General features: G+C 46.5%; 4 protein-coding genes and 36 non-coding genes across 41 annotated transcripts; 5 read left to right on the top strand and 35 right to left on the bottom strand.

Moving 5' to 3' along the window:
- Positions 1-999: 999 nt before the first annotated feature.
- On the bottom strand, positions 1,000-9,192 carry TSSK6 (testis specific serine kinase 6). The gene is made up of 6 exons (XM_078607005.1): positions 8,613-9,192; positions 7,575-7,693; positions 6,610-6,769; positions 5,127-5,380; positions 3,656-4,067; positions 1,000-1,622 (listed from the first exon to the last, which is right to left on the bottom strand). The coding sequence occupies exons 1-6, from the start codon at positions 8,685-8,687 to the stop codon at positions 1,488-1,490; spliced, it is 1,155 nt and encodes a 384-aa protein (XP_078463131.1). The 5' UTR covers positions 8,688-9,192; the 3' UTR covers positions 1,000-1,487.
- Positions 9,193-10,625: 1,433 nt separating this feature from the next.
- LOC144728000 (presenilin-associated rhomboid-like protein, mitochondrial) lies at positions 10,626-22,560 on the bottom strand. The gene is made up of 10 exons (XM_078607185.1): positions 22,462-22,560; positions 19,344-19,515; positions 18,589-18,729; positions 17,700-17,748; positions 16,707-16,802; positions 14,768-14,917; positions 13,621-13,691; positions 13,168-13,269; positions 12,122-12,219; positions 10,626-11,041 (listed from the first exon to the last, which is right to left on the bottom strand). The coding sequence occupies exons 1-10, from the start codon at positions 22,509-22,511 to the stop codon at positions 10,945-10,947; spliced, it is 1,026 nt and encodes a 341-aa protein (XP_078463311.1). The 5' UTR covers positions 22,512-22,560; the 3' UTR covers positions 10,626-10,944.
- A 3,502-nt stretch (positions 22,561-26,062) lies between these two features.
- Positions 26,063-66,486, bottom strand: LOC144728001 (claudin-10-like). Of its 2 annotated transcripts, none has more exons than XM_078607188.1 (6): positions 66,405-66,486; positions 59,486-59,710; positions 30,662-30,826; positions 29,937-30,018; positions 28,692-28,802; positions 26,063-27,700 (listed from the first exon to the last, which is right to left on the bottom strand). In XM_078607188.1, exons 2-6 carry the CDS (start codon positions 59,688-59,690, stop codon positions 27,541-27,543), a joined length of 723 nt encoding a protein of 240 aa, XP_078463314.1. In that variant the 5' UTR covers positions 59,691-59,710; positions 66,405-66,486; the 3' UTR covers positions 26,063-27,540. The 2 variants fall into 2 exon arrangements, with proteins under 2 accessions (XP_078463314.1, XP_078463312.1); XM_078607186.1 differs by having other exon boundaries at positions 59,486-59,717; positions 66,405-66,485.
- On the bottom strand, positions 32,691-32,763 carry TRNAR-UCG (transfer RNA arginine (anticodon UCG)). The gene has a single exon. It is a non-coding gene; the product is annotated as a tRNA-Arg (tRNA).
- Positions 33,779-33,851, bottom strand: TRNAR-UCG (transfer RNA arginine (anticodon UCG)). The gene has a single exon. It is a non-coding gene; the product is annotated as a tRNA-Arg (tRNA).
- Positions 34,810-34,882, bottom strand: TRNAR-ACG (transfer RNA arginine (anticodon ACG)). Its single transcript has one exon. It is a non-coding gene; the product is annotated as a tRNA-Arg (tRNA).
- TRNAR-UCG (transfer RNA arginine (anticodon UCG)) lies at positions 35,875-35,947 on the bottom strand. The gene has a single exon. It is a non-coding gene; the product is annotated as a tRNA-Arg (tRNA).
- Positions 36,966-37,038, bottom strand: TRNAR-UCG (transfer RNA arginine (anticodon UCG)). The gene has a single exon. It is a non-coding gene; the product is annotated as a tRNA-Arg (tRNA).
- Positions 37,880-37,952, bottom strand: TRNAR-UCG (transfer RNA arginine (anticodon UCG)). Its single transcript has one exon. It is a non-coding gene; the product is annotated as a tRNA-Arg (tRNA).
- TRNAR-UCG (transfer RNA arginine (anticodon UCG)) lies at positions 38,973-39,045 on the bottom strand. Its single transcript has one exon. It is a non-coding gene; the product is annotated as a tRNA-Arg (tRNA).
- Positions 40,038-40,110, bottom strand: TRNAR-UCG (transfer RNA arginine (anticodon UCG)). The gene has a single exon. It is a non-coding gene; the product is annotated as a tRNA-Arg (tRNA).
- TRNAR-UCG (transfer RNA arginine (anticodon UCG)) lies at positions 41,129-41,201 on the bottom strand. The gene has a single exon. It is a non-coding gene; the product is annotated as a tRNA-Arg (tRNA).
- On the bottom strand, positions 42,044-42,116 carry TRNAR-UCG (transfer RNA arginine (anticodon UCG)). The gene has a single exon. It is a non-coding gene; the product is annotated as a tRNA-Arg (tRNA).
- On the bottom strand, positions 43,119-43,191 carry TRNAR-UCG (transfer RNA arginine (anticodon UCG)). The gene has a single exon. It is a non-coding gene; the product is annotated as a tRNA-Arg (tRNA).
- TRNAR-UCG (transfer RNA arginine (anticodon UCG)) lies at positions 44,155-44,227 on the bottom strand. The gene has a single exon. It is a non-coding gene; the product is annotated as a tRNA-Arg (tRNA).
- On the bottom strand, positions 45,175-45,247 carry TRNAR-UCG (transfer RNA arginine (anticodon UCG)). Its single transcript has one exon. It is a non-coding gene; the product is annotated as a tRNA-Arg (tRNA).
- Positions 46,237-46,309, bottom strand: TRNAR-UCG (transfer RNA arginine (anticodon UCG)). Its single transcript has one exon. It is a non-coding gene; the product is annotated as a tRNA-Arg (tRNA).
- Positions 47,299-47,371, bottom strand: TRNAR-UCG (transfer RNA arginine (anticodon UCG)). The gene has a single exon. It is a non-coding gene; the product is annotated as a tRNA-Arg (tRNA).
- Positions 47,794-47,866, bottom strand: TRNAR-UCG (transfer RNA arginine (anticodon UCG)). The gene has a single exon. It is a non-coding gene; the product is annotated as a tRNA-Arg (tRNA).
- Positions 48,823-48,895, bottom strand: TRNAR-UCG (transfer RNA arginine (anticodon UCG)). The gene has a single exon. It is a non-coding gene; the product is annotated as a tRNA-Arg (tRNA).
- On the bottom strand, positions 49,318-49,390 carry TRNAR-UCG (transfer RNA arginine (anticodon UCG)). Its single transcript has one exon. It is a non-coding gene; the product is annotated as a tRNA-Arg (tRNA).
- Positions 50,347-50,419, bottom strand: TRNAR-UCG (transfer RNA arginine (anticodon UCG)). The gene has a single exon. It is a non-coding gene; the product is annotated as a tRNA-Arg (tRNA).
- TRNAR-UCG (transfer RNA arginine (anticodon UCG)) lies at positions 51,367-51,439 on the bottom strand. Its single transcript has one exon. It is a non-coding gene; the product is annotated as a tRNA-Arg (tRNA).
- On the bottom strand, positions 52,429-52,501 carry TRNAR-UCG (transfer RNA arginine (anticodon UCG)). The gene has a single exon. It is a non-coding gene; the product is annotated as a tRNA-Arg (tRNA).
- On the bottom strand, positions 52,925-52,997 carry TRNAR-UCG (transfer RNA arginine (anticodon UCG)). The gene has a single exon. It is a non-coding gene; the product is annotated as a tRNA-Arg (tRNA).
- On the bottom strand, positions 53,955-54,027 carry TRNAR-UCG (transfer RNA arginine (anticodon UCG)). Its single transcript has one exon. It is a non-coding gene; the product is annotated as a tRNA-Arg (tRNA).
- Positions 54,450-54,522, bottom strand: TRNAR-UCG (transfer RNA arginine (anticodon UCG)). Its single transcript has one exon. It is a non-coding gene; the product is annotated as a tRNA-Arg (tRNA).
- Positions 55,480-55,552, bottom strand: TRNAR-UCG (transfer RNA arginine (anticodon UCG)). The gene has a single exon. It is a non-coding gene; the product is annotated as a tRNA-Arg (tRNA).
- Positions 56,502-56,574, bottom strand: TRNAR-UCG (transfer RNA arginine (anticodon UCG)). The gene has a single exon. It is a non-coding gene; the product is annotated as a tRNA-Arg (tRNA).
- Positions 62,282-62,354, top strand: TRNAR-UCG (transfer RNA arginine (anticodon UCG)). The gene has a single exon. It is a non-coding gene; the product is annotated as a tRNA-Arg (tRNA).
- Positions 66,487-72,684: 6,198 nt separating the features above from the next.
- Positions 72,685-72,757, bottom strand: TRNAR-UCG (transfer RNA arginine (anticodon UCG)). Its single transcript has one exon. It is a non-coding gene; the product is annotated as a tRNA-Arg (tRNA).
- Positions 72,758-78,812: 6,055 nt separating this feature from the next.
- TRNAR-UCG (transfer RNA arginine (anticodon UCG)) lies at positions 78,813-78,885 on the top strand. Its single transcript has one exon. It is a non-coding gene; the product is annotated as a tRNA-Arg (tRNA).
- A 791-nt stretch (positions 78,886-79,676) lies between these two features.
- On the top strand, positions 79,677-79,749 carry TRNAR-UCG (transfer RNA arginine (anticodon UCG)). The gene has a single exon. It is a non-coding gene; the product is annotated as a tRNA-Arg (tRNA).
- Positions 79,750-80,878: 1,129 nt separating this feature from the next.
- TRNAR-UCG (transfer RNA arginine (anticodon UCG)) lies at positions 80,879-80,951 on the top strand. Its single transcript has one exon. It is a non-coding gene; the product is annotated as a tRNA-Arg (tRNA).
- A 180-nt stretch (positions 80,952-81,131) lies between these two features.
- CHRND (cholinergic receptor nicotinic delta subunit) lies at positions 81,132-104,738 on the bottom strand. Its single transcript, XM_078607189.1, has 12 exons — positions 103,801-104,738; positions 98,691-98,839; positions 98,154-98,198; positions 96,008-96,117; positions 94,939-95,094; positions 93,583-93,701; positions 90,824-91,024; positions 89,895-90,006; positions 89,020-89,134; positions 87,636-87,846; positions 85,901-86,025; positions 81,132-85,167 (listed from the first exon to the last, which is right to left on the bottom strand). Exons 1-12 carry the CDS (start codon positions 103,838-103,840, stop codon positions 84,985-84,987), a joined length of 1,566 nt encoding a protein of 521 aa, XP_078463315.1. The 5' UTR covers positions 103,841-104,738; the 3' UTR covers positions 81,132-84,984.
- TRNAR-UCG (transfer RNA arginine (anticodon UCG)) lies at positions 96,771-96,843 on the bottom strand. The gene has a single exon. It is a non-coding gene; the product is annotated as a tRNA-Arg (tRNA).
- Positions 104,739-108,189: 3,451 nt separating the features above from the next.
- Positions 108,190-108,262, bottom strand: TRNAR-UCG (transfer RNA arginine (anticodon UCG)). Its single transcript has one exon. It is a non-coding gene; the product is annotated as a tRNA-Arg (tRNA).
- Positions 108,263-109,243: 981 nt separating this feature from the next.
- Positions 109,244-109,316, bottom strand: TRNAR-UCG (transfer RNA arginine (anticodon UCG)). The gene has a single exon. It is a non-coding gene; the product is annotated as a tRNA-Arg (tRNA).
- A 2,198-nt stretch (positions 109,317-111,514) lies between these two features.
- On the bottom strand, positions 111,515-111,587 carry TRNAR-UCG (transfer RNA arginine (anticodon UCG)). The gene has a single exon. It is a non-coding gene; the product is annotated as a tRNA-Arg (tRNA).
- A 991-nt stretch (positions 111,588-112,578) lies between these two features.
- On the top strand, positions 112,579-112,651 carry TRNAR-UCG (transfer RNA arginine (anticodon UCG)). The gene has a single exon. It is a non-coding gene; the product is annotated as a tRNA-Arg (tRNA).
- The last annotated feature ends 29,591 nt before the right edge of the window (positions 112,652-142,242 follow it).

Here is a 142,242-nt window from a genome sequence, read left to right on the forward strand (position 1 = left end):
GCCTTCCCCTATCGGGAAGGTGAATGAGCATGAATTCTTGAGACGACACTGAGCTGAAGGGTGTCATGCACATTTGTGGGGTTCCTAAAGAGTATTTTTGCATGTGCCCAGAATAAACCAAATGAATATTCCAGCAAGAGCTGTGATTGCCCGTCACCCATCGCCGAGTATAAACCATCACGCATCGCCTGGTGTGTCTGCATGCTCATGTCACACAGCTCAGATACATCTCACCTCTCTGAGCTTAATCACGCGGCTCTTTGTAGCAGCTCTGCCTACATTTGTGAGACACCCAATCAGCCGTTTCAAGATGAGCACATTTAAAGTTGACAACAGACTAATGCATCACCGTGGACATGAAATCAGTGTACACGGCGTTCTTACAAAACGATGGTCTGCAATCTGCATGTCCTGGAAGACTTTCTCAATCGAGGGGGGGGGGGCTGAGCAAACTTCCTCAACGCACGTGACGCTCAGTGGCGTAGTGACATTATCAGCTCAGGGCTGGTGCGGGAATCGGTTCGGTGGGTCCCCAATATTTGATTTGTCTCGCACGGTCGCACCTAGGCGATATATCGCGGCTCCTCCTGCCAAATCTACTGGACGTCTGTGAAAACTACCGGACAACTGTGAAAAAGATCTCCATAGCTCATTGGATTCCTCCAGTATAAATACTCAGATTCTGATAATCGCATCATTACGCTCACGGTCTCGAACATTTAACGCTGCAGGGGCGACCCGTCTTCGCAAAATGCAGCTACTACAGCTCCGTAGTTACCGCACTGCAATATAATTTACACGTATCTAATTAATTACATATAACAGAAACGGAGTTCTATTTCAAATGTTATTTTACTCCAAACGTTACTGCTCTAATTAAATAAAAAATAAAACGTGGATCGTAACTGAAAAGCTTTGCATAAACAAATTTCAACCGCGATTTAAATACGTTTGTTATTTTACAATCTTTGTTGATAACGTATCATGGTGGTTGTCAAGGGGGGCCCCAAACTCGAAGCTTTGGCCACCAGGGAGGCCAAGGCACCGCCTGCCTCCACGCTAGTTACGCGACTGGACACGCTCATTCTCTTGGCTGGTCCTGTTCTAAAGCTGAATGCTCTTGATTTGAAACGGACAGTCTTATCAACAGGTCCACGGAATCATGGGAACAAAAATGGATCCGACTGGGACACAACTAATCTACACACAGTGTACGTACATCTGAATCGGCTGTAGCCTCTCATAAACCGTGTCAGGTGAGTGGTGAGTTTAAATATTTGGCGAACGATGTCTGGTGCGTGTCTTGAGTGGTGAGCATAAATACCGAGGCGCATAACAACGCGAGCAAAGCTTATGTTTTAATTATTACAAAGCAGTGTTGCGTCACTCAAGGCACCTTTGCTCAACCACTACGTCGTAGAACCAAACAGAGGAACCACGTGGGGATTGTGCCAGCCTTAGGTCAGCTCAGCCAGAAGTGGTCACAGTCAGCGGATGAGCATTAGGTCTTGATCCGGAGCCTCCATCATCCATGGGTGCAAGAAGACCTGAGCGAGCTGAGGTCGAGCCAAAGGCTTGAATGACAGCAGCTTCAAAATGAGGTCCTCGCACCGGGTGTCTACCTGTGGACACATGGGGCAATGACGCAGAGATTTTCTGTTGTCTTCTCAGTGACTTTTCTAAAATTCTCGCTTGCATCTTTCAACTGCAGTCTGTTCTACCACAAGGAGGTAGTTGCGTTTTTGAAGAAACTGTTACGGGAAAATCACATTATGATAAATAGTATAGGGTGAAGCACAGTCTGTGATAACATGTAAGATACTCAAGCGGTCGAAACGTCGTGATTTGTTTTATTTTATTTCTACCTGCGTGACTTTACCGAAAGAACCAAAAAGTATGGATTCCTGCAGTCACGAAAGCTTCAAATCAACATGCAAGATGCGTATATGCAGGCTGAACAAAGACTGAGGCGCGTGGGTAGGATCTAGAGGCATCCAGCCGAAGCAGCCGTACAACTGCGTATTCCTCTAGTATATAATTACAATAACCCCCCCCTCCGCCTTAAATCGTTGCACCTGATGAGTTAAATGATGACGTCACCCTGCTGCTGCTCTATTTAAGACCGGGAGCAAGAGCAGAGCCTCACCATTCTGGCGAATTGCCCAATGATGCTGGATGCAATTACCAGCGAAACGTCGTACTCAAAAATTGTAAATGTTGTGGTTTCACGCTTCAACACACCGGTGGGCTAAAGTAGTGAAATATTTGTCTTTTGTCAACGTGACACTTTTTTGCTGATTGGCCGTGTCGGGTGATGGAGGGTTACGACACATTTATAAATAACGCGATCTAACCCAAAAACGTTGATTATGGACTGCGTATTCCTACTCACGTGACATAGTTCTGTTCACTAAATCGCTTTATATCCATTCGCATCTACATTATAAAACGTGTTCCCTCATGCATTCATCGAGTTATATCCAATTCGCGTTATGAAAACACGTGCTATAGTAGAACAGACTGTACTCACCAAGTCCCAGCTATTCCTGTATTGGATGGAGTAATGATGACGATGACTTTGCTTTATTTACAACTCGCACTCTTAATGTCAGGGAGCCTCATAAACGCTTTACATCAAATCTAATCTAAAACATTTGATAGAGCACCCCCAGTGGCAGCTGTCTCTATGGGCACAAGTGGGACTTCTGCAGCGAGCAACTGGGACAGGAGGTCATAGAAGGAATCAGAATCATCAGCCCTTTTTTGATCCGTTTAGTGATGTTCAACCCATTTTGGGTTTAGGCCACCACAACCATTCCTATGTTGATGGGGGCGAGTTCACAATAACCTGGGACCCATTGCTTCTCATACCTCACCGCCATACTCATCACGTTCCCTTCATATTTTTATTCATGAGAAAAGCCACTCCCTGTCTCTTTAGTTTCCTGTCTCGAGTGGAGGATGGTCCATCCCCCATGGTGACGGAGCCAGAACCAGCCTACCAGACCTCCTGCATTCCACGGGGGTCCGGACGGTACCCGCCCAGATTCTGACAGAGGAATGGTAGCCTCTTCTCCCCAGTGAAAGTTTGGACATTTCACGTGGGTAGCCGCAGTGATTGGCTGTTGTTTATAGAGGATCCCTGAGGGGGGATTTCAGTCCCTGGCTCTGCGATATGGGGTTCCACCAGGGGATATCATAGACGTACGTGCCCTCAGAGGCCTCGTACACACTCTTACTTTGATGTTGTTTTTTCCTGTGGTTATTTCGAAATAAATTTAATGTGGACGGATTATCAGCTCTTTGTATTCATGCAATGGCTCCATTTGCAACTGTGGTGGATGCGAGCATGTTATGAAGGTAATGGCCTGACTAATGTCAGCCTTTCCCCCAATGGCATTACCCACAACGCTCCAGTGCTACTGTCTGACACCACAAGTGGGGGTCGATTTTCCCAAACACAAGGGTGAATACTCACACACGAACACTCGCCTGTACACAAACGCACACCTTTACTTACAATCACACCTGTCCAGCATAGTGAAGTGTGGTCAAACAATGACCATGACCAGCACAGCATGGTGAATCCCTCATCCTGCAGTGAACTGACCAAGGCTGTAAATTCACAGACGCATTAGCCATGCATTCTCATTACCGTGGCATTCGAAGAGCCCGCACCGTCTCTCCGTGGCGAGGACGAGGATCCCGATCCCGATCCCGACGGCACGTTGCCAGCCATGAAGTCATCGTGGCCACTGTCATCGGCAGTGCCACCGCCACCGCCGTCGTCCGTGCCGGAGGGACCAGGCAGTGGCTGCGCGTGAGACGATGGGCCCGGAGAGGCTACTCCAGAGAACGTCACGCCCTTCTTCTGCTGGCGCACCAGCTGCATCAGGTTAGAATCATCGAAGGGCATGTAGCCCGTGACCATGATGAAGAGCACCACGCCCAGGCTCCAGAGGTCGAGCAGGCGCGGGTCGTACGGCGTTCCCAGCAGCACCTCGGGCGACGTGTACGCCGCAGAGCCGCAGTAAGTTTTGCTCAGCTCCTCCAGACAGCCCGGGTGCCTGCGGAAGGTTGGGTGGGCGGTGTTCGTGGGGTTTGGAATAAAGCTACCAAATGCGTTTGTTTGGTCAGCACAGTTCTGGTTGCATAACATGCTGCCCCCCGATGTTCCAAAGCCTTTGTGAAAATTGGGATTTTGACGTCCTAATTTCAAGTTTTTTGACCATTGTTGGACACGTAATATTGTACGTAATAAATTAGGATTTGTAAAAAAATGAATGTCAGGTTTATTAAAAATCTCATTATTTATTTATTTTTTAATATTTTCCTGTCACGGTCCATTCTACCAGTGTTATACCTATTTAGTTCAGTTCAATCTCTCTCTTTGCTATAACTTCCACATATGCAATTCAGTCTGGCTTTCTTGTCGCCCTCGGACAATTCTTGCGACAAATACAAATTTCGACATCACAGTGACAATAGTTTTTTCGTGAGAATTCTCATTGACATATCTTGCTGCTAATTGCTAAACTTGATCCATTTCCATTTAAAGAGATCGCCTTTGCTTAAACTGGGTTCTCCATTGCCGTGAGTTTATGGTCTCGGCAAAGAAGTATACATCACGTTACATTTGGCTCCGCGCTTAAATGAGTGATGTTCCACCTGTGAGAATTAAAAGTATCGTGACTGTCAAGCGTTGAACCACCCCTCCTTGTAGCAGGACAGATGGGAAAGTGCTGCCCCCTACTGTGTAAGCTCGAGGTCACTTGACGGCATCTGAGAAGTTCTGTGGCATCTCCTGTCGTGCGCTTGTTCTCAAGTGTGGACAGTTGCACTACTCTGTGAGAGATCCAAAACAAGCCTTCATCTCATGGGTGTTTGTGGTGGTAGGTGACATCACTTGAACTACACTGACACGTGCGACTACGGTGAAACACAGACCATGGTGCATCTACTGAAAATTAAAACAAATGTTTTACGCAACTATAAGGTTTTTTTAGGGGGTGCATTTACGGTAAGTATAATCAGGGTATTTTACGTAACTTCATTTCTAAATGAAATATCATAAGTAAAATATGAATTTACGTCCAAAACAAAAGGTTTTTTCCGGATCAACCTACATTTGCATCACAGCCCCACGGACCACCTGGAGGACCGTCACGGACCCAGTAACCTGGGACCGCACTGTTGAGAACCACTGCGCACTAGAGAATCGGTGGTGCGTTGGGACTGACGCTAGGTCCATCTGGAACTGCCGGGCAAAGCCGAAGTCGGTGAGACGCACGTGCAGCCCGTCGACGAGGAGCACGTTCTCGCACTTGACGTCGCGGTGAGCCACGTGCATCTGGTGCAGGTAGTGCACGGCACTGCAGAGCTGCACGCACACAAAGACAAAGGTGCCCGCGGATAGCGCGTGTACAGATTTGTGGGGAGAGTGCAAGGACTGTATGCACAACAACAACGACAAAACATAAAACAATAGCTGCCGTTTGGCCACGAAGTTACACTTGTGACCACAGTGCTTGTGCTAGGCCCGATGCACTTTGAACAATGTTGAACAGTGTAGGGGACAGAGAACATCCCGGTTGTTCCCCACGGTTAACAAGAAATGTGACTCTAGATTTGAAGCTTTCGTGACTGCAAGGATTCATACTCTGAGTTTTTTCGGTAAAGTCACGTAGGTAACAAAATGAAATTAAAATTAATAAAAATAAAATAATACAAATCATTTCATCAGATGACGGAGACTTGTGTTGCCTCCGAAACGTCGTGATTTTTATTATTTTATTTTTATTAATTTTAAATTCAATTTTTACCTACGAAAAAAACCAAGAATAAGAAATGTGACCTTTAACGATTGCGCACAATCATTAATGATCTTAATGATAGTCAAAAGGCAAGGACTCTGGGTTATCATTCGTGATTTTGGGGTTCCTGTGGTATTTTATGAATTGACCAAGAATGGTCTGTCCACCTCTCCTGGTGACTGAAGCGAGAACCAGTCCACCGGACCTCATGTATTCCATAAAAGTCCAGGTGGTATCGGTGTAGCTCCCAAAAGAGGAAATTGCAGCCTCTCCTCCCCAACGAGCATTGGGACGTTCCATGTGGTTAGACAGAGTCATATCCTGCTGTGACTGGCTGCCTTTGTCTCCCCAGTGCAAGTGATAATGGCAAAGACGTGATGGCGATGACGTTGCTGGTGATGGATATGATAGTAATTATGACTAGACCACATTACCACCACCACAACAACAACCACAACCACCACAACGAAGCACCGCCAAAGAAAAAGATCCCCTGTATAGCCTTAACAGACTGTTGGGGCAAGTGCCCTTAGCGACCACCTATGAGTGCCGGCATGGCACACGATAAGGCAGATTGGCCAGCACCACGCCCGGCCACCTTTGTCTCCCTAGTGGCAATGTATACACACTGCACCAGGCACTCATTTGAGGCTGAGTCAACCTTGGGAAGGTCTACGACCGGTTTAGATAATCGTCACCGGTGTTGGCCGTGGAGTGAGAATTGAACTCGGGTCGCCGGGTTTGTAGTGCAGCACACTAACCATCACCACGAACACCATCACCACCGCTAGCGTACCTCTGTGAAGATCCCGCGAGCCGTGCTCTGGTCCAGGCTGCCCCGTTCCTGCATGAGCCGGAGGAGGTCGGACTGCGCGAGCTCCATGACAAAGAAGATGTATCCGCGGCAGCCTTCGATGAGCTGCAGGACCTCCACAATGTTCTGGTGGTGCAGGGATCTGTGGCCCGAACAGGCAGAACACGTGGTCATAATGGCCAGGTTCGAAGACTCTCTGAGCTGGCAAGCATTGATCATAGGGCTGCATGGGTGAGATACATTGGGCTTGGTGCATGTCTTTCTATCATCATCATCATTCGAGGCTCATAATGGTCAGCTCTGCAATACTAAACTCGGCAGCGTTGATAAGATCATAAAGTGTATTAATCTCAAAGAGGTTCATAATGGCTGTGTCGACACCTTTGGTATGGTGTACTTCGGTTAAAACCCACGAGGTTGGGTGCCTCTCGTTTTTACATGGCAATTGGTTCATAATGGCCGGGTCTGAGAATCTGAGTGAGCAATCAGGCTGAGTTACTCTGGTGGTTCACAATGGCTATGTTAGAAACACTGAATCAGCATCGCTAAATTCCAAATGGTGGTATTTGATGACATCTCCAAACAATACACGTAACAGACTGGTCTCAAGAGACTTGACAGATTGGTCTTTGACAGGGTGTCCTGACATTACAACTGATGCAGCCAGTCTCTGCATGGGGTCTTTAGATAATAGATCGTTCTCTGATGGGGTGTCTAGGCAATACACAAGCTGGTCCCTAATGGGGTCTCTAGACAATGGACTTACAGAGCCAACTGATGGAATCTCTACAGTAGAATGACAGGTCAACCTGCGATGGGGCCTCAAGACAATGCAGATTTACGTGGTGGGAGTGTTAAGACGATGGGTCAGAGATCTGTCTCTTTATGGGTCTTCAAGCAACAACAACAACAGACTAGGCCTAAGGCCCTCGCCTGATCGAGCCTACCTGAGCAGGTCCACCTCTCTGGGCAAGAACTTCTCCTCGAAGTCGGGAGGCAACTTCCTGCGGTCGATGACCTTGATGGCCACGTCTCGTTGATGCTGCTCGGACGTTGCAAACTTCACCTGAGGTGATGGCGAGGGTGTCAGTTGTGTAACTCAATCCCTAAACAAGGTCTCAAGATTCTAGATTTGAAGCTTTCGTGACTGCAAAGATTCACATACTCTTAGGTTATTTCGGTAAAGTCACGTAGGTAAAAAAATTATAATAAAATAAAAACAAATGAAAATAACTAAATTAAATCACGTTTCGGAAGCAACACAAGCCTCCGTCATCAGGTGTAACTGCTCCAGTAATTTAATTTATATAAAAAAACACGTGTCTTGAATCGCTCTCTTCACACGCTACAGTAATTTTACTGGAGCACCTGATGACGGAGGCTTGTGTTGCTTCCTAAACGTCGTGATTTAATTTAGTTATTTTCAATTAGTATTATTTTATTATTATTATTTTACCTACGTGACTTTACCGAAAGAACCTAAGAGCAAGGCCTCAAGATAAATAACGTCGCTTGTACGATGCTAACGCCGAATGTTTTCGACAGAGGGCCTTTGCTAACTTCCTCGGGGTTATCGTCTCGTGATTTAACGCATTATGGGCACCCCTCAGCAAAGTTGACACGGGTTTGTGGGCCTTACCTAGTTAGCTATAAAAGATAAGTTTATTTTTAATATAAAGTTATTTGTTTACCTTTCCCACACTTTGCACGCATAGCGTGTTTTTTTGTTGTAACGTTTTGATATGACCCTACTGGACATGTAAAAAAATATATTTAAAGCTCATCGGATTCCTCCAGTATAACTATTCAGATAGTTTCATCAATGGGCCATGCCCAACTAAAGAATGCTGTACCAAGGTTGAGTCGTATTTTACGAATTGTCAAACCACTTGGTGCTTTTTAAGCCATGCAAAGCACGGCCTCGCGTTTTCGACGTGATCACAACCCAGCCAATCGTGTGAAAACGTTAATGTGACGATGATTACCTTTGAGTACGTCCCTTCGCCAAGAGTGCAGCCGAGTCTGTATCCATATCGACTTAAAATGTGCTTAGCATCCATTCGTAAACTTTAACACTTCACCATCTAACGATATATTTATCATTAGATATTTTAAAACGATCCTGATTACATCGCCCGTAATAGTAGTCTCACAGCGCTGCAGAATTAATAAAAACTCAAAGGTAATGTTGTTATATTAACGAATGCGCATTATTCAAACCGACTTGATGGGCACGCGCATATCTCAACGTGCGTCGTACGGGCCACGTGCGGACCACGTGGTCATTTTGATGTCCGGCGTCACGTGCCACTAAGCCGAAGGGAGGTCAAGGGGGGGCCACGTTAAAACTTCGTTTGCAACATCACGAAGGTTTAACATTTTATGGTTAACTTTTAGTTTATTTAAATATGCACTTGTTTAAATATCCAAATGCTCACAAATGTAAAACTATTGCAGATGCTTGCAAGTCTTGTGCAACGACAATACATTCTGCCAATAATACTGGTAGGAATCGCCAGGTTACACCAGCCCACAGGGGATTATTGTGTCCGTTGTGCAGGGAGGGGCTGGGTGGGGAGGGAGGGGCTGGGTGGGTGGGGAGGGTGGGGCTGGGTGGGGGGTGGGAGGGGTGGGGCTGGGTGGGGAGGGGCTGGTCACCCCGTGGTGCCCTTATAAAATGACCATTAAACATACACATTTGTTCGTACAATTACATTCACTTCGGCAACTTAACATTTACATCATGCAATAAATAAAAATAGCATAAGACTGCGCATAAACCATTTCTTTCAAACTATAACACGTCAGTGTATGTAGCCTTTAATACATGTTTTTCATTGTCAGGTCAGAGACATTACATTTGGGCAATAGTTTGACCGAGTCTGTTCTGGGCTGAAATGATCTGTTCAGAACCAGATCAGGCTACAATTGTGGTACAGGAAGTGGCTAATCCATTATGCCATCACACACACACACTTAAATCGTCCTTAGGTTCCCAACAGATTGTGTTGAGAGCCAAACCAATATATCCACGACTGCTCTTGCGCGTGTTCATGAGCCACGATGTGTTTTTGTCTACTTTCTAACAATATCTCTATTATGCTATCAGTCTAGCAATGGGACGAGGGATCTATCTGGATCTTGCAAACAGCAGTGCACAACCATCTGGTCTGAGAAAAGCCCACGGAGTGAATAAACCACGGAGCTACCTCTGATATCTCTTCCAAGTACACACAGTAGCAAGCAGGGCAGCACTGTCCCATCTGTCCTGCTGCAGCGAGTAATATTCATCATATGACAGTCAAACTAATACTTTTTTATCATAAGAGCTAAAAATACCAATATTAAGTGCAGAACCAAATTTTACGTGAGTGTTCTAGATTTGAAGCTTTCGTGACTGCAAGGATTCATACTCTTAGTTTTTTCGGTAAAGTCACGTAGGTAAAACATGAAATTAAAATTAATAAAAATAAAATAATACAATTTTTAATTTCATTTTTTACCTACGTGACTTTACCGAAAAAACTAAGAGTATTTACGTGTTTTTTTCGTGCAGTCTTCGGTGACATCGCGAGCGGGGACCATCGGCAAAACAGATGACTGAAACCCGGATTTGTATTGAGGATCTCAGCTGTGCCAGTCAGGCACTGGCATCCAAGCCATCCGGCCTCCTCCAAATAACGTGTTTTTGATTATTCAGAATAACTGTATTGGTGTGACGTCATCAAAGCAAAGTATCAAAGGCTTCTCTGAAGCCACATCTGATGACACGATGATGTCAGTTGACTGGGCCCAGCCTCTTCAGGCCAGGCCCTGCCCACGTTTGATTTAACCCCACCCCCTTCCCATTACACCCTGTCCCTCCACTTAAATAATAAACCATGCCCACTTCAAATAGCATCGTGCACTTTCAATCAAACTTGTCCCTTTTAAATTAAGCCCAGCCCCGTTTGTAAAAGCCATTACTTAAAGTTAACTACCTCCTTTTTTTAAATACATCTTAGCCCTGACTGCCCTTTAAAAAAAGATGCCTTCCCCTTTTAGAGCAAGCGCCATCATCGTTTATTTAGACCCCTCGCATCTCTTCTTTTTTAAGCCCCGCCCAGACTTTGTGACATGGTCCACCTCACCACTCTTGCAATGCCCCACCAAACTTTCCCACGCAAAGCCTTTCCCCTAAATTGTGTGGCAAGTCCCACCCCATGTTTTCACAAAGTTCCAGGGCCCCCTCCAACAAAACTCCACCCCCCCCCCTTTATGAGCCCCACCCCCTTTGTAATAAGCCCCACCCCTCATGGCTAGGCCACGCCCCCAGGGCTAGGAGCCACCCCCGCGGGAGCGGATGTTGTGCCAGATTCTGAGCAGCGGTTCCCGGTTCAGCCAGATGACTTCGTTTCCCCGCCACGCGTACAGACTGCACACGCACACACATGTAAATGCACGCACGTGTGTGGAGACAGGTTACGCACACACGCGTACATACATACACACGTGTGCAATCACATCAGATGGAAACGTGTATATATTAAAGATGCAACGAGAGAGAGTATTGAAATAACCATTGAATCAATTGAATATCGGTTTCATTAATGAAATATAAAAACTCGCATACCATTTGCATATCACTGACATCTGAGCACACGAGGCTCAAAAGGCATGCTTTAAGCACAGTAATTAATTAAATTGATGCCTAATGATGCCAGTGTTGTAATGCCCACTGACAATGACGTCATCTTTCTTGGTTCTTTCAATAAAGTCACGTAGAAGGGAAATAATAAAATAACAAAGATAAAACATAATAAAATTCTCACGACGTTTCGGCCACAACGCAAGCAGCCGTCCTCAGGTGAAGAACAGAGCTGTCGGAAAGACAGCATCCTAATGAACACTTTATTATGTTTAATTTTTATTATTTTCCTTCTACGTGACTTTACCGAAAGAACCAAGAATATGAATCCCTGCCGTCACGAATTTTATTATGTTTTATTTTTATTATTTCCCTTCTACGTGACACAGCGCCGTTTCCATGTTCGGTCGCGAGCAGTTTCTCGCATTCTACACATCCGCAGGTGCGTTCGCCCGCATGCACGCCCACTGACTCGATCACACACCCACTCATCTTCTTGGTTCTTTCGGTAAAGTCACGTAGAATGGAAATAATAAAGTTATAAAAATAAAACGTAATAAAATAATTATTTTATTATGTAATAATATTATTTCCATTCTACGTGACTTTACCGAAAGAACCAAGAAGATGAAACATGATAAAATAATTATTTTATTAAGATTTATTTTTATTATTTCCATTTTACGTGACTTTACCGAAAGAACCAAGAATATGAATCCCTGCAGTCACGAAAGCTTTAAATCGAAGTTTAATGACGTCAGCGTCGTGAGATGAGAGCGATGGAGGCAAACTATCTTCACGGTCGAATCGCCACGCGGTCAACGACGTTGAACGACTGGGCGAGGGGTTTTGTCTGCGGGATCTCACATGCCGAACAGGGCTCCACCCAGATGCGCCGCGTGGTCAAACAACTTCCAGCCCAGGATGAGTCCGGTCGTGTCGAGAGCCATGATCCCCATGAGAGCCTGAAGAGAAGACCAGGGGGCAGATATGGGATCCGTTACAAATTGCAATGGCTTTGTTTACCGTAATGACCTGCGATTGCTATGTAATTATAACTTGTAACGTAAGCCAAGAATGCTACATGCTGTTGCTATTGTAATTATAATTAAAGCTGAGTCTACAAGCAGACTCCGGTCATCCTCGCAGCGGCTTTTGGCAAACTGTCGAACAAAGACGGTCACTGCATAGCGCGCTTTCAGATGTGCTTCTGCGGCCATCTTGAATGCTCTTCCGATATTAGGAAGCCACTGAAGCTATGCGCTTTTAAATCGAGATTGAAAATGCATTTCTTTAAAACTGATTTTTGTGTTTAGTTTAGTTTGTTGTCCCCCCGCACCTCCGATTACCACGGTTGCCTAGGCATGGTGCATAAGAAGTTCAACATACATACACGTTAGGAACACAGATTTAGCAGGCAAAGACTAGGACATGGGGAAACTGGTATGTGAGGACCCATTGGCATGGGGACGTGTAGACAAAGGCACAAGGAGACAGTGCTACATGGGCACATAGGGACATAAGGACATGGAAATATGAGGGCAAAGAGACCCGAGTACAAGGGGACACTGGGGAGATTTGAGACATGAGAACATGGGTACATGGCAACATAGGACACGGGACATTGGTAAGATCAGGGACAGGGACACGTGGACAGAAGAGGTGGCGTGCAGATGTAAACAACATGGGGACATACGGATGTGAAGGGAGGGAGGGAGGGAGGGGAGGAGCTACAGTAAAATGGGGGTGTGGGCCCAGGTAGATGGAGAACAGGACTTGGTGGCATTGGGAAGGGCCGTGGTGGTAGGTGTGGAGACACGGATGAAGGGTGCTGGACCTTGTAGAAGGGGCAGGGCCTTGGTTTAGGGAGATGGGGCCTTGGCAGAGGCAGGGAGGGTGACAGAGCTACTCACGCTGCTGGCAGTGAAAGGGATCATGGGCAGGAAGATGATCGCGAGTTTGCTGTCGGGGAACTGGGTGCAGACGGCAGCGAGCACGGCCATGATGGCACCAGACTGCACGGCAACGACATTGACATCAGCGACGATATCAACATAATCATCATCATCATCAACGTAACATCATTATACTCATCATGACAACTATAAACATCACTGTCGTCACCATCATCACGATCACCATTGCTCTGCACCTCCGGTTAGCGCATTTGGCTATGTACGGTGCTAATGAAGTTCAACATACATACCTACTCTGATTGATACCATCATCACAATCATCAATCATTAGCACTGTAAAATCGTTACCATAACCATAATTGCAACTTCACCGTTTCTTCATTACCATCGTCATAACACAGCTCTCATCACGTATATCATCATCGTCATAGTCAAGGTGGATGAACTTACCGCGCCGAGGGAGGGGGTGAATTTTCCCGTCACCGTCTTAAAGACGTAGCTCGCAAACGACGAGGTAACACCTAACACGCAGCACAGAGCACAGGCGTGTAAGCACACGTGTAAGCACACGTGTAAGCACACGTGTAAGCACACGTGTAAGCACACGTGTATTCAACGTGGGTCGCACATGCAAATGAGTGTTATATGCTCGTGCGTACATGAATGAATAATACAGCTTGTTAGTGAGGGAGCCAGTGAGCGAGTTAGCCAGTAGACTAATAACCAAGCGGGTGAGTGGGTGGATGAGAGAGAGGGTACTCAAGTGAGTAATCCAGTGAATAAGGGAGTGAGTGAATGAGGGGGTGGGTGTTAGCAAATAAATAAGCGAATGGGCGAGAGAGGGAGCAAGCAAGCAAGTGGGTGTGTGATGATTTAAACTAACCTGAATTATTTTTATTTTACCAGGTAAGGCCCACTAAGCAATACAGCTCTTTTTCAGAAGCGACCTGGCCACAAATTATAGCTCAACGAAGCAGCTTATGTGGAAATGTATAACAACCAAATACTCTGAAACGTATCTGGATTCTAAATGTGCAAGGCAAAACCGGAGGACCCGGACAAAAATCCATGCGAACACGGGGAGAGAGAAACCGCAAACTCCAAATATACAGGCGTCAGGGTCGGGATGGAACCCACAACCTCCTGCATACCAGGCGAGGGAGTTAACATCTCGCCACCGTGGCGTAAGCATGTGAGTGAACGCGCAAGCAGGCAGGTGAGCAAGTGGGTGGATGAGTGACTGAGCAAGTGCGTGTGTGTGGGCGAACGAGTGGGTGTGTTTCGATTTAAAGCTTTCGTGACTGCAGGGATTCATCTTCTTGGTTCTTTCGGTAAAGTCACGTAGAATGGAAATAATAAAATAATAAAAATAAATCTTAATAAAATAATTATTTTATCATGTTTCATCTTCTTGGTTCTTTCGGTAAAAGTCACGTAGAATGGAAATAATATTATTACATAATAAAATAATAAATTTATCATGTTTTATTTGTATTATTTTATTATTTCCATTCTACGTGACTTTACCGAAAGAACCAAGAAGATGAGTGGGTGTGTGATCGAGTAAGTGGGCGTGCATGCGGGCGAACGAACGCACCTGCGGATGTGTAGAATGCGAGAAACTGCTCGCGACCGAACATGGAAACGGCGCTGTGGGAGAAGCTCCACAGCACGTACATGTTGGCCGCCAGGTGCATGGGTGAGTAGTGGCTGAAACACGACAGGATCATGGGCAGGCACGGGGCCTCTGCATACACAGACAACCGATACGGATACACAGTGCGACACACAAACACACCTAAATTTCGATTTAAAACTTTCGTGGCTGCAGGGATTCATCTTCTTGGTTCTTTCGGTAAAGTCACGTAGAAGGGAAATAATAAAATAATAAAAATAAAACATAATAAAATAATTCTCACGACGTTTCGGCCACAACGCAAGCAGCCGTCCTCAGGTGAAGAGGACGGCTGCTTGCGTTGTGGCCGAAACGTCGTGAGAATTATTTTATTATGTTTTGTTTTTATTATTTTATTACTTCCCTTCTACGTGACTTTACCGAAAGAACCAAGAAGACAAACACACCTGTTAACACATGCATGTGATTAATATCACGTATGTATACACAACCCTGAAACAGGCGTTTAGAGTATTTGGATGCTATAAATTTCCACGTGATAAGCCGGTTCGTTGAGCTACCATTTGTGGCCAGGGCACTTTTAAAAAAGATGCAAATAAGCTCAGTGGGCTTTACCTGGTCAAATAAAACTAATTGTGATTTACTTACCTTGTCTATACTTTGCAATCCTTTCGTGTTTTTGTATTGTTTGTTGTTGTAACTGTCTGACCCACCCCCTACTGGACATCGGTGAAAAAGAGCGTTATGGCTCATTGGATTCCTCCTGCAGTATAAAGGTTCTGAATATGTTAGAGAAGAATGCACTCGTAAATGAAAATGTATCCAATGCACAAATAAAGATCTCCCCCCGTAATAGCTTTGCACAGACTATTGAGGCAAACGCTGTTTGCGAGCAGCTGTGATCTCGAACCTATAATCACCTATGTGTGTATATATATACACACCTATTAGGGATGTGTTCCCAATTTTTTGATTAATCATGAAAATCCAAACATCGGGCCTGGATATGATATATCAGAAAATCAGAAAATAAAAGTTTAATTGTATTGATCTCAAAACATTACCTAAACGGAAGTGATGTCATTTTTAATGACACGAAATCAGTACCTTTGCATCCAAAAGCGCCATCAGATAAATAATATTTCCTGATGACGACCACTTGTGTTGCGATCGAAACATCGTGGTTTTTTTTTATTTTCATTTTATTTCTATTACCGAAAGAACCAAAAATAAGTCTACATTATAGAATGCCAATACGCTCACCAGCTTAATAACCAGGCTACAGTCTACATTATAGACTGCCAATACGATCACTCAGTTTAATAACCATTGCTACAGTCTACATTATAGAGTGCCAATACGCTCACCAGCTTAAAACCAGGCTACAGTCTACATTAGTGTTCATTTATTTAGATTTTGAATCACTTTATTTTTTTACTATTATTTTCTATCTACATGGCTTTACTAAAACAACCAAATAATAAAATATTTGCTTCATTATATAGTAAAAAAATGTTTCACATTAATATTTTTGTATTACTGTTGGACCTTAATATAAAAATTAAAAGATTAGTTGAACAAAACATTTAAAATGATCAAATAGTGTGCATAAACAATTAATGTTATTTATTAATGTATATTCAATTAAAATCTGAAAACATGACAAAAACGTCAATTGACCTGAAACATCCGAATATCCAACATTCAAAAAATATTAATCCGAAACTCATCCCCAACACCCATATCCACACATTTTACACACGTAATAAACACACGACCTTCGCTTACACATGCCAGCCAGCACGTGAAACACACGTACGCGACCGACACATATGCACGTAAACACGCACACGCGCACACGTGGTGGCACGTACGCACACACGCGCGTGCACACACCTACTTGCGGCAGGGTTGGCCATGAAGAGACGCATCATACTCGACTGCAGTGCCGGTACCCGCCACATCCCAAACACCAGCACGTTGATCGCGATGATGCCTGCGTGCATGCACACGCAAATTGGCCAATGGTTGTATGTACACATTCCACAGGACAAGCACACGTGCACAAACCTGCCGAGGGGTTTGTACAAGCTGCAATCGGCGGTCATGGCGTAAGATTACAAAGATTTTTTTTTAGAATGCTTGCAGTGCAGTGCAACGTTTAGTGTTATCAGAGCTACTTCTAAGAGCCCTCCCAAGAGACATAGAAACATGCGTTGAAAGTATTTGGCTGCTATAAATTTCAAAAATATCCACATCTGTGCTTTTGCGAACATCTACGTATGCATGTTCAAGTGTGTCTCTGCCTCTATGCATGGGTGCCGCGTTGGCGAGATGTTAACCTCCTAGTCTGGTATACAGGAGGGCGTGGGTTCGATCCCGATCCTGACGCCTGTATTTTTGGAGTTTGCATGTTCTCTCTCGACGTGGTCGCGTGGATTTTTCTCCGGATCCTCCGGCTTTTCCCTCCACGTTTTTAGTGTATAATCGGCTGCTATAAATTTCCACGTGATAAGCCACTAAGTTGAGTTACCATTTGTGGCCAAGTCGTTTCTGAAAAAGAGCTGTACAGCTCAGTGAGTCTTACCTGGTAAAAAAAAAATAAGTTTAGTTAAAGTCTAGTTTAGACCTCTGGCCTACACAGTAGGGAGCACTTTTTATTGCCAGCAAAGCACATGACGGATATGGATGTTTCCAGCACCGCCACACACACTCACACACCATTGCACCAACATCTCTTTTTAGGCTGAGTCAACCTGGGTGTGGCCCACAGCACGGTTTGGAAAGTGAACCACTGCCTCTGCTACCGCACGTGGCCAGGAATTGAGCCCGGGTGACGGGCACCGTGGTGCAGTGCGGTGCAGTGCGGTGAGCGGAGCAGAAAAGGACGCACCAGCGACAGTCCTGCCGCCCTCAGACAGCGAGTTCCACCACAGGTTGATCTGAGGGTGCAGAGGAGATGACAAAACATGGGACGTAATGAGACCTCGCCAAGCCTCTCTCTCCCTCTTCATATTTTGTGTTTTTTGTTCTCCTTTTGCTCATCTCTCTCGCCTGTTTAACGCTTTTCAACAAAGTTGAACGCATGAACAGATTCTCTCTCTTAATCTGCCAATTATAACTCATAAAGATGATCTAAATGAATTAAAGTATAAAAGTTATTTAACTGTTTGTAAAACTGGCCAAATTGTAAACAAAATCCAGCGCTAAAAACAATTGCCTTGCCGGCCAATGCGATGACATCACACGTGATGCGCTCGCCCTGCCCTAATGATGTCACCGCGTGTGCCATCTCACGATGGTGTCTCCCTGTGTCTCTTACTGCCTCTGTCTTCCCATCTCTCTTCACCCTGTGCATATATTTCTGTCCTTTCCCCCCTGTATCGCTCTCTGCATATATCTCCCTCCCCGTGTAATTATCTCCCCGTGCATCTTTCCTGCTAATTCTAGATTTGAAGCTTTCGTGACTGCAAGGATTCATATTCTTAGGTGTTTTCGGTAAATTCACGTAGGTAAAACATTAAAATTAATAAAAGTAAAATAAAATAAAAATCACGACGTTTCGGAGGCAACACAAGCCTCCGTCTTCATTTACTTGATACAGCTGTCGTGGCTGTGACGGTTCCACCTGAAGACGGAGGCTTGTGTTGCCTCCGAAACGTCGTGATTTTTATTTTATTTTTATTAATTTTAATGTTTTACCTACGTGACTTTACCGAAAAAACCTAAGAATATCTTTCCTGCTAGTTTATCTCCCTCCCCACGTACGTATCTGTCCCCACCTGTTTGCGGAAGTCCCCACTCTTTGCGGGCCGTGTTCGTTCCATCCAGGCATTGCGCGCGTCACTCAGGTAGTTGTTCACGCGGTGTTTTACCACCTCGTATTGCACGATAGAGGCAGTCGCAAATGCACAGCCCGAGAACTGCACACAGGAACGGATACATGGGGATGCGTGACACACACACACACACGAACATATACGCATGGAATGCAGGGGTTGACGCAGGGATGCGTGACACACACACACATGAACAAATACTCATAGAATGCAGGGGTTGACGCAGGGATGTGTGCATTCATGTGCAGACAAAAAGACAAAGATCCCGCGTAAAACCTGTAACAGACTGTTGGGGCAAGTGCTGTTAGCGGGCATCTATGAAGGGCGGCACAGCACATGAGGGGATGGGTAGCCAGCACCACGCCCGGCCGCCTTTGTCTCCCTAGTTGCAATGTTGACACATCGCACCAGGTACTCATTTTAGGCTGAGTCGACCTAGAGGAGGCCCAGGACCGGTTCAGATAATCGTCACTGGTGTTGGCCTTGAGTGAGAATCGAACCCGGGTCGCCAGGTTCGTAGCACAATGCAACACTACCGCTCCCCACACACGCACATACGTGCACAGCAGACAGAAAATATTACATCCATCCGAGACCACCACCGGCCTAAAACCACATTACAGAGCCGCAAAGCTTCTCCCCAGCGTGCCTAGTGAGGCTCTGTTGACATGTGCGTGCCATGGGGATGAATGCATTACCCCAATGGTGAAGAACAGGGGACGCACGAGGGAAACGGCAGAACCTCGCCCTCCGCCCGGGATTGACTCGGCTGGACGGAGCAAACCATTGCGCGCAGGAGGGGGCACAAGACTTCCTTCCTTGGACACGCGGCGGAAGCCACGGCACGTCGTCTGCCATGGCACCAGGCACCTGGGGAGAAAAGGGACAACGTGAAGAGGTGTGTGGTTGTGTGTGCCAACTTTTCCAGTGAGGTGCATTGGTGGTGCATTTCAGTCGGGTGAACCCATAAAACCTGCATCCGTCCTGTGACCTGCCAGCGAGCCTTCGACATTTTACATGGCCTCAATGGACACCTAGCTAGGAACGAACGCGATGTTGATGTTACTGTCACTGGGAAATGACGGCTGTTTTAATGTGTGCAGTATATGCATGTGAGTATATATGTGTGGGTGTTTGGGGACCGGTGGCGTAGTGGTTAGCGGGTTTCGCTATGGACTCGGCGACCTGAGTTCGATTCCCGCTCGCGGCCAACACCAGTGAGAATTATTTGAACCGATCCTGGGCCTCCCCTAGGTCGACTCAGCCTCAAATAAGTACCCGGTTCGGTGTGTAAACGTCGCCATTCGCTGGCCCCCCCACCCCCTCATGTACCGTGCTGGTCTTCATAGATGCTCGCTAACAGCACTTTCCCCAAAAGTCTGTTAAGGCTATACGGGGATCTTTGTATTTTGGATGTTTGTGTGTGTTTGCATGTGTATAGTCGGACCATTGTGTAGGTGTTTGTGTGTGTACACACGTACGTAGTTGTTTCAGAGTTGTATATATGTGGAAGTTTTGTGTGTAAATTAACATTACATTGGGAGCTTATATTTACAATATAGTTTAGGTTGGTGTTACATGTTTGTGAAGGTGTGCACACAAATGGATATACAAAATAAAACGGTACATATCAGGAATATTAAAAGTGGTCAATGACCAGTGTTAGTAAATAATATTGGCGAGGGTTGGTGAGTGATAAATAACTTTGGTGAGTGATGAGTCTTTGAGCGTTGGTGAGCAGATAACGAAAGGTATTTTTTTTTACTTCAGGATAGCCAAGCACCGGAGTGCAGTGCATCTTGTATGAAGTGTCACAACCGGCCACCGATTACATAATTATTCAACACAAAACATTTATATCTGACCAAAACATTACATTTACAAAACCAGCCCACTTCAATACAATCCATCCATCACTCTTGCCCAATTTGAAGAGGAAATCACTGAGCCACCGTTTTGGCAATGATCGTGATTTCAATGCACCCTGACTGGTGGTTGTGGTTTAAATCCGACCAGTCTGCAATGTTCTGAATCCAAATCTTCCTTGGATGCCCCCCTTTCTTTAGTCCTTCCTGTGCGGTCTTGTAGATTTTGTTTTGATATTTTTCCCGGAAAACGGCAGTTTTCTTTAATGGCAGCAAAGAGTTATGTTTTCTGTATTGATTGAGTGACCACGATGCTCCCTCTAAATTGTTGTGTGCGTTGTCCATTCAAAGTAACTTTCGAAAACCATTACATTTCAAACGCTTGCACTGTATTCATTTTAAAGTATTGTCCAAACAGGCGATGCCAGACCTTGAGTTTAAACGGTGAGATTATTGGGATTAACTTGGCACAATCGTGACAAAATACGCTATCAGAATGTTTCGTATCATTGCAACATAATGTTAGCACGTGCATCTGCAAACGATTCGGTGAACGACTTGGATAGCGAATACGGGAGTCGCAGGAGAATGACGGGGTTGGATAGGGTCGGTGCTATGCACGCTCGGGGTTACCGATTGGTTGTAGGACGATTATATTCTTAGGTTTTTTCGGTAAAGTCACGTAGGTAAAAATTTTAAATTAATAAAAGTAAAATAAAACAAGAAAAATTTAAATTAATAAAAGTAAAATAAAACACCCCGTATATATATTATATATACGGGGTGGTATTTCTTGTGATCTCTCATTTACTTGATACAGCTGTCGTGGCTGTGACGGTTCCACCTGAAGACGGAGGCTTGTGTTGCTTCCGAAACGTCGTGATTTTTTAATTTGTTTTATTTTACTTTTATTAATTTAAATTTTTTACCTACGTGACTTTACCGAAAAAACCTAAGAATATGAATCCTTGCAGTCACGAAAGCTTCAAATCTAGAATTAATGTAGGACGATTCACAGCATTACTTTATTTTTACGAAACTCCCCATGTTTATGAAGCTCGTGAAGCACGCGGACACTATTATTATGTTAGTTTTAGCGTTTCGTTGAATGTCAGCGACTGACATCGGTAGTATGTATTTAGAATGTATGTAGCGATGTCTGCGTTTGGCGTGGACGGCATTGCTCAGAAAGTGAAACGCCTCGATCTTCCGTCGAGGCGAATGACATTACAGAGTGGCAGAGCGAATCACTGAGCGAGCGAGCGACCGACGGATTCAAGAATTGAGCGACGATATAAACGACCGAGAGATTGAATCAGCGAATGCGCAATTGCGTGAATGAATTACTGAGCGAATATGTGACCGAGGAAGTGAATTTAAGTGAGGTAGTGAATTGAACTGAGGCGTTGAATTGAACTGAGGTAGTGAATTGAACTGAGGTAGTGAATTGAATTGATGTGGTGAATTGAATTGAGGTAGTGAATTTAACTGAGGTAGTGAATTGAATTGGGGTAGTGAATTGGCAGCAGCGAGTGCCGACAGCCGTGAGCGAAACACTGGGCGAGTGACGAAAGCAATTGACTCGGCGATTTGGCGAGCGACTCAGTGAATCGGTGGACGAGTAGCCGGGTGTACGAGTGAGTGAATGAGTGACTGAGTAACTGAGTGAATAAGTGACTAAATGAGTGGCTACTGAATGACTGAATGAGTGGCTGAGTGAGTGACTGAATGAGTGAAGGAGTGAGTGAATGAGCGAGTGACTACTGAATGACTGAGTGACTGAGCGAGTGACTACTGAATGACTGAGTGACTGAGTGAGTGACTGAGTGACTGAATGAGTGACTGACTGAGTGACTGACTGAGTGACTGACTGAGTGACTGACTGAGTGACTGACTGAGTGACTGAGTGAATGAGTGACTGAATGAGTGACTGAGTGAGTGAAGGAGTCACCATGAGAGTGAAGGACGCGCCACACACGCGCCCCTCCACACGGCTGCCATGTTGACCCGGTGAACTTCCGGCTCCTGCACCGACGTCACGTCCGGCTCCGCTCACGCAACAACAAAAGAAGAAATAAATGTCCCGACGGAAAAACGCAACTCCGGAACTTTATTATTGTACCGACTTATTATCGTACCGACCATTCATGTTTTCTCTGTTGTCTATTTCTCAAAAAAATATATTTGCAAGTATATTTATGGTTATACTCTTCGGTTTTTTCGGTAAAGTCACGTACGTTTTTTTTTAATAAATAAAATAAAATAGAATGAAAACAACTAAAATAAAATAAATAAAATCACTGATTTAATTACATTTTAGTTTTCATTCTATTTTCTTTTATTTATAAAAAAAATACCTACGTGACTTTACCGAAAAAACCAAAGAGTATGAATCCTTGCAGTCACGAAAACTTCAAATCTAGAATATATTTAATAACATATCTAAGGTTGTTTGTGAGTGTAGTTTTCACTCTACATATGAATTTAAACCTTTCGTTGAAATGTGGGATTTTTGGTCTCAACGTCACCGTAATAGGAACTGCCGATGGTTGTATAGCGAGTGGGTTTACTCTCCAAACACACAACCAGTTAAAATGTTAAAAGCTTAACTCGTGTAACGAATTGGCCACGTTTAGTTTCCGTGTTGTTGGTTGTTTGACTTGCATCCTACTGGGATTTTTGCACACAGCGTTGGTGTACGGGGTTCTTTTCCTGCAATATTTTGCTGTCTTTTCTTGGATTTTCTGTTTGCACTCAGTCACATATTCACTTTAAGATGTTTTTGTTTGTTGCGGTTGCACCCGATTCAAGAGCCGAATGGCTCACAGGGTTATACCTAATACATGAATAAATTAACTTGAACTTGGCAAACCCCTTCTCTCAGTTATGGATGGTATTGGTCGCGAAAGCCTTCCGATGACATGTTTAAATGTTGTTGTGATTGTTTTGTTATTGTAACGTGCTGATCCGCCCCTGCAAGCCATCCAGCAGTAAAAATACAGATACCATAGGGGCCGTCCATATATGACGTCACGCGATTTGGGACGATTTTTGACCTCCCCCCCCCATCGTCACACGGCGTCACAAAAAGTCAGACCCCTCCCCCCTCAAATATGACGTCACAAAGCTTTGCCCCCCCCCCCCCCCAAATAAAACATGCTTCAAATCGCTTTAAACTATTGTCATTGTAGTGCGTATTTAATGTGGCGCTGCACTCTGATGTTGTAGGAGAAAACATTTATTAAAAAGTCTATTTAATTAAGTAGAACGTGTTGTCTATATTTATTTAAAGTTGCGCATTTTGATGTGACGTCACATTTCTCAACCCCCCCCCCCCCAAGTGCGTGACGTCATTTATGGACGGCCCCATACCGTGTCAACCCATACGGTTTACCCCGTATTCTTGTGCAGGGAAATTAAGTTTTCATGTCCATACGGCGTACATCCGTTTCATCACGGGCACAAAAATTATGTATCTAGGGTTTTTTCTCCCTTCTGATGGGACTTTCTAGGATGAACGTTGAGATTTATAAGGAGCACGAGGTGACCAGTCAGGTCTGAATTGGTCTGTAATAAGGTAGGGCGCTGATAAGGGATTGACGGGTTTGGTAGATTATGATTTTGACTGTTACACAATGCAAGAAAACGAACACGTGGATCTTAGAAGAAGCCCAAGAGACATCGAGTTTGTGGCAGAGGTCGCAAACGGGTTTTGATTTCTTACCCGTACCCGGCCGCACCAGGGTCGCAAACGGGTACCCTACCCGTACCCGGCTGGGTACCCGGCTGGGTACGGGTAGGTTACGGGTATCGGGTACCTGATTGCAACCTCTGGGATGAAGCCATGTTGCAGGCGCGGGTGGGTTGATTCTAGGAACTTGAATTGTGAGAAGAGACAAGACGCTGGGAAATTAGTGACAAACGGTGAATCACCAGTGACTCACGGCCTACCCGTACCCGTACCCGGCCGCACCAGGGTCGCAAACGGCTACCCGTACCCGGCCGGGTACGGGTAGCCGGGTATCGGGTAGTGTATGGGTATCGGGTACCCGGTTGCGACCTCTGGTTTGTGGGCTCAGGCGAGAGGCGTCGCGGCGAGAAGATGCTCATGGCCCCGGTGTTCGTGACCCCTAATTGGGTGGCGGTCAAGAGGAGGATGGAACGTTTCAGTTTAATTTATTTGGTGTAGCCCTGTGAGCCATTCGGCTCTTGATTCCGGTGCAACCGCAACAAACAAAAAACAAAAACATGAAACACATCCTGCGGAGGGAGCTGGTAGGAACGTCGGGTTGCTCGGTCAATGGCCAGGGTCAACGGCGGCGTGGTGTATTCCGCATATTTGCGGAATACACCACGTGAGGGCGGGCACAAGCCGGCGTGAGTAGGTTAAACGTTGAGTTTTATAAGGGCACCACGGGGTGACCAGCCCCTCCCCACCCAGTCCCACCCCTCCCACCCAGCCCCACCCTCCCCACCCAGCCCCTCCCCACTCTCCCCACCCAGCCCCTCCCCACCCACCCTCCCCACCCAGCCCCACCCCTCCCATTTTTGGATGCACGACGGACGGACACAATAATCCCGTGGGCTGGTGTAACCAGGAGGTTCCTACCAGTACAAGAAAACATCTTAAATTGACTACGCGCAAACAGAAAAATCCAGCGAAAATAGCAAAAACTTCCAGGAAAAGCACCGTACACCAAGGCTGTGTGCAAAACGTGGCCGAGATGACATTCAACCCGGCAGATGTCAGCCCGTGCGACCCGAGCCCGATGGGATGGCGATGTCTCTTGGGAGGCCTTCCATCTACCATTGGATAGATATCGGTCAGCGGCGTGTGCAATTGAGTTCAGTTGGGAAAGATGAGACAATTTTCAGTTTGAAAAGCTAATGCGGTTTCCCACATTTGTGACTATTTTAACACTTTTTTTTTTATTACACGCTTTTATTTAACTCGCTCTGTCTGTTGTTCTCGTTGTTGTATCCTCAAATCTTGTAACTAAATTTTAACCCACTTCCCAATGTGGTATCGACTGCAAACTTGGTATACTTATGTCATACTGATGACAATACCATATTCTATCATTAAAATAAAATATATATATATTTTTTACATTATTATTACACGCTTTCGATTAACTCTGTTGTTGTCGTATCCTCAAATCTTGTAACTCAATTTTAACCCACTTCCCAATGTGGTATCGACTGCAAACTTGGTATACTTATGTCATACTGATGACAAAACTATATTCTATCATAAAAATATTTTTAAACATTCTTTTTGATATGTTATGCTTCGGCTTGGGTCTAATTGTCCACGCTCAACTCACGTTGGCTGTAAATCACCACGGTCTCTTACGTTATGGCAAGCTTCGGGGCCACTTCCTGGAGTCGTTGAGTTCTTCCATTACTAGTAGGGTACATTTCATTAAAGCGTGTTTAAAAAAAAGTATTTTTTAATATTTCTTATTTTTATACAGGGTCAATCATTGTGATGGCAGACTGAGTCGAAGTCTCGCGCATAACCCGCAGAATAACACATACAACAGCGGAAGTGACTTCACTTTGATTTATTCTTATTAAATTTAATGTACAAATTAACAAACAAATATGTAACACAAAAGGCTTTAATGATGAAGCTACCAATAATTGTGCATTCATAAATCACCTTAATTACATGAGAATTCCCTGCACGTTTAAAAGTTGTATAAAGCAAAGGGGTGGCAACCTATTGCCATGGATTTTAACTGCACCTTGGAATTCAAACCTGTGGGTTGTTACCAGCTCAGACCTATATAATCTCTCGTCACGGCAGCTCTCTCGCCTGCTTCAGCAGTTTTCCTGCTGTAATTGTTTCACCTGATGACGATCGCTTGGGTTGCGATCGAAACATCGTGATCCATTATTTTCTACCTCCGTGACTTTACCGAAAGAACCAAAGAGTATGGATTCCTGCACTCACGAAAGCTTCAAATCAACATTGGGTCACGTCAACTGTTCTTTAATGCCAGGATTTTAACTCCAACTTGGAATCCAAATCTTTCCCATCCTTTAAAGGATGACCGAAACGAAAAGTAAAGTGTATGTTTGTGGGCGACCCGTTCTGGGCTGTCCGATATAAGTTAAAAACCTCACAATTTGGAGCACACGTTTATACCGTAGAAGCACATTTCTTGGGAGTAAGGCCAGGGTGTCCCTATACCCGAAGTGCGGTGGTGTGCTTATATCAGCAGTTGCCCTTTGACCCCTCCCCCCCCTTGCAGTTTAATTTAAGCATGTGTTTTGCTGATATAAAAACTCTGCCTATAAATGTGATTATATCCACCTTCTACGGAATTTATTTCAAGTGCACCGCCAAAGCAGTGGTAATATCTGAGCCATTTCTGGGTCTCCAATTTCACCCACAATGACCCACACAGTGAAGGGTGGTTAAACAACTCTCATGACCAACACGGCATGGAGGTTCTTATCCAGCAGTGCATTGACAAAGCGCTCTCAATTGTGATTTGATTATCAGAAGCTGTGGTAGAATTAGTAGTCGTGTAGTATTGTAACGGAAATGGTAGTAATGCCGGGAGCAACAGTATTGATAGAGACTGAGGTCACACACACACGTGAGTTGTTGTCATGATTAGTAGCCGTAGTCACAGCAGCATTAGCCATGGTAGTAGTGGTGGTAGCAATTGCCAAGGAATTGGTGGTACAGGAATCCCACGCTTCATGCGGTAGATGCATTCCGAAAAAAGGGCACGCACAGCGAAATCGCGCAGCACAAACCACCACACGACGAGACAGCTCTCTGCCGAGCAGCACGCTCAGTAATAATACACACAATGTTGTCCCACGTCAGACCGCATAGCCGCGTGTGGGTGAATTCAAACCGCATATCGCGAATTTTTGGGTACAAATAGGTTCGCCGTATGTGCAGCGCGAAATCGCACAAACCGAAACCCGCGTAGAGCGAGGGGAACCTGTAGTTTGTAGCACTTGCTCGTGGTAGTTTTGCTATTGGTAGAGTCACCGAGGGGGGGGGTCACACATATGAGTTCTTGTCGTAGCTGGGGTCGAGATCGGCGGGGGGGCTGGGACGGGGGCTGCCCCCGTTGGGGGTGATCAGGGGCTTCTGGACCCCGCTCGCCGAGACCGGGGCCATGGAGGGCGGCAGGAACACGGGGTGGAGGTTCTTGTTGTTCCTGCACACAACAACGACGACGACGACAACGATCCCCGTGTAGCCTTAACAGACTGTTGGGGCGAATGCTCTTAGCGAGTAGCACCCTATGAAGGCCGGCACGGCACACGAAGGGGGTGGGTGGCCAGCACCACGCTCCGGCCGCCTTTGACTCCACATTGGCGATGTTTACGCACCGCGCCAGGTACTAATTTGAGGCTGAGTCGACCTAAGGGAGGCCCAGGACCGGTTCAAATAATCGTCACTTGTGCTGGTCGTGAGTGGGAATTGAGCTCGGGTCGCCGGGTTCGTAGCGCAGCGCGCTAACCATTGCGCTACTGCTCCCCCTACACACACTGGGGGGGCACACATATGCACGCCACACTCTCACGTTTACACAAACTCACTCCCAGCGGGATGCTGGGACTCATTACATCTCGCGGAGGATCGCTCCGCTGAGTTAAAACAGTTCCACGGTTCGGTTCGCAAGTGCGAGTTCGCGTCCGCACATCGAATGTTATTTAAAACATGAATGTCTTATGGGAGCTCGTTGGTAAGTGCAGGTGTTCGTAAATCGAACGTTCGTAAGTCGAGGCCTGTCTTACAGTAATCACATTTTGACTGAAAACCCAGTAAATACCCCTGTATTTACCAGTAAATACCCTTGTATTTACTGGGTTTTTTTTACTCCTGTGGTTATCGATGGTTGTCCTCAAGGATAGTACTGTGATTGCTGGATGCTGGCGTGGTAGATGCGCTTGCGATTGTTGTTTCTGTCATTTTTGCGATGAAATGTTTGCGTTTGCTGAGGCTCGTCGTGAAGTTTGTTCTGGTTGTCGTTGGAGTTGTTGCGCTTTGTGGGTTTTGTGATGTGGTCCGTTCATGTTGCTGCTGTTGTTGTTGTTATGACTATGGTTATTAATGATCAGTCTTTTTGTGCTTGTTGTGGTGGATGTGATTGTTGGTCGCAATTGCGAATGCCGCTGTGGATGTCGCCCTTGTGGTTGTGGTACCCGCGTGGGTATTGGCTTTTCTTGACGTTGGTGCAGCAGAGAATTCCTCCTCCGACCACGCACAGGGCTGAGCCGGCCCAGCCGATGTAGAGTGCAGGGCCCAGCTCATACCTACACACAGGTGTTTGTTTACACGCACAACATAAGTTTCAGTTTTTTTCAGTTTCATTTATTAGATACTAGCTTTACTTCGTAGGCTTTCGCGACCAATATTATTCATAATCAATGTTTTTGGGTTTAGATGGCGTTATTTATAAATGTGTCGTAACCCTCCACCACCTGACACGGCCAATCAGTAAAAAAGTGTCACGTTGACAAAAGACAAATAGTTAACCGCTTTAGCCCACCGGTGTGTTGAAGCGTGAAACCACAACATTTACAATTTGAGTACGACTTTTCGCTGGTAATTGCATCCACATGGAAAATTTCAAGTTTGTTGCATGTCGGGAAGTACGCTAAACATTTTGAACAGACACACATAATCACAAATTTTCCCTTGATATATACTGTTCAGAGATAATGCTGTGAGAAATGCGGCTCTTGACTCGGGTGCAACCGTAACAAAACAAAAACACGAACAAGAAACATCTTAAAGTGACTCCACTTGCACACACGGGCGTGCACACACGGAGACAAAGTTCATCCACGTAGCCTTAACAGATTGTCGAGGCAAGTGCTCCTAGCGAGCACCACGTCCGGCCACCTTTGTCTTCCTAGGTGGCCATGTTTACACCGGGTATTTATTTTAAGCTGAGTTGACCTAGGGGTGGTACCGAAACTGGTTCAGATAATCATCACTGGTGTTGGCCGTGAGCGGGAATCGAACTCGGGTCGCCGGGTTCGTAGCGCAGCGTGCTAACTACGCCACAACACCACTCCCCACAGGTGTATGCAAACACGTGCACAGGTGAAGACACTCACGTGTGTGCACACGCACAAAGATACAGCACCTATTAAGGCTGGTATGGCATAAGAGGGAGTGGTGTGGATAACACCAGACCTGGCCACCTTTGGCTTCCCAGTGCTGATATTCAGGCACGACATCAGGTACTTGTTTTAACGCTGAGTTAACCCACGGGAGGCACAGGACCAGTTCAGATATTCACCACTGATGTTGACGGTCGACAGGAATTGAACTCAAATTTCTGGTTTTGTAGCGCAATGCGATAGCCACTATGCCACCGCTCCCCACACCATCATGACACGCACACGCACATACACACTGTGTGTGTGTGCGCATCTCACTTCTGCCCGAGGTACATGGGGTTGTAGAACTCGTCCGTGATCTGGCGTGCGTACCACGAGTATACGACCAGGAACAGGATACCTGCACTCTCCGACACACACACGCACCTTCATCCACGTGTCTTTATAACAAGGTGAGAGCTCGTTCACGATTACTATCTCTGCTGTTGATTAATTAATTAATGGAATTTAGAGCTGGCTCAGCATTAGCAATTATGGACCTTCTTACAGAGAGTCCTAGCACTCGGGCTCAAAACAAGATTCTTGGTAGTTGCCGGCTCAGTGTGGACATTTTACTCTCTTAGAGACCAGGGTTCGAACCGAGGAATCTCATTCTCGCAGGTTCAGTGTCTCAGAAAGGGCCACTAGGAGCCGTCGTCGATGACGCGGCCAGAAGATCACAGTTCGAATCCAGAAACTGTCCCGATCATTACTGGAGGTGAAATAACCAATAATAATACGCACAATCTGCTTCATAGTGGACAGTATGGATCCCCAGACGTCATTCACAAGAGGAGGCCATTGTGTGCTGGTGTCAAGGTCCAAATTTGCCAAATTCTAAAATCGCCCAAAAAATATTCATTTGGAACTATCGTATATAGAGCAGCGATCGTGGCCCCCTACCGGCAGACTAATGCCCCAGGTGACCCTCGCAAACGAGATTCGTCCTGATCTCTCGAGTCCTCACCTGGTTAAACAAAATATAAACTTGAAACCTGCGGTACCGTTGAAGATGAAGCTGGCTCCTCCACATATGACCACGCGGGACTTGGTGGTAGCTCGGGCCGGGAGGACACTGGTGCAGCGCAGCCCCAGGGTGGCGAGGAGACACGAGATGACGCCCAGAGCCATGCCCGAGATGAACAGCGCGCGGATAGCCTGCAGGTCGCCTAAGACAAACAAAAATAGATGGCGACTATTAACATCGACCACAGTCGCAATACAATTTCATTAAACAACTACATTGGACAAATGTCACGTGTGTAAGTATGTTGGGCATCTTTGGATGATGCCGTCTGTGTAGGACATGGCGGGAGGGGGGGGGGATTCTCGTATACACCATAGCAGCCACGAGAGGGGGGTATGGCATAAGGATAGATATGAGTCGCTCAGGAGGAACGACGCGGCTTGCTAGATAGTAATTGGTTGGAAGGTTTGAAAGGGAGAGATGGGGTGATTTGAAAGAGGCAATGGGTCGATTGAAGCGGTTTCAAGGGGAGCAGAGGGATTGGTTAGAAGGAAGGGATGCGTGGAGATTGGAGAGGAGGGAGAGGATGATTGGAAAGGGTGAGAAGGAGGAAGGGGGCGCTCGGTAGAGGGAAAGCAAGGGACTTTGCGTTGGCTCGTTGTTGAGGACAATAAACTTTATCCAAGTGCCACATTTAGAGTCCATTATACACGCATCAGACTCGAGCCTAGCGACAAGAAGAAGTGCCATTGCCATCCTTACCGAACAATGATCGTTCGAGCTTGCTAAACCTCTAACCTACCCCTACAAGGTATTTGTTGGCTCCACCTAAACCCTAATTCTTAACCTTAAACCAAACCCTACTCAGTTGAACTTAATGCCTCACGAAACCATAATCCCTCAACTGATTATGTCCCTGAACAAGCACTCCCCCCCTTGCCTTAGAATATGCAAAATCTTAAGCAAACACAAGATCCAGGTCCGATTCAATACAGTACACAAAATTCGTGATCTAATCCCATCTGTGAAGGATGTCATTCCTGACATGCAATATCCTGGAGTCTACAAACTGAGTTGCACCTGTGGTGGCTGTTACATTGGGGATACGAAACGACATGTCACGGACCGTGTTCGCGATCGCAAGGCAGATCTGAAACACGGCAGAACCAATACCTCCGCCGTGGCTGACCATTGCTATAACGCTGTGGGCTCGCATGATATAGATTTTTTCCGAGACCAAGGTACTCTGCAAACCTTCGGGCTACTATCAAAGGTTTGTTCATGAAGCCATCCATATATATAAACATGGACATAACTTCAACCGAGAAGATGGATACAAATTGAGCAATCATTGGAAGGATGTTATTAACCAGGAAAAACTCGAACTGCTTTGTAGTGGTTGTCGTCTATCATATCTGTCAGGTACTACTACACCACGCAGCGCTCGCCATCCCCCTACCCCACACCTCAACTTTCTTACCTATATACCTATATAACCTCTTACCACGGCAAATCTCTCTCCCACTTCAGCAAAAACAGTTTCTTGCTGTGGTTTTCCCACCTGATGATGGAACGTCGTGATTTAATTTATTTAATTTTATACCTACGTGACTTTACCGAAAGAACCAAAGAGTATGGATCCCTGCCGTAACGAAAACTTTAAATCTAGATTATGTCAGCTAGTTTAGGGCACTCAATGATGATATCACTTCTAAATTGTTCTCATGAGCAAGGAAAGCAAGGTTCACCGACTAAATCTTGAAGTGTGAATCGAAGCTGTTACAGAGGTTTGTTTTATGAATGCACATCATCTTGAAAAACGTATTAAAACATCTCCATATTTACCTACTTGCAATCATCTCACACAAAACTCTGATCCCACATAATTGACCTTACCTTTAACTGCACGGTATTACTCAGCTCAACCGATTGCCACACCAAACCATACTACCCTCAACTGAATCTATCCCTGACCGGCCCCTCACCCCTTGCCTAACAATATGCATAATATGAACTTCGTGAAAATTCAAAGTGACAGTAATTCCTGTAACGTAAAAATAAATATTCGACCACGGCAGGATTCGAACCTGCAATCTTCTGATCCGAAGTCAGACGCCTTATCCATTAGGCCAGGCGGCCCTGATGGTTGAGGCACACCCTCCTGTGAAGAGTCTTGAGAGTCTGTTGTTCTTCTTTTAAAACCACAGTGAATCACTGCTCGTATGAGGAAACCATTTTGAGCCTTTAGTCAGTGGAGGAATTTCCAGATACCCATCGGGGCGGCGCACTTATTTCATTCCGCAACCTGATTAAGGCCATCACAAAACCACTGATGGAGTTTAGTTGATGGTTCACGTAGAAATATAGCTTACAAGCCCGTTTGCCAATAGCTTAGAAGCCCGTTTGCCACTGGCATTGGCTGTGTGGCCTCATGGACAAGGCGTCTGACTTTGTATCAAAATAATTGTAGGTGCAAATCCTGCCGTGGTCGGATTGAAGCTGATGTGTTCTTACTGTTTCTGTGTTTTCTTCCAATGCAATTATTACCAAGATTAGAAATCGTTTCTCACACTCCTCTCTTTTGCCTATTTTAATACAAACTAATTCTTAACAAACAACTATTTCAATGTATCTGCAATTATGCCAGCTGGTTTAGTGCACCCAATGATGATATCAATTCTCTTTTGTTCTTTTGAGCAAGGAGATCAAGGTTCAGCGACTAAATCTTGAAGTGTGAGTCGAAGCTGTTACAGAGGTTTGTTTTATTAATGCGCATCATGTTGAAAAAGGTATTATAACATCTCCATATTTACCTACTTGCAATCATTTCACACTAAACTCTTAGCTAACTCTGATCTGTTCATCTTGCTAAACCTCGAACCCCTCACTTTATCCTAAAATATATTACTTCACTCACCCTAACCCGAACACAACCTCCTGTCGATCTCCTAACCTCTAACCTGACTCTGACCCCACATGACCTTACCCTTAACTGCACCGTATTACTCAGCTCAACCTATTGCCTCACCAATCCATAATCCCTCAACTCAAGCTATCTCTGACCGACCCCTCACGCCTTGCCTAACAATATGCAAAATATGAACTTCGTGAAATTCAATGTGACAGTAATGCTTGTAATGTAAAAATAAATATTCGACCACGGCAGGATTCGAACCTGCAATCTTCTGATCCGAAGTCAGACGCCTTATCCATTAGGCCACGCGGCCCTGCATTGTAGAGGCGCACCCTCCTGTGGAGAGTCTTGAGAGTCTGTTGTTCTTCTTTTAAAACCACAGTGTATCCCTGCTAGTATGAGAAAACTATTTTGAGCCTTCAGTCAGTTGCGGAATTTCCACAAACCCAAAGCGCACTTATTTAATTGGACAACCTGATGAAGGCCATCACAAAACCTTTGGTGGTGTTTAGTTGATGGTTCACATAAAAAATATAACTTAGAAGCCCTTTTGCAGATGGCTTTGGCCGCGTGGACTAATGGATAAGGCCTTCGGATAAAACCACGGCAGTTTCTGTATCGTGTTTTTTACTGTTTCTGTGTTTTCTTCGCATGCAATTGTTACAAAGATAAGAAATCGATTCTGAAACTCCTCTCTTTTGCCTATTTTAATACAAACTAATTCTTAACAAACAACCATTTCAATGTATCTGCAATTATGTCAGCTGGTTTAGTGCACCGAATGATGATATCACTTCTACATTGTTCTTTTGAGCAAGGAGAGCAAGGTTCAGCGACTAAATTTTGAAGTGTGAGTCGAAGCTGTTATAGAGGTTTGTTTTATTAATGCACATCATGTTGAAAAAGGTATTATAACATCTCCATATTTACCTACTTGCAATCATCTCACACTAAACTCTTAGCTAACTCTGATCCGTACATCTTGCTAAACCTCGAACCCCTTAATTTATCCTAAAATATATTACTTAGCTCACCCTAACCCGAACACAGCCTGTCGAACTCCTAACCTCTAACCTGACTCTGACCCCACATAACCCATAACCCTTAACTGCACCGTATTACTCAGCTCAACCTATTGCCTCACCAAACCATAATCCCTCAACTGAATCTATCCTTGACCGGCCCCTCACCCCATGCCTAACAATATGCAAAATATGAACTTCGTGAAAATTCAATGTGACAGTAATTCCCGTAATGTAAAAATAAGTATTCGACCACAGCAGGATTCGAACCTGCAATCTTGTGATCCGTAGTCAGACGCCTTATCCATTAGGCCACACGGCCCTGCATGGTAGAGGAGCACCCTCCTGTGAAGAGTCTTGAGAGTCTGTTGTTCTCCTTTTGAAACCAGTGTATCCCTGCTCGTATGAGGAAACCATTTTGAGCCTTCAATCAGTGGTGGAATTTCCAAATACCCATAGCGGCAACGCACTTATTTCATTCCACAACCTGAAAAAGGCCATCACAAAATCCCTGGTGGTGTTTAGTTGACGGTTCACATTAAAATATAGCTTAGAAGCCCTTTTGCAGATGGCTTTGGCCACGTGGCCTAATGGATAAGGCGTCTGACTTTGTATCAAAATGATTGTAGGTGCAAATCCTGCCGTGGTCGGATTGAAGCTGATGTGTTTTTACTGTTTCTGTGTTTTCTTCCAATGCAATTATTACAAAGATAAGAAATCGTTTCTCACACTCCTCTCTTTTGCCTATTTTAATACAATCGAATCCTTAACAAACAACTATTTCAATGTATCTACAATTATGCCAGCTGGTTTAGGGCACCGAATGATGATATTACTTCTACATTGTTCCTTTGAACAAGGAGACCAAGTTGCAGCGACTATATTTTGAAGTGTGAGTCTTAGCTGTTACAGAGGTTTACTTTATTAATGCACGTCCATTGAAAAATGTATATAACATCTTCATATTTACCTACGTACAACCATCTCACACTAAACTCTTAGCTAACTCTGATCCGTACATCTTGCTAAACCTCGAACCCCTGACTTTATCCTAAAACACATTACTTAGCTCACCCAACCCGAACACAACCTCCTGTCGAACTCCTAACCTCTAACCTGACTCTGACCCCACATAACCCATAACCCTTAACTGCACCGTATTACTCAGCTCAACCTATTGCCTCACCAAACCATAATCCCTCAAATGAATCTATCCCTGACCGACCCCTCACCCCTTGCCAAACAATATGCAAAATAAAGAACTTCGTGAAAATTCAATGTGACAGTAATTCCTGTAATGTAAAAATACATATTCGACCACGGCAGGATTCGAACCTGCAATCTTCTGATCCGAAGTCAGACGCCTTATCCATTAGGCCACGCAGCCCTGCATGGTAGAAGAGCACCCTCCTGTGAAGAGTCTTGAGAGTCTGTTGTTCTTCTTTTGAAACCACAGTGTATCCCTGCTAGTATGAGGAAACCATTTTTAGCCTTCAGTCAGTTGTGGAATTTCCACATACCCATCGTGGCGGCGCACTTATTTCATTCCGCAACCTGATAAAGGCCATCACAAAACCCCTGGTGGAGTTTAGTTGATGGTTAACGTAGAAATATAGCTTACAAGCCCGTTTGCCAATAGCTTAGAAGCCCGTTTGCCACTGGCATTGGCTGTGTGGCCTCATGGATAAGGCATCTGACTTTGTATCAAAATGATTGTAGGTGCAAATCCTGCCGTGGTCGGATTGAAGCTGATGTGTTCTTACTGTTTCTGTGTTTTCTTCCAATGCAATTATTACCAAGATTAGAAATCGTTTCTCACACTCCTCTCTTTTGCCTATTTTAATACAAACTAATTCTTAACAAACAACTATTTCAATGTATCTGCAATTATGCCAGCAGGTTAAAGGCACCCAATGAAGAAATCACTTCTACATTGTTCTTTTGAGCAAGGAGAGCAAGATTCAGCGACTAAATGTTGAAGTGTGAGTCGAAGCTGTTACAGAGGTTTGTTTTATTATTGCGCATCATGTTGAAAAAGGTATTATAACATCTCCATATTTACCTACTTGCAATCATTTCACACTAAACTCTTAGCTAACTCTGATCTGTACATCTTGCTAAACCTCGAACCCCTCACTTTATCCTAAAAGATATTACTTAGCTCACCCTAACCCGAACACAACTTCCTGTCGATCTCCTAACCTTTAACCTGACTCTGACCCCACATATGACCTTACCCTTAACTGCACCGTATTACTCAGCTCAACCTATTGCCTCACCAATCCATAATCCCTCAACTGAAGCTATCTCTGACCGACCCCTCACCCCTTGCCAAACAATATGCAAAATATGAACTTCGTGAAATTTCAATGTGACAGTAATTCCTGTAATGTAAAAAATATATTCGACCACAGCAGGATTCGAACCTGCAATCTTCTGATCCGAAGTCAGACGCCTTATCCATTAGGCCACACGGCCCTCCACTCAGCCCCAACTAAATCATCTTAAGGGTGGGAATGTTGAAAGAAACACGAGGCAAAAAGATCCGCTTAATTCTTTTCAAGACTTCCATTTTATGAATGGAGAAACCCTCCCCCAGTTCCATTTTGTGAATGAAACATCGCCCGTCTCCTCATTGGCCCGAGTCGCGGCGGTGCCCCCCCCCCCCCACCACTAACCCCCCCCCCTCTACCAACCCCAACCCACCACTCCCATTGGTCGGCACCCCCGAGCCAATGGGAGGGCTCTGGTGGAGCAGGGCCATGCACGACAGACAGACAAATAATCCCTGGTGGACAGTGTGGAACTGTTGTTCCTACCAGTATTAATACAAAGATCCAGATCGTTTCTCACACTCCTCTCTTTTGCCTATTATAATACAATATAATTGTTAACAAACAACTATTTCAATGTATCTGCAATTATGCCAGCAGGTTAAAGGCACCCAATGATGAAATCACTTCTACATTGTTCTTTTGAGCAAGGTTCAGCGACTAAATGTTGAAGTGTGAGTCGAAACTGTTACAGAGGTTTGTTTTATGAATGCACATCATGTTGAAAATTGTATTATAACATCTCCATATTTACCTACTTGCAATCATCTCACACAAAACTCTGAGCTAACTCTGATCCCACATAATTGACCTTACCTTTAACTGCACGGTATTACTCAGCTCAACCGATTGCCACACCAAACCATACTACCCTCAACTGAATCTATCCCTGACCGGCCCCTCAACCCTTGCCTAACAATATGCATAATATAAACTTCGTGAAAATTCAATGTGACAGTAATTCCTGTAACGTAAAAATAAATATTCGACCACGGCAGGATTCGAACCTGCAATCTTCTGATCCGAAGTCAGACGCCTTATCCATTAGGCCACGCGGCCCTGATGGTTGAGGAACACCCTCCTGTGAAGAGTCTTGAGAGTCTGTTGTTCTTCTTTTAAAACCACAGTGAATCACTGCTCGTATGAGGAAACCATTTTGAGCCTTTAGTCAGTGGAGGAATTTCCACATACCCATCGGGGCGGCGCACTTATTTCATTCCGCAACCTGATAAAGGCCATCACAAAACCCCTGATGGAGTTTAGTTGATGGTTCACGTAGAAATATAGCTTACAAGCCCGTTTGCCAATAGCTTAGAAGCCCGTTTGCCACTGGCATTGGCTGTGTGGCCTCATGGATAAGGTGTCTGACTTTGTATCAAAATGATTGTAGGTTCAAATCCTGCCGTGGTCGGATTGAAGCTGATGTGTTCTTTCTGTTTCTGTGTTTTCTTCCAATGCAATTATTACCAAGATTAGAAATCGTTTCTCACACTCCTCTCTTTTGCCTATTTTAATACAATCGAATTCTTAACAAACAACAATTTCAATGTATCTGCAATTATGCCAGCTGGTTTAGTGCACCCAATGATGAGATCACTTCTACATTGTTCTTTTGAGCAAGGAGAGCAAGGTTCAGCGACTAAATCTTGAAGTGTGAGTCGAAGCTGTTACAGAGGTTTGTTTTATTAATGATCATCATGTTGAAAAATGTATTATAACATCTCCATATTTACCTACTTGCAATCATCTCACACTAAACTCTTAGCTAACTATGATCTGTACATCTTGCTAAACCTCGAACCCCTCACTTTATCCTAAAACACATTACTTAGCTCACCCTAACCCTAACACAGCCTCCTGTCGAACTCCTAACCTCTAACATAACCCTGACCCCACATAATATGACCTTACCCTTAACTGCACCGTATTTCTCAGCTCAACCTATTGCCTCACCAAACTATAATCCCTCAACCGAATCTATCCCTGACGAACCCTCACCCCTTGCCTAACAATATGCAAAATATGAACTTCGTGAAAATTCAAAGTGACAGTAATTTCTGTGATGTAAAAATATATATTCGACCACGGCAGGATTCGAACCTGCAATCTTCTGATCCGAAGTCAGACGCCTTATCCATTAGGCCACGCGGCCCTGCATGGTAGGGAAGCACCCTCCTGTGAAGAGTCTTGAGAGTCTGTTGTTCTCCTTTTGAAACCAGTGTATCCCTGCTCGTATGAGGAAACCATTTTGAGCCTTCAATCAGTGGTGGAATTTCCAAATACCCATAGCGGCAACGCACTTATTTCATTCCACAACCTGAAAAAGGCCATCACAAAATCCCTGGTGGTGTTTAGTTGACGGTTCACATTAAAATATAGCTTAGAAGCCCTTTTGCAGATGGCTTTGGCCACGTGGCCTAATGGATAAGGCGTCTGACTTTGTATCAAAATGATTGTAGGTGCAAATCCTGCCGTGGTCGGATTGAAGCTGATGTGTTTTTACTGTTTCTGTGTTTTCTTCCAATGCAATTATTACAAAGATAAGAAATCGTTTCTCACACTCCTCTCTTTTGCCTATTTTAATACAATCGAATCCTTAACAAACAACTATTTCAATGTATCTACAATTATGCCAGCTGGTTTAGGGCACCGAATGATGATATTACTTCTACATTGTTCCTTTGAACAAGGAGACCAAGTTGCAGCGACTATATTTTGAAGTGTGAGTCTTAGCTGTTACAGAGGTTTACTTTATTAATGCACGTCCATTGAAAAATGTATATAACATCTTCATATTTACCTACGTACAACCATCTCACACTAAACTCTTAGCTAACTCTGATCCGTACATCTTGCTAAACCTCGAACCCCTGACTTTATCCTAAAACACATTACTTAGCTCACCCAACCCGAACACAACCTCCTGTCGAACTCCTAACCTCTAACCTGACTCTGACCCCACATAACCCATAACCCTTAACTGCACCGTATTACTCAGCTCAACCTATTGCCTCACCAAACCATAATCCCTCAAATGAATCTATCCCTGACCGACCCCTCACCCCTTGCCAAACAATATGCAAAATAAAGAACTTCGTGAAAATTCAATGTGACAGTAATTCCTGTAATGTAAAAATACATATTCGACCACGGCAGGATTCGAACCTGCAATCTTCTGATCCGAAGTCAGACGCCTTATCCATTAGGCCACGCAGCCCTGCATGGTAGAAGAGCACCCTCCTGTGAAGAGTCTTGAGAGTCTGTTGTTCTTCTTTTGAAACCACAGTGTATCCCTGCTAGTATGAGGAAACCATTTTTAGCCTTCAGTCAGTTGTGGAATTTCCACATACCCATCGTGGCGGCGCACTTATTTCATTCCGCAACCTGATAAAGGCCATCACAAAACCCCTGGTGGAGTTTAGTTGATGGTTAACGTAGAAATATAGCTTACAAGCCCGTTTGCCAATAGCTTAGAAGCCCGTTTGCCACTGGCATTGGCTGTGTGGCCTCATGGATAAGGCATCTGACTTTGTATCAAAATGATTGTAGGTGCAAATCCTGCCGTGGTCGGATTGAAGCTGATGTGTTCTTACTGTTTCTGTGTTTTCTTCCAATGCAATTATTACCAAGATTAGAAATCGTTTCTCACACTCCTCTCTTTTGCCTATTTTAATACAAACTAATTCTTAACAAACAACTATTTCAATGTATCTGCAATTATGCCAGCAGGTTAAAGGCACCCAATGAAGAAATCACTTCTACATTGTTCTTTTGAGCAAGGAGAGCAAGATTCAGCGACTAAATGTTGAAGTGTGAGTCGAAGCTGTTACAGAGGTTTGTTTTATTATTGCGCATCATGTTGAAAAAGGTATTATAACATCTCCATATTTACCTACTTGCAATCATTTCACACTAAACTCTTAGCTAACTCTGATCTGTACATCTTGCTAAACCTCGAACCCCTCACTTTATCCTAAAAGATATTACTTAGCTCACCCTAACCCGAACACAACTTCCTGTCGATCTCCTAACCTTTAACCTGACTCTGACCCCACATATGACCTTACCCTTAACTGCACCGTATTACTCAGCTCAACCTATTGCCTCACCAATCCATAATCCCTCAACTGAAGCTATCCCTGACCGACCCCTCACCCCTTGCCAAACAATATGCAAAATATGAACTTCGTGAAATTTCAATGTGACAGTAATTCCTGTAATGTAAAAAATATATTCGACCACAGCAGGATTCGAACCTGCAATCTTCTGATCCGAAGTCAGACGCCTTATCCATTAGGCCACGCGGCCCTCCACTCATCCCCAACTAAATCATCTTAAGGGTGGGAATGTTGAAAGAAACACGAGGCAAAAAGATCCGCTTAATTCTTTTCAAGACTTCCATTTTATGAATGGAGAAACCCTCCCCCAGTTCCATTTTGTGAATGAAACACCGCCCGTCTCCTCATTGGCCCGAGTCGCGGCGGTGCCCCCCCCCCCACCACTAACCCCCCCCCCCCCTCTACCAACCCCAACCCACCACTCCCATTGGTCGGCACCCCCGAGCCAATGGGAGGGCTCTGGTGGAGCAGGGCCATGCACGACAGACAGACAAATAATCCCTGGTGGACAGTGTGGAACTGTTGTTCCTACCAGTATTAATACAAAGATCCAGATCGTTTCTCACACTCCTCTCTTTTGCCTATTTTAATACAATATAATTGTTAACAAACAACTATTTCAATGTATCTGCAAATATGCCAGCAGGTTAAAGGCACCCAATGATGAAATCACTTCTACATTGTTCTTTTGAGCAAGGTTCAGCGACTAAATGTTGAAGTGTGAGTCGAAACTGTTACAGAGGTTTGTTTTATGAATGCACATCATGTTGAAAATTGTATTATAACATCTCCATATTTACCTACTTGCAATCATCTCACACAAAACTCTGAGCTAACTCTGATCCCACATAATTGACCTTACCTTTAACTGCACGGTATTACTCAGCTCAACCGATTGCCACACCAAACCATACTACCCTCAACTGAATCTATCCCTGACCGGCCCCTCAACCCTTGCCTAACAATATGCATAATATAAACTTCGTGAAAATTCAATGTGACAGTAATTCCTGTAACGTAAAAATAAATATTCGACCACGGCAGGATTCGAACCTGCAATCTTCTGATCCGAAGTCAGACGCCTTATCCATTAGGCCACGCGGCCCTGATGGTTGAGGAACACCCTCCTGTGAAGAGTCTTGAGAGTCTGTTGTTCTTCTTTTAAAACCACAGTGAATCACTGCTCGTATGAGGAAACCATTTTGAGCCTTTAGTCAGTGGAGGAATTTCCACATACCCATCGGGGCGGCGCACTTATTTCATTCCGCAACCTGATAAAGGCCATCACAAAACCCCTGATGGAGTTTAGTTGATGGTTCACGTAGAAATATAGCTTATAAGCCCGTTTGCCAATAGCTTAGAAGACCGTTTGCCACTGGCATTGGCTGTGTGGCCTCATGGATAAGGTGTCTGACTTTGTATCAAAATGATTGTAGGTTCAAATCCTGCCGTGGTCGGATTGAAGCTGATGTGTTCTTTCTGTTTCTGTGTTTTCTTCCAATGCAATTATTACCAAGATTAGAAATCGTTTCTCACACTCCTCTCTTTTGCCTATTTTAATACAATCGAATTCTTAACAAACAACAATTTCAATGTATCTGCAATTATGCCAGCTGGTTTAGTGCACCCAATGATGAGATCACTTCTACATTGTTCTTTTGAGCAAGGAGAGCAAGGTTCAGCGACTAAATCTTGAAGTGTGAGTCGAAGCTGTTACAGAGGTTTGTTTTATTAATGCGCATCATGTTGAAAAATGTATTATAACATCTCCATATTTACCTACTTGCAATCATCTCACACTAAACTCTTAGCTAACTATGATCTGTACATCTTGCTAAACCTCGAACCCCTCACTTTATCCTAAAACACATTACTTAGCTCACCCTAACCCTAACACAGCCTCCTGTCGAACTCCTAACCTCTAACCTAACTCTGACCCCTTAACTGCACCGTATTACTCAGCTCAACCTTTAGCCTCACCAATCCATAATCTCTCAACTGAAGCTATCCCTGACCGACCCCTCACCCCTTGCTTAACAATATGCAAAATATGAACTTCGTGAAATTTCAATGTGACAGTAATTCCTGTAATGTAAAAATATCTATTCGACCACGGCAGGATTCGAACCTGCAATCTTCTGATCCGAAGTCAGACGCCTTATCCATTAGGCCACGCGGCCCTCCACTCATCCCCAACTAAATCATCTTAAGGGTGAGAATGTTGAAAGAAACACGAAGCAAAAAGATCCGCTTTTTTCTTTTCAAGGCTTCCATTTTATGAATGGAGCAACCCTCCCCCAGTTCCATTTTGTGAATGAAACATCGCCCGTCTCCTCATTGGCCCGAGTCGCGGCGGTGCCCCCCCCCCCCCCACCACTAACCCCCCCCCCCCCCTCTACCAACCCCAACCCACCACTCCCATTGGTCGGCACCCCCGAGCCAATGGGAGGGCTCTGGTGGAGCAGGGCCATGCACGACAGACAGACAAATAATCCCTGGTGGACAGTGTGGAACTGTTGTTCCTACCAGTATTAATACAAAGATCCAGATCGTTTCTCACACTCCTCTCTTTTGCCTATTTTAATACAATATAATTGTTAACAAACAACGATTTCAATGTATCTGCAATTATGCCAGCTGGTTAAAGGCACCCAATGATGGTATCACTTCTACATTGTTCTTTTGAGCAAAGAGAGCAAGGTTCAGCGACTAAATGTTGAAGTGTGAGTCGAAACTGTTACAGAGGTTTGTTTTATTAATGCACATCATGTTGAAAAATGTATTATAACATCTCCATATATACCTACTTGCAATCATCTCACACTAAACTCTTAGCTAACTCTGATCCGTACATCATGCTAAACCTCGAACCCCTCACTTTGTCCTAAAACACATTACTTAGCTCACCCTAACCCGAACACAACCTCCTGTCGAACTCCTAACCTTTAACCTGACTCTGACTCCACATAATTACCCTTACCTGCACCGTATTACTCAGCTCAACCTTTTGCCTCACCAATCCATAATCCCTCAATTGAAGCTATCCCTGACCGACCCCTCACCCCTTGCCTAACAATATACAAAACATAAACTTCGTAAAATTTCAATGTGACAGTAATTTCTGTAATGTAAAAATATATATTCGACCAAAGCAGGATTCGAACCTGCAATCTTCTGATCCGAAGTCAGACGCCTTATCCATTAGGCCACGCGGCCCTGCATGGTAGAGGAGCACCCTCCTGTGAAGAGTCTTGAGAGTCTCTTGTTCTTCTTTTGAAACCACAGTGTATCACTGCTCGTATGAGGAAACCATTTTGAGCCTTCAGTCAGTTGTGGAATTTCCACATACCCAAAGCGCGGGCGCACTTATTTAATTGGGCAACCTGATAAAGGCCATCACAAAACCACGGTTCACGTAAAAATATAACTTAGAAGTCCTTTTGCAGATGGCTTTAGCCGCGTGGCCTAATGGATAAGGCCTTCGGATTAAACCACAGCAGTTTCTGTATCGTGTTTTTTACTGTTTCTGTGTTTTCTTCCCATGCAATTATTACAAAGATAAGAAATCTTTATCACACTCCTCTCTTTTGCCTATTTTAATACAAACTAATTCTTAACAAACAACCATTTCAATGTATCTGCAATTATGTCAGCTGGTTTAGTGCACCGAATGATGATATCACTTCTACATTGTTCTTTTGAGCAAGGAGAGCAAGGTTCAGCGACTAAATTTTGAAGTGTGAGTCGAAGCTGTTATAGAGGTTTGTTTTATTAATGCACATCATGTTGAAAAAGGTATTATAACATCTCCATATTTACCTACTTGCAATCATCTCACACTAAACTCTTAGCTAACTCTGATCCGTACATCTTGCTAAACCTCGAACCCCTTAATTTATCCTGAAATATATTACTTAGCTCACCCTAACCCGAACACAGCCTGTCGAACTCCTAACCTCTAACCTAACTCTGACCCCACATAATATGACCTTACCCTTAACTGCACCGTATTACTCAGCTCAACATATTGCCTCACCAATCCATAATCGCTCAACTGAAGCTATCCCTGACCGACCCCTCACCCCTTGCCTAGCAATATGCAAAAATATGAACTTCGTGAAAATTCATTGTGGCAGTAATTCCTGTAATAAAAACTAAATATTCGACCACGGCAGGATTCGAACCTGCAATCTTCTGATCCGAAGTCAGACGCCTTATCCATTAGGCCACGCGGCCCTGCATGGTAGAGGAGCACCCTCCTGTGAAGAGTCTTGAGCGTCTCTTGTTCTTCTTTTAAAACCACAGTGTATCACTGCTCGTATGAGGAAACCATTTTGAGCCTTCAGTCAGTGGTGGAATTTCCACATACCCATCGCGGCGGCGCACTTATTTCATTCCGCAACCTGATAAAGGCCATCACAAACCCCCTGGTGGAGTTTAGTTGATGGTTCACGTAGAAATATAGCTTAGAAGCCCGTTTGTCCATGGCTTTGGCCGCGTGGCTTAATGGATAAGGCGTCTGACTTTGTATTAAAATGATTGTTGGTGCAAATCCTGCCGTGGTCGGAGTGATGTTGATGAGTTTTTGTGTTTTCTTGCAATGCAATTAATACAAAGATCCAGATCGTTTCTCACACTCCTCTCGTTTGCCTATTTGAATACAATCGAATTCTTAACAAACAACAATATCGATGTATCTGCGATTATGCCAGCTGGTTTAGTGCACCCAATGATGGTATCACTTCTACATTGTTCTTTTGAGCAAGGAGAGCAAGGTTCAGCGACTAAATCTTGAAGTGTGAGTCGAAACTGTTACAGAGGTTTGTTTTATGAATGCACATCATGTTGAATAATGTATTATAACATCTCCATATTTACCTACTTGCAATCATCTCACACTAAACTCTTAGCTAACTCTGATCCGTACATCTTGCTAAACCTCGAACCCCTCACTTTATCCTAAAGCACATTACTTAGCTCACCCTAACCCGAACACAATCTTCTGTCAAACTCCTAACCTCTAACATAACTCTGACCCTACATAATATGACCTTACCCTTACCTGCACCGTATTACTCAGCTCAACCTCTTGACTCACTAATCCATAATCCCTCAACTGAATCTATCCCTGCCCGACCCCTCACCCCTTGCCTAACAATATGCAAAATATGAACTTCGTGAAAATTCAATGTGACAATAATTCCCGTAATGTAAAAATAAATATTCGACCACGGCAGGATTCAAACCTGCAATCTTCTGATCCGAAGTCAGACGCCTTATCCATTAGGCCACGCGGCCCTGCATGGTAGAGGAGCACCCTCCTGTGAAGAGTCTTGAGCGTCTCTTGTTCTTCTTTTAAAACCACAGTGTATCACTGCTCGTATGAGGAAACCATTTTGAGCCTTCAGTCAGTGGTGGAATTTCCACATACCCATCGCGGCGGCGCACTTATTTCATTCCGCAACCTGATAAAGGCCATCACAAACCCCCTGGTGGAGTTTAGTTGATGGTTCACGTAGAAATATAGCTTAGAAGCCCGTTTGTCCATGGCTTTGGCCGCGTGGCTTAATGGATAAGGCGTCTGACTTTGTATTAAAATGATTGTTGGTGCAAATCCTGCCGTGGTCGGAGTGATGTTGATGAGTTTTTGTGTTTTCTTGCAATGCAATTAATACAAAGATCCAGATCGTTTCTCACACTCCTCTCGTTTGCCTATTTGAATACAATCGAATTCTTAACAAACAACAATATCGATGTATCTGCGATTATGCCAGCTGGTTTAGTGCACCCAATGATGGTATCACTTCTACATTGTTCTTTTGAGCAAGGAGAGCAAGGTTCAGCGACTAAATCTTGAAGTGTGAGTCGAAACTGTTACAGAGGTTTGTTTTATGAATGCACATCATGTTGAATAATGTATTATAACATCTCCATATTTACCTACTTGCAATCATCTCACACTAAACTCTTAGCTAACTCTGATCCGTACATCTTGCTAAACCTCGAACCCCTCACTTTATCCTAAAGCACATTACTTAGCTCACCCTAACCCGAACACAATCTTCTGTCAAACTCCTAACCTCTAACATAACTCTGACCCTACATAATATGACCTTACCCTTACCTGCACCGTATTACTCAGCTCAACCTCTTGACTCACTAATCCATAATCCCTCAACTGAATCTATCCCTGCCCGACCCCTCACCCCTTGCCTAACAATATGCAAAATATGAACTTCGTGAAAATTCAATGTGACAATAATTCCCGTAATGTAAAAATAAATATTCGACCACGGCAGGATTCAAACCTGCAATCTTCTGATCCGAAGTCAGACGCCTTATCCATTAGGCCACGCGGCCCTGCATGGTAGAGGAGCACCCTCCTATGAAGAGTCTTGAGAGTCTGTTGTTCTTCTTTTGAAACCACAGTGTATGCCTGCTAGTATGAGGAAACCATTTTGAGCCTTCAGTCAGTTGTGGAATTTCCACATACCCATCTCAGCGGCGCACTTATTTCATTCCGCAACCTGATAAAGGCCATCACAAAACCCCTGGTGGAGTTTAGTTGATGGTTTATGTAGAAATATAGCTTACAAGCCCGTTTGCCACTGGCATTGGCTGTGTGGCCTCATGGATAAGGCATCTGACTTTGTATCAAAATGATTGTAGGTGCAAATCCTGCCAGCAGGTTAAAGGCACCCAATGATGAAATCACTTCTACATTGTTCTTTTGAGCAAGGAGTGCAAGATTCAGCGACTAAATGTTGAAGTGTTCAAATATTCGACCACAGCAGGATTCGAACCTGCAATCTTCTGATCCGAAGTCAGACGCCTTATCCATTAGGCCACACGGCCCTCCACTCATCCCCAACTAAATCATCTTAAGGGTGGGAATGTTGAAAGAAACACGAGGCAAAAAGATCCGCTTAATTTTTTTCAAGGCTAACATTTTATGAATGGAGCCACCCTCCCCGAGTTCCATTTTGTGAATGAAACATCGCCCGTCTCCTCATTGGCCCGAGTCGCGGCGGTCCCCCCCCCCCTCCACCACTAACCACCCCCTCTACCAACCCCAACCCACCGCTCCCATTGGTCGGCACCCCCGAGCCAATGGGAGGGCTCTGGTGGAGCAGGGCCATGCACGACAGACAGACAAATAATCCCTGGTGGACAGTATGGAACTGTTGTTCCTACCAGTATTAATACAAAGATCCAGATCGTTTCTCACACTCCTCTCTTTTGCCTATTTTAATACAAACTAATTCTTAAGAAACAACAATTTCAATGTATCTGCAATTAAGCCAGTTGGTTTAGTGCACCCAATGATGAGATCACTTCTACATTGTTCTTTTGAGCAAGGAGAGCAAGGTTCAGCGACTAAATTTTGAAGTGTGAGTCGAAGCTGTTATAGAGGTTTGTTTTATTAATGCACATCATGTTGAAAAAGGTATTATAACATCTCCATATTTACCTACTTGCAATCATCTCACACTAAACTCTTAGCTAACTCTGATCCGTACATCTTGCTAAACCTCGAACCCCTGATTTTATCCTAAAACACATTACTTAGCTCACCCTAACCCGAACACAACCTCCTGTCGAACTCCTAACCTTTAACCTGACTCTGACTCCACATAATTACCCTTACCTGCACCGTATTACTCAGCTCAACCTTTTGCCTCACCAATCCATAATCCCTCAATTGAAGCTATCCCTGACCGACCCCTCACCCCTTGCCTAACAATATACAAAACATAAACTTCGTAAAATTTCAATGTGACAGTAATTTCTGTAATGTAAAAATATATATTCGACCACGGCAGGATTCGAACCTGCAATCTTCTGATCCGAAGTCAGACGCCTTATCCATTAGGCCACGCGGCCCTGCATGGTAGAACGGCACCCTCCTGTGAAGAGTCTTGAGAGTCTCTTGTTCTTCTTTTGAAACCACAGTGTATCACTGCTCGTATGAGGAAACCATTTTGAGCCTTCAGTCAGTTGTGGAATTTCCACATACCCATCGCAGCGGCGCACTTATTTCATTCCGCAACCTGATAAAGGCCATCACAAAACCCCTGGTGGAGTTTAGTTGATGGTTTATGTAGAAATATAGCTTACAAGCCCGTTTGCCACTGGCATTGGCTGTGTGGCCTCATGGATAAGGCATCTGACTTTGTATCAAAATGATTGTAGGTGCAAATCCTGCCAGCAGGTTAAAGGCACCCAATGATGAAATCACTTCTACATTGTTCTTTTGAGCAAGGAGTGCAAGATTCAGCGACTAAATGTTGAAGTGTTGAAATATTCGACCACAGCAGGATTCGAACCTGCAATCTTCTGATCCGAAGTCAGACGCCTTATCCATTAGGCCACACGGCCCTCCACTCATCCCCAACTAAATCATCTTAAGGGTGGGAATGTTGAAAGAAACACGAGGCAAAAAGATCCGCTTAATTCTTTTCAAGGCTAACATTTTATGAATGGAGCCACCCTCCCCGAGTTCCATTTTGTGAATGAAACATCGCCCGTCTCCTCATTGGCCCGAGTCGCGGCGGTCCCCCCCCCCCTCCACCACTAACCACCCCCTCTACCAACCCCAACCCACCGCTCCCATTGGTCGGCACCCCCGAGCCAATGGGAGGGCTCTGGTGGAGCAGGGCCATGCACGACAGACAGACAAATAATCCCTGGTGGACAGTATGGAACTGTTGTTCCTACCAGTATTAATACAAAGATCCAGATCGTTTCTCACACTCCTCTCTTTTGCCTATTTTAATACAAACTAATTCTTAAGAAACAACAATTTCAATGTATCTGCAATTAAGCCAGTTGGTTTAGTGCACCCAATGATGAGATCACTTCTACATTGTTCTTTTGAGCAAGGAGAGCAAGGTTCAGCGACTAAATTTTGAAGTGTGAGTCGAAGCTGTTATAGAGGTTTGTTTTATTAATGCACATCATGTTGAAAAAGGTATTATAACATCTCCATATTTACCTACTTGCAATCATCTCACACTAAACTCTTAGCTAACTCTGATCCGTACATCTTGCTAAACCTCGAACCCCTGATTTTATCCTAAAACACATTACTTAGCTCACCCTAACCCGAACACAACCTCCTGTCGAACTCCTAACCTTTAACCTGACTCTGACTCCACATAATTACCCTTACCTGCACCGTATTACTCAGCTCAACCTTTTGCCTCACCAATCCATAATCCCTCAATTGAAGCTATCCCTGACCGACCCCTCACCCCTTGCCTAACAATATACAAAACATAAACTTCGTAAAATTTCAATGTGACAGTAATTTCTGTAATGTAAAAATATATATTCGACCACGGCAGGATTCGAACCTGCAATCTTCTGATCCGAAGTCAGACGCCTTATCCATTAGGCCACGCGGCCCTGCATGGTAGAACGGCACCCTCCTGTGAAGAGTCTTGAGAGTCTCTTGTTCTTCTTTTGAAACCACAGTGTATCACTGCTCGTATGAGGAAACCATTTTGAGCCTTCAGTCAGTTGTGGAATTTCCACATACCCAAAGCGCGGGCGCACTTATTTAATTGGGCAACCTGATAAAGGCCATCACAAAACCACGGTTCACGTAAAAATATAACTTAGAAGTCCTTTTGCAGATGGCTTTAGCCGCGTGGCCTAATGGATAAGGCCTTCGGATTAAACCACAGCAGTTTCTGTATCGTGTTTTTTACTGTTTCTGTGTTTTCTTCCCATGCAATTATTACAAAGATAAGAAATCTTTATCACACTCCTCTCTTTTGCCTATTTTAATACAAACTAATTCTTAACAAACAACCATTTCAATGTATCTGCAATTATGTCAGCTGGTTTAGTGCACCGAATGATGATATCACTTCAACATTGCTCTTTTGAGCAAGGAGAGCAAGGTTCAGCGACTAAATTTTGAAGTGTGAGTCGAAGCTGTTATAGAGGTTTGTTTTATTAATGCACATCATGTTGAAAAAGGTATTATAACATCTCCATATTTACCTACTTGCAATCATCTCACACTAAACTCTTAGCTAACTCTGATCCGTACATCTTGCTAAACCTCGAACCCCTTAATTTATCCTGAAATATATTACTTAGCTCACCCTAACCCGAACACAGCCTGTCGAACTCCTAACCTCTAACCTAACTCTGACCCCACATAATATGACCTTACCCTTAACTGCACCGTATTACTCAGCTCAACATATTGCCTCACCAATCCATAATCGCTCAACTGAAGCTATCCCTGACCGACCCCTCACCCCTTGCCTAGCAATATGCAAAAATATGAACTTCGTGAAAATTCATTGTGGCAGTAATTCCTGTAATAAAAACTAAATATTCGACCACGGCAGGATTCGAACCTGCAATCTTCTGATCCGAAGTCAGACGCCTTATCCATTAGGCCACGCGGCCCTGCATGGTAGAGGAGCACCCTCCTGTGAAGAGTCTTGAGCGTCTCTTGTTCTTCTTTTAAAACCACAGTGTATCACTGCTCGTATGAGGAAACCATTTTGAGCCTTCAGTCAGTGGTGGAATTTCCACATACCCATCGCGGCGGCGCACTTATTTCATTCCGCAACCTGATAAAGGCCATCACAAACCCCCTGGTGGAGTTTAGTTGATGGTTCACGTAGAAATATAGCTTAGAAGCCCGTTTGTCCATGGCTTTGGCCGCGTGGCTTAATGGATAAGGCGTCTGACTTTGTATTAAAATGATTGTTGGTGCAAATCCTGCCGTGGTCGGAGTGATGTTGATGAGTTTTTGTGTTTTCTTGCAATGCAATTAATACAAAGATCCAGATCGTTTCTCACACTCCTCTCGTTTGCCTATTTGAATACAATCGAATTCTTAACAAACAACAATATCGATGTATCTGCGATTATGCCAGCTCGTTTAGTGCACCCAATGATGGTATCACTTCTACATTGTTCTTTTGAGCAAGGAGAGCAAGGTTCAGCGACTAAATCTTGAAGTGTGAGTCGAAACTGTTACAGAGGTTTGTTTTATGAATGCACATCATGTTGAATAATGTATTATAACATCTCCATATTTACCTACTTGCAATCATCTCACACTAAACTCTTAGCTAACTCTGATCCGTACATCTTGCTAAACCTCGAACCCCTCACTTTATCCTAAAGCACATTACTTAGCTCACCCTAACCCGAACACAATCTTCTGTCAAACTCCTAACCTCTAACATAACTCTGACCCTACATAATATGACCTTACCCTTACCTGCACCGTATTACTCAGCTCAACCTCTTGACTCACTAATCCATAATCCCTCAACTGAAGCTATCCCTGCCCGACCCCTCACCCCTTGCCTAACAATATGCAAAATATGAACTTCGTGAAAATTCAAAGTGACAGTAATTCCCGTAATGTAAAAATAAATATTCGACCACGGCAGGATTCGAACCTGCAATCTTCTGATCCGAAGTCAGACGCCTTATCCATTAGGCCACGCGGCCCTGCATGGTAGAGGAGCACCCTCCTATGAAGAGTCTTGAGAGTCTGTTGTTCTTCTTTTGAAACCACAGTGTATCACTGCTCGTATGAGGAAACCATTTTGAGCCTTCAGTCAGTTGTGGAATTTCCACATACCCATCGCAGCGGCGCACTTATTTCATTCCGCAACCTGATAAAGGCCATCACAAAACCCCTGGTGGAGTTTAGTTGATGGTTCACGTAGAAATATAGCTTACAAGCCCGTTTTGCCACTGGCATTGGCTGTGTGGCCTCATGGATAAGGCATCTGACTTTGTATCAAAATGATTGTAGGTGCAAATCCTGCCAGCAGGTTAAAGGCACCCAATGATGAAATCACTTCTACATTGTTCTTTTGAGCAAGGAGTGCAAGATTCAGCGACTAAATGTTGAAGTGTTGAAATATTCGACCACAGCAGGACTCGAACCTGCAATCTTCTGATCCGAAGTCAGACGCCTTATCCATTAGGCCACACGGCCCTCCACTCATCCCCAACTAAATCATCTTAAGGGTGGGAATGTTGGAAGAAACACGATGCAAAAAGATCCGCTTAATTCTTTTCAAGGCTAACATTTTATGAATGGAGCCACCCTCCCCGAGTTCCATTTTGTGAATGAAACATCGCCCGTCTCCTCATTGGCCCGAGTCGCGGCGGTCCCCCCCCCCCCTCCACCACTAACCTCCCCCTCTACCAACCCCAACCCACCGCTCCCATTGGTCGGCACCCCCGAGCCAATGGGAGGGCTCTGGTGGAGCAGGGCCATGCACGACAGACAGACAAATAATCCCTGGTGGACAGTATGGAACTGTTGTTCCTACCAGTATTAATACAAAGATCCAGATCGTTTCTCACACTCCTCTCTTTTGCCTATTTTAATACAAACTAATTCTTAAGAAACAACAATTTCAATGTATCTGCAATTAAGCCAGTTGGTTTAGTGCACCCAATGATGAGATCACTTCTACATTGTTCTTTTGAGCAAGGAGAGCAAGGTTCAGCGACTAAATTTTGAAGTGTGAGTCGAAGCTGTTATAGAGGTTTGTTTTATTAATGCACATCATGTTGAAAAAGGTATTATAACATCTCCATATTTACCTACTTGCAATCATCTCACACTAAACTCTTAGCTAACTCTGATCCGTACATCTTGCTAAACCTCGAACCCCTGATTTTATCCTAAAACACATTACTTAGCTCACCCTAACCCGAACACAACCTCCTGTCGAACTCCTAACCTTTAACCTGACTCTGACTCCACATAATTACCCTTACCTGCACCGTATTACTCAGCTCAACCTTTTGCCTCACCAATCCATAATCCCTCAATTGAAGCTATCCCTGACCGACCCCTCACCCCTTGCCTAACAATATACAAAACATAAACTTCGTAAAATTTCAATGTGACAGTAATTTCTGTAATGTAAAAATATATATTCGACCACGGCAGGATTCGAACCTGCAATCTTCTGATCCGAAGTCAGACGCCTTATCCATTAGGCCACGCGGCCCTGCATGGTAGAACGGCACCCTCCTGTGAAGAGTCTTGAGAGTCTCTTGTTCTTCTTTTGAAACCACAGTGTATCACTGCTCGTATGAGGAAACCATTTTGAGCCTTCAGTCAGTTGTGGAATTTCCACATACCCATCGCAGCGGCGCACTTATTTCATTCCGCAACCTGATAAAGGCCATCACAAAACCCCTGGTGGAGTTTAGTTGATGGTTTATGTAGAAATATAGCTTACAAGCCCGTTTGCCACTGGCATTGGCTGTGTGGCCTCATGGATAAGGCATCTGACTTTGTATCAAAATGATTGTAGGTGCAAATCCTGCCAGCAGGTTAAAGGCACCCAATGATGAAATCACTTCTACATTGTTCTTTTGAGCAAGGAGTGCAAGATTCAGCGACTAAATGTTGAAGTGTTGAAATATTCGACCACAGCAGGATTCGAACCTGCAATCTTCTGATCCGAAGTCAGACGCCTTATCCATTAGGCCACACGGCCCTCCACTCATCCCCAACTAAATCATCTTAAGGGTGGGAATGTTGGAAGAAACACGATGCAAAAAGATCCGCTTAATTCTTTTCAAGGCTAACATTTTATGAATGGAGCCACCCTCCCCGAGTTCCATTTTGTGAATGAAACATCGCCCGTCTCCTCATTGGCCCGAGTCGCGGCGGTCCCCCCCCCCCCTCCACCACTAACCTCCCCCTCTACCAACCCCAACCCACCGCTCCCATTGGTCGGCACCCCCGAGCCAATGGGAGGGCTCTGGTGGAGCAGGGCCATGCACGACAGACAGACAAATAATCCCTGGTGGACAGTATGGAACTGTTGTTCCTACCAGTATTAATACAAAGATCCAGATCGTTTCTCACACTCCTCTCTTTTGCCTATTTTAATACAAACTAATTCTTAAGAAACAACAATTTCAATGTATCTGCAATTAAGCCAGTTGGTTTAGTGCACCCAATGATGAGATCACTTCTACATTGTTCTTTTGAGCAAGGAGAGCAAGGTTCAGCGACTAAATTTTGAAGTGTGAGTCGAAGCTGTTATAGAGGTTTGTTTTATTAATGCACATCATGTTGAAAAAGGTATTATAACATCTCCATATTTACCTACTTGCAATCATCTCACACTAAACTCTTAGCTAACTCTGATCCGTACATCTTGCTAAACCTCGAACCCCTGATTTTATCCTAAAACACATTACTTAGCTCACCCTAACCCGAACACAACCTCCTGTCGAACTCCTAACCTTTAACCTGACTCTGACTCCACATAATTACCCTTACCTGCACCGTATTACTCAGCTCAACCTTTTGCCTCACCAATCCATAATCCCTCAATTGAAGCTATCCCTGACCGACCCCTCACCCCTTGCCTAACAATATACAAAACATAAACTTCGTAAAATTTCAATGTGACAGTAATTTCTGTAATGTAAAAATATATGTTCGACCACGGCAGGATTCGAACCTGCAATCTTCTGATCCGAAGTCAGACGCCTTATCCATTAGGCCACGCGGCCCTGCATGGTAGAACGGCACCCTCCTGTGAAGAGTCTTGAGAGTCTCTTGTTCTTCTTTTGAAACCACAGTGTATCACTGCTCGTATGAGGAAACCATTTTGAGCCTTCAGTCAGTTGTGGAATTTCCACATACCCAAAGCGCGGGCGCACTTATTTAATTGGGCAACCTGATAAAGGCCATCACAAAACCACGGTTCACGTAAAAATATAACTTAGAAGTCCTTTTGCAGATGGCTTTAGCCGCGTGGCCTAATGGATAAGGCCTTCGGATTAAACCACAGCAGTTTCTGTATCGTGTTTTTTACTGTTTCTGTGTTTTCTTCCCATGCAATTATTACAAAGATAAGAAATCTTTATCACACTCCTCTCTTTTGCCTATTTTAATACAAACTAATTCTTAACAAACAACCATTTCAATGTATCTGCAATTATGTCAGCTGGTTTAGTGCACCGAATGATGATATCACTTCTACATTGTTCTTTTGAGCAAGGAGAGCAAGGTTCAGCGACTAAATTTTGAAGTGTGAGTCGAAGCTGTTATAGAGGTTTGTTTTATTAATGCGCATCATGTTGAAAAAGGTATTATAACATCTCCATATTTACCTACTTGCAATCATCTCACACTAAACTCTTAGCTAACTCTGATCCGTACATCTTGATAAACCTCGAACCCCTCACTTTATCCTAAAACACATTACTTAGCTCACCCTAACCCGAACACAACCTCCTTTCGAACTCGTAACCTCTAACCTAACTCTGACCCCACATAATATGACCTTACCCTTAACTGCACCGTATTACTCAGCTCAACCTATTGCCTCACCAAACTATAATCCCTCAACCGAATCTATCCCTGACCAACCCTCACCCCTTGCCTAACAATATGCAAAATATGAACTTCGTGAAAATTCAAAGTGACAGTAATTTCTGTAATGTAAAAATACATATTCGACCACGGCAGGATTCGAACCTGCAATCTTCTGATCCGAAGTCAGACGCTTTATCCATTAGGCCACGCGGCCCTGCATGGTAGAGGAGCACCCTCCTGTGAAGAGTCTTGAAAGTCTATTGTTTTTCTTTTGAAACGACAGCTTGTATCAGGAAAGCATTCTGAGCCTTCAGTCAGTGGTGGAATTTCCACATACCCATAGCGGTGGCGCACATTTCATTCCGCAACCTGATAAACGGCCATCACAAAACCCCTGGTGGAGTTTAGTTGAAGGCTCACATAAAAATATAGCTTAGGAGGCCCTTTGTCAATGGCATTGGCCGCGTGGCCAAATGGATAATGTGTCTGACTTCAGATCAGACTACTGCAATTTCATAATTCTCCTATGGTTGGATGGAAGTTGAAGCGTCTTTTTTACAGTTTCTGTGTTTTCTTCCAACGCAATTAATACAAAGATAAGAAATCGTTTCTCACACTCCTCTCTTTTGCCTATTTTAATAAAAATCGAATTCTTAACAAACAACAATATCAATGTATCTGCAATTTTGCCAGCTGGTTTAGGGCACCGAATGATGACATCACTTTTACCTTGTTCTTGTGAGCAAGGAGAGCAAGTTTCAGCGACTAAATCTCGAAGTGTGAGTCTTTTACTAAAATACGTAGAGCTACTTGTACACAAACACAGCAGGTTTCCTGCAGATGACACATTCTAACTTAAATAAACACAATAGGAGATGGAATAAATTGTGTCTATTTAGTCCCCCCACCCACCCCCTTAGTTATTCTTTAACAATTCAGTTTTACTCTACATTTTGTCGTCCCCAAGACATTCCATAGTCACCCATTCCTTGCCAGATTTAATACATTATTATTAAGTTAAATTGTCTTATTTTACTGCCGCCCGCAAGGGGGCAGCTAAAGAGCTGTATCATGCGTCTCCAGAGGCTTGCACAGCATATTGAAACAGTTGTTGAAACCTTTTCATATTCACTTCCTTGACCATCATCTCACACTGAACTCTTACTTAACTCTGATCCGTACATCTTGATAAACCTCTAACTTTCGATTTAAAGCTTTCGTGACTGCAGGGATTCATCTTCTTGGTTCTTTCGGTAAAGTCACGTAGAAGGGAAGTAATAAAATAATAAAACTTAAACATAATAAAATAATTCTCACGACGTTTCGGCCACAACGCACGCAGCCGTCCTCAGGTGAAACCAGGTCTATTTTATTACTTCCCTTCTACGTGACTTTACCGAAAGAACCAAGAAGATGAATCCTCTAACTTCTCACTTTACCCTTAAACCCATTACTCACCCCTTTCTCTAACCACGCCCTGCCTAACGCCGAACCTAACCCTAACCCCAACTAACATGAACTTATCTTTAACCACACCCTATGACTGAGCTCAAGCTATTGCCTAACATAAAACATAATCCCTCAACTGAATCTATCCCTGACCGAGCCCCTCACCAATTTCCTTTCATCATGGAAAAGATTAACTTCATGGCAATCTAATTCGTATGCTACAGTAATTCATTGCAAAAGCTACGAAATATTCGACCACGACTGGATTTGAACCAGCAACGCTTCAGATTCGAAGTCAGATGCCTTATTCATTAGGCCACGCAGCCCGGCATGGTAGCAGAAAGTCTTCAGTTTAAAATGTTCTTCTTTTGAAACCCCCAGTGTCTCCCTGCTCGAATGCGGAAAACGTTTTCACCCGTCGGTCAGCGGTGGGAATTCCACATTTTTTTACGACGGAACGCAAGTTATTTTGTCACGCAACCAGTCTTCGTTTTGATGTTGGCTTAGATGTCAAAAATGTCGATGAAGTTGAAGTTTTTCTCTGATTGCTGGTAGTTTGTATATGCAGGTTGCTTGCGTGATTATTTGATATGGAATTAATTACTTTCCGCAATATTTGCGTTCATAATCATTCCATCGTCATTTTCAGCCCGACTCTATCCACTGCTGGATGAAGGCCTCCCCACATCGTCGCCAAACCTCACAGTCTCAAAATGCTCAACGATTCCGTTTACATCACTCAGTTGGAATTACACACACATAGCAACATAGCCATCCCCCCTCCTGCCAACTCTTGACCAGACAGACCCTCCTGCAAATGAGTCCCGAGACTCAGTGAGCCTTTCCTGGGAAAACATGCACAATGATGATAAGAATAATTGTGATATATAAATTTCCATTGACCGAATAACGAGTGGCGAGCGTGCCTAGGTAGAGGCCCCGGACTGCCCACAAGGCAGCAGTCCATGGGGCAATTGCTCGGTGGGCCAGACCATTCCGAGGGCCCGGTGGTATTTTTTTGACAATTGTTTTTTTACCCTTCTATCTGGCAACAAACTGACACCTTTTTTTACAAGGAGTCATGTTTGCATAGACCACAATACCTGCAGTCATAATGCAAACAAAAAACATAACTCTGATAATGTCTGCACTGTCCTTGAAGTTGATTGGTCCACACCCGAGACAGCTTTCCTTAGAGCCTAGTCTCACATGGGTTGGAGCAGATGACGCCAAAAGGCGCACTGCAATGAGGTTCCAATGAAGTATTTTTTTTAAATACAAAATATTTTAATTAAAATAGTTTAGTACCTCTAATGTGTACGCTTCATTGCTTATTTACGTTCTCAGTTTGCATTCAGTCCCCAAATGTTCGTTAGCCCCAAAAAGAATATTTCTCACCGGCCCCATTTGTTTCTTGGAACCGGCCCGAAATGGACCCAATGAGATTGCACGGCAAAATGTGCGTGACACGTTTACTAGTGGCTCGATTTACATCACAAACCTGGCTACTGGTACACAGTTAGTCGCACAACCCATTTACAAAAAAAAGCTCTTCCAATTCGGGCCGGTGTGGTTACAAATACCTGTGCCAATTTTTTTGTGTCCAAGTCCATCACTGCCTGAGTATGCGTACTGTGAGTGGCCAATAGGACCCCCCACCCCTCCCAGGATCGTACCATTGAGCGCCAGCAGTGACGGAAAATCTCGGCAGTTGGCGACACCCGTGGAGTCGGTGGCGCACTCCTTCCACAGATTGGCGTAGAGGGTCGAGGTGGTGATGACGGTGCCGTCGATGGACGAGACGCGCCACTGCTCATGATGAACCGTGCTGCAGGCCAGTAGCCACCCGGCCAGAGCCATGAGGTACGCGGGCAGCTCCATCGCTGTGAGCGGGTCTGCCCCTGGCACCTCAAAGTCGATGTTATGAACAGGATGCAGAGGGGGAAAAGGGGTCGTTCAAAAGTGAATGTTAATCACGCAATCTGCTGGATCTTGCCTCTCAACTCACTCCACAGACTCTCCTGCATGTTCCTTCTCAACTCACTCTACTCTCCTCCACACACTCTCCTATGTCTCCCGTCTCATTTCACTCTACTTCCCCCGCCACGCACTCTGCTGCTGCTGCAACCGAGGCTTCGTATCGAAGTCCCCAGCCAACCTTCGCTTAGTGGGACGTCATTGTCCTCTGCAGCTCCCACGGTCTTCACTTCTCTTCCCCCAGCAGCCCGTGCTGTCCACTCCCTGCCAGGCTCAACACCTTCCTGTTTTCCCACTGCCTTTGGACCGACTGCCAAAGCAAAGTGACGATGTCTTGACATGCAGTCACATTTCGTTGCCTTGTAAATGCACATGGCAATTGCTAATACGGCCAGATTAAACGACGGGGGGTGGTACTACTAATATTGAGTAACTTCTCACACAGAGGAGTGTCGGAGAACACACGCTCTACGTAGCTTCAAGCCGGAGTAAGTCCAGACACTCCGGAGGGCACAGGAGCGGAACTCTGCAGGGCAGGACCCTGCCAATTTGAAAGAGTGTTAGAAACACAGCCGCCGGAGTGATCCATCCTATAATCCATCCGGTGAAACAAACCCGACTCCATAAATGTTTTGACTCCATAAACCCAGTGTTGTACTTCACGAATGGATGCACGCGTCCCCCGCGATTTTGCCGTCCGCACCGTGCCCGATCTCATTAGACCTCGTGTTTAGGTTGGCGAGTGCCTGGCTTAGTGCTCGGATATGGACGGCCGCCACTCACGAACCGTTTGTTGCGGTGGGCAGCAGAGCGTGGTGCAGCAAAATCTATTGTTGTGCTGTACTTTTTCCCGCGTCTATGCACCCCCCCCACACCACTCCGCCACCTCGCACTGAGCATCGTGGTGACGTTTGGTCAAATAATTATCTCCACGATCCGCACAGAGCGAATTCGTCCAGCAGTGGATTGCCAATGAGATGGACATTTACCTTTACGGGCAAGTATCGTCATTGTCTGCCTTAATCCAGCAGCAGGTGGCATTGTAGAAAGATAAAGATGACCACTATTCTTGCATTTGAATATCCTGAACGAAAAAAACACGTAAAATGCAGCGCTGTGTGAACGACCTGCGTGTCACCGATTTGACGCCAGCTGTATATTTGCAGTTTGCATGTTCACTCTCCCCGTGGTCGCGTGGATTTCTCTCCAGTGTGGAAGTCAGGCTGTTGGCAGCAGAGTGCCGTCAAGAAATATATATTGGACTGTACTGTCTACGCTCCTCGCCTTGAACCCGTGCTGGCCAGCGTGGTAAAGCGTGCTCCATATAACTCGCTCCACCTTGAGGTCCAGGAGTGGGTTGATGTCCTCTGCACTGGCTGCAATAATCCAGCCGGAGAGATTGTGGACAAAGCTTTTGTTAATTTGCGTTTGAAAGCCGAACTTGCGTAGCTAAAAAAAATGATTTAGCCGATTACCAGCGAGATGTTAATTACCTCACCTGGTATACAGGAGTTTGTGGATTAGATCCCGAACCTGAGGCCTGCTGTATGGGTACTTCAAAAACATGTTTTAACACTTCTGAGAATTTGCAACAACACCACGAGAAATGTGCCGCCTTCGGGCTCTGGAGACCACCTGGAGAAGATCCCAGGCACGCGTTGACAATGATGGCGAACAAATTGAGACTCTCTGACTTTTGGAAGCTATTAACATTACATTTGTTACCATGATTCCATTTAAAACAATAGTGCCCATATAAGTGTTAACAATTTTTAAGCACCCTGTATATTTGGAGTGTAAATGTCATTCTCCACCGTGGTCGCGTGGACCCTCCTGGGTTTTCTCTCCACATTTAGAATCATGCGAAGTTGATGCAGCAAATCTGGCTGTGACGGTCCCACCTGATGACGGAGACTTGTGTTGCCTCCGAAACGTCGTGATTTTTATTGTTTTATTTTTATTATTAAAAAAAAAATTACCTACGTGACTTTACCGAAAGAACTAAGAGTATGCGAAGTTGGAACAAACAGTCACAAGAACTCAAATCTGGTCCTTGTTATACGCAATCTGACTGTTTTTTTTCATTTGCGTGTCACCTCCAACAGGCGACGCGTGTTTTTGCTCACGTTTATCGTGAGCCAAAATGTGCAGCCTTCTTTAAGTCTCGACACACGGTACCATACACCAACCCGTATACTGTGCACTTACAAACGCGTGATGTAGGATTTACAGGAGTATAGATGTACACACACCTGAGGACGGCTGCTTGCGTTGTGGCCGAAACGTCGTGAGAATGATTTAATTATGTTTTATTTTTATTATTTTATTATTTCCCTTCTACGTGACTTTGCCGAAAGATCCAAGAAGATGTACACACAGTCATACTGTGGTATGATTTAACGATGTACAGCGTATGGCCAATCCACTCCTTAACGAAGGCGGCAAATTCATCTACTTAAAGACTCCTTCATAGAAGGATGCTGACATGAGCATGGGGCCGCGTGGCCTAATGGATAAGGCGTCTGACTTCGGATCAGAAGATTGCAGGTTCGAATCCTGCCGTGGTCGTGAGTTAAATTTTTTTTTTTAAATCACCGATGTCAAACACTCAAAAAATGTCTTAAACTAATTATTTGCGGATCTTTCCATGCGATTTCACGATGAAGGATTTCTCTACAACGTATTATGTTTTATTTGTATTATTTCCCTTCTACGTGACTTTACCGAAAGAACCAAGAAGATGAATCCCTGCAGTCACGAAAGCTTTAAATCTAAAATTCTACCGACTGGTTTACGACAGCCATTGAAGATGCAAATTAATGAGCAGCCCTCTTGTGAATGCACTACTGGATAAAGTCGTCTTCACTCCGTGCCTATCATTGCCATTGTTCGGCCATACTTCACCACGCTGGTCAATGCGGGTTGGTGATGATCGGCGGGCCGACGAAGTTGATTCGATGAACCAGCTGTGAGAACTCTGTGTTAGCCGTGACCGCGAGAATCAAACTCAGGTTCTACAAAAGCGCAAACATCGCTCAACATGCGCACACTTCCATCGGGATTTACTCTACACAACTAGACATGCATGTCCATTCTGTGTACATGTCAGCAACAGATATGCGGAGACACAGAGACCCAAAGACCCCATCATGGCTTGGCTTCGCGAACGAAGATCTAGGAAGGACATCCACGTCTTCTGCAGGCACGCTGGTGGCTGACGAGGCCTATGTGGGACAAGCAGGTCCTGCCACAACGGCTGCAAGTATAGGTCTGATCTGGGATGGGTGCTGAGGGATCATATACTAAAACTATTCAACTCGTTTTCTTGGTTTTTTTCGGTAAAGTCACGTAGAAGGGAAGTAATAAAATAATAAAAATAAGACATAATAAAATTAAACAATTCTCACGACGTTTCGGCCACAACGCAAGCAGCCGTCCTCAGGTGAAGAATGAGACACTTCAAGCTAGGAACTTACATATAAGCTGGGTTGGGGGTGGTAGAAGAGCACCTGAGGACGGCTGCTTGCGTTGTGGCCGAAACGTCGTGAGAATTGTTTAATTTTATTATGTCTTATTTTTATTATTTTATTACTTCCCTTCTACGTGACTTTACCGAAAAAACCAAGAAGATGAATCCCTGCAGTCACGAAAGCTTTAATTCGATATTCAACTCGTTGTGGTCGAAACGTCGTGAGAATTATTTTATTATGTTTCATTTTTATTATTTCCATTCTACGTGACTTTACCGAAAGAACAAAGAAGACTATTCAACTCAACAATGTTTTACTTTACAAGGTATGGCACCGCTGAGCAATATAGCTTTATTTCAGAAGCGACCTGGCCACAAATGATAGCTCAACGAAGTGGCTTATCGCGTGTAAAATCATAGCAGCCAAAGACTCTAAACGCGTGTTTCTAAATGTGGAGGAAATAAGTAATATGTAAAAATACTTTTTTTAAAACACGCTTTAATGAAATGTACCCTACTCGTAGTGGCAGAACTCCACGACTCTAGGAAGTGGCCCCGAAGCTTGCCATAACGTAAGGGGCCGTGGCCAATTACAGCCAACGTCAGTTGAGCGTGGACAATAAGACCCAAGCCTAAACATAACATATAAAAATGAATGTTTTAAAATACTTTTCTTTTCATAAAATATAGTATTGTCATTAGTATGACATAAGTATACCAAGTTTGCAGTCGATATCACATTGGGAAGTGGGTTAAAATTGAGTTACAAGATTTGAGGATACGACAACAACAACAGACAGAGTGAGTTAAATAAAAGCGTGTAAAAATAAAAACCGACGACCCAGAGAAAAGCCACGCGGAGAGAGGCACGCAAACTCCGAATATACAGGCGTCAGGGTCGGGATCGAACCCACTACCTGTAAACCAGGTGAGGTAGTTAACATCTCGCCACCAAGGCGCCCCTGGTACGTACAGAACTTGTATAGACCGGCAACGCTCCCAACCAACGCAGATGTTCGTACAACGCACAAGGAACCCTTGCTTAAAGACTCAGGCGACCTATAGGGAGGCATCAGCAGACTTGTTGTGGCTTTCAACCGATGTTATCTGTGACCATGAATCGAACTGAGGTCGCGAGGGTACGTAGGGCAGTGCGCTAACCACTTTGTTACCTCACCCCACATTAACGGACGCATGTACAATTACGCTTATATATGCAGAAAACAGGCTTAAGCGAAAGTATAGATATACACGTATGCACGAATTTGACCACATACAGTCTAAATTTCGATTTAAAGCTTTCATGACTGCAGGGATTCATTTTCTTGGTTCTTTCGGTAAAGTCACGTAGAAGGGAAGTAATAAAATAATAAAAATAAAACATAATAAAATAATTCTCACGATGTTTCGGCCACAACGGCTGCTTGCGTTGTGGCCGAAACATCGTGAGAATAATTTTATTATGTTTTATTTTATTATTTTATTACTTCCCTTCTACGTGACTTTACCGAAAGAACCAAGAAAAAAACCACATACAGTCTATTCTCCTAGAACGCTGCGGTAGTTGCGTTGCTGAAGAACACCGCGTTATGGGCAGATCGCGTTATTATAAATTATATATATAACATAGGGGTCAAGCACAGTCCGCGATAACGCGTGAGATGCGTATGCTCCTCTTTATTCCGACTCGCGCGACGTAGTTTCTGTTCACTCAATCGCGTTATATCCAATTTGCATCCGCGTTATAAAAAAAAATGTGTTCACGAATTCATTCGTCGCGTTATATCCAATGAAAACACGCGCTATAGGAGAACAGACTGAATATTGTGAGAATATATTTACACGCATACATCTAGAGACACACTTAAAATACAATACACACGTATACACACACGTGCAGAAACACATCACAGACAAATTTTGATTTAAAGCTTTCGTGACTGCAGGGATTCATATTCTTGGTTATTTCGATAAAGTCACGTAGAAGGGAAATAATAAAATAAAAATATATAGTAATACAATTCTCACGACATTTCGACTGCAATACAAACAACCATCATCAAGTTTGAAGTCCACAGCAAGAAAATTTGAAATTTTTAAAAAAAATTACTGCTGTGGATTTCACACCTGATGATGATTGCTTGCAGTCGAAACGTCGTGAGAATTGTATTGGTTTAAATTGTTATTATTTCCCTTCTACGTGACTTTACCGAAAGAACCAAGAATACAACACAGACAGTTAACACACGAACGTATGCATACACGCAGATATCTGCACATGCAATAAGGACACGTATGTACACATGCATGGACACATACACACAGGCACATTGATACGGGCATACTCAGTTGCAGGTAAAGTCACCATGGCGCTTGTGCCAGGCTAGGTGCACCTTGAGTCCACGTGAAGTGGCGAAAGCTCGCTGACAGGAGGTCACGGGAGAGACCCAGGTGCAATGGGCTGAATGACTGAGATGACTGACACCCACAGATATGAACTTAAATTTCGATTGAAAGCTTTCGTGACTGCAGGGATTTATCTTCTTGGTTCTTTCGGTAAAGTCACGTAGAAGGGAAATAATAAAATAATAAATCATAATAAAAAAATATAATAATATAATAAATATTTTATTATGTTTTATTTTCATTATTTTATTATTTCCCTTCTACGTGACTTTACCGAAAGAACCAAGAAGATATGAACTTACACACACAGACACGCACATATGAAGAGCACGTTTGGCTACGTACGGTGCGAAACAAGTTCAACTTACAACCATAGTAATTCACACGCATTGGTGGCTCTTTAAATAGTGAGTTGCTTTTTGTTGTTACCGAATTCCAAAATAAACAACAGCAAATATCTCTTTCTTGTATTTTTGGTTGCCGACCCCTGCCACGGGCTGATTGGAAACCCAAAAGAAGGAGACGAAGTTTTAGAGAGCAGACGAAGAGGCTGTGGGACGATGGAATCAACCCGCGTGCAGGTGTGCTCGCGATGCGATTGTAATCGCAGAAACCGTGAGAGGCAGGTAACGGCCGACTGGGTGGAGGCCTTCATCCAGCAGTGATGATGATCGTGGTGGTGGTGGTGCTGATGCTATATTTGTATTTATTAGTGAGTTAGTGAGCGTGTGAAAGCACGTTACCTGGAGTGAGAGGAGTCTCAGTCGAGCCTGAGTCGTGCACGTGCCCGGGATCTCCGCCTCCGCTTTCGCATTGAGAGAGACGCACGCGCGCACAAGGAGCGCGCGCTCCCCGTTGATTGAATAATTACGGGGGGGAGGAGGTGGGATGTGGGAGGGAGGGGGGGAAGAGTGCGGTGTGGGTGGAGAGAGGTCTACGAGGTACGAGTGGGACTATTGTGACTTGTGTGTCTTTAATTTATGTTTTTTTTCATTGCAAGAACTTTTCAACACTCTTTGGTTCTTTCGGTAAAGTCACGTAGATGAAAATAATAATAATAATAACATGAAAATAACTAAATTAAATCACGACGTTTCAGAGGCAACACAAGCTTCCGTCATCAGGTGGAACAGCCACAGCAAAATTACTGTAGTGAATAATTTTTCTGTGGCTGTTCCACCTGATGACGGAAGCTTGTGTTGCCTCCGAAACGTCGTGATTTAATTGAGTTATTTTCATTTTTTTTTTCATCTACGTGACTTTTCCGAAAGAACCAAATAGTGTGGATCCTTGCAGTCACGAAAACTTCACATCTAGAACTTTTCAACAGTTCAACGATTTGAACAATCCCATGGCTTCCTTGTGCTGGCGAACATTCCGTCCATGAGCTAAGACCTCAACAATTCACCTCGCCGCCGACTCGAGCCCCAATGTCCCCTTCTGGGATCGCTCTGTCCCCATCCTAGAATCTCACTTGGATCTGGCAGAACGCTGGCGAACAGAGTGAACGTCCAGAATAAACACCTCGTTCGAGACCCAATCATCACACCTCCTGGCTTTGACATTCCTCATCCTCGAAGACACTGATATAACCAGCAACCGCAGCAAAACATCAACAGGCCGCTGCTCACTGTAAACTATTTTTTTGGTATTTTATCATGGAAGGTCCACTGAGCTGATGTAGCTGTTTTTCAGAAGCGACTTGGCCGCAAATTTTAACTCAACGAAGTGGCTCATCATGTGGAAATTTGCAGCAGCAGAATGCTATAAACGCGTGACGTTGATTAAATATGTGGAGGGGAAAACCGGAGGACCCGGAGAAAATCCACACTACCACGGGGAGAACATGCAAACTTCAAATATACAGGCATCAGGGTCGGGATCGAAACCACAACCTCCTCCATACCCTGCGAGGAAGATATCTCACCACTGTGGCGCCCCATCTCCTTCATGAATTGAAAGGAAAACGCAAACTACAGTAGCGCGATTGTGGCCATGCATCCTAAATTGTGGACCACAAAGTAAATCCACCGCAGCGTTGCGTTCCTTCAACAGAGGAGGTGGAGGAACAGCAACACGGCTCTCTCTCTCTCTTGATTTGAAGCTTTCGTGGCTGCAGGAATTCATACTCTTTTGTTCTTTCGGTAAAGTCACGTAGGTAGAAAATAAAATAGATCACGACGTTTCGGGCGCATCACAAGCATCCGTCATCAGGTGAAAAAGCTGATGACGGACGCTTGTGTTGCGCCTGAAACATCGTGATCTATTTTATTTTATACCTACGTGACTTTACCGAAAGAACCAAAGAGTACGGCTCTCTCTCTCTCCCGAAGACCCTCTCGTCGTGGCGAGCAGCACACCTCGACATTGGCATTTAGCTCCTGAAAATGTTGCACATACGCAACAGCAAAAGAGAATACGTCTCAATGCACTCCGTGTCAATACACGGCTAGGTGAGTACATCCCCACGTCGTTGTCGGGTCGTGCGTGGGTGGTTTGTTTGACCACGCTTGGTCAGAGTGAGTTGGTGAGAGGGGGGGGCGGGCTGGGAGAGAGCAAGGTTTGTTCAGACATGACTCGCCATTGGTGTTAGTTAGACATGTCCGGGAATGGAACTCTTTGCTCAGATGGTCGATAGCCAGAGACAGACGCCGTTGGACATTGGCCATGAGTGGGCTTGGTGCCAGGGCACTGACCGGTCAGGGTCGCCGTGGCGTCAAGAAAAAATAATACGTTGCTATGATATTTGAGCTTGGCAACGAATTATAATAATATAATTTTAATGCTTTTATTTTATATAGCAGCGTCATTCATGCCAACAGCATCCCACAACGCTGTAACATGAATTATATATTAGGACCAAAATCCTATAAATGTGATTGGCTATGCTCGGCGCGAAAGGAGCCCAACACAAAGACAAATACCCACCGTATAGCCTTAACAGACTGTCAGGGCAAGTGCTGTCAGCGAGCATCTATGAAGGCCGGCACGGCACACGAGGGGGTGGGTGGCCAACACCACGCCCGCGGCAGCCTTTGTCTCCCTAATGGCGATGTTTACACATCGCACAAGATACTCATTTCAGGCTAAGCCGACCCAGGGGAGGCCCAGTACCGGTTCAGATAATCGGCACTGGTGTTGGGCGTGAGTGTGAATTGAACCCGGGTCGCCAGGTTCATAGCGCAGTGCACTAACCACTAAACTACCGCTCCCCACAACACGCACACATTCATACCGAGCAATTGAAAACCACTACTCTCAAGCTAAATCATATAAGAAAATCAACAATCTCGTAAAGAGCATGGAATGAAAAAATATATAATATATTAAGTACAGTATGTACATATTCTTGGTTCTTTCGGTAAAGTCACATAGAAGGGAAATAATAAAATAAAAATAAATATAAAGCAATAAAAAGTATCACGACGTTTTGACTGCAACACAAGCAATAATCATCAGGTGTGAAATCCACAGCAGTATGTACGTTGAACCTCTTTCGCAGTACCGTACGTAGCCGACCCGTGCTAATCACGTGGGACGAATTGCACCATCAGAGGAGGAGCATTCTGCTTGGTTCTTTCGGTAAAGTCACGTAGAAGGGAAATAATAAAATAAAACATAATAAAATAATTCTCACGACGTTTCGGCCACAACACAAGCAGCCGTCCTCAGGTGAAGAATTAAACACCACCAAGCTTGGAGGAGCATTGTCCACGGTGAGAACGGGAAATCGAGGACGTGGAAGGCGCAGGAAGAGATCTCAGGCGTGAGTGACAGCTGTTGCAGAGGAGACGAACAGCGTGGGCAGCCAGTCAGCATCAGAATCTTGATTTAGACTGCAGCAGGACTCCGATGAGCTATGAAGCTCTTAAATTTCGATTTAAAGCTTTCGTGACTGCAGGGATTCATCTTCTTGGTTCTTTCGGTAAAGTCACGTAGAATGGAAACAATAAAAATAATCAAATAAAACAATAAAATAATTCTCACGACGTTTCGGCCACAACGCAAGCAGCCGTCATCAGGTGAAGACGCTGTCTCCCCGACAGACCTGGTCTTCACCTGATGACGGCTGCTTGCGTTGTGGCCGAAACGTCATGAGAATTATTTTATTGTTTTATTTTATTATTTTTATTGTTTCCATTCTACGTGACTTTACCGAAAGAACCAAGAAGATGCTCTCTAAGACTTCGTCTCCTTCCCTTGGGCTTCCAATCAGCCCGTGGCAGGGGTCGGCAACCAAAAACACAAGAAAGAAACATTTTCTGGAATGGAATTATTTTACTATGTTATTATTCTATTATTTTATTATGTTTTATTTTTATTATTTTATTATTTCCATTCTACGTGACTTTGCCGAAAGAACCAAGAATATGAAGCTCTTCTTCACCGATGTCCAGTATCGGTGGCGGGTTAGCAAGTTACAACAGCAAACCATACAAACGATAGGAGTGCAAGATAGAGAAAATGGTAAACAAGTCGCTAAATATGAATAAATAATGAAGCCGTTCATTATATAAGTCCGATTTATCCAAATTGGACAAGGCAGCAAAAACATCAACAACAGCATCAACAGTCAGCAGCACATGTGTGACAGCAATAACTTGAAAGCCATTGCCAAGAACACATTGACCAAGCAGCATCCACAGGCTAGATAGGAAGCTGATGATATGTGCAGTACGTGGTATACGGTAATCATCATAATACTTTAATTTTATATCGCAGCTTCATTGACGCATATAGTCACTTGAAGATGTTCTTTGTTCATATTTTGTTTGTTGCGGTTGTACCCGAGGCAAGAGCCGCACGGCTCACAGGGTTAGCTAATAAATGAAACTGACGCCAATGTATACTCTTTGATTCTTTCGGTAAAGTCACGTAGGTATAATTTATTTTATTTTTATTTTATTTTATATATTTTTTATTTTATTTTTTCTACCTACGTGACTTTACCGAAAGAACCAAAGAGTATGGATTCCTGCAGTCACGAAAGCTTCAAATCAAGATTAATAATTATATACGAGGACCAAATCCCATACACGCGGTGGGCTATGCACGGCGTGAAAGAAGCCCAACACACACGCACCTAGCAGATGGAGAGAAAAAAACTACTACCAAGCGAAATCAAAAATTAATGAACAAATTCAGAAATGTCACCAAAACAAACAGCACATTGAAGTGAGTAATATGTAATGTGTATTATATGGGAGTGAGTGATAGATAACTTTTATATGTAGAAGGGAGTAAGTTAAATATATGATAAGCATGCATATGAGAGTGAGTAAAATATCACGTGGGAGTGAGTAATATATTTTGTGTGTGTACATGTATCTGGAAGTGAGTACGGTAATGTGTTAAGTACGCATAAGTATGTGTGCACGTGAGGATCACAATAAGAGTGTTGATTTAGACTGGAGAAATCCGATGAGCAATGAAGCTCTTTTTCACAGATGTCCAGCTTGGGCATGTAGCACGGGAGCGAATACTTTAACGTGTAGTATATATACACTGTACATTTTGACTTAAGACTTTGGTGACTGCAGGAATTCATATTCTTTGGTTCTTTCGGTAAAGTCACGTAGATAGAAAAATAATAATAAAATAAAGTGAATCAAAATACAAATAAAAAAACACGACGTTTCGATCGCAACACAAGCGGTCGTCACCAGGAAAAAGGCCCCTTTTTAATAGCTCTGGATTTCATGATTGCTCGTGTTGCAGTCGAAACGTCGTGAGAATTTTATTGTTTTACATTAGTATTCATTTATTATTTCCCTTCTACGTGACTTTACCGAAAGAACCAAGAATATTTATTTTCATCATGATTTTTCTATCTACGTGACTTTACCGAAAAAAAAAACAAAGAATATACATATACGTAGTTTATGGGAAGAGTGAGTAATATGTAAATGTGCGCGCCTGTTTGTTTGTCTTTGTGGAGGCGAGCCTCTGCGCGGCACGGAATGTGTCCACTCGGTCACGCGCACGCGCGCGCGACCCGGGCGGTCACGCACCAGCGGCGCGCGCGCACGAGCGCGAGACGCGGAGGTGTTGGGGCAGTGCGTGGGGGGATGGGGAAGCGTTAATAGAGAGAGAGCGCGTAGAGCACAGGGTGATGGGTGAGGGGCCGTCCATAAATGACGTCACGCGATTTTGGACGATTTTTGACCGTCCCCCCCCCCTTCGTTCGTCACACGGCGTCACAAAAAGTCAGACCCCCCCCCCCCTCAAATATGACGTCATAAAGCTCTGCCCCCCCCCCCCCCCAAAATCTTAAGCATGCTTCAAATCGCTTTAAACTATTGTCATTGTAGTGCGTGTTTAATGTGGCGCTGCACTCTGATGTTGTAGGAGAAATCATTTATTAAAAAGTCTATTTAATTAAGTAGAACGTGTTGTTATTTAAAGTTGCGCATTTTGATGTGACGTCACATTTCTCAACCTTCCCCCCCCCTTGTCACACATCGTCACAAATGTCTGACCCCCCCTCCCCCTAGGTGCGTGACGTCATTTATGAACGACCCCTGAGATGAAGAGAGGGGTAGAGTACTCTTTGGTTCTTACGGTAAAGTCACGTAGGTATAAAATAAATTCAATCACGACGTTTCGGGCGCAACACAAGCGTCCGTCATCAGGTGGGACAACCACAGCAAGAAACAATTGCTGAAGTGGGCAGAGGAAATTCGGAGTCAACACTTTGTAAGCGTAGCGCGAAGAGGTGGGATTTTACAGGGTCCGTAGGACGCATTCGACCCGCGTCTTCCTTTCATACGGCTTGCGACTTGAAGACATTCGGCCTCATATTCTTAGGTTTTTTCGGTAAAGTCACGTAGGTAAAACAATTAAATTAATAAAAGTAAAATAAAAATAAAATAAAAATCACGACGTTTCGGAGGCAACACAAGCTTCCGTCTTCAGGTGGGACCGTCACAGCACGATAGCTGTATCAAGCTTCAAATCTAGAAGCGATCTGGATATTGGTTATTCATTTCATTGCAAGTTAAGAAAAGTTAAAAGCTTAGGAACCGACCACGGCAGGATTCGAACCTGCAATCTTCTGATCCGAAGTCAGACGCCTTATCCATTAGGCCACGTGGCCGCAGATGAAGAATACACACTGAAAAATGTTTATATCATTGACGAGTTTAAGGCAAAATTGTACATTTTATATGAATCAGCGTTGATGTTTATATGGGTCGTGTCACGTGAATTGAATTGTATGCATAATAAAAGATTGTACTGTATTTCAATTAATGTGAATGCAACGATGATGTTACATCTGAGCTAATGGAAGTGGGGGGGGGGAATGACACAGACCAGATAAAATAACGACAACAATACGAGACGGTACAAAACGAGAAAACAGAATCGGGTCCTTATTCTCTTCAGTAATACATTCATCCATTCTATTTTACCCTTGTGTATTTTACGGCATCATTGATTTATTTAGTTCCATAACGTTACATCCTCTACTCCGAATGTAACATTTGCATTGAAGTGGCATTCAGTATAATAGTGCAGATGAATAATACCTGAGTGTACACGATTCGATACATACATCTTGATAACATGTTTTATTTGATTAAAAAATTGAAGGGAGAATTTTAGTTTGAGTCGACCTAAGGGAGGCCCAGACCAGGTTATTTATTTACTGTGCCATTTATGCGTACACACACAACTCACGCTCGTGATTGATATAAATGCTAATTTTGTTCTTAATGGGTTATACATATGCAACCGTGGCACAAATGTAGAGAGGGATTAAACAATGTGCGAGTGAGAGACCACACGAGTGGGTGAGAACACTGAGAGATTGTGGGAGATGTAAACGATTGGGAGAGCATCGCGTGAGAGAGTGGAGAGTGTGTCAGAGATGAGTGTTTGTCGATGTATGTATATGAGAGAGAGAGAGACTTTTGACTTTTATATAACTTTTATTGCCGCCAGCAGCAAAAGCACTGGAGGCGATTTCGATATGAAATACAGTCACCAGCAAACAAATGAAAATGAACGCTACAAATCCACGCGCTGTGGCGCTAAAAGCACCGCGCACAACACGAAAGAAAAGTCACGTGGTGGTGGTGGTCATCGCGCACGCCACGGTGACGAGCGAGCGCTTCAGAAGGTGAACACGAGGGTGCCGTCCACGCTGGTACAGAGGGCTTTTCCGGCTCCCCAGCGTTCGAAGAAGACGCGCTGCACATCACCGAAATGTGTGTGGTACATGGCGTGCTCCAGCCGGAGCCGCGCCTTAAGCAGGCCTCTGAACACTGGAAGCACAGAGCAGCCGTCAGTGTCACCTTGCAGCATCTTTTTTCTCGTTCTGTACACAGAGAGAGAGAGAGCACGGTGAGAGCGAGTGGGAGAGAGTTACGTGTGTAGGAGAGGCATTTGGAGGAAGTGTGCGTGAGAGCATCGAGTGTGTGGGAGAAAAGCTTGAACAAACACTGATAAGTGTGCGAAGAACCGTGGAGAAATCCACTTTTTCCGAATTACACTGGCAGAATGATGAACACATGGTGTTAGACAACATGTACAAGTTAGATAACATATACAAGGGCGCCACGGAGGCAAGATGTTAACTACCTCATCTGGTGTACAGGAGGTCGTGGGTTCGATCCCGATCTTGAAGCCTGTAAATTTGGAGTTTGCGTGTCTCTCTCCCCGTGGTCGCGTGACATTTTTCTCCGGGTACTCCGCGGTTTTCCCCTCCACATTAAGAAACATGCTCTTAAGAGTATTTGCCTGCGAAAATTTTTCACGTGATAAGCCACTTCGTTGAGCTATCGTTTGTGGCCAGGTCGCTCCTGAGAAGATAGCTATATAGCTCAGTGGGCCTTACCTGGTAAAATAAAATTAGTTCAGTTTAAGTTTCGATTTAAATCTTTCGTGACTGCAGGGATTCATATTCTTGGTTCTTTCGGTAAAGTCACGTAGAAGGCCAACAACTTTAAACGACGAAACGATTGTTTTTATTTTACCACGTAAGGCGCACTGAGCTATACAGCTCTTTTTGAGACGACCTGGTCACAAATGATAGCTCAACAAAGTGACTTATCACGTGGAAGTTTATAGCTGCCAAAATACTCTAAACGCATTTTTCTAAATGTTGATGGGAAAACCGGAGGACCCGGAGAAAAATCCACGCGACCACGGGGAGAACATGTAAACTCCGAATATACAGCATGACGTCAGGGTCGGAATCGAATCCATGACCTCCTGTATACCAGGCGAGGTCGTTAACATCTCGCTTTCTTGGTGCCGCAAACGGGCCGCAAAGCACATTTATCCGTGCCACTGAAAGCATCTTAGCCGTACTAATCGGGCACTCGAGGGATAATGTGTTCTCGACCAGGCAACACTGGGTTTTGTAACTCGAGTGCACTCAATCACTGTCGTCACCGCAAGGACCTCTTGCAAGTGGCAAAAGTGACGTGATGCTTGTGTTCATGCGTGCCACCGCCAAAAAGTATTTGAAAGTCCTATTTGGACCCTCAGAAAGATAAAGATTCGCCCCACTCCTGGTGCAGAGAGAGTCAGTGTGTGTGTGTGTGTGCGTGCACGCGAGAGAATGGCGTCAGTGGGAGAGTGTGGTAGAGAGTTTGACGTGTGTGTGTGTGTGGGATGGGGATGCGTCACGGAGTGTTGAGGGATCTTGTGAGAACCTCAATACATTAGACAATAACATCGTGGTCTCAAAAGAAAGAATATGTGTACGTCTTATAGGAGACGTTTCCTGCAGCGGCCCTTCATAGCACAACTTGAAGAAGGATCATTGCCCAAAACGTCGCATATGCCCCTCTCCCCCAAACCCTGCCAACGCAATCTCACCAAATATGGAAATGCAGATGAGTTTGAGTGTGAGAGAGTCTGTAATGTATGTGTACGGGTCGTTAATGTGAGCGTGTTTGTGTGCGTGTGATGATAGTGCAGCGTTAAGCGCGCTGCGCTACGAACCAGTGACGATTCTATCGGAACCGGTCATGGGCCTCCCCTAGGTCGACTCAGCCTCAAACGAGTACGCGGTGTGGTGCGTGCAAAAAAACATCGCCACTGGGGAGACGAAAGCGGCCGGGCGTGGTGCTGGTCACCCACCCCCTCTCGTGTGCCGTGCCGGCCTTCATAGGTGCTCGCTAACAGCACTTGCCCCGACAGTCTGCTCGGGCTGTATAGAGAAAGAGAGGAGACGGCTGGGGCTGGATTGTTGCCGTGGGTGAATACACCCTCAGGCATTCCGGTAATTGAATAGTTTTTTAAGTGACGTTAATTAAAATAAACGCCGAGAGCCAAGTTAAAAATACATTTTAAAACAATAACGGAAATATTAAAAGTTAAAATGTAATAGGACGACGACGCAACACTTCAAAAAAATTCTACTCGTTCTGAAAAGGATCGGGAAAAAACCAAACCCCAAACCCAACGTTATCAGCTTCACCAGCCTGAAACCTCAATCTTGATTTGAAGCTTTCGTGACTGCAGGAATCCATACTCTTTGGTTCTTTCGGTAAAGTCACGTAGGTATAAAATAAAATAAATCACGACGTTTCAGCAGCAGACCATGCTTTCCCACAGAAACGTCGTGATTTATTTTATTTTATACCTACGTGACTTAGCCTAAAACCTGTGCCCATATCTTTCTAGATTTGAAGCTTTCGTGACTGCAATGAATCATATTCTTAGGTTTTTTCGGTAAAGTCACGTAGGTAAAACATCAAAATTAATGAAAATAAAATAAAAACAAAAACAAAAATCACGACGTTTCGGAGGCAACACAAGTCTCCGTCATCAGGTGGGACCGTCACAGCCGAATTAGCTGCATCAAGTGAGGCAATGATTCAAGATGTAATCCCTTATAAGCAAGTTGAAGGGGGGAGGAGAGGGGGGGGCTCATCAGAATGTGGTAGCCAATGAATGGAACGTATCGGGAGGGAGGGGGGCGGGGCTCAAAGACAGCACGGAGTGCTAAGTACAACGCATCGGGAGGGGGGGGGGCGGGGCCAAAAAAATGGACGACGGCTTGGACGCGGTTGCTGCTGCACACGCCAACACAATGGACAGAGAGGGGGAGGGGAGGTCTGATACACATGATAGACAAAAGAACGAAAATGCCCATGTTTATACCAATGCTGGCTGAACAATGAAGAGAGTACTGTTAAAAAATAACTGGGGATGTTAACACTCGATAAAGTAAAGTAAAATAGTGCCTGTCAGATAAGATGGTACAAAAAAGTGTAATTAAGTCTTTTTTGCGTGGTTGATAACATCTTTCCAATGATTACTAAGTTTGTACCCATCATCAAGGTTGAAATTATGTCTGTGTTTGTATATTTGTATGGCTTCGTGTACAAACCTTTGATGGTAGCCGGGAGGTTTACAGAGAACCTTGGTCTCGGAAAAGACAATTTCATGAGAGCCCACCGAGTTGTAGCAATGATCGGCAACGGCAGAAGAATCAGTTCTGCCGTGTTTCAGATCTGACTTGTGCTCGCGGACACGATCAGAAACATGACGTTTCGTTTCTCCAATGTAGCAATCCGGTTTCAAGTAGGAATCTGTGTGGGTGGCTTTCCTGTAGACAGAATGTCCCAAGGATCCGAGGCCTGACTGTCTACAGGAAAGCCACCCACACAGATTCCTACTTGAAACCGGATTCCCACCACCACCCATCTCAAAAGAATTCTTTCATCAAAACGCTATACCACAGAGCCCATGGCATTTCTGACAAACACCACCTGACCGGTGAATTAAGACATGTACATCGGGCCCTCAGAATGAACGGATACTCCTACCGTACTATCCGCCAAGCTGTCTCTCCCACCACACAGAAACAGCCACATGAAACTCCGGCCAAAACCATCACGTTACCATACATAGCAGGCGTGACCAAAAAGATCTCCAAAATTCTAAACAAACATAAGATCCAAGTCCGATTCAGTACAGTGCATAAAATCCGTGATCTGATTCCATCTGTGAAGGATGTCGTTCCTGACTTACAGTATCCTGGAGTCTACAAATTGAGTTGCATTTGTGGTGATTGCTACATTGGAGAAACGAAACGTCATGTTTCTGATCGTGTCCGCGAGCACAAGTCAGATCTGAAACACGGCAGAACTGATTCTTCTGCCGTTGCCGATCATTGCTACAACTCGGTGGGCTCTCATGAAATTGTTTTTTCCGAGACCAAGGTTCTCTGCAAACCTCCCGGCTACCATCAAAGGTTTGTACACGAAGCCATACAAATATACAAACACAGACATAATTTCAACCGTGATGATGGGTACAAACTTAGTAATCATTGGAAAGATGTTATCAACCACGCAAAAAAGACTTAATTACACTTTTTTGGACCATCTTATCTGACGGGCACTATTTTACTTTACTTTATCGAGTGTTAACATCCCCAGTTATTATTTTTTAACAGTACTCTCTTCATTGTTCAGCCAGCATTGGTATAAACATGGGCATTTTCGTTCTTTTGTCTATCATGTGTATCAGACCTCCCCTCCCCCTCTCTGTCCATTGTGTTGGCGTGTGCAGCAGCAACCGCGTCCAAGCCGTCGTCCATTTTTTTGGCCCCGCCCCCCCCTCCCTCTCCCGATGCGTTGTACTTAGCACTCCGTGCTGTCTTTGAGCCCCGCCCCCCTCCCTCCCTACACGTTCCATTCATTGGCTACCACATTCTGATGAGCCCCCCCCTCTCCTCCCCCCTTCAACTTGCTTATAAGGGTTTACATCTTGAATCATTGCCTCACTTGATGCAGCTAATTCGGCTGTGACGGTCCCACCTGATGACGGAGACTTGTGTTGCCTCTGAAACGTCGTGATTTTTGTTTTATTTTATTTTCATTAATTTTGATGTTTTACCTACGTGACTTTACCGAAAAAACCTAAGAATATGGATCAATAATGGCTGGTGACGGTGAATTCTCGCACGTGATGTACCCCCCCCCACCACCCCCGTCTCCGTCGACACCGATTCGAACATGAGCGTTTCATTTGCACGTAAAAGAACAACGCGTCGAGCCTCATAATTCAACGTCGGGTTCTCGTGATCGATTTTAATTATCGATTAAAATTATCAACTGCGTAGCGCCACGTGGCGTTTCGCTCTCAGCAGTGATTACACCAACTTAGTTGCATGGGCAATAGACAGTGGCCGCGTGGCCTAATGGATAAGGCGTCTGACTTCGGATCAGAAGATTGCAGGTTCGAATCCTGCCGTGGTCGAGTTGTATTTTAATTTTTTTTATTTTTTTTTAATGTGTTTTAATTTCAATTGACGTCACACAGCCAGATAATTAAAAACAATTATACGACAACTCTACGCGTTCGGCTCTTAAACTAATTAAACGATTAAATATTTATTTACAATCCCGCAGGCTTGTTCTGTAATATACGATGGAGACGCTGCAGCAACTTTGTCAATCCAGTGCTGGATGATGGCTTCTTGATGCCGTGTCGGTGGTGTTGGGATTGTGTGTGGTGGGGGGGGGGGTGAGCTGACCATACTTCACCACGCCGGTGAGTGCGGGTTGGTGAAAGGCTGAGAGAAGCGAAGACACGGGGCAAACTCTGTATTTATCTGCACTGCCCTCTACTGCTCAGAGCGTGTTGCTGCAGGCTTAGACACCAAGACCAATCACCACGGGACAGACCCACGTGCATATCCGTCAACCCACTTATCAGTGCCATTCCTTATTACAGGCCAATTCAGACATTATTGGTCACCACGTGCCATTTATAAATCTCAACGTTCATCCTGCAAAAGTCACATCACAAGGGAGAAAGACAAACAAATAGACAAAACATTTTTTTTACAAAATTTCCCTCGACAAGAATTCGGGTAAACCGTATGGATTGACAGGTATGCGTGCGTGTGCCATGGGTTGGCTGACTGAGATGAGTGGTAGATTGTAACAGTTTGGCTGTCAAATCAACCGGTCACGAATATTGTATCAGCGGCCGGTGAATGTCACGCTACGTTCTCCTTTGTCGGAGCATGATGCACTTCACGCAAGGGCCGCGTGGCCTAATGGATAAGGCGTCTGACTTCGGATCAGAAGATTGCAGGTTCGAATCCTGCCGTGGTCGCATTTTTTTTTAACCCCAAATTTTTTTGGTAACATTGCAATGAACGTTAAGTGAAACATACTCTTTGGTTTTTTCGATAAAGTCACGTAGGTACATTTTTTTAAATACATTAAATCACGACGTTTCGGGCGCAACACAAGCGTCCTCCTTCAGGTGGGGACAACTTAGCGAAAGCACACAGCTTCAAGTGTGTCCAAGTTAAGTGAAACATTCAGCGAATGTTCTCATTCAGACGCTGTCTTCCCGACAGACCTGTTCTTCACCTGAGGACGGCTGCTTGCGTTGTGGCCGAAACGTCGTGAGAATTATTTTATTGTTTTATTTTTATTATTTTATTATTTCCCTTCTACGTGACTTTACCGAAAGAACCAAGAAGATGAATCCCTGCAGTCACGAAAGCTTTAAATCGAAATTTAATGTTCTAAAACTCTATGTGTTCACAGCTCTTCATGCAATTCAATGAAGAAAGATACGCCGTTTGGTTCATCGCAGCCAGTGGAGGTATATTCCTCGGGGTATGTCCATTGTTAATGCACTTCTTGATGAAGGTCGATGGTTGTGGTTGTTTGACCAGGTCCGCCGTAGCGGGTTGATTAATGAAGGCGAGTGGCGCAGACGTGCAGTACAACGAGGGCGTTTGATTCACTGCCCTCTGCTTCCCATAGCGTAGTCCTGCAGCCTTCCACAGTAGCTATGCCTGCGGAGGGCGTGACTCGTTCAAAGCACGATTACCCAGGCTCAATCTTGAGCTCTGTGTTGGTGCATTTGAAAAGCGACAATTCCCTGTTCAGATCAAGCAACGTCTCCAGTGAGTGTTTATATTCTTGTTTTTTTCGGTAAAGTCACGTAGAAGGGAAATACTAAAATAATATAAATATATTAATATTATAAATAAATAACATATTTCTATTATTTTGAATATATTTATTTTATTTTAGTATTCCCCTTCTTTCGGTAAAGTCACGTAGAAGGGAAAATACTATTTATATTATATATTTATATTATTTCCCCTTCTACGTGACTTTACCGAAAGAACCAAGAATATGAATCCCTGCAGTCACGAAAGCTTTAAATCTCCAGTGAGTGTTTATATGAGGCTGTGATTGTGAGAAGACTCAGTGAGCGATGTGGCCGCGTGGCCTAATGGATAAGGCGTCTGACTTCGGATCAGAAGATTGCAGGTTCGAATCCTGCCGTGGTCGTAATTTTTACGTATTTCTTCTATATACAAAACTAATATGTAATATTTACATTGCATTCATGTCAGTAAAATGCCAAGATCATTTGATCAAATATTGTAAATAAGCAAATGTCGCATTGTTCTCGAATCTACGTGTTCCTCTTACTGTGTCTCAGTGTAAGTATTCACATATCCATGCTTCTTTGCACCATTTTATTTTCGGTTTTCTTTGTCAAGGTTCATATTTCCGAATGTACACACATATATATATACACCAGTGGTGGAAATGTTTTGGACGGCATGCAACAGCGGCATGTTCTTAACCTCGAAAATACGAGTATTTATTTATGGTTTAAAATTTTTAGAGTGGCAGAGGCAAAGCGTGGAAGAGAGCGGACCGTAAGAGAATGCGATGGATTGGAGAGGCGGTCACCCAGCAGCGGATGTCGAGTGACTTATTTTACCCAAGTGACTCTCATCTGAATATGAAGGCCCTCTCTTTTACTCTCTAAGCAAGATGTTACTATAACCATGAGGGCCGCGTGGCCTAATGGATAAGACTTTGGATCAGAAGATCTTCGTGTAAGGTCTTCATTTTTTTTAGTTTTTCCGTGGGCTAATCCTGGGCTAAAACGTGTACAATCCCGGAACCTTTTTTGCCAGTATCAAAGTATAAGAATAGGTTTTAGCCTTTGTTGCAATAAAACAGGTTTTAAAATGTTCATACACCAAACAGAAACCTTTTGCAAGGAATCATGTTTGCAATAACCACACATACATGTGGTGAACATGTAAACCAAAAAAAAGATTCCTTGCTAATCGTTGCCGTTTGGTGTTTGAACATCTTAACACCTGTTTTATTGCCAGAAAGGATAAAACCTATTCTCATGTACAATCCTCAGCTCACGGTTATCCAAATAATAAATCATGGCTGATGATGATGATGAACCCCAAACCACGGATCTTTTCGAGAATTCACCGGTCCTCCGTTTCCGTGGCAAATTGGCAAGCGGGTTCTGTGGCCCACAAGCCCAAAGATCAGCACCGCGGCTCGAAATCTGTGTTCATGTCTCTCTCCCGCCTCCTCCCTCCTCGCGCTGTGCGGGTCGTTCGAAGAGGTTGCTTGACCATACTACACGCTGGGAACCCAGGACCGGTTCAACTATCGCGTGTCATACATTTGCAATTAAATGTATGTACGTACGGTTGAACCTCTTTCGCAAGGTATGTAGCCAATCGTGCCAATCGGATGTGCAATGCGTGCACAGGCAGCTCTATAAAGCGATATGCATGGAATCCATGTAGCTTTGCAACTCCTAAATAGCAATTATTTATAAATGTCATGTGTTCTATCTGCCTTGCATTAGTTTTGTAATAGTTGTACCGTGTTAATGCACGACCTTGCCATTTGGTGCTTGAGAATGTATCGCCCAACGGGGTTTACTTGTGCCAAAATTAAAACCCAACAAAAAATATAAATAATAGCCTATCTACAGTGCCCACGTGGCCTAATGGATAAGGCTTCGGAAGACTGCAGGTTCTAATCCTACTGAGGTCGATCTGGAGTGCGTCTTATTGTTTCACTATTTTTTCATTCATAATTTGGCATTTATTGTATTGCAATGTAACAGGCAAAAAAATGTATGCAAACCGGTGCATGTTTTTTCCACGTTGCAAGGAAATGTATGTGAAAGACCCAGATTTATTTAAAATGTTCACATTTCTCTTCTGTCAATGTGTGTTCAGTAACAAAAAAAAGATTATTTTTTTTCGCTGGCTGCTTTCGAAAGGCTGTACTCCCCTCCCTCCCGCGTCCTTCAATGATCTCTGCATCACCAAACCGCGAGTGGAGACGGGAGACGAGTTCAAGAGACTCTCACGGCTTGCTAGAGAGTGGGGGAGAGCGCCGGGAGAGACATGGAGGAGGAGAGAAGAGGTAGAGAGAGGTGGGAATGGAAGTTCTAGAGGAGAGGGATGAGGGATGCAGTGTGGGCCGAGTGGGAGACCACACGGTTTGAGTCAACCTTCGCTAAGTGGGAGATTGCTCATTCTATTCTGCTACCCCCATTGTCTGGAACTCACCCTTTGCATGCTCTCCGTGCCGTTGACTCCCTGAGTCCGATTCAAGTCAAGGCTCCAGGCCTTCCTTTAAGCCTCAACTTATGACTGCCTCTGTACCTACACGTGTATACACACGGAGCAAAAATAGATCAATTGGGAAAGGGAAACACACGGGGGGAGAGATGGCCAGACACAGAGAGGGCTTAATATAGAATTAGGGGAGAGAGATGGTGAGTAGAGAGTTGGAGATTTATTATAGGAGAGCTGGGGAAATATATTGTATTAATTCTAGATTTAAAGCTTTCGTGACTGCAAGTATTCATACTTTTAGTTTTTTTCGGTAAAGTCACGTAGGTAAAAAATAGAAATAAAATAATAATAAATGGAATAATAATAAATAAATACATATCTACTATTCTTTTTTCTTTTACCTATGTGACTTTACCGATAAAACCTAAAAGTATAAACATATTGTAGCAGGGGTGCCACGGTGGTGAGATGTTCAGTACTTCGCCTGGTATGCAGGATTTTTTTTGTTCGATCCCGACGACTGTATAATCAGAGTTTGCATGTTCACTCTCCGCGTGGTCGTGTGGATTTTTTCTGGGTCCTCCAGTTTTTCTCTCCACATTCAGGAAGCGTGTTTATAGGTATTTGGCTGCTATACATTTCGACATGATAAGCCACTTCGTTGAGATATGATTTTTGGTCAGTTCGCTTCTGAAAAAGAGCTATTTAGCTCAGCTTACCTGGTTAAACATTTTTTTTTTAAACCTTGTAGCTTAGTTCACATGCCGGGATGCGTGAGATGCTGAGAGAGATGGAGAGAGAGAGAGGAGAGGCGGCGAGAGAGCTCAAGAGAGCGGTGAGAAAAGTGGCAGCTCTTGTTGATGTTTGAGTTTTCTTATTGAAACGCCACGTGAATCAATGACAGCAACACAAACACTGAGTGCTCAGCCAAGCGGAGATGCACAGGTGGGAACGGGGTGGGGGTTGGGGGGGACCCGAGCAAATGTGATTACGAAGGACAAACACTCTCCTCACTCTTGTTTTTTTCCACACTTTCCAACTAACTTTAAGGGTGTTTGATACATTACCTCTGTGCGTCCGTCCGTCTGTATGTAACGGCGTGGGGGAGCGGGGGAGGGGAGGGCGGTGCAGGCACGATCATCCAATATGAAGTCAGCTTTGGTATGACGTTGGGTTTCTATTACAGACTTAATTAATTAAAAAACAACTAAATAGATCAAAGCGTTGCCCAAATCCTAGAGACGCAAACCAGAGCAAAAAGGACCATTTGCAGATTTGCAAATGCGTTTTGCCCTGGCAGCTTCCTAATTAAATACGATTAATTAAATGCAAGCGGGAAAAAAACATTTGCTAGTGTTGCATGATCCATCCATCTCTCACTCATTACTTAAGAATGTCACATCGTACTGTATTCCTCCCCGTGTCAGAACGTGATGTCGAAGGACTGACTACCTTTCAAGTTACCCCTGACAACTCCATGAGCTGATCATGACCTCGAGCGGCCGCAGAACGACGCTCTCCTGCAACTATTCAATTCATCGTCGAGCCAATCTCCGATTCTCTTTCGTCTATTTTTTTTTACCATCTCATCGGTATCGTTGCTGTAGTTTAGGCCATGATCCACCAAGGAAATTGTGGCCAACGGCTTCCGTGCCAAGTTTTTTGCTTTTGTTAACCATATATATACCTTGGTTGGTGAGCATAGCCCTCGATTGTCCAAAAACCACAAGCAACAAAACGTAACAGAACAAGGCTATGTGTACCTGGGGACACGGGACGACGATAAATTGCGAATTCCCAAGCGGAGCCACGGTCGCTCACTGCGCACGCGGTCTGCCTTGGGATCGACCGTCAACCACGATTACCGTGAAATTTCCCTCCATGCATCACGGTCTCCGTGAGACTGCCCTCCTGCCCGGCCGTGACTGGCCGCCAGGCACCGCCGGCGATGACGATGACGGCCGCTAGATGTAGCGGCGCTGCGCAGGCGTGTAGTTGAACGTCTCGCCCTCGAAGGGTACGGCCGGCGAGCGGTTCAGGGTGCTGCTCAGGAAGATGGTGATGGTGCCCAGCACCATGACGGGCCCCACCACGAAGAGGCACAGGCGGTCCAGCGTGCGCGCCACCCGGTTCCACGCCTCCTTCTCCTGTCGCCGGCGGCAACGACGGAATCGGCATCAGCATCGACACGGACGCGGGCAGCAGCAGTAGAAGTCAGCGGCAGGAGTAGAAGCAGCAGCAATAGCGGCAGCAGGAGCAGCATAAGTAATGTGAGCCGCACCGACAACAGCACGGGCAGCAGTAGTGCTACAAGCTGCAGTAGAAGCATCAGCAGTCGAAGCAGTAGTATCACAAGCGGTATGTATGTTGAACGTCTTTCGCACCGCACTTAGCCATCTGTGCTAATAGGAGGTGCGGGGGGAAGGACAACAAACTGAACACAAAAAGCAGTTCTCAAGAAATGAGTTTTCAATCTAGATTTAAAACTTCATAGCTCCCAAAGGCTTCCTAATATCGGAACGAAGAGCGTTCCAGACGGCCGCAGAAGCACAAATGAATGCGACCGATGCGGTGACCGTCTTTGTTCCGATGGCTAGCCAAAAGTCGCCGTGAGGATAACCGGAGTTCGCGTGATGATGATTTATGCTCCTTGACGAGAATAGCAAAGTAGACGCATCAGCAGTCGCAGCAGTAGTACATTGAGTAGCAGCAGTAGATGCATAAGCAACACGTCGGCAGTAGCGTCAATCACGGTAGCATGAAGCAGTAACAGCAGCAGGACGAGCAGCAAGAGCAGCAGCACAGTAGTGAGCAGACTTAGTAAAACCAGCATCAGCAGCAGCATGAGTGCGGTTTGGGGGGGTCGAGGAGGTCGCCCACCTCTCCGTGCAGGTTTTTGTCGCGCGTGTGCTGGGCGATGACGAGGGCACCCTGCACAGCGGGCCTCAGCATCTGCAGCAGCAGCTCAGCCTGCTGCTCCACGCCGTCCGCCACCACCTGCCGCACTGAGCACACGCACCACATGCACCGCACACAGCGCACACAGCACACACCGCACACACAGCACACACACCGCACACACCCCGCACACACAGCGCACACAGCGCACACACCTCACACACCCCGCACACACAGCGCACACAGCGCACACACCGCACACACCGCACACACCCCGCACACACAGCGCACACAGCGCACACACCTCACACACCCCGCACACACAGCACACACAGCGCACACAGCGCACACAGCGCACACACCGCACACACCCCGCACACACAGCACACACAGCGCACACAGCGCACACACCGCACACACCGCACACACCCCGCACACACAGCACACACAGCACACACAGCGCACACACCGCACACACCGCACACACCCCGCACACACAGCGCACACACCGCACACACCCCGCACACACAGCGCACACACCGCACACACCCCGCACACACAGCGCACACAGCGCACACACCTCACACACCCCGCACACACAGCGCACACAGCGCACACACCTCACACAGCGCACACACCGCACACACAGCGCACACCCCGCACACACAGCGCACACACCACACACACCCCGCACACACAGCGCACACACCTCACACAGCGCACACAGCGCACACACCGCACACACCCCGCACACACCGCACACAGCACACACACCGCACACACCGCACACACCCCGCACACACAGCGCACACACCGCACACACCGCACACACCCCGCACACACAGCGCACACACCGCACACACCGCACACACCCCGCACACAGCGCACACACAGCGCACACACCTCACACAGCGCACACACCGCACACAGCACACACACCGCACACACCAGACACACCCCGCACACACAGCGCACACAGCACACACACCGCACACACCGCACACACCCCGCACACACAGCGCACACACCGCACACACCGCACACACCCCGCACACACAGCGCACACACCGCACACACCGCACACACCCCGCACACAGCGCACACACAGCGCACACACCTCACACAGCGCACACACCGCACACAGCACACACACCGCACACACCAGACACACCCCGCACACACCCCGCACACACCGCACCATACACACGCATGCACACACCCCACACCACACACACACCGCACACACCGATTGTGTACACATGTAGACAGAGAGACGGAGGGCGCTCGCAGATCCCCCCCCCCCCCGGCCCCTCCCGAGCGGCAATTAACCCTTTCCCATTCCGATGACGTAGTGTACACCATTTCGTTTTTCTTCCGGTTCCGTTCCAATCAACCGGCACTGGCCAGCGAACTCGAATAACCCTCATTCAGCAGTGCACTGACATGGTGCCGTATATCAAATCATGAACACCGCGGAGTCCGGTAAAGACGACGGATTCAGCCCGCACGCAGGCGCCAGGTGGACGCAGAACCGTTGGAGAGACGGACACGGCATAGGCAGGCCCTCGTATGTGCACGCATGTACGTTTGGTTGAACGTACGCTGATCTTCTTTCGCAACGTACGCAGCCAAGCGTGCTAATCCAGCAGCGGGCAGATCACGCTAGGCGACAAGGGCGATAACGGAGAGGGGCACGCTGGCGGCGCGAAAGTAGTACCGGCGGGTGTGCGGCGCGTGACGAGGCCGTGTCGCTCGCTCATGCGCTCGAACATGAGCTCGCTGCGCGCCTTCACGTGCACGTACTCCTCCGCCGTGGCGATGAGGCCCAGCGAGCTGCGCCTGCGGGGCCCCAGCCCCGGTGCGCCCGAGTCCGGCGAGTCCTCGGGCTGTGACATGTGCAGTATCTGCGGGAGGCGCTCCAGGAAAACCTGGCGGCACGGCGACGGTGGTGTTGGTGGTGAGGCCATAAGCAAGCGAAAGACGACGACCCCCCCCCCCTCACTACCACCCCCGCTAACCGTGACAATTTGCCAAACGTCTTGGTTTGGCTCGTAGGGGTGGAGGGGTTTCCCACCTTCACGAGGTAGAGTTTGAGGGGGGGGCGGGCAAACCCCGCCCAAACTGGACGCCTTTATCAATTTACTTTCAGTCATTTACAAGAAAGATAAAAAATATATTCATTATATGCACCCGCGATTCCTAATGTGAGGGACAAAGCGAACCCCTGCTCCTCCCCCCCCCCCCCCCCAAATATAGAAGTCAAACTCCGCCTATGAGCACCAGTGGTCAACGAAAGTAAAGAGTAGAGTGCAATTTGTTTTCCATCGACAAATCGCACCCCCCCCCCCCCCCCGATCCTGCAAAATATCGCAAACCAGACCTACCTACCACCGCAGTTGTCACCCCATTGTCTTGTCCCGGGTTTTACAAAGGCAAGAGGCAGTGACGGAATGGAAATTTTTAAAAAATCTGCCCAGCCATTTGTAAACATCCCGGCCACAAAGTCGTGCTATAGGCAATTATGTATTCGTTTTAATGGGTTGTGAGACAAACTGTGTAGTAATAGTCGCTAGGTTTGCGATGTGGTGATGTGTTTGCGTGACTTTGCTGCGCGATCTCATTGGCCCATTTAGGCTGGGTCCAACAAACACAAATGGACCGGTAAGGAAGAATCTTCGGGGCCACCAGATATACGGGGACTTAATGCCACCTGAGAGCGTAAATAAGCAACGAAGCGTACACATTATAAGTATGGTGTGGACCAATCAGTTTCAAAGACAATGCATAAATTATCAGAGTATTGTTTTTTGTTTGCATTTGACTGCAGGTATTGTGGTTAATGTAAGCATGATTCCTTGCAAAAGGTGTCAGTTTTGTTGCCAGAAAAAAGGGGAAAAACCCTATTAGAATTTAAAAAAACTATTAATGTAATTAATAAAAGACTGGCCCTTGGAATGGACCGGCCCATCGGGCATTTGCCCCATAGACTGGCCCATCAGCAGTCAGGGCCTGGCAAGAGGTGGTGCCCCTGGACGTTCACGTGTCATTGGTGGACGCCGTGGTGATGGTGTGGATGGAGGCGGCGGTGGTGATGGCCTCACCTTGCGCATCCAGGGCTGGAGGTGGTGTGTGCTGGGCGAGCGGTGGTGAAGGTTGAGCACCACGACGGAGCTCAGCACCACCATGGTGACGAGCACCATTATGAACATCAGGTACCTGGGGCCACACCGTCATCAAAATGGCCGCCGTAGATCGTTCGTGTCATCATCACAATGGCCGTCATCGGTAGAAGTGGCAGCACCGTGAGCATTGCTGTCATATTCATTACCGTACAGCCACTGTCCGTACAACCACTTCCATCGTCGACTTTACAACCACCATTGTCATCGTCGTCGTACAATCACAATTCCTATGACCTGAATTACCATCATTAGAAGTGTAAGGGTGGTGTAAGCACCCTTAGCAAAATAGCATAAGATAAGCAGGGCTGTCACATACATCGACAGGGGATGGGGACATTGTCAGAGGGAGGAGAGGAGGCAAGGAGGGATTAGTTGAGAGGAGAGGCCAGGGAAGGTTGGAGGAGGGGCAGGGAGGGGGGGAGAACAAGGTGGTGGCCGAGTCTGGGAGATCCACGTGTGAATAAAGAGAAACCTTATGTTGAGCCTCCGTGTTCCTTCTTACAGAAGCATCTATATCATCATCACTGTCATGGTCGCCATCTATATCATCGTCATCACTATCATCATCGTCAGTAGAGAAAGCAGCATCCACATGAACGTCATCAACTTCATTGAACAATCGCTGTCCCACCACCAACGACAAAGACCACCCCCCGCCCCCTTATAGCCTTAACAGGCTGTTGGGGCAAGTGCAACTAGTGAGCAGCAGCTATGAAGGCCGGCACGGCACACGAAGGGGGTGAGTGACCACCACCACTCCTATCCCCCCCCGCCCTACCACCGCGTGTCCTCACTTGGCGATGATGGGGACCTCGAGGGAGGTCTCGGGGAGCTTCTGGGCCACGAGGAAGAGGAACACGGTCTGAGCGAGCAGCACTGAGATGGACACAGTCATCTTCTCCCCACCTGCTCACACCAGCATCATCATCAACAACAATACAACCACTACGATTAACGTCAGCTGCAGCATCCTCATCGCTACAATCATACGTTTCATAACCTCCATCATTGTCATCAGAAGCATCATCATCAGAAGCAGCGGCATCATCAGAAGCAGCAATATCAGCAGCATCATCCCCAGCTGAAACTGCCACCATTAGCGTCACCGCAATTCCATCGCCGTGACGTCACCAAATCCCGCTCATCACCTCCCGTCCAGCGGCACCTCCCAATTATTTGTATGTTATCCGATGAATCAAACCACTAGTGTAAGCGATCACCTAAAAGGATGTCCCAGCTCTAGAGCACACGCAGGGCCAGCTTAGGCTTGATAGGGGCCTGGGACCAGGCCCAGACTGGCCATAGGGCAGTCCGTTGATGGCCAGCACACAAAGTGCTCGCCACAAATGAACCACAATACCTTGCTGATCTTGCCATGGAGCATAAACTATTACGCCAACTCCGGTAATCCTCACGGCGGCTTTTGGCTGGTCGTCGAACAAAGACGGTCACTGCATCGTGCACTCTCAGAGCGTCTGGAACGCTCTTATGATATGAAGAAACCACTGGGAGTTATGCACTTTTAATTCTAGATTGAAGACTCATTTAATTACAACTGCTTTTTGTGTTTAGTTGTCCTTCGCCCGCCCCCCACACACACACATCTGTTTAGCACGGTTGGCTATGTACGGCGCGAAAGAAAGTTCAACATACACACATACATACGGCATCGCACACATGCACACACACACGCCAGTGCCACCGCCATCATGTGGAAACTCACAGTCGCAGGGGAGGTAGTAGGCCAGGCTGGCTATGAGGCTGATGATGACCATGGGGATGATGATGTTAATGACGTAAAAGAGCGGCTTGCGTTGGATGATGACGTAGAAGGTGATGTTCTGGTACTTGGTGTCGTCTTTGGACAAGGCCTTGTTAATGTGCTTCTTGGCTGGCAGGTGCACAATCTCCCATTCGCCGTTTTCTGTGGACATGCAGAGGAGGAGAGGGCTTAAGGAAGGGAGGGCATTGACTCGCCAACAGCAAACCGTGTCTTTTTTTTACGATCAGAAAAAAACAGGAAGATGCTCGGTATAGTTGGCACTTTGCTTCGTTCATCATTTAGGTTTTTTTTTCAATGCTTTGCTTTATGTGCCCCCCCCCCCCACCCCTTTTTCAATAAAAGATTCCACAAAAGATTTCACGCTCTGCATACCGTGTCAACCCATACGGGTTTAACCGTATTCTTGTACAGGGAAATTGAGTTTTCAGGTCCATACGTCGTACAGCCGTTTGAATACGGCCAAATAAAATGTGTCTATTTGTGTGTCTCCCTTGTGATGGGACTTTGTAGGATGAACGTTGAGATTTATAAGGGTCACGGGGTGACCAATAAGGTCTGAATTGGTCTGTAATAAGGTAGGTACTGGTAAGGGGTTGAGAGGTATGGTAAATCGTTACTAGTACAACACACCGGTGTGTTGGAGAGTAAATCCACAGATTGTAAATGTTGTGGGCTTACTCTCCAATGTGTACTAGTAACGAATTGGCATGTTCTGTTGACGTGACAAACCTTTCTAATTGGCTGTGTCGGGTGGTGGCGGGTTTAACGACACATTTATATTTACGCGATCTAACCCAAAAAAAACTGTATTATGGATGTTGAGTGTCATGTTATGGGACATCAGTTCGTCTGGCATTTTGTGTCTGGTTTTTTAAATCCTTTATATTAAGTTCACTTGCTTGCTTGCTTGCACGCTTACGACCGTGCAAATCTTTCGGTCGTTTTTTAACCCACTTCCCGTGATCCAATCGAGCTGACATTTTGCACACAGACTCGTTGTGCGTGACAATTAATTTTCGTGAATTTTTTTTCAAAATTTTTACACTTTTTAGGATTTTTTTTTTAATATTTAATTACCAATTGCTTAATGGTGGCAGGCAATCATCTGACCCATAGGTGGCAGCCATCTCAAGCCAGAGGACGAGAGGACTCTAGCCGCCACGCATATAAAGGATTTATAGTGAAAAACTTTGTTTCTACGGGTTAATTTTTTTTTTATTCCGATTACAGTACTGTGAAAATCAGGAACACATCCCAACCTGTGACCCATTGAAGTTGGCCGGGGTGATGATGATGACAAGATCAACTGCTGCTGATGCAGACGCTGATGACAATTCTCCACAAGCAGATGACGATAAATCTGCTGCTGCTGACAATAACAATGGTGATGTTTCTGTAGTTGCACGATCATTAAATTGCAACTTTTGCTCCTGATGATGATAATAATATTGCTTCCGGCAATGAAAAGGATCTTTTTTTAAATCCTTTATATTAAGTTCACTTGCGCGCTTGCTTGCTTGCTTACGACCGTGCAAATCTTTCGGTCGTTTTTTAACCCACTTCCCGTGATCCAATCGAGCTGACATTTTCCACACAGACTCGTTGTGCGTGACAATTAATGTTCGTGAAATTTTTTTCTCCAAAATTTTACACTTTTTAGGACAAAAATATTATATTTAATTACCAATGGCTTAATGCTGCCATGCAATCATCTGACCCATAGGTGGCAGCCATCTCAAGCCAGAGGACGAGAGGACTCTAGCCGCCACGCATATAAAGGATTTATAGTGAAAAACTTAGTTTTTACGGGTTATACTTGTTATCGATGCTGATGATGTTTCTGTAGCTTCTGCTGCGAATGATGATTATATGTCTTACGATGATGACGAACCTGTTACTGCTGATACGAATAATCGACAATGGCTTTCTGATGCTGCTAATGATTATGCTGCTGCTGATTATTCTGCTACTGATGATGATGCTGCTGAAGATGATGCCATGATACCCTTGAATATATCATGGGATCTTTTTTCCAGTATCAAAGTATGAAAAATAAGAAGAGATTCTACCCTTTCTGGTAATAAAACAGGTGTTAAGATGTGCAAAGACCAAATAGAAACCTTTTGCAAGAGATCAAGTCTGCATTAACCACACGTACTTATGGTGAATATACAAACAAACATGCTCTAATAATAATACGCATTGTTGTTGAAACTGATTGGTCTACACCAGAGACATCTTTTTTACACGCTTTTTTTTAACTCACTCTGTCTGTTGTTGTCGTTGTTGTATCCTCAAATTGTGTAACTCAATTTGAACCCACTTCCCAATGTGGTATCGACTGCAAACTTGGTATACTAATCTCATACTGATGACAATACTATATTCTATGATAAAAAAACAAATTTTTAAACATTCTTTTGTATATGTTATGTTTCGGCTTGGGTCTAATTGTCCACGGTCAACTGACGTTGGCTGTAATTGGCCACGGTCCCTTACGTTCTGGCAAGCTTCAGGGCCACTTGTTGGAGTTGTGGAGTTCTTCCATTACGAGTACATTTCATAAAAGCGTGTTTTTTTAAAAGTTTTTTTTAAATATTAATTATTTATGGACAAGTCTCACCAGTGTCAGACCAGATAACGCCGAAAGTCGAGCAATGCAGAGACGATGAACGTGTCAGAGTATGTATGAGTGTTACCCGTGAAGGCCTCCTTATCGGTCACGATCCACTCCACGGTAAAGAACTTGTTGGGGGGATCCTGATCCTGATCCAACTTGAGCTGCATGTTAATCTCACGGGCGCTGTACGTGAGCGAGCTGGGATGGACACCAGTAGCAGCAGAAAAGCAATCATCATTGTCATCATAACGGTCAGTCGAAATGTGTAATCATCAGCAACAAGAGTATCAATGATAGCAGCGGCGGCAACTACTGCATCATCATTATCACAGCAACTACAGCATCATCATTATCACAGCAACTACAGCATCATCATTATCACAGCAACTACAGCATTATCAGCAGCAACACCCATCAAAAAGGAATTTTTTTTAACAAACGGGAACAGGGATAGATAGACAGGGCGCTCTTCTTCCACCTCCAACCCAGCTTAAATATACGCTCCAAGCATGGTAGTGTTTCATTCTTCACCTGAGGACGGCTGCTTGCGTTGTAGCCGAAACGTCGTGAGAATTATTTTATTATGTTTTATTTTTATTATTTTATTACTTCCCTTCTACGTTACTTTACCGAAAGAACCAAGAAGATGAATCCCTGCAGTCACGAAAGCTTTAAATCGAAAAATAGATAGACAGGTTAGAAGGCGTGTAGATAGGTGGGTGCGTGAATAGATGGGAGTTATACAGGCAGGTTGTAGGCACGTGGGTTGTCAAGGGGTGGTGGTTACACGAGAAAGTGGGCAGACAGGATTGTGGGAAAATTAAAGCTATCACATTTCTGGGAGGCTCAACCAAGACATACGGTGAGCTGGTAGGCCCACCTCTTGCCCGCACCGTGCGTCACGCGCACGAGTCCTGGGACATTTAGGAAAATACATTTTTTGTTGAATGTCCCGGGCCAAACTGGACACATTTGGTGGCTTTAGGGTAGACAGGTAAACCGGTGTGTTGGTAGGTAGGGGGCCATCCATAAATAACGTCACGCACCTTGGGGGGGGGGGGGTCAGACATTTGTGACGATGTGTAACTCGGGGGGGCGGTTGAGAAATGTGACGTCACATAAAAATGCGCAACTTAAAAAATATATAAACACGTTCTACTGAATTAAATATACTTTTTAATAAATGTTTTCTCCTACAATATCAGAGTGCAGCGCCAGATTAAATACGCACTACAATGACAATCGTTTAAAGCGATTTGTGGGGGAGGGGGGGCAGAGCTTTGTGACGTCATATTTGAATGGGGGGGATCTGACTTTTTGTGACGCCGTGTGACGAGGGGGTCAAAACTCGTCCAAAATCGCGTGACGTCATTTATGGACGGCCCCCTATAGGTAAGTGGTAGATGGGCGGGTGGGTAAGCAGGTGGGCGGTTACCGGAACACCAGAGTGCAGTTCTGCCAGTCGAAGGGGTAGTTGATGACGCTGATGGAGCAATAGCTGCGGTAGATGGCGGGTGGCAGCCAGTACACAAGTCCGCTGCTGTCCAGTATCACGTTACAGTACAGCGCCATCGTGTACTGCCCATCGATACTGCACACGCACGCAACACAACAGCGACAACTCGGTTATGACTTAGGGGGCGTCCATAAATGACGTCACGCACCTAGGGGGGGGGGTCAGAAATTTGTGACGATGTGTGACGAGGGAGGGGGGGAGGTGAGAAATGTGACGTCACATCAAAATGCGCAACTTTAAATAAATATAGACAACACGTTCTACTTAATTAAATTGACTTTTTAATAAATGTTTTCTCCGACAACATCAGAGTACAGCGCCACATTAAATACGCACTACAATGACAATAGTTTAAAGCGATTTGAAGCATGTTTTATTTTGGGATGGGGGGGCAGAGCTTTGTGACGTCGTATTTGAGAGGGGGGTCTGACTTTTTGTGACGTCGTGTGACGAAGGGGGGGGGGGGTCAAAAATCGTCCAAAATCGCGTGACGTCATTTATGGACGACCCCTTACTCCGTCACGTGGGCCGTGACGGTGAGCATATTTGATCGTACACAAAGACCCCCCCCCCCTCCCGTGTAGCACGTATGTAACAGACTGTAGAGGCAAGTGCTGTTAGCGAGCACCTATGAAGGCCGATACGGCACGCGGGGAGGTGGGTAGCCAGCACCACGCCCGACCGCCTTTGTCTCCCCAATCGCGATTTTTTTTTTTTTTTTACCATCAGCAGGTACTCATTTGAGTCTGATGAGCGGTTCAAATAATCGTCACCGGTGTTGGCCGTGAGCGAGAATCGGCCTGAGCCTCTGGGCCACCGGGTTTCGCTGCGCTAACCGTGAGCGCCACCGCTCACGATGCGTCTTCTCGATGCGAAGAACGACGACAAGCAGACACGTGCTCGAGATCAGCAGCCACGCAACACACAGAGACACCGAGGGCATGCAATGCCATCAAACGCGCACGCACGCACGAACTGACGCGCTTACTTGTTCTCCAAGACGATTTCGGGCAGCCACACTTTAGTGGGCGGAACGCGGAGTTCGAGTATTCCGCCGTATTCCTCGGGGTCCCAACTCAGCCGGTAGTCGGTCCATGTCTGCACAGAGGACAAAGTCAGCGAGCGCCCATGAAGTAGCGATGTTGTGGGTGGGTATGGCTGTTAGCCCATACAGTTTACGGTCATATTATTTAGAGGGAAATTGAGTTTCAGGTGAAGGGGCCGTCCATAAATGACGTCACGCGATTTTGGACGATTTTTGACCCCTCCCCCCGTCACAATAAGTCAGACCCCCCCCCCTCAAATATGACGTCACAAAGCTCTGCCCCCCCCCCCGCCCCCAAAAATAAAACATGCTTCAAATCGCTTTAAACTATTGTCATTGTAGTGCGTATTTAATGTGGCGCTGCACTCTGATGTTGTAGGAGAAAACATTTATTTATTATATTTTCTACCTACGTGACTTTACCGAAAGAACCAAAGAATATGGATTCCTGCAGTCACGAAAGCTTCAAATCAAGATTTATTAAAAAGTATATTTCATTAAATAGAACGTGTTGTCTATATTTATTTAAAGTTGCGCATTTTGGTGGGAAGTCACATTTCTCAAACCCCCCACCCCCCTCGTCACACATCGTCACAAATGTCTGACCCCCCCCTCCCCCCAGGTGCGCGTGACGTCATTTATGGACGGCCCCTGAATACAGCGTTCAGCCGTTTCAATAGGGGGGGAATTGGGGTAAAAAAAATAGCGACCACGGCAGGATTCGAACCTGCAATCTTCTGATCCGAAGTCAGACGCCTTATCCATTAGGCCACGCAGCCCTTGCGTGAAGTGCATCATGCTCCGACAAAGGAGAACGTAGTGTGACATTCACCGGCCGCTGATACAATATTCGTGACCGGTTGATTTGACAGCCAAACTGTTGCAATCTACCACTCATCTCAGTCAGCCAATCCATGGCACATGCACGCATACCTGTCAATCCATACGGTTTACCCGAATTCTTGTACAGGGAAATTGAGCCTTTTTGTTTGACTTTCTCCCCTGTGATGGGACTTTGCAGGATGAACGTTGAGATTTACAAGGAGCACGGGGTGACCAGTACTGTCTGAATTGGTCTGTAACAAGGTAGGGCACTGGTAAGGGGTCGGTGGGGTCGGAAAATATTCACAGACAGACACTGTCTTCTTGGTTCTTTCGGTAAAGTCACGTAGAAGGGAAATAATAAAGTTATAAAAAAATTAAACATAATAAAGTATTTTATTATGGTTTATTTTTATTATTTTATTATTTCCCTTCTACGTGACTTTACCGAAAGAACCAAGAAGATGAATCCCTGCAGTCACGAAAGCTTTAAATCGAGACAGACACTGCTTCGTCAACTGCTTCTGTCAGTGTCTGTAGTGAACAATGCAACGTGGTGGCTCCTTCCCGTGGTGGAGTTGGATGAATTAAGAATCTCACAAATTACAATGTCGAATATTACGGGCGAAGACTGCACCCATTGGCTTTTCCCCAGTAGCTCAATATTTGAAAACTAAGGTGGTTATATGATTGTATTACTCTGGGATTATTATTCACTTTTATCATAGTTCTTCATTTTATTGGAATTTCGAGAGTAGTCATTGCTATTGTTATTATCAGCTTTCTACTTATGCTTAAATTGTATCTATACTTGTGAGCACTCTTTGGTTATTTCGGTAAAGTCACGTAGGTATCAAATAAAATAAATCACGACGTTTCGATTGCAACACAAGCAATCATCATCAGGTGGGAAAACCACAGCAATAATTATTTTTTTTGCTGAATTTTTTTTTTGCTGTGGTTTTCCCACCTGATGATGATTGCTTGTGTTGTAATCGACACGTCGTCATTTATTTTATACCTCCGTGACTTTACCAAAACAACCACAGAGTATGGATTCCTGCAGTCACGAAAGCTTCAAATCTACTTGTGAGTAGTTTTATTTTTACGCACAGCGCTTTGAGATACTTCGAAATGAAAGGCGCTTTATAAAGCAGTGGTTATTGTTATTGGCTGTCCCATCATCGTTCGTGCCAACCACTGCATTTATAGGTAAGATGGAATTGGGAACCGAAGTAAATTGAGATATCAAGATGCGACGACTCACTTGATCGATCCACACGTTGGTGAGAAGCGTTTCATCGGCCTCTTTCTGAAATGAAAACACAAACGATCGAAAAACGCCGATGAAGTTCCCACCGTGGCCGTGTACACAGGCAGGGCCCATCCTGACATTTTTTTTTTATAGTGGCCAACGTGTTTGTAGTACATGAATAGTGAGAGATCAGCAAGATTTTGCGGAAAATTTGTGGCAAGCACTTTGTGTGCAATGAGTGTGACCTTGTAATGCATTTGTTTGTCAACCTGAAGCCAATGCAGCTCGGCGAGCCCTGGACGGACAGGGCCCAGATCTTGCAGTACCCGTCACGACACGTGCCAAAGAATGATCTACACGCAGCTGCCTGCTTGTGTTTTGTTGCCAGACGTTGCAAAAATCGAGCCTTGTCGACACTATGCCACGTGCCACCGTGCGTGTAACATCGTATCGACCGTTCATCGTCGTCGTGATGTGTGTGGGCATCTAGATATGCCATGGATGTATATTCACACACGCGTGAGAGCATGGGCGAGAGGCGTCGCCCACCAGAGAGATGAGGTTGGAGAGCGAGAGCCCCAGGGAGATGTCCACGGGGACGTCCTTGTCGTGCGTGGGACGGACGTCGCGGTTGTAGTTTTTGAAGAGGTCGTTGTAGAGTCGCTGCTCCTCGTTTTCCGCCAAGGACTCGCCCACTCCTGGGAAGGACAACGGGAGGGGCGGCGAGGGATGATGGTTTTCTGCACGTGGGACACGGCAATGGTCGTTTCACGTTATTGCCGTGACGGTGTCGGAACTCGAGAATGAAACCGGCGCTGCTGCAGCCTCCGTTGAAGCGTGCCCGGGCTGAGACACTCGGAAAGATTGAGCTTCTTAACTGCGTATATAATGGTCTTCCCCCCCACCCCCATACCGATTGTATATATATGTACATGTGTTTTATATATATACAAGATTCATATAAAAGACAAGATACTTCCGTGGTATATTGATTAGCCTGTGGGGTGTTAGCTGCGATATGGCGATACGATGATATGGTGTACGATAGAAGGTCAATGCTAATCAGTATAGTCTATTAAGCAAAACTCGCCATGTTGTGATTGCTCGTAATTGTTTGTTCATTGTTCAATTTCATGACGAAACATTGAGGAAATAAAAGTTCACATCTATGCTTATGAAGTTCACGGAAAAATATGAAGCTATTACCGATTAAAGTGGAGATTTGCTAAAAAAAAATATTTAAATCTGATCTTCCCCCCTCCCTCCCCCCACCTTCCCCCACTTAAAATGTGATACCAATCATGCCATCAGCGCTCATGTCAAGCGGAACAGAGTCGTGTTGGAAGACCTTGCGGGGCAGTGCGACCTCGTGCGTCCGTATGTACGTGCTGGATGTCGAACTTGTTTCGCACAGTACGTTAGACAATCGTGCCAATCTCGCTTGGCTACGTACGGTGCGAAACAAGTTCAACGCAGGTATATTAACGGAGCCTCTTCGAAAAAAAAACCCTTCAGGTGGTCATCTTTCAGACGTACATTACTGCTATATTCTTGGGTTTTTTCGGTAAAGTCACGTAGGTAGAAAATTAAAATTAATACAAGTAAAATAAAAAATAAAAAAAAATCACGACATTTCGGAGGCAACACAAGCCTCCGTCTTCATGTGGAACCGTCACAGCACGCTCGCTGTATCAAGTAAAAAAAAAATCACGTCGTGATTTTTATTTTATTTTACTTTTATTAATTTTTTTTTTACCTACGTGACTTTACCGAAAAAAACCAAGAATATGAATCCTTGCAGTCACGAAAGCTTCAAATCAAGAATTACTGCTATACTAGATTCGTGTTTGTCGTGTGAAATGTGATTATGAGAGTTGCAATCGAGGCCAAATTAAGTGCAAAACCAAAGTAAATGTAAAGTTATCGGGGGTTTTGTGTGTGCAGTCAACGATCACCGACTATAATTGCGACTCTGGTGGCTGAATCACCCGGTGGCTGAAAGGGGCATTCAAATTCAGGATCTCAGCTGTTGTCAACTCAGAGCTCTGACTTCCACGAACCTTCCAGCCATCCGGCCGCCTCCACAAATGGGAGTCAATGCAAGAGCACAGCATCAATGTCTATTTATAACCAGGAGAGTGAGAGAGCGAGCGCGTTGAGACTACGAGTCTCGCTGGCAAGGGCACCTGGGAAAGAAAGCAAATACAAGAGCAGATCCAGAAAACAACGATCACATTTAAATGCCAACAGACACGATTTATCGGATTTTCTCAATGCATGTCTTATATATACCAGATTAATACAACACACAGGATATTGCCGTGGTCGATTTATTCACACTGGTGTGTTCGCCGCGATATTGCGATAAGATGATAAATTGTACGATATAAGATCCACGGTAATCGGTATCGTCTATTAAGCAAAATATCGTCATGTTGTGATTGCTGTTATTCGCAATTTTTTGTTCATCGTTCAGTTTTCTTACAAAATATTTAGGACAAAAAAGTTCGCAATGATGCTTATGAAAAAATGCTCTTCGCCATTAAAGTGGCGCTTTGCAAAAGGTTTTCTGGAGTCATTTCCGGTAGTGGCGATCATATGATGTCTTCATTTTCACGAACAACCTTTGTGCCCATGGCTACACAGCGGGAAGGAGAGTAGAGTCATTGATACAATGCATGGAAAGATAAAAAGTAACGGGACAGGCAAGAGAGAAATATGTTAACTACCTCGCCTGGTATACAGGATGTGTGGGTTCAATCTTGACCATGACGCCTGCTGCTGTATATTTGGAGTTTGTGTGTCTCTCTCTCCCCGTGGTCGCGTGGATTTTTCTCCGGGCCCTCCGGCTTTACCCTCCACATTTAGAGACATGCGTTTAGAGTATTTGGCTGCTATACATTCCACACGACAAGGCACTTCGTTGAGCCATCATTTGTGGCCAGTCTGATAAAATATCCATATAGCTCAGTGGGCTTTTCATGATCAAATAAAATTGCGTTGAGTTTTAGTTTAGTTTAAGAGAAAGAATGGGACAAAAGAGGAAAATGATGGAATAACGGGTGCAAATGTTCAGGCAAGATGAATATCGGGAGTGTAGAGGCCACATCAAGGCCTCTACGCCGCTGCACGGAGCAGCGTCTGCGTTCATAGTGGCGGGGGTGGTGGGAGACGGGCAGAGTTCAGAGTGTGGGTGGCCACACAGAAGTCAGGTAATTTACGGGAAACTTGAATTGATTTAAAGAGATGGTCAATCTGATTATAAGATGATGTATTTTCCATACTTTGCAACTGGCAAAACAAGGTCCCATATTATTGTGTAACTGCCTGCATGTGCACTCTAAGGGTTACTGCAGGTCACAGAGTTGCAATGATTGTCCTGTATAAGATGTTTGGGCAGACTTATGTGACGTGAATTGCAGTGAAATGACTTTGAATTATTGTTTCTGTTTGTTCCTACTGGAAGAACGAAAACAAGACGATAAAATGCGAAATTGCAATTACATTACAGGGCAACGTTACGACAAACATTTATTGCGATAATCGTCATCTCCTGAAACGTAATATCGTATCGCATCGTGTAAAGTGTATATTGCGGCAACCCTGGTTAGCGCATTGGACTTGTAATCAAGAGGTTTCCGATTCGACCTCTCGGCGCGGCAGCTGAAAATCCGTCTCCCCCCACACATATCCACCTCCCTCCTCCAGCAGTATAAATGTACGTGGTGGGGTCAACGTGTGAGTACCCCCCACCTCTTTCAAGACGACTGACCAGCATGGAAGAGTAGGCCAAACATACCCCTCGAGAAGGGCGTGTCAAGAGCCCCGCTGTAGGTGGGGGCCCTTCCGCCGGCAGTGGCGGGAGCCGGCTATTTCAGGGCTGCGCTTCTACCTTCTACGCTACACTAACAAAGTGCAAACAAACGCGAAGGCTAGAAGCTAACGATCGAATTAATTTACATTTAGATTACCGGAGCAATGCCAATTGGCAATAATTTACCCAGGCAAGCCTCGCCGTGTCTCGAAACTTATTGTCCAGGCTTGTGCTACTGCATTTAGATGTTTGTACATTTCCATTTGCAATCAGATGTTTTATTTTTGCTTTGTGTGGGAAGGAACCGATGAACCCGGAGAAAACACCCACCTCGCATCCGAGGTGTAGGGGGAGTGGTGGGATGGGTTAGGTGACACTCAGCAATGCCATCGTCTGGCCACACATCGCTGCCCCACGCCTAAACTAAAACTAAACTTTTATATAACCGAGTATAAGGCCCATTGAGCGACATTGATTTGTTTTTTCAGAAGCGACCTGGCCAACAATGATAGCTCAACGAAGTGGCTTATTACCTAGAAATTTGTAGCAGCCAAATACTCTAACCGCATGTTGATACTAAAATGTGGAGGGAAAACCGGAGGACCCGGAGATAAAAACCCACGTGACCACGGAGAGAGACACGCAAACTCCAAATATACAGACGTCAGGGTCGGGTACGAACCCACGACCTCCTGTGTACAAGTTCAAGTTCATTTATTAGGTATAGCCCTGTGAGCCATTCGGCTACCAGATGAGGTAGTTAACATCTCGCGAACGAGGCCAACGTTTGGCTTCGTACGGTGCGAAAGAGGTTCAACATACAGTTCATACACACGACACCGTTGAGAGACGTGAGCAGGCGGCTCAAACCAGCTGAGGCTCCACACGTGCGTGTAGGAAGTCGCTGCAGTCGTGTTGGGTGGGATATTCGACAAATTCACAGCGTCAAATGTTGACATCAACCACTGCCAGTCCAGAGGCAGTGGTGGACAAAACATTCCACATTGCTATGGCGGGGGCCGCCAAGCCTGGCCACGGGACCGCTGCCACCGTTGGCTTGACACTTTACTTTAACCAGCGCGTGGGGGGTGAATGGGACGATGTGTTGGGATTGTAACATCCGATGGCTTGAGACGGGCGCGGGCTTTGGGATATGTAGCGCTCCAACCTCACGCAAACACACGCAAAGATCACATTCACACACACACACATTGCTCACACACACACACCTCTCTCTTAAAGACAAAGATCCCCCGTATAGCCTTAACAAATTGCCGTGGCAAGTGCTGTTCGTCGAGCACCTATTATGGCACACAAAGGGGGTGGGTGGCCAGCAATCACTCGCGGCCGCCTTTGTCTCCCGAGTGACGATGTTTACTACACACCGCATTTGACACTGCCTCTGCCGTGGGGAGGAGGGCCAGGACTGGTTTAGACATCCGTGGGCGGGAATCGAATTTTCTGTCGCCGGGTTCGTAGCGCAGCGCTCTAACCACGGCGCCACCAAAAAGACAAAGATCCCCCGTATAGCCTGTAGCAGACTGTTGGGGCAAGTGCTGTTAGCGAGCAACTAATGAAGGCCAGCGCGGTACACGAGGGGGTGGGTGGCCAGCACGACGCGATGTTTACACACCGCATCAGGTACTCATTTGAGGCTAAGTCGACCTAGGGGAGGCCCAGGACCGGTTCAGATAATCGTCACCGGGTGTTGGCCGTGAGCGCGAATCGAACTCGGGTCGCCGGGCTCGTAGAGAAACGCTCTAACCACTGCGCCACCGCTCTCTCTATATCTCTCTCGCCCTCACACAACCTCACGGACTCGCTTCCGTTCCCTCGCCCTCTCACCGATCAGGATGACGGCCAGGAGCAGAGGAGCCCACGCCATAGCGCAGGGTCGCGTCTGCGTATTCTGCGTCTTGCGCTCCCCTTCTCTCTTCGGCTCGACTTCTGCGTCTCTCTCTCTGTCTCCTCCGTCTCAGTATCTCGATGCGTCGCTATCAGTACCCCCCCCACACCCGCTCCACCGTGTGACTGCGACGACGAACTCCAAAACCATGGACCGCGTTCCCCTTCGCACGGCTCCAAATGTAAACGTGACGGCGAGCGCGTTTATCGGCAGGAATTCACCAACGTTCTCGGACAGAGCTTAAATTACGGCACAATCGGATCTACAATCGGTGTTCTCAACAGACAATAGAACCTCTTCTTGGTTCTTTCGGTAAAGTCACGTAGAATGGAAATAATAAAATAATAAAAAATAAAACATAATAAAATAATTCTCACGACGTTTCGGCCACAACGCAAGCAGTCGTCCTCAGGTGAAGAACAGGTCTGTCAGAAAGACAGCGTCTGACAATAGAACATCACGATTATTGTCTCTGTTTGTCTCCGTGTACTCCCCCCCCGTGTCTCAAGTGTCTATTGTCTCTGTAGCTGCGACACTGTGTGTCCAATTGTCTGTGTGACGACGTGCGTCTCTATCGATGTGTCCGTGTCACACCTCTCCTCCACGGAAGGTGTCTCTCTCTCTGTGTCGCTTCTCTCTTTGCGTTGTGTCTGGGCCTCTCGGTCTGTGTCTCGTTGGTCGTCTCGCTGGCTCCGAGCGGCTGTTGTCTCCCAGTCGCCAGGATTGCGTCCTCCGAAGTTGGCACTCTGCGTGTCGGTGTCGCTCTAGTTTTGTCCCACGAGTTGTAACACCGTGCCACTCACTCTGTGTGAGTGCGCCTGTCTCGATATCTGTGTGCGTCTGTCTGTTGGTCTCAGTGTCTCTGTATCCGTGTCTCTGTGACACCGCCACCACCACCATGCAGTTGCTCCCCGCGTCTCTCAAGAGCGTAGCAGCTGCGAGGGGGGTGCGGGTGAGTGAGGAATGAATGAGGGGGGGTGAGTGAAGAATGAGGAGTGAGTAAGGGGTGTGAGTGACGGATGAGTATTGGGGGGGGGGAGGTGAGATAGGAGGGTGAATGAGGAATGAGTGAGTGCGGTGATTGAGAGATTAACAAGAGGGGAGAGTTAGGGTGGGGGTGAGTGAAGGGATGAGCGTGAAATGCGTGAGGGGGGTGAGTGAAGGGTGAGTGAGCCGGATGGGTGAGCGGGTTGGGTTTGGGGTCAGGAGTGAAGGGTGGTTTACGGGTTAGCGTTAGAAGTTGGGGGTCGTTGAGAAGTGAATGTTGGGAGTTCGGGGTGGGTGAGTTGTGAGGGTTGGGAGGGGTTGGTAAGAGGTGAGTGTTTGGGAGTGAGGTGTGGGTGAGGAGTGTTTGGGAGTGAGGGGTGGGTGGGTGAGTGGAAATATTTGAGAGCGATGGGGTGAGTGTTTATTGAGGGATGGGTGTTCGGAGTGAGGGGTGGGTGAGGAATGAGTGTTTGGGAGTGAGGGATGGGTGGGTGAGTGGAGAGATTTGAGAGCGATGGGGTGAGTGAGGGGTGAGTGTTGGAAGTGAGCTGTGGGTGAGGAGTGTTTGGGAATGAGGGGTGGGTGAGTGGAGAGATTTGAGAGCGATGGGGTGAGTGTTGAGTGAGGGGTGGGTGTTGGGAGTGAGGGATGGGTGAGGGGTGAGTGTTGGAAGTGAGGGGTGGGTGGGTGAGTGGTGAGGGTTGGAATTGAGGGGTGTGTGAGGATTGGGGGGGAGGGGCATTGCCATTCAATACAATCAGGCCACAGGTGCAGGCTTGTTTAACAGACACGAGTGAATGTGTGTGTGTATATGAGTCACTGCATTCGCGTACACATGCCCCCACGTTTGTAAATGTGTGTTCGTGTCAGTTTTTGTCTCCGTGTATGATGTACGTGTGCGTGACAGGATGTTTGTGTGTGTACGTGTCTGTGTGTGTGTACTGTCAATACGACTGTTAAAGTGTTTCTAATTGTGAGACAATGTGCGAGTGTGTATGTTCTTGTGTATGTGTGAATGTATACGAGAAATGTTGTTGGGTATTAATATAAATGTAGAGCAATTCGTCAATCTACTGCTGGATTAAGCCCTCCCCACGTCACTTCGCTCTGGGGGGGGGGGGTTCACGATACGTATGTGTGTGCATGAGCTTGTGTATGAGTAGGCCTTCATAGGTGCTCCCTAACAGCACTTGCCCCTACAGTCTGTTACAGGTTATACGGGGGATCTTTGTCTTTGTATAAGTGTGTGGGGAACGGTGGCGCAGCGATTAGCGCGCTGCGCTTCAGAATCAGAATACAGTATTTATTTATACCGGAGGAATCCGATGAATTCTAAATTTAGTTTTTACAAATATCCAGTAGTTTTACAAACCCGGCAACCCGAGTTCGATTCCAGCACACGGCCAACACCAGGGACGATTATCTGAACCGGTCCTGTTCCTCCCCAATGTCTACTCAGCCTTAAATGGGTACCTGGTGCGGTGTGTAAACATCACCTTTGGGGTGGGGGGGGACAAAGGCGGCCAGTAGTGGTGCTGGCACACGTATGTATGTTGAACTTCTTTCGCACCGTACACACCCAACCGTGCTAAATCGGAGGTGCGGGGAAGGACAAACTAAACACAAAAAAGCAGAGACACACCAACCCCCTCGTGCGTCGTGTCGGCCTTCATAGGTGCTCGCTAACAGCACTTGCCCTAAAAGTATGTTACGGCTATATGGGGGGTCTTTGTCTCTATACGCGCGCGCGCGTGCGCGTGTGTCCGTTGCAACTGAGCAGGGTCAGTGTCTCTCGCGCGTTCAATGGAATTTCCGCTGTTATTTTGGGAGCCGCAGTGGCAGATAGGTGGGGTGGTGGTGGGGGGGGGGTGGTGGTGGGATGGTGGTGGTGATGGGATGGTGGTGGTGGTGGGGTGGTGGTGGTGGGGGGCGGTGGTGGTGGTGGGATGGTGGTGGAGGGGTGGTGGGTGGTGGTGGGATGGTGGTGATGGTGGGGTGGTGGTGATGGTGGGGTGGTGGTGGTGGTGGGGTGGTGGTGGTGGTGGGGTGTTGGTGGTGGGGTGGTGGTGGTGGGGTGGTGGTGGTGGGGTGGTGGTGGGGGGGTGGTGGTGGGGTGGTGGTGGTGGGGTGTTGGGGGGGGGGTGGTGGTGGTGGTGGTGGGGTGGTGGTGGTGGTGGGGTGGTGCTGGGGGGGTGGTGGGTGGTGGTGGGATGGTGGTGGTGGTGGGGTGGTGGGGTGGTGGTGGGGGGGGTGGTGGGGTGGTGGGGGGGGGGCACGGCACGCGCTACTTCAGCTTCCCGACACACCGCTGCTGCTGCTGCTCACAGAGCATTTATATTTCACCATCATCAGCCGCGTGCTCTATCCACTGCTGGATAATGGTCTCGCCAAAGCCGTCTCGCGGTCGCGAACGAGCCTCATCAGGCTTGGAGCTGCACTGCCCAGTGAGCAGCAAGTAGTCAGCCTCTAACTCACCGCAGAGCGAGGTCTGCACGGCACGAATGCGGTCGGCTCCTTCGTCGATTAGCAGTCCGCATTGCGACTTGCTGCGGTCACCGTGCGGAACCGGTTGCTTGTCAGGGCCGGGATACCTTTGCCGGACATTCGGCTGGTGATTTAGTGACAATTCTGGTCCAGCGCTGAGTGCGAGCTGTCACGCAAACCTCGTCGATACGGACATCAACACCGCACTGGCTATCATCAGCGGCACCGTGCTGAAGTCCCACTCCATGAGTGATTTTACTGTAGTTTAAAACATTAATTCTAGATTTGAAGCTTTCGTGACTGCAAGGATTCATACTCTTACGTTTTTTCGGTAAAGTCACGTAGGTAAACTTGTATTTAAGGGCTGGTCTTTTCTAATTTTCCTCACTTGATGCAGTAATTTTAGCTGTGACGGTCCCACCTGATGACGGAGACTTGTGTTGCCTCCGAAACGTCGTGATTTATTATTTTATTTTATTTCCATTATTAACTTTAAATTTTATTTTTTACCTACGTGACTTTACCGAAAAACCTAAGAGTTTAAAACATTGCCACGCGGACTCGGCGATAGGGTTGTCACGGCGAGCCAGCTGGCTCCGAGTTCATCCGCTCGCTCTGTGCGGCGAACGCCCTCGAGGGCGCGTTCCCTCGCCAGAGTAACCATTTGTTCAAGATTGCAAATGCACTGTATGCGCGATAAGCTCTTGTGTCAATCCACTTGCTGGTTGAGATGGGCTTCACCACACCGTGCGTGTCTTGGGAGTTAGTTGACCCTAACTTCGCCACGCTGTTGTTCAAGATTTTCCCGATGTTTTTATACTTTTTTGGATACATTTGTAAAAAAAAAAAATACAATTCGACCACGGCAGGACTCGAACCTGCAATCTTCTGATTCGAAGTCAGACGCCTTATCCATTAGGCCACGCGGCCCCCACGGGTTATTAGGCTTAACTTCTAACACATAGTGTTGAGAGTCGAGATCTCCTTCTGTGTCAGGAAATATATTTTACTTTTATTAATTTTAATTTTTTACCTACGTGACTTTAGCGAAAAAAACAAGAATAGGAAATATAGGCTGCGATCGTCTTCATTGGCTGCCCTCAACCCGAGGTGGAAATTCCTCATTCCCATGCCGGGGGCCATTAAAGCTGAAGGACGACCACTGTTGACTTCAAAAAAAGTGGCAGTGAATTTATTCACCCTTGCGGGATGATGGGCAAAGTCAACCTCTGACTCGAATTGCATTCGCCTACGAAGGAGTCTTGAGACTCGCTTGAGACTTTGCTTGTTTAATATGGCTAATCGTTTCGCTATTCCAATGCACCACACACAGAGCTCAGGATTGAGCCTGGATAATGGCATTGGATAGGGTGAGCACTCTACATATATAGGCGGTGTGAAATGCAGTACTACGCTGTTGGCAGCAGAGTGCCGTCAAGCAAATAATATTGGACTGTACCGCCTACGCTCCTCATCTTTAAGGCGCACTGACCAGCGTGGTATAAAGCGCGCTCCGTCTCGCTCGCACCACCGACGCGGCGTGGAAAGTGGCCCCTTTGTGCGAATATTCACTGCCTGCAATAAAAAAAATAGCCGGCGCGATTTTGGACGAAGCATTCATTCGTATGCATTTAACGGAAACCAACCATATGGAGTTTCAAAAACATTATTGAGCCCAGGGGTCGTAAATCTGCAGCTCTTGAGCCGCATGCGGCTCTTTAAAAGACTGCTTCGTGATGAAGGACCACCGTTTCGTGTTCGCCACGTGCAATTGCGGCTCTTGAAATATAGCATGTTATTACTTTTCCGAATTGGAAAAAATAATTGCTCGAATTGTTATGTTGTTTCCCGACCACTCTTCTCGCCGATTGACATGTTGTGTAAAATAAAATAAAAAATAAAATAAAATTACGACCACGGCAGGATTCGAACCTGCAATCTTCTGATCCGAAGTCAGACGCCTTATCCATTAGGCCACGCGGCCTCACCGGTTACAAAGGAGCCTTTGAGTCTTCAGAGCCAACACAGTGATCGCAGTCTTTGTGTCTCTCGGTTTAAACGGGCAACTGAGAGGCGATCATCTTCATTGGCTTGCCCTAGGCCCGCGATTTAACAGGAAGAAAAAAACGTTATTGTTAATACTATTGGTCGCGAAAGCCTATGTGTTAAACGCCACATTCCTACGATAAGGGACAATCCCATCAACAGGGCCAGAGTGGGTACTGATTTTATTGACCCGTGCGTGGATGATTGGCTGAGTCCACACCCGGCTCCAGGTGTGAGCTCGCGCCCTTCCAACTGCGCGAGTCGGGCGCAAATAACAACAGTGCCAGTCGCAGGTTGAACCATCGTCATCATTAACCGTGATCTCTCCACTGCTCGATGAAGTCCACCCAAAAACCTTCGCCATCTCTCACGGCCCGGCGATGCAACGCTCCAACACGCAGCTGCACACGAGTCGATCTTATCGCTCCATATGCGCGGTGCGGAACCTTCTCAGATGTCAACCACAACGCCACCGCTCCTCTATCAACAACGCCACCGCTCCCCTAACCACAACGCCACCGCTCCCCTATCCACAACGCCACTACTGCTCTAACCATTGCACCACCGCTCCTCTAACCACAACGCCACTACTGCTCTAACCATTGCACCGCCGCTCCTCTAACCACAACGCCACTACTGATCTAACCATTGCACCACCGTTCAACCTCAATCCAACAACGTCAATCAACTCACGTTGCATTGCGGATTCGATATTCGATTCGCCTACGCCGCACGCAGATCGATTCCGATTCGTTTAAATTATACTGCGGTATTACGTGGACTCGGGACGTGCACAGCAATGTTCGCTCGTGACGTTCAATTTGAACGATGGTTCATTTCGCCGCCCTCCGTTGGGTTAAATTGTGCCGACAATTGTCTAACATTGCACAGAGCGGGACACCATCGATTCCGTTCTGAATTGTGCATCGTTTGCTGGGTAGCACGCGCAGACGTCCGCGAACACGTGGGTGCCCGCATGATCATTGTGCGTTAAATAAAATAGCCAATACCGGCGTGAGTTCCCTTTAATATCTGACGCAATTGGCTTAATCGGACGACTAAACACCTCTAATGTGTGGTAATCAAATAAATTTGTACATTTGTTTTATCCGGCGTGCGAAATAAAAAAAAACGTCGACCCATATTGTAAAGAAAAGTCAGCCGTGTACAATAGGTTCACTGTTGACGCGCGCCTGCTTCGTGTAACGAGTTTGATGGTTCAATTTTTGACGGGCTTATTCGGAGCCGAGAGGTTCCTCAAGCCTAAGTGTGGCGCGAAAAAAATAGCCTCAGCTTTCTGCGCGTGTGTTGTGCCGTATTTCTGTGCTCTTCATCAGGGAGACATTTGCTCAAAATTCAATTTTTATATTGCTGCGTTGGCACACACTCGTCACTAAACACAATGTGGATGGTAGATATGTCCAGGAGCTAAATAACATTGTCGAGGTCTGCTGCTAGCCACGCGAAATGTTTTGGAGCGGTTTGTCGCCGAGGGACGGAAGGAGGAACGCCAGCATTCGAGAACAAATACTAAATTACAATACATTCCTGCGGAGGGAGCTGGTAGGAACGTTGGGTTGCTCGGTCAATGACCAGGGTCAACGGCGGCGTGGTGTATTCCGCAAATATAGCCGACTGTGAGGGCGGGCACAAGCCGGCGTGAGTAGGTTAAACGTTGAGTTTTATAAGGGCACCACGGGGTGACCAGCCCCTCCCCACCCAGCCCCACCCCTCCCACCCCCCACCCAGCCCCACCCTCCCCACCCAGCCCCTCCCCATCCTCCCCACCCAGCCCCTCCCCACCCTCCCCTCTCCATCCAGCCCCTCCCCACCCTCCCCTCTCCACCCAGCCCCTCCCCACCCTCCCCTCTCCACCCAGCCCCACCCTTCCCATTTTTGGATGCACGACGGACGGACGGACACAATAATCCCTTGTGGGCTGGTGTAACCAGGAGGTTCCTACCAGTAAAAAAATAACTTTCATTATACAGAAAAGCAAGTGCCATTTGGGCATGACACATCCTTTAAGCGGTGAGATTGACCAACAACATTGGTCATTGGGATGCGCTTTATAGCAGGAGAACGAAAAAACTAAACAATTTGAATGCGTTTCATTCATAAAACAAAAGTCGAAGTCGACCGCGGCAGGATTCGAACCTGCAATCTTCTGATCCGAAGTCAGACGCCTTATCCATTAGGCCACGCGGCCTCCGTGCTTTGAACTGCATCATCCTACGAATGAGTCTTTAGACTCGCCTGATGCATTGCTTGTTCAATACCGGTCATTGTTTCGCTATTCCAATGCACCGCATCACAGTACTCAGGATTGAGCCTGGCTAATCGTTTTTTGGATGGGTGACCACTCTATGCATAGCTGGTGTAAATGACAAACACAAAAAGCAGTCACTACGCGTGATGGTAATATGTTAAGTAGCTGAATGTCAACGTTGAGGTCGGCAGTGCGCCTCGCAAGGGCTTTGGGAGCGGGTCCATCGCCGTGGTGACCGCACGCTGCACAACGAACGCGGCCACAGAAGTTTAAATCTGGGCCACGACCAACAAGCGATTCTATATTTGTGTTGACATCCCCAACGTTTTGGATTGTCAACCAACACCGGGTAAAACAACATGTTTCGCCTATTGTTCTCTTTTAGCCCCGCCCACCCCCCCAACACGTTCCATTCATTGGCTACCATATTCAGATAAGCCCCTCCCCCCTCCTCCCCCCTTAACTTGTATTTAAGAGCTTGTCTCTTGGAATTTTGCCTCACTTGACACAGTAAATTTAGCTGTGACGGTCCCACCTGATGACGGAGACTTGTGTTGCCTCCGAAACGTCGTGATTTATTATCATTTTATTTTTATTTCATTTTTTACCTACGTGACTTTACCAAACAAACTAAGAGTATGAATCCTTGCAGTCACGAAATCTTCAAATCTAGAATTAAGTGGTATATGGTTTGATAGCGAACAAAATTCCGTCATCTTTTGTTTCATATCCGCGATCCTCACCCAGTAATTCCCAATTGGAGGTTCATAAGTGTAACACGTGGGCTTTCGCGACCAATATTATTCAAAATAAGGTTGTTTTTTGGGGTTTAGACCGCGAGCTTAGGGCAAGCCAATTAAGATAATCGCCGCTCTGTTGCCCGTTTGAACCGTGATACACAATGACTTCGATCATCCAGATTATCAATTGGGGCCGCGTGGCCTAATGGATAAGGCGTCTGACTTCGGATCAGAAGATTGCAGGTTCGAATCCTGCCGTGGTCGAGGTTTTTTTGAATGTTTTCTTTACTATTTTTATTTTACCAGCTAAGGCTTACTGAGCTATGATGCTCTTTTTCAGAAGCGACCTGACCACAAATGAAAGCTCATCGAAGTGGCTTACCACGTGCACATTTATAGCAGCCACATACTCTAAACGCGTGTTTCTAAATTTGGAGGGAAAAACGGGAGGACCCGGATAAAAATCCACGCAATCACGGGGAGAACATTCAGACTCCAAATATACAGCAGGCGTCCTGGTCGGGATCGAATCCACAAACTCCTGTATACCAGGCGAGGTAATTAACATCTCATCAACCGGCGAGATTTGTTTTTTTAACTACATAAGTTCGGCTTTTTAAATGCTAATTAAGGAAAGCTTTATATTCTTTGGGTCTTTCGGTAAAGTCACGTAGATAGGTTCAAATAAAATAACAAAAAAAATCACTAAACTACGACGTTTCGATCGCAACACAAGCATTCGTCATCTTCCTGATGACGAACAACCTATCTTCGTGACTTTACCAAAAGACCCCCAAAATATGAATTCCTGCAGTCACGAAAGCTTTAAGTCAACGAAATCTTCGTCCAAAATCGCGCCGGCTGGATCATTGCAGCCAATGCAGATGACGTCAACCCACTGCTGGACCTCATGGCTCTCTTTCCTCGCCGTGTTAGTGGTGCGAGTTTTACGGAGCACGCTTTACCACGCTGGTCAGTGCGCGTTAAAGTCGAGGAGCGTAGGCGGTACAGTCCAATATAAAATATGTGTATAAGTGGGGAGCGATAGTGTAGCGGTTAGCGCGCTCCGCTATGAACCCGGCGATCCAGGTTAGATTCCCGCTCACGGCCAACACCAGTGACGATTATCTGAACCGGTCCTGGGCCTCCCCTAAGTCGACTCAGCCTGAAATGAGTACCTGGGGCGGTGTGTAAACATCGCCAACTGGGGAGACAAAGGCGATTGGGCGTGGTGCTGGCCACCCACCCCCTCGTGTGACGTTCCGGCCTTTATAGGTGCTCGCTAACAGCACTTGCCCCTACAGTGTGCCAAGGCTATACGGGGGATCTTTGTTTTTGTAGGTGCATCAGCCAGTCATCTCAGTCAGTCGACCCGTGGCACCTGGGTCTGCCCCGTGACCTCCTGCCAGCGGGCGTTCGACACTTCACGTGGCCTCAAGGTGCACGTAGCCTGGCACAAGCGTCGTGGTGACATCACCGCCACTTGGTGGCGAATGGCGGCGGCGGTTGTTGTTGTGAAATATTTCACAGTAGAATGTCAGATTCCAGTACCGTGCCGGTTGAGCACAACTTCGAGCGGTGTCCTTCATCTGCAAGGGTCGCGGGTCACTGGCGTCCCCTAGTGGCCTTTGATGAGGCCACTGACGTGCGACCCCTGACAATACACAACTTGTGGAACCAACCCCCGCCATCCATAATAGAGGTGTTTGTTGGGTTAGATCGCGTAAATATATAAATGTGTCGTTTAACCCGCCACCACCCGACACAGCCAACTAGTAAGGGTTGTCACGTAAACAGAACGTGCCAATGTGTTACCGGTACAGCACTAACCGGTGTGTTGGAGAGCCAAGCCACAACATTTACTATCTTGAGTACGACGTTTCGCCAGTAATTACAACTAGCTTCATCAGGCGACAGCCAGGTTTGTGGAGAAGTCCACCTGCTTCGTTCCTTATATAGAGACGTAGATGTGGTGAACACCACGCTTCTGCGCGCGAGTCAACGTACATTACTCATGCGCATTACGCGAGCCCATCAACATGGTGCTGTCAAACCCCCAATGGCTTCAAATGCGTGGCGGCCCTCACATTGATGATGTTTTATCGCCAAAAGTGGCCCCACTCTGAAGATGAGTGAAGAACACTGCCTTAGATCGTACGTTATGGACTTTATTTGCGGCGCAGTTGGTGCACATTCGCCCACTGACCTTGCCTTCGGAGTGTATGTTACTCGTCACCGCCACACTGATGTCATCTTGCTGTGCTACTAAAAGGCTTCTGACTGCCCATGACTATGTGTGACATTCTAAGTGTTTATGGCCTCAGACGATTTATTCACCCATGCGACCACAACGGAGTCCTTTTATTTCGATTTAAAGCTTTCGTGACTGCAGGGATTCATCTTCTTGGTTCTTTCGGTAAAGTCACGTAGAAGGGAAATAATAAAGTAATAAAAATGAAACATAACTAAATATATTATTATATTATTTTCTTATGTTTACTATAAAATAAATTCTTATTTTATTTTATTATGTTAAATTTTTATTATTTAATTATTTCCCTTCTACGTGACTTTACCGAAAGAACCAAGAAGATGAATCCCTGCAGTCACGAAAGCTTTAAATCGAAATAAATAATATATAAATCGAAATAAATAATATATTAATATTTTTTCCTTCTATTTTTTTTACTTTACTATTTCCCTTCTACGTGACTTTATAAAATAATATAATAATATATTTTATTACTTTTCTTTTTATTATTTTATTATTTCCCTTCTACGTGCCTTTACCGAAAGAACCAAGAAGACGGAGTCCTTTGTTTGAAACCTTTTCAGAGGGTCTCCTCCAGAGAGCGCCCTTTCCTGTGCGTAATGTCACAAATCATATCACGCTCACAAATTTGATACCAAAAAATTTGAATTTTATTTACCAACAGAACAAAACTGTACATTTAAAAAAAGAACCGATAAAAAAACATGATAGAAAATACTTTACGTAAAATAACATTACAATTGTATCGATAATAAACAAGCAGATGTTTTGTACAGATTTGATTTTAAAGAGAAAACTACTTGTTGAATCAGAATCAGAATCTTCACTTAGACTGGAGGGATCCAATGAGCATTGAAGCTCTGATTTTTCACGGTTGTCCAGCAAGTTACACTTTCACATTTCAGTATCCTTGACCAGGCAAGAGACCGTTGAGACCCATCATCTCTTGTTGACTGACAGCCTTTATTGAACCAGGTGAACGTTCATTTGAGATGCATCGGTCTCTTGCGTTTGACGTCCTGATTCCGACCAGACCAGAGGCCATAACTCTTCGTCTTTGCTGCTCCACGTCCTTTGTTACTGGTAGGAACCTCCTGGTTACACCAGCCCACAGGGGATTATTGTGTCCGTCGTGCAGGGAGGGGCTGGGTGGGGAGGGAGGGGCTGGGTGGGTGGGGAGGGGAAGGTGGGGAGGGGCTGGGTGGGGAGGGTGGGGGAGGGTGGGGAGGGTGGGGAGAGGTTGGGTGGGGAGGGAGGGTGGGGAGGGGCTGGGTGGGGAGGGTGGAGAGGGGCTGGGTGGGGAGGGTGGGGGGAGGGTGGGGCTGGGTGGGGAGGGGCTGGTCACCCCGTGGTGCCCTTATAAAACTCAACGTGTAACCTACTCACGCCGGCTTGTGCCCGCCCTCACAGTCGGGCATATTTGTGGAATACACCACGCCGCCGTTGACCCTGGCCATTGACCGAGCAACCCAACGTTACTACCAGCTCCCTCCGCAGGAATGTAACCAGGCATGAGCTCGCCGATATTATCTTGTCGGCCTTTATTTCACCATGCGAAAGTCTAATGCCATTAATTATTTCTTTGTAATTGGCATCCCTTTATTATTTAAACCAGACAAGAACCCGTCACGATGCGTTAACCTCCTGCGATTAACGCCCTTTATTCACTAAGGCGGGTGAGAGCTCGTTGCGATTCATAATTAATTTTAGTTCACGTCCTTTATCTAAACACCGTCTACGCCGGTTGTCAGAGGCGGTTGCGTGGGCAACTCTATGTTGTGGGCAGCAGAGGGCGGTGCAACAAAACCGTTGTTGTGATAACGTCTTGGCTTAAAGCTTTCGTCACTGCAGGAATTCATATTGTTTGGGTCTTTCGGTAAAGTCACGTAGATAGGTTCCAATAAAATATTATTAGATAAGAATAAAATAACACCAATTTTTTTTCAAATATTATTACTATTTAATAAGAATATTTTTTGTTATTTTCTTTGAACCTATCTACGTGACTTTACCGAAAGACCCAAAGAATGCGTTGTTGTAATGTACTGTATTTGAATGGGGCCACGTCTATTTCCCCCCACCCCGCCTTCGCTAACCTGCACTGACCAGCGTGGTCAAATACCCCCCTCACCCCCCCCCCCCCCGTGACCCACGTGGCAGGGGAAGGCCCTCATCCAGCATGGCGAGGCAGTGCGTGGTAGAACACGAGCATCGGCTCAACATTGACCCTGGCCACAATCTTGACCATGATCTTGACCCCTCTGACATCATCGTGACCTTCAATCAGACCTTGACCCTGATTGGCCACGCACCTACACGCGGACTCTGACTCAGCCATGACCTTGACCCCTCAAATCTCCACCAACCGACCCACCCACCAACCAGAACCAGTCACGGCATTGACCCAACCCCTCCCGACCTTGAGAGAGCCGAGACTTCGGCCCGAACCTCGACTCTTTGACGGCAAAACCCTGACCCCAAAACCCTTCAACCCGACCTCGACCCAGCCGCGCGAGTCTGGCTCTGACCCCGCGTGCCTCGGGGTGCCCGCGCCGCCCTCAGGGCGGGGGCGATTATGCGGATGAGCCGAGTCTGCAGGGAGTCTCCCTCGGGGCCCAGCGCCGTCGAGAAGAGGATGGCCTCCCCGTTCACCAGGGCCCGCACCCGCGCGATCCTCGTGCGCGACTCCAGCCACACCTAGAGGGGGGAACGGGGGGGGGGGTCGATGGGATGGGGGGGGGGGAATGTGGGGGGGGGGGTGTTGACAAGTGGTGGGGTTGGAGGAGGGGGTGGTTTTATGAATGTAATTATTGATGCGTTCCCGTGCAGATCATTCAATTTCGAGTGCCTCGACACGGAGGCGTTGGGTCTCTGTGTGTCTATGTTGTGTGTGTCTCTCTCTCTCTGTGTCAGAGGTCGCAAACGGGTTTTGTTTCCTTACCCGTACCCGTACCCGGCCGCACCAGGGTCGCAAACGGGTACCCGTACCCGGCCGGGTACTGGTAGCCGGGTATCGGGTAGGGTACGGGTATCGGGTACCCGATTGCGACCTCTGCTCTGTGTATCTGTGTTGTCTCTCTCTACTTGTGTGTCTGTCTGTGTGTCTCCGTTGTCCGTGTTTTGTCTCTCTCTAAAATTTAGCAATCTTTGGAAGAACGTAATCAACCAGCTAAGGTGCTGACTGTTGTGTTAGCCGACTCTCTGTGTTGTATTGCATTGCATGTCTAAGTTCACTACGGTTTGTTTTCTACCTGATAACGATTGCTTGTGTTCTAAAAACACAGATTCTGTTTCTGGCAAACCGCGGGGTTCGTGTGGGGGCCGGTGGGGTGGGCGAGGGCCTCACGTGCGTGAACTCCATGAGCAGCTTCTCCTCGGGGACCCTGAGGACCCATCTCCAGGAGTCGGTCTCCCGAGAGAGGGCTTCCTCGGCCGCTCGGAGCCCGGGACAGGAGGACGCAGGCGGCAGGAACGGCGGACCCGGGGCCAGCCGGAGGGTTTCATCCACCTGCTGTTGCTCGCGGTGGGATTGATTCACCTGTTGCATTTGATTCGTTTGTTGGGTGTCATTTCGATCCTGGCTGGATCTATTGAGCTGCTGGGAGGGTCCATTCGGTTGTTGGGTTTCACTTAGAAGGTGTCGGGATTGATCGAGCAGTTGGGACCGATTACTTATGTGAGATTGATCCAGTTGCCGATGGGTTTCATTGAGCTGATGCTGGGATTGATTCAACCGTTTAGTGTGATCCAGCTGCGGGTGATATCCATTCAGCTCCGCGTGGGATTGAGTCACTTGTTCGGTTCGATCTAACTCCGGGTGGGATAGGTACCCCTCGTGATGGGACTGATTTAGCCGCTGATTGAGTTGTTCACTTTGATGTAGATCCTCATGGGATGGATCCGATAGATTTTGACTCGGCACCTGCTGAGTTTGATGCGGTTGAGATTGGGTTAGATCCGGTTGTTGTAAATAATCTGGCTGATGCTGCTGCTGGGACTGATGCTGTTGTAGATGCAGTTCAGTTTGATTCAGTTGCTCGGACAGATCCAGTCCCTGGCTTTGGTTCTGTCTTTGCTCGGTTTGATCCAGCTGCTCGTGAGATTGATCATCTATCCACTGATGAGATTGATACAGCTGGGATTTATTGAGCGGAATAAGACCATTGAGAGTTGTGCTTTCGTTCAGCGGCTGCTGTGTCTGATTGATTTCTTCTGTTTGATTCAACTGCTGCCATTGCATTTGATATGTATCCCGGGATGGATTCACTTGAAGGGTTTGATTCTGCTGCAGTTGAATCTGATTCAGTTCGTCCTGGGTTTGATCCTGCTGCAGTTGAATCTGATTCAGTTCGTCCTGAGTTTGATTTTGCTGCAGTTGAATCTGATTAATTTTTTCCTGGGTTTGATTCTGCTGCAGTTGAATCTGATTCAGTTCGTCCTGGGTTTGATTTTGCTGCAGTTGAATCTGAGTCAGTTCGTCCTGGGTTTGATTCTGCTGCAGTTGAACCTGATTCAGTTCTTTCTGGGTTTGATTTTGCTGCAGTTGAATCTGATTCAGTTCTTCTTGGGGTTGATTCTGTTGCAGTTGAATCTTATTCAGTTCGTCCTGGGTTTGATTCTGCTGCAGTTGAATCTGATTCAGTTCGTCCTGGGTTTGATTCTGCTGCAGTTTAATCTGATACAGTTCGTCCTGAGTTTGATTCTGCTGCAGTTGAATCTGATTCAGTTCTTCATGGGTTTGATTCTGCTGCAGTTGAATCTGATTCGTTTGATGTCGTTGCTCGGTTAGATTCGGCTGCTTCTGGCTCTGATTCGTTTGCTGCTTCTGCCGAGTTTGATTCATTTGCTGCTGAAACAGACTTGTTTGGTGCTGCTGCTGCAGTTGTTGCAGCTGATGTTGCAGTTGATGCTGCGCCTGTTGTTGATGTCGTGGTTGCTGTAGTTGTTGCTGCTCTAGCTGTAGGTGCTGCATGTGAATGAGGTCTGGTTGCTGTCGCCCTAGCATATGTTGTCTCCGATTCAGCGGTTCCAGAAGTTCAGTCACTTTAAATACCCGACGTCGCTGCTGTTCCTGCTGCTGCTGTTGCTGCTGTTGCTGCTGTTCCGGTTGCTGTTCCAGTTGCTGCTGCTGTTCTTGCTGCTGCTGCTGTTCCTGCTGCTGTGGCTGCTGTTGCTGTTCTGGTTGCTGTTCCAGTTGCTGCTGCTGTTCTTGCTGCTGCCTCTGTTCTGACTGCTGTTGTTGCTGTTGCTGCTGTTCCTGCTGCTGTGGCTGCTGTTGCTGTTCTGGTTGCTGTTCCAGTTGCTGCTGCTGTTGTTCCTGCTGTTGTTGTTCCTGCTGCTGTGGCTGCTCTTGCTGTTCAGGTTGCTGTTCCAGTTGCTGATGCTGTCCCTGTGGCTGCTGTTGCTGCTGTTGTTGCTGCTGATGCTGTTCCTGCTGCACCTGTTGTTCTGGTTGCTGCTGTCGCACTCCCCGCTGCGGCTGCTGCTGTCGTTGCCACTTCTCATCCTCCTGTTGCTCCCACTGCTGTATCTGCTGCAGTTCTTCCCACTCCTGCTGTTCCTGTTGCTGCTGCTGTAGTGGGTGGGAGATGGGGGCACTCAGAGGCCCCGGGAAGCCCCCGTGTCTCCTCCTCAGCTCTGACTCTCGACCCAGGGATCGTACCAGGCCCCCCAGTACATCCCGCAACTCTGTGGAAAAAAGAATGAGTACGCACGCAAGCACGAGCGTCAGCGCACGTGCGTCACCTCCACACACGTCAACGCACGCGCACGTGAGCGCACGTGCACACCTCCACACACGTCAACGCACGCGCACGTGAGCGCACGTGCGCCACCTACACACACGTCAACGCACACGTGTACACCTATACATGTGTGTACGAACAATTGTGATGTTGGGTACACACACAGAATTTGCTTACATTCGCACGGGCGAGTGCACACGCACTTGCAAACGCATATAAATACAAAGGTCCCCCGTGTAGCCTTTAACAGGCTGTCGAGGCGAGTGCTGTTAGCGGGCACACTAGAGAGTGGTGTGGTCAACACCACGCCCGGCCGTCTTTGTTTCCACAGTACTGATGGTTTACACTTTAGACAATGCACCAGGTACCAATCTAAGCTCAGCAGGGATTTGCGGCCTGGATCGTGGTTAGATGGGTGACCACTATTCCATAACAGGTGCTATAGGCGCCGGGGGTGAAGCGAGCGGCATGATAGGGCTGTCCAGCAAAATGCACTGTTGTACCCTACTCAAATGTTTCAACATTTATTTTTTCCCGCTCTCACCAACCCGCAACTGACCAGCGTGGTGAAGTATGGTCAAATAAACCCCCACCACCCGCACTGTGTGGGAAGGCTCTCATCCAGCAGTGGATTGACAAGAGTGTTGTACAAGTACACGTGTGTTGCGCGTGCATGTGCAGGTACACGTGTTGTGTGTGTGCGAGTGCACACACAACACGCGTATTAACCCATTCTCATTCCGATGACATACATGTACGTCATCGGTTATTTTATTATTTTTTCCGATTCCGTTCCCATAACGTACACGTACATATTTGATTTTAGAAAAAACTAAGATGTTACTTTTTTTAAACTGAAATAAAATCACTTTTTCGGTACCGAGACTACCACAAGACCATGCGTGGCACGGTTTGGCGACAGCTATCATGAAGTTAGGTCGTATCGCTGTAGTTCTCTACGCCTCTATAAATACAATTATTTATCTGAGCCGCTTGCGCGTTCCGAGATTCAGCGGTGAACGGGACACCCACGCTCCAACTTGCAAGACGTCCCAGACCGCGAACGGGTTAATGTGTGTGTGCCGTCTTCTTGGTTCTTTCGGTAAAGTCACGTAGAAGGAAAATAATAAAATAATAAAAATAAAACTTTTAATAATTCTCACGACGTTTCGGCCACAACGCAAGCAGCCGTCCTCAGGTGAAGACCAGGTCTGTTGGGGAGACAGGCCTGTCGGGGAGACAGCGTCTGAATGACGCTGTCTCCCCGACAGACCTGGTCTTCACCTGAGGACGGCTGCTTGCGTTGTGGCCGAAACGTCGTGAGAATTATTTTATTATGTTTTATTTTTATAATTTTATTATTTCCCTTCTACGTGACTTTACCAAAAGAACCAAGAAGATGAATCCCTGCAGTCACGAAAGCTTTAAATCGTGTGTGTGCCAGTGTGTATGCAGGCGTGGTGTGCACTTGCAAGCCATCGCATGTGAATGCATTGAATGCTCTTATCATTGAAGCCTTGAAGCTGGGTGAGCCCAGGCCCGGGTCCCACTCACCACACGCCCGCTTCTTCTTGGCGCAGGAGACGCGCGACGCACGCTGGCACACATCGCCAGACGCCGGGGAACCCAGCCGAGGGGCCTGGACACCCTACACAGGACACACACACACACACCGTCAGCATCATCATCAGCACCATCATCAGCACCATCAGCACCATCAGCATCATCATCAGCACCATCATCATCAGCATCGTCAGCATCATCATTAGCACCATCATCAGCACCATCAACACCATTAGCATCATCAGCACCATCAGCGTCATCATCAGCACCATCATCAGTGTCATCATCAGCACCGTCAGCATCATCATTAGCACCATCATCAGCACCATCAACACCGTTAGCATCATCAGCACCGTCAGCATTCATATCAGCACCATCAGCACCATCAGCGTCATCATCAGCACCATCATCAGCACCATCAACACCATTAGCATCATCAGCACCGTCAGCATTCATCATCAGCACCATCAGTACCAGCACCATCAGCGTCATCATCATCACCATCAGCACCATCAGCAGCCATAAAATAACACAATCCAGAACAAAGCATCGTCCTTCATCATCATGATCAGAAGTTTGAGTTGCTGCAGCCTCGTCACCACCACCAAGTGGGAAGAACTCGTGGTTGGCCACCATCAATGGGGATCATCGTTGGTATCTTTCAGGGGTCTCTGGATCGCAGGGATCCCATCGCGGGGGTCCCTAAAGGTAACTGCGAGTGGTTGTCTCTCTGGGCCAGGTCTCTGGCTATGGGGGGTCCCCAGGGGGGCTGTGCGAGTGGTGGTCTCCCTTCGAGGTACCTGGGCCAGGTCTCTCGCTACGGGGGGGTCCCCAGGGGGGACGTGCGAGTTCTTCTGTCTGGGTTCGGGGGTTCTCACCGAGGGGGCCCCTGGGGGCATCTGCGAGGGGCGGCAGGGCCGGGAGTAGAAGGAACAGAGCTGCGAGTCTCTGTTCTCGCGCAGTGGCCCGGCCTCGACAGCGCGAAGTTGTCTCAGCTCCGCGCACGTCGGCTCCCGGCTCCCCACGGGAACTGGGGCAGCAGCAGCAGTAACATCAGGGTCAAAGGTCAATCGTTTTTGTGAATTTTACCCGATTTTCACGTGAAGCTCTCAACTGAGTCGGCGTTCACTGAAATCGGTGGAGCGGAGTTCTCCGGACAAACGTTCAAATGTGCACGTGTGCAGGTCGGTCACTTAATCTGTAGACGTTGTGTCATTGTGCTAAGTCGACAAACTAAAGTGGTACAAGGAGTGAGAGACGCGTCGAAAAACAGCTAATCAAATTGAGTGTTCATCGTGGGAGTGGTCAACGGTGAGTGGTTGACAGGCGAGCGGTAAGTGACAAGTGATTGTAGATTGGAAGTTTTCGTGACTGCAAAGATTCATACTCTTTGGTTTTTTCGGTAAAGTCACGTATGTAAAAATTTTTAATGAAAAAACAACTAAATTAAATCACGACGTTTCGGAGGCAACACAAGCTTACGTCTATATCACTTGATACAGTAATATTGATGTGACGGTTCCACCTGAAGATGGAAGCTTGTGTTGCCTCCGAAACGTCGTGATTTAATTTAGTTGTTTTTCATTTAACTTTTACCTACGTGGCTTTAACGAACAAAACAAAGAGTATGACAGATACTCTTGGTTTTTTCGGTAAAGTCACGTAGAAGGGAAATAATAAAATAATATAAATATCAAACAAGAAAAATTCTCACGACGTTTCGACTGCAACACAAGCAATCATCATCAGGTGTGACATCCACAGCAATAATTTTTTTTTTCAAATTTTCTTGCTGTGGATTTCACACCTGATTGCTTGTGTTGCAGTCGAAACGTCGTGAGACTTGTTATTGATTTATATTATTTTATTATTTCCCTTCTACGTGACTTTACCGAAAGAACCAATAATATGAATCCCTGCAGTCACAAAAGCTTTAAATCAAAAGTATGACAAATTATTGGTGAGCGAGTGACAGGCGAGCGGTAAGTGGCAGGTGATTGATGAGTGAGTGACAGGCGTGCAGGAGTAGCCTTACGTGCCATCTGCTGCCGGGCCCAGTGCGAGAAGCGAGGCACGCGCGCGTACACTCCGGGCTTCCCCACCTCGGCGCAGCCGTCCCCCCACGACACCACGCCCAGCAGCACCGGGGCGGCGGGGGCGGAGGGGGCCCGCGATGGGTTTGGGGGGGTGCACACCAAGGGCCCCCCAGAATCGCCCTGTCCCCCGACACACACGCGCGCGCGGAGAGTTTGCGTTGCACAAAGCCGGCGAGACGGAGCCTCTGCTGGACGTATGTGAAAAAGAGCTCGATGGCTCATCGGATTCTTCCAGTATAAATACATGTTCTGATTCTGGTCCGATTCCGATTCTGCCTCGCGGTAAAAGGGCGCTGTTGTACTGCACGTCTACGCTCCCGCATCTTACTGCCTTCACCTACCCGCATCGGCCGTCATGGTGAAGTATTACAGGGTGGCCAAAGTAACTCCCCCCCCCACGATACGGACGGCATGGGGAGGCCCTCATCCATCAGTGGATTTACAAAGTGTTGTCTGCGCAGTGGTTAGCGCGCTGCGCTACGAACCCGACGACCCGAGTTCCATTCCCGCTTGCGACCAATAACAGTGCCGCACCTCCGATTATCATGGTTGGCTACGTACGATGCGAAAGAAGTTCAACAAACATGCGAATATTTAACCCGGTGCTGGGCTTCCACTAGGTCGACTCAGCCTTAAATAGATACCTTGGCGCTGTGTGTAAACATCAGCAATGGGGGAGACAAAGGCGGCCGGTCGTGGCGTCGTCCACACCATCCCCTGCGTGTGCCATCACCCGGCCTTCGCAGGTGCTCTCTGAACATCACCTGCCGCTAACAGCCCGTCGAATGCCAACGGGATTTAGTCGGCGTCTGCGTCGCGTGCGTGCGTGCTGTGGTTGTGGCTGTGGTCGTCGTCGTTGCGTGCGTACCTGGCAGGTGTCGGCGGCGCCGTCCATGCGACCCGCGCACAGCATCCCCGCCGTGACGTGGGCCGGGCCCAGCGCAGAGCGGCACAGCGCCTGGGGCTGCAGGGGCAGCCGCGCGGCGAGCAGCACCCGGGAGCCGGGGCCGTCTGTGGGCAGCAAAGGGGGGCAGCAGCAGCAGAGCACGTGGCACTTACAGATCGTACCGCGGTGATTGTGCTGCACGGACTAGGAGGCGATTGATTCTAGATTTGAACCTATCGTGACCGCAAGGATTCATATTCTTAGGGTTTTTTTCGGTAAAGTCACATAGGTAAAAGAATAAAATTAAAATTAATAAAAGTAAAATAAAATAAAAATCACGACGTTTTTTATTTTACTTTCACTAATTTTATTTTTTTTACCTACGTGACTTTACCGAAAACACCTAAGAATAGGAGGCGATTGACCAACGGGCTGAACGCGTGCGTGTTCAATCCACTGCTGGATGAAGGCCCTCCCTATGCCATCGCCACCTCTCACGATGATCACGTGACAATCTACCCCCAGCGTCTGCGCTCAAACAGATTTCATCGCTCCATCTCCTGTGTGGTGGATCATATTCTTTAAGTAACGTTCTGACCCGTTACTTACGACAGAACACCCGTAAAAAATGAGCGTTAGAGCTCATCTGATTCCTCCGAGTATAAATAAATATTCTGATTCATATTCTTGTACGAGGTGGAGTTATCGACATAAACGTGAATGAAATTGCAATGTGCAAAGTGGCAATATCATTTGATGAACGGATCTGGAGTAAAATGCACTGAACCCTTTTGTTCTTTCGGTAAAGCACGTTGGTATAAAATAAAATAAATCACGACGTTTCGGGCGCAACACAAGCTTCCATCATCAGGTGAGAAAGCATGGTCTGCTGCTGAGGCAGACTGTTTTAAAAGGTTTGGAAAAAAAAACAGTCTGCCTCAGCAGCAGACCATGCTCTCTCACCTGATGACGGATGCTTGTGTTGCGCCCGAAACGTCGTGATTTGTTTTATTTTATACCTACGTGACTTTACCGAAAGAACCAAAGAGTATGGATTCTTACAGTCACGAAAGCTTCAAATAAAGATAAAAATGCGCTGCTTATTTTTTAACATAGCTAAATAAATAATGATGTTTGTTGACTTCGTAATTGTTGTTGCAATATGTAAATACGGACTTAGACCCTTCCCTCCTATCAGCCTCAGGCCCCTCATAGCTGCTCGTGCCCGCGCACGGGACGTAGCATTCCACAGCCCCTAACCCTCACCCGCGCACCTTCCTGCAGGGTGCCCCATCCTGCGACGGTGCAGGGGGTGCCGGGCGGGAGCTGGAGGCTGCTGGGGGGCAGGGCGAGCGTGGAGACGTGGGCGCTGAGCGGTGCCGGCTGAGCCAGCTCCATGAGTGCCACGTCGCAGTCGAAGGAGCGAGGGTCGTACTGGAGGACAAGGGCGCGCACGGACACCGAGTTTGCCGAAATCACTTTGTGATCCGAGACGGCGCTGGCAATTCGAATGAGATAAAATATACATTTTAATTCGTAGCCATCGAACAAAGACGGTCACTGCATCGCGCGCTTTCAGGTGCGCTTCTGTGGCCGTCTGGAACGCTATTCCTTACGATATTAGGAAGCCACTGGAGCTATGCACTTTTAAATCCAGATTGAAAACTTATTTCTTTTCAACTGTTGTTTGGGTTTAGTTTGTTGCCCTTCCCCAGCACCTCCGATTAGCACGGTTGGCTACGTACGGTGCGAAAGAAGTTCAACATACATACATAAATAAAAAGTATACGTCCCTTTCAAACGAAATTGCGAACATGATATTAAACATTTATGGAATAAATACAATTCATGGAGCAGTGAATGGCTTTTAAGATGAAGTACTGTTGTGTGACAGACTCCACCAGTCTGTTATAATCAACTACACACGATGGATTACATCCAAGCGTCGTGGTGTCACCACCGCCGCGTTTCAGTTTCAGTTTTATTTATTTGGTATAGCCCTGTGAGTCATTCGGCTCTTGAATCGGGTGCAACCGCAACAAACAAAAACATGAAACAAAAAAACATCTTAAAGTCACTATGTGACTAAGTGCAAACAGAAAATCCAGGAAAAGACAGCAAAATATTCCACAAAAATCACCGTACACCAACGTTGTGTGCAAATATCCCAGTGGGATGCAAGTCAAACAATAACAACAACAACCACAAGACAACTTATATTAAGGCCATCAGTCTAACTCTGTACTACAACAAACAAACATGTCCAAACCAAAAAAACTTTCGAAATCACCAAAATAAAGCCATAAAAGCAATGTAACAGTGATCATAGGAATGACGGCCGGTGTCGTCGTTGTTGTTGGTGTTGTTGTGTGTGAGGCTTACGTGCGGGTGGATGATGATGCGGTTGATAGCGATGGTCGACTCGAAGGGATCGATCTCCACCAGGTCATGTTCACCCAGCACGGCCGCCCAGTCGTCCTCACGTTTGCTCCTGGGACAATCGACGCGGGGGGTTACAGAGGTCAACACTTGTCGAGCCAGAGGTCACGGGCCCCACGATCCCTAGCAGCCAGCACATTTCGGGAAGCTCAACCAAGACACGTGATCAGCTTGCAGAACTCTCTATCCACCAAACCCCATTCGTGGCCACTCACGTCACAGCCTAGGTATGCTAGAGTGAGACCCCAGGTGAGACGTCACGTGAGTGCCCGGGTGGAGATAGAACGAGCCGATCCCATCCCACAGGTGAAACAACCCAGACGAGTGACTTATCCCCGGCGAGCGATCCCAGCTAAAGCGTGGAGCGGTGCGCGGACTGTCGCCCACCTGTGGAAGCAGTGCGCTGCCGTGAGCGCCCACCTGCGCGCCACCAGCACGGCGCCGCACGCGTGCGCCCCGCGGAGACGCGCCGACACGAGCCACGGGAACGCGCCGCGGGGGGGCTCCGTGCCCCCCACGATGCGGGACACCCCGACACCGCGCTGCCTCGTGCCCCTCCCCACTGTGCCCAGCGCCGGCCCGGCCGGTGTTGCCCGCCGCGCGCCTCGAGCCGGGGTCGGCGTGGCGACATCGCCACCACCGGCGTCGGTTGCTTCGTCGCTTGCGACGGCCAGATCTGAAAGGTCAAGAGGTCAAAAGTTTCTACTGGCCTGTTAACACGAGTGGAAATCCCACGTTCCTGCGGCGGGAGGCAACACTTTGGATACTTTAGAATGGCGGCTGTTGACTTCTAACAAACGCGGTGCTTATTTGTTATCGGTGACCCTGACACATTTACAATCAACATCACGCGTTTAGAGTATTCGGCTGCGATAAATGTCCACGCGATAAGCCACTTCGTCGAGCAATCATGATGTGTGAGAGCCAGTTCGCTTCTAAAAAATAGCTATTGAGAGCTCAGTGGGTCTTATTTGGTAACACAAAAAAATAATATCGGGGGCTTGAATTGACTCCCGACCGGGAATACAACTCAATTGGCTACGTACGGCGCGAAAGAGTTCAACATACATGTTGTACACACAACTGTGAGTCGACCTAGTCGCGTACCGCACGCGCGCCTCCTCGCGTCGCAGCGCTCCCGCACGAGGTCGCGGCACGCGGACTCCGAGAGCCGGGCAGCCTCGCACAGGCGCACGAAGCGCGCACAGCCACGCGGGGACGACTCCGTGGGGGCCAGGGGTCTCTGCACGGGACCCGAGGTCTCTGGGCCAGAAGTCTCGGGGGGTTCGTCCCCCGAGCCCGTCGTCTTCGAGGTCAGAGACGCCGTCTCTGACCCCGTGCTCTGTCCTCTGGGACCCGGGGTCGCCTCCTCCTCTGCCTCCTCCTCCTCCTCTGCTGCCGCCGCCATCTCTGAGCAGCTTGGCTCTGCCCCTGTGAGACCAGCTGCTGTTGGGGGGGGAGGGAGGGGAGAGACAAACACGGGTGGGCACGTAGGTCACGGAGAGGACTGGTGGTTGTGGGTGGTAATGGTGATTATGATGATTATGTTTGTGGTTGTAAGATGTGGAAATGTGTGATTTTTTTTTTGGTGGCAATGGTGATAATGATGTTGATGGAGGACAGCGTGATGATCATGAAAGCAGAGTTGTGTTAAAGGTAGTGGTTGTAATCATGATGGTGCTGATGATATTAATTATGAGGATGTTCAGGATAACCATTAATTACCATGTGACCTTTTTTGCCAGCATCAAAATTTGAAATAAATAGAAAGTTTTTTGGCAGAAGGAATAACGCCCATTCTTATTTTAATAATAATAATCAATGAATGACGATTATCATTCTCCTGTTGTCAAGAGCGAGGAATAGCTTTAATGATGATTCTGTTCCCGATTATGCCGATGCTACTTCTGATGACGACGGCGGTGCCGATGATGATGATGATTCTCCTGCTGCTGCTGCTGCTGCTGAAGACGGCACCTGCGCCGTAGCAGATGAGCAGCTCTCGATTGCGCCTCGCGGTGGAGACGCTGAGCGCGGAGAGCGCGAACTCGCGCGAGGCGCGGAGCAGTGCAGAGCCGCGCTCCGAGAGCACTGCGAACACAGCACCGAGCACCCATCGTTAACATCACCGGCGCCACTAATTTACCAACATCGTCAACATCGCCGGAATCATCGGCAGCACCAGACATCACCAGCACCGTCAGCTACAACATCATCATCATCACTATTAGCACCATCAGCACCATCAGCATCATCATCATCACCATCAGCACCATCATCATCAACATCACCACCAGAATCATCATCAGAACCAACATCATCGTCAATACTATTTTCATCATCGTCGTCAACATGACTCGCTATCATTATCATCATCATCATCACCATCAGCACCATCATCATCACCATCAGCACCATCATCATCACCATCAGCCCCATCATCATCGTCAATACTATTTTCATCATCGTCGTCAACATGACTCGCTATCATTACCATCAGCATCATCATCATCAATACCATCAGCACCACAAACATTGCCAATGCCACCATCACCGTCAACATCATTATCCACATCATCCGCATCGTAAACATCATCACCATCGACATCATCACCGTTATCATCGTCACATCTCCAACATCATCACATCGTCGTCACCTGCAGAGCATTCCCATCATGGGCAAAACATACACTAATGATAACCACCACCATCACTATTGCTTCACTCATCACCGGCAGAAGAACACCATCACTCGATCACCATATCATTTCACCACTATCATAGGCAGAACACCAACATCATCCGTCATCATTTTCCTGAACATCACCGTGAGAACATCGTTACCACGACCATCGTCATCACAGTCACAATCAGCAGCAGCGTCTACGAGTGGATTGACCAACGTTCGCATCAGACGTGTTCAATCCACTGCTGGATGAAGCCTCCCCCGCCCCGATGCCGTCGCCACCTATTAACGATGTTCATGCGACGACAGATTCCATCGCTCCATCTCCTGAGCGACTGACAAATTCCTTAAGTAACGTTACTGATCAGCCCTTGCTGGACATGCGTGAAAAAAAGAGCTTCATTGCTCATCGGATTCCTCCCAGTGTAAGTACCAGAGGTGTGGACTCGAGTCATGTGACTTGGACTCGAGTCAGACTCGAGTCATGAATTTGATGACTTGCGACTCGACTTGGACTTGCATAACAATGACTTTGTCCCACCTCTGGTAAGTACATGACAGTACCCACAATCACATTCAGCTAATTAAGTAAACGTCCTCTTATTCTTTGTTCTTTCTGTAAAGTCACGTAGAAGGGAAATAATAAAATAATATTAATATAAAACAATAAAAATTCTCACGACTTTTCGACTGCAACACAAGCAATCATCATCAGGTGTTGCAGTCGAAACGTGTTGCAGTCGAAACGTCGTGAGAACTTAAATTGTTTTATATTAATATAATTTTATTATTTTCCTTCTACGTGACTTTACCGGAAGAACCAAGAATATGAATCCCTGCAGTCACGAAAGCTAAGCTTTAAATCAAGATGTTAACGTCCTCTGTCAATGGGATGCCGCTGAAAACTGTGGGGAGCATTCGAAAGCACGTGGAGAGGGGGGTTGGGGGTGATGGGGGAAAACCGCTGTGACCGTACGAGCCGACCCCCAACGGACAGGCAGACCGAGACCCCCCCCCGCTGCCCGGCGTCTCTCACCGTCCAGGGCGCTGGGTGGGAGCGCCAGGAGGGGGGCGGCGGAGCGAGGAGGAGCCACGGTTGGGAGCGTGAAGGAGAGTGCAGAAGAGAGGCCGCACACGAGCAGCGGCAGCAGCAGCAACATCCTCGCCCTGCACAGAGACAAAGATCCCCCCCCCCCCCCCGTAGCCTTTAACGGACTGGTGAGTGCTGAGTGCTGTGAGCGAGCGCCGATGATGACCGGCACGGCCAGCACAACGCCCGGCCGCCTTTGTCTCCCCAGTGGCGATGTTTTTACACACCTCACCAAGTGCTTATTTGAGGCTGAGTCCACCTAGGGGAGGGCCCAGGACCGATTTAGACAATCGCCACTGAGTGTTGGTGGCCGTGGGCGGGAGTCGAACTCGGCTCGCTGGGTTCGTAGCGCAGCGTAGTGATAATCGCTACACGACCGTCACTTGGACAACCTCTCACTCACACACATGCCCCCCCCTCTCTCCAAAATAAATACTCAAGCGTGGTCCTCCTGATAATAATCTGTCCCCCATCTCCCGTCATGGCAATGTGGAATTTCCCACCCCTGGCTCAGAGGAGGTATCACTGAGGTTGTTCGTTTGAATTGGTAAATTTATAATTCCACACGCGGGGGGGGGGGGCTCCTGTGAAAATAACGTTTCGAGACTCATATTCCTGGTTCTTTCGGTAAAGTCACGTAGAAGGGAAATAATAAAATAATAAAACAATACAATTCTCACAACGTTTCGACTGCAACACAAGCAATGGTCATCAGGTGTGAAATCCACAGCAAATTTTCTTGCTAATTTTCTTGCTGTGGATTTCATAATCTGATGATGATTGCTTGTGTTGCAGTCGAAACGTCGTGAGAATTGTATTGTTTTATTATTTTATTATTTCCCTTCTACGTGACTTTACCGAAAGAACCAAGAATACGAATCCCTGCAGTCACGAAAGCTTTAAGTCAAAGTTTCGAGACTCGTCGAGATTTGCCTGGGGTTACATCAAGTAACGCGCCACGTGTACACAGCAGACATCCGAGTCGGTTTCGGTGTTGGCGAGAAGATTTCACTTGCCGCTGACGTTAGCAGCGGCCACGGAATCGAACTGAGGAGTTCAGGTTCACAGCGCAGTGCGTACGTAAATCAATGCGCCACGGCTCCCCAATCAACGAATTAAATAACAGCACAGCATTTTTTTTAAACGATGATGGGGAGCGTTTGTTGTGCCAGTCACTGGTGACCCGGATGACACCACCACCGTCATCATCATCATAATTCTCAACTCGTCACATGCCAGAGCCCGTTTTAAGCACAAGGTGGCTGAAACCCCGGATTGAACCCAGGATTGTAATCGGTGCCCACTCGGTGCCTGTGACCCGGTGCTATCTTCCCGGAGACGAGTTTGACCTTTCACCCAACGTTTCCCTTGAACTCATCTTCTTGGTTCTTTCGGTAAAGTCACGTAGAAGGGAAATAATAAAATAATAAAAATACAACATTTGTAAAAATATTTATTTTATTATTTCCCTTCTACGTGACTTTACCGAAAGAACCAAGAAGATGAATCCCTGCAGTCACGAAAGCTTTAAATCGAAATAAAATCCCCCTTGAAGTTCCATCACCCCAGACTGCGCTACCCGGATTCCCAACACCGCCCCCGTCCCCTCCTTATCTCCCCCTGTCTCTCTCCCCCTGTCTCTCTCTCTCCCTCCTTCTCTTTGTTTAATGGGCCTTTGAAGTTGCGTTTCACTCTAATTGGTCTTGGCTCTCTCTCTCTCGAAAACGGACACGCACTTACGGGTAATTGCGTTGCGACGAAATTAAGGGTTGAACCATGCAGCAGTAGGCGCCTCTGACTCCGAGCAAGGATGAGGGTTGGGGATGATGCGCGGGTGATATTTAGTGGTATTTTAATGGGTCAGCGTTCATTCTTGTCTCGGGGGTTAAGATGTTGGTTCAGGGTTAATGATAGAGCAGGTGTTAGGTTTAGGTGTTGGGTTAGTGATAGTGTTGAGTTATGGTTATCAATGATAAGGAGAGGGTTTAGATGGGGGTAGGGTTAAGAATAGTAGTGTCCGTTTGGAGATAAAGGCATGGTTATGGATAGTGATAGAGCAATGCGTATCGGGTAATATGTCATGAGCAGAGTCAGGATTGAGCATAGGGTTTGGGTTAAAGTTACAGTTAAAGTCCGCCCAAAGTACTCATTAGCCTCCATGCTGATTTCAACACGTTCATATCCCGAGACAACATTGGTCTTCGTATGGAAAAACTTTCCCCTGCAATAGATATGTGGAAGTTGCCACCTACTGGCTCAGGCCAGCAAGAGGCTTAAGCCTAAGGCTCGCTCCATTGCAAGAATTTGTTTTATAAATAATTTTCATGATGATAGTTAATCCACTGCTAGTGGAAGGCCTTTCTAAACTAAGTCCCGCAAAGTAACAACAACAACAATAATCCACCAAGAACTTGCACATGAGCAGCTTGCAGTGCATACCTGTCAACCCCTTATCAGTGCCCTACCTTATTACAGACCAATTCAGACCCTGTTGGTCACCCCGTGCCCCGTATAAAACTAAACGTTCATCCTACAAAGTCCCATCACAAGTAGAGAAACAAATACACAAACACAATGTTACCCTATTGAAACGGCTGTACGCCGTATGGACCTAAAAACTAAATTTTCCTGTACAAGAATACTGGTTAACCGTATGGATTGACAGCTGTGGCATCGCTCCATCTCCTTGGTAGCCGAAAACAGTCCTAGCCAATAGCGCCGACCGCGATCTACAAAACTCCAGCAGCCCACGCACCTCAATCAGCAGGGTTGGCAGCGTACGGAGCAGAATAAGTTCAACTTACGCACGGCAATAACGGCCACCACTTTCCTCAACCGAGCATCACCCTTCCAGAAACGCCCAGCACTTCCAGTTGACAGCGGTGGGAGATGGAACGATGAAATGGGATTGCGTTGCACGAACTAGATATGATGCTGATGATGATGCTGATGATGACGGATAATTGCATCGCATGCTCGGTTTGGCGGGGGATGCTTTTATCCAGCAGTGGATAAGCCACGGTTAATAATGCTGATGATAAGATGGTCACTGCATCGCGCGCTTTGAGATGCGCTTCTGCGGCCGTCTGGAACGCTCTTCCTTGCGACATTCGGAAGCCACTGGAGCTATGCACTATTAAATCACCAAGATTGAAATCTCATTGCTTTAGAACTGCTGTTTGTGTCCGGCTCGTTGTCCTTCCCCCGCATCTCCGATTAGCACGGTTGGCTACGAACGGCGCAAAAAAAGTTCGACATACGTACATAGCCGAGACGAGCTGCCAGTGTTCAAAGATGAACAGCACGTGGAGAGGAGTAGATGGAAAGAGATGAGTGAGTGAGTTAGTGATGGTGATGTCTTTACCTCTTAACGCTGGAGGCGATTCGCGAATGAAGCACCGCTCAGATCGACGGGTGCTTTACATGCTCGTCTAGAGGCGGGTGGGGGGGTTGAAGATCGGTAAGTGCTGGTCTGGCCAAATTGGGGGGGGGGGGGAGAAGCTATTGGGAGGGGAGGAGAAAAGATGAGCGGTGGGGGCGACCCACATCATCATTATCATCATCGCCACCGCCACCGTCACCACCTCCTCCCCATCTCAGCAGCTCTTTTGATTTTCCAGCCAAAGAGTTTTACGCGACAACAAAGCGACTGCTCGTGCATGCACTGCCAGTGTGGCAGCGTGCGTGCGTGCGTCTGTGCGTGTGTCGGTGTGTGTTTGTGCGTGTGTCGGTGTGTGTTTGTGCGTGTGTCGGTGTGTGTGTGTGTGCGTCTGTGTGTGTGTGGGGGGAGCGGTAGTGTAGCGGTTAGCGCGCTGCGCTACGAACCTGGCAACCCGGGTTGGATTTTCGCTCACGGCCAACACCAGTGACGATTTTTCGAACCGGTCCTGGACCTCCCCTAGGTTGACTCAGCCTAAAATGAGTAGCGGTGTGTAAACATCGCTACTAGGGAGACAAAGGCGGCCGGGCGTGGTGTTGGCCACCCACCCCCTCGTGTGCCGTGCCGGCCTTCATAGGTGCTCGCTAACAGCACTTGCCCCAACAGTCTGTTAAGGCTACACGGGGGATCTTTGTCTTATCTTTGTCTTTGTGCCAGCATGACGGTAGTTGAGCGGTGAGCGCGCTGCGCTGTGAACCTAGCGACCCGAGTTCGATTCCTGCTCACGGCCAATGTCAGTGACGACTATCTGAATCGATCCTCGACCTTCCCTAGGTCGACTCAGCCTTAAATAAGTTCCTGGTGCGGTGTGTAAAATCCCAGCACTGGGGAGAGCAAGGATACCGGGCGTGGAAACCCACCCCCTCGTGTACCGTTGCCGGCCTTCATATTGGTGATCGATAACACATTCCTGCGGAGGGAGCTGGTAGGAACGTTGTGTTGCTCGGTCAATGGCCAGGGTCAACGGCGGCGTGGTGTATTCCGCAAATATGCACGACTGTGAGGGCGGGCACAAGCCGGCGTGAGTAGGTTAAACGTTGAGTTTTATAAGGGCACCACGGGGTGACCATCCCCTCCCCACCCAGCCCCACCTCTCCCACCTCTCCCACCCCCCACCCAGCCCCACCCCTCCCACCCCCCCACCCAGCCCCATCCTCCCCACCCAGCCCCTCCCCACCCTCCCCTTCCCACCCAGCCCCTCCCTCCCCACCCAGCCCCTCCCTGCACAACGGACGGACGGACACACTAATCCCTTGTGGGCTGGTGTAACCAGGAGGTTCCTACCAGTAACATCACTTGCTTGAAGTAGGCTATAGAGGAGATCTATGTATGGGTATTAGCGGTGTATGTGTATGCATCTGCGTCTGTGTGTGAACCTCGTAGCGACTTGTTATGTGGTAGCGGTTCACACACTGCCCTACCATCCTAGCTACCCGGATTTTGCCAGCAATGGACCCGGCCACCCGGGTTCGATTCTGAACCGGTCATTGACCAACCCAGGATCCCAATCTTTCTCCAACCCGCATTTTACCAGCGTGGTCAATTATGGCCAAACAACCCCCGTGATCGACACGATGCAGGACACGTCGTTCGAGTCACGATGACCGATGGTCAAGAATAATAGTGGAGTGGCAGCCAAGGAATTGAACGCTTCCGAGACGGAGCGTGTGTCCATTACTACAAAGCAGGGTCATGACTCATGAGATATGGTCAGCGGTGGCTTGTGGAGGCCTTCATCCAGCAGTTGATCGACCACCGCTGATGAAGGATGATGCATTGATGGGAGATTTTGAGGGAGGGAGGCAGTGGAGTTGTGAGCTATGACCGGCGCTGCTTCGTCTTCCCCAATTAAAACCTGAATTAAGAAAGCGTTGATCTGAATTTGCATACGGATCGCGCTCGAGTCACGAAAAAAAGCATAGACAGAAAGGGAAGAGAGAAATAGGGGTTTACAAAAATAACACTTCTTTAAAAAAAATACAAATAACAACGGGGTGGGGGAGAGGTAGAAATCACGTTTTATTAACTGCTTTGCGGTGGGTGAATGCTGGAGCGGTTGGGGGTGTGATGGGTGCGTGGGGGGAGGAGAGGGGAGGGGTGAATCATGGGGATTGGGAAGAAGAGCGCCAAGAGTAGGGAGGGAATTGGTGGGGGGGGGGGGAAGAGAGATGGGGGCGGGCGGTGCGATTGATGTAGGGAGTGGACGGGCTGGAGTTGGCCCATTGGCCAGAGGTTGTAGTAGTTGTGGTGGTGGTCGCTGTTGAGTGCCGCGTGGTGTTGGGGGGGAGGGTCGTGAGCGGATCGTCTGGCCCGGCCGAAAGACGAGTACTGGGTGGTGGGAGGAAGGGTGGGGGGCTGATTTTTTTTTACATTGAGCAGGGAAGAGGGGGAGTTATTGTTGTAGAAGGGGCGGTGGCGGGCGGGCAGGGGTTGCATCGTGATTGAGTCACTAAGCTGGATAATGATGGAGAGCTGGGCCAGATAGTTCCACACTTTGTAGAAGTGCATGAGGTCTAAAATGAAATAGTATGAATGGTGGGGGGCATGCCCCCACCCCCGTTACCCCATCACCATTTTACTAAACCCTGACTCCCCCTGTAGCCACAGCCCTGGATGCAAGCCGCTCACCCTCCCCCCAGTCTCTCTCAGACATGACGTCAGCCAGACCCTTTACATCCACGCGGGGAGTCTAATGATCAATGGCGAACTTAATTCATGTGACCCCCCACTCACCACCACCACCACCACCCCTCTCTCTACCCCTCGTCTCCCGTCATCCTCTCTCTCTCTCTCTTTTGTGAGACGTAACGGGCCCCTTTGTGAAGCCACCACTGCAGCCCTGTGCAGCGTGACCTTCATTAAAGGGGTGGGAATCCAAAGACGTGGGGGCGGACACGGCAGTCAATTTTAAATTAAACTGTAAAATAAAATTACGGGCGAAAGAGGATGAATAACGGCACGACCTGCGCGTGTTTTATCACATATTCCGCTAATGTTTTTTTTGTTATTTGACTATTAGGATTTGTCAGATGGGGAGAGGGGTGAGCAATAAGCCTTCTTATACAGCCCCAGATATCGTCACTCGCACACTGATGATTCCCCTTGGCTAGGGAATCAAACTCAGTTCACCGGGTTCACAGTGCAGTGCGCTAACCACTGCGCCTCCGCTCCCCCACCATCTCGTCCCTTCTCCCCATGTTGATTTCGCCGGGTGTGCACCCCCACCCCTCTCTCCCTGTACCCCCTCGGCTCCTTCATCTCCACTCGCTTGCCCCCCCCCCCCCCCCCCCAGTGCTCCGCCACCATCTCCACACACTCCCTCTCTTTGTTTAATGGGACTTTGATCTTCAATGCGTTCTAATTGCTCTTGGCTATGCTTTAGGCATCGCCCCCCCCCCTCTCTCCCCCCACTCTTTCTTTCTCACCCACATCCAATGCCCTCATCTGTTAATTCCCACCCTTATAACCCATAATTCAGTCCTCTCGGATACATGTATGATACACATATGCACGCAGCAAAGATACAGATGACCCGTTAAGCTCCCCAAGTTGTAGAGGCAAGTGCCATTAAGCGAGCGCTTATTGGGAAGCCGGCAAGACGCACAGGGTGTGATTGGGTGATGTGCGTCATGGTCAGGAATTGTACCAAGGGGCCGTTCATAAATGACGTCACGCGATTTTGGACGATTTTTGACCCCACCCCCCCCCCATCGTCACACGGCGTCACAAAAAGGCAGACCCCCCCCTCAAATATGACGTCACAAAGCTCTGCCCCCCCCCCAAATAAAACATGCTTCAAATCGCTTTAAACTATTGTCATTGTAGTGCGTATTCAATGTGGCGCTGCACTCTGATATTGTAGGAAAAAACATTTATAAAAAAGTATATTTAATTAAGTAGAACGTGTTGTCTATATTTATTGAAAGTTGCGCATTTTGATGTGACGTCACATTTCTTAACCCCCCCCCCCCTTGTCACACATCGTCACAAATGTCTGACCCCCCCCCCCCTAGGTGCGTGACGTCATTTATGGACGGCCCCCTAACCTACCAACAGACCGGTTTATCTGACTACCCTAAAGCCACCAAATGTGTCCAGTTTAGCCCGGGACATTCAACAAAAAATGTAGGCAAGAGGTGGGACTGCCAGCTTACCGTGTGTCTTGGTTGGGCCTCCCAGAAATGTGATAGCTTTAATTTCCCCACATTCCTGTCTGCCCCCATTTTTACACTGTGAGGTCTCGGTTTTTATTCATAAACATGCATTTTATAAACTCGCGTTCAGAGTATTTGGCTGCTATAAATTTCCACATGATAAGCCACTTCGGTGAGTTATCATTTGTGGCCAGGCCACTTCTGAAAAATAGCTCTATATCTCAGTGGACCTTAAATGGTAAAATAAAATACAAGTTTTAGTTCAGTTTCCATTTGTGATGCAACAATCTCCCCATACGATTGTTTTAAACCGCCAATTTAAAATTGTTCTGCTTAACGTCACGTAATTAGCGTGGCACTTGGCTCCCCAGGAGGATGGACGACAGACGAGACTTGTCGAGGAATGGCAGCCAAAGAATGGAACGTGGACCGAGAGGAAGACAGCCGATGGTGGCGCCAAGGGATTCGTGTCGGGTGGCGGAGGCGTGGGGACGCCTTCATCCAGAAGCGGAGAGAACATGGCTCGTTACTTTTCTGTCTCGCTTGCATGAAACGATGTGCAATGTAAGTCGACCGGTTACGGTTGACAAGAGCACGGAGCCCCTCCTGTGAAGTGGCAAATATAACGAATAAGTTCGGCACACGTGGGATCTTAATTACCAAAACAGACATTATCATTCTTTTATTGCAAGATTTAGGCTGTAGGAACCTTTCGGCTCCAAATAAGCCCTGCAAAAAAATGAACACTCAAATTCTGTACATGGCGGTTGGTGGCTTGGTCGTATTGTAAAAGAAAGGCGACACAAGGTTGCAGGGGGTTCGTCTTTTAATCCTTTTCTCCCATCCACACCTGTCCCCAGCCGTCCCAATCTCGTTCCCACCAAAGGCCCCCTCTTCCCGCCCGTTCTCCCCTTATATCTCCTCGATTACCCCTCCCACTAACCCTCCTATTGGTGGGAATCCTTCCCCTGACACCCCTACAGTATTATTGGAAACACAAAACTCATCTTTACATTATGGGGACTCGATTTTAATTTCGCGCACACCAAGGCGTATTTATGAGCTTGTTTAAGAAGTACATTAAAAACAGATTTAATCACCGACGAAATATTTATTTTAGTACTTCGGAGAACGAAAGATAAATGCTTTCTCTGTGTTGATTACACACACGTCACAAAGATGTTAAACGTCATATCCGGTGAGATCGGCCGCGTTTCACGAATGTCCCGATCGAAGAGACGTTAATCTGGTTAAAATAAATAGATTTTTTTTTTAAAAACGTACACTTTAAATGCGGAACTGTAAACCCCAGTCACGTTCTATTTGGAACACAACGAGCTTGCAATTGTATCGTCCACTTAGCAGATTAATAAATCAGCGCAGCGCACGGCGGTTCACAGAATCGAATTTTGACTCGGCACTTTGAACTGTGTCGTGGGTGTCGTTTTAACCACTTGAGGGCTTCTGCGTGCTGGTGTTGCAGTCGAAACGTCGTGAGAATTTTATTGTTTTATATTTGTATTATTTTATTGTTTCTCTTCTACGTGACTTTACCGAAAGAACCAAAAAAAATAAAGTGGCATTATTTTATTATCGACCCTCGTTAGCTCCTTATATTTGACTTTGCTTGGCTGTCGAAAAACGCTCTTCTTGCGTTTTAAACCGACAGCAATGTACCCTTCTGAATTGAGAGCAATTGTATGCTGTGTATAAACACGGCCCGGCACATGCAATGGCCATATCACGGTGAATGAAGAGAGCGAAGTGTATTTTTGAACAAGGGACATTATTTGAAAAGTAACAAAGCCTCCGCGTCTCGATCCCGTTCTCTTTTGTCTTCGCGCCCTCTCCCACCCTCCTCCAACCCCGCCGCGAGCTAAAAGCAGCGACGTTCAACTTTCCACGTCTCCGTCTGCCTCTTTTGTCTTCGATGTATTTTTTTTACTTCGTTAGGTTTATTTAATGTTTTTTTCTTTCTTCTTCTGAACTCTCCTCCACAAACCAACCCCGGCTCTTCATCCAGCAACCACGCACGCGCTTTGTGTTTCTTTAATCTTTTGTTTGATGTAACGTTTGAAGCTCGTTGTATACTAATTGCACTTGGCGTTGCTCTAAGTGTCTCTCTTTAACCCTACCCCCCAACACAAAAACAAAGATCCCCCGTGTAGCCTACACAGACTTTCGGTGCAAGTTCCGTTAGTGAACACCTATTAAGGTCGGCACGGCACGCGAAGGCGATGAATGGCCAGCACCACCACGCTCGGCCCTCTTTGTCTCCCCGATGCCGATGTTTTGCACATGCCACCAGGTACTCATTTAAGGCTGAGTCGACCTAGGAGATGCTCAGGACCGGTTTGAATATTCGTCAGCTATGTTGGCTGTGAGCGGGAATCTAACTCGGGGCACTGGGTTCGTATCGGAGTGCACAAACCACGATACACACGCGTCTCTTGGTTCTCGCAGTCTTCATCTCCATCGAACGCCTCATCCCCCAATCACAACCAACCATCATACCCATGTCTATCTACAACCACGTGAATACACAATTTGACGTTGAAAATTTTGACTTACAACTTTCGTGACTGCAGGAATTCATATTCTTTGGTTCTTTCGGTAAAGTCACGTAGATCGAAAATAATAAAATAATGATGACGACCTCATGTGTTGCGATCGAAACGTCGTGAGTTTTTGGTTTTATTTTTATTATTTCACATTTTAACTAAGTGTTGAACTCACTCAACAAATACAAAAACACTGTAGTCGTTAACAATCAACGTGAATCTGTTGATTGAATGAATTTCAATCAAATGTTAGCTAACTACCCTTGACATGAACTTTTATTTCACATCATGTCACTCGCGAGGCAGTCTTGCGAAAAGGCGGCAGTTGCTTTAGTTTGCTCACGTCTTGCACAAACACAAATCTTTATTTGAACAGCAACTCCAATTGTTGTTCATTTTACTTGCACCAAGCCGAGAGCTCTTTATGCCAATTTATTTTTTTCTAACTTCACGAGCGAAGCCCAAACGAGACGAGGCGTTCATTTGAATCTCCAAGCGTAAAATCAAGTAAGACCACCACTTAAACGTATTTTGGTTCGTTTAAGCTCTAAACACGTTACTTCATTAATTTAATTATAGTACTGCAAGAGTAAAAAAAAACCCGATTGATGAGACAGCAGCGAAGAGAGGCGAGCAATCTTGTGAGAGACTGTGCCTTTAAAAGTGTCGGCAGACTAGAAATAGCTTTTGTTTTTTTCTTTAAAAAAAATCGAGCAGTTTTAATTGGCACACACAAGCGTGTACACGTTTAAAAATAAATAGAAAGACAACAGAGGCATCATTTGTATCGAGTAAAAATGTACCCATAATGCGCATAACTAAAATAATAGAGTAACTCGCTTGACCCTCTTGATCCTCTCAATTGCCCAGAAGACCCCTGACACCAACGGAGGAGGAACCAGCAAGACGACACGGGCTCTGTGTC

Source organism: Lampetra planeri, chromosome 27, assembly GCF_965212315.1.
Source record: "Lampetra planeri chromosome 27, kcLamPlan1.2.h2, whole genome shotgun sequence".
NCBI classification, from domain to species: Eukaryota; Metazoa; Chordata; class Hyperoartia; order Petromyzontiformes; family Petromyzontidae; genus Lampetra; species Lampetra planeri.

Coding starts and splice junctions, on each gene's coding strand:
- LOC144728001 (XM_078607188.1), bottom strand. CDS start 59,690: ATGGAGCTGCCCGCGTACCTCATGGCTCTGGCCGGGTGGCTACTGGCC. Junction 28,803..29,936: donor CCCATGTACCTCGGGCAGAA/GTGAGATGCGCA, acceptor ACCTGTGTGTAG/GTATGAGCTGGGCCCTGCAC. Junction 27,701..28,691: donor AAAAGCCAATACCCACGCGG/GTACCACAACCA, acceptor TGTTGTGTGCAG/GAACAACAAGAACCTCCACC.
- CHRND (XM_078607189.1), bottom strand. CDS start 103,840: ATGGCGTGGGCTCCTCTGCTCCTGGCCGTCATCCTGATCG. Junction 98,840..103,800: donor CCTGGCCGTCATCCTGATCG/GTGAGAGGGCGA, acceptor TGTCCTTCCCAG/GAGTGGGCGAGTCCTTGGCG. Junction 98,199..98,690: donor TCTCCAACCTCATCTCTCTG/GTGGGCGACGCC, acceptor TTTTCATTTCAG/AAAGAGGCCGATGAAACGCT.
- TSSK6 (XM_078607005.1), bottom strand. CDS start 8,687: ATGGATGCTAAGCACATTTTAAGTCGATATGGATACAGACTCGGCTGC. Junction 5,381..6,609: donor CTCGCGGGATCTTCACAGAG/GTACGCTAGCGG, acceptor GTGTGCGTGCAG/CTCTGCAGTGCCGTGCACTA. Junction 1,623..3,655: donor CGGGCTCTTCGAATGCCACG/GTAATGAGAATG, acceptor ATGTGTCCACAG/GTAGACACCCGGTGCGAGGA.
- LOC144728000 (XM_078607185.1), bottom strand. CDS start 22,511: ATGGCAGCCGTGTGGAGGGGCGCGTGTGTGGCGCGTCCTTCACTCTCA. Junction 18,730..19,343: donor CCCTGTTCTTCACCATTGGG/GTAATGCATTCA, acceptor TCCTGTGTGCAG/TTCTCGGGCTGTGCATTTGC. Junction 13,270..13,620: donor TCACCCCCTCCCTCGGCGCG/GTAAGTTCATCC, acceptor GTTGCCGTGCAG/TCTGGTGCCATCATGGCCGT.